Source organism: Pseudophryne corroboree, chromosome 4 (genome assembly GCF_028390025.1).
Source record: "Pseudophryne corroboree isolate aPseCor3 chromosome 4, aPseCor3.hap2, whole genome shotgun sequence".
Taxonomy (NCBI): domain Eukaryota; kingdom Metazoa; phylum Chordata; class Amphibia; order Anura; family Myobatrachidae; genus Pseudophryne; species Pseudophryne corroboree.
Window position 1 is genome coordinate 296,099,816 of NC_086447.1, and position 120,224 is coordinate 296,220,039.

General features: G+C 45.7%; 1 protein-coding gene across 1 annotated transcript; it reads left to right on the plus strand.

Moving 5' to 3' along the window:
- The first annotated feature begins 10,536 nt into the window (after window positions 1-10,536).
- Window positions 10,537-117,281, plus strand: SKIL (SKI like proto-oncogene). The gene is made up of 7 exons (XM_063916223.1): window positions 10,537-11,026; window positions 12,643-14,285; window positions 65,139-65,233; window positions 73,849-74,093; window positions 82,102-82,262; window positions 104,034-104,258; window positions 105,816-117,281. Exons 2-7 carry the CDS (start codon window positions 13,239-13,241, stop codon window positions 105,975-105,977), a joined length of 1,935 nt encoding a protein of 644 aa, XP_063772293.1. The 5' UTR covers window positions 10,537-11,026; window positions 12,643-13,238; the 3' UTR covers window positions 105,978-117,281.
- The last annotated feature ends 2,943 nt before the right edge of the window (window positions 117,282-120,224 follow it).

Genomic DNA, 120,224 nt, shown 5'->3' on the forward strand with positions numbered 1-120,224 from the left:
GGGCAAAACCATGTGCACTGTAGGGGAGGCAGATATAACATGTGCAGAGAAAGTTAGATTTGGGTGTGGTGAGTTCAATCTGCAATCTAATTTGCAGTGTAAAAATAAAGCAGCCAGTATTACCCTGCACAGAAACAAAATAACCCACCCAAATCTAACTCTCTCTGCAAATGTTATATCTGCCCCCCCTGCAGTGCACATGGTTTTGCCCAACTGCTAAAAAAATTCCTGCTGCGATCAACTTGGAATTACCCCCATTGTACACAGACATGCCTGTCTGTGGCTGCACCCATCTGTTTGGAAGTAATCCCCATAGGAGTTGATGAACTGGATTTGCTAGCCTTTTTTTGTTACGTCTGCAATGCTTATACTGTATTTTATCAGTCTATAGTGTACCTGTCCTAAGCTGTTTTATCTGTCAGGCAAGTATTCTTGTTATAGCTCTCTTCCACATTTGCTCCTACAGTATCTCTAGTACTTATCAGTTTGGTCAGAGCATGTGCTGTCATTCTCAGATAGTAAAGGGCAAAGACATACAGTATATACAGCACAAAGAGATGTACTGACACATTCAGAGTGACACACAACACAAATTGGGTGAGAGAGCAGTGGGCAAGAACAGCCATATAGACAGACAGAAGTCTAGGATGAGACAGTATTCTAGGCAATGACTGTACTATCGATGTAAATACAGTATATAATGGATAGGTGGAAAATAGGCAGAGGATTATATTATATGACCTCAATGATTTTCAGGAAACTACTGCACATGTAAACAGACATAAGGAACATGTGCTTTAAGGTGGAATAGTTCTATCCAGCGGTGCAAGTTGGCGGGTACGGGTGGGTACAGCGTACCCGTAAGAATTTAGCCGTGGGTACGCTGTACCCACCGCCGCCGGGCCGCCGCTCCCTCCCTCCGCTGCTCAACGCCGCTGCTGCGAGGGGAGGAGAGCGCAGCGTTCGCCTCTCCTGCCCCCCAGTGTCTTCCTTCAATTCAGCGCCGGCCCGTGAGCCAATCAGAGCTCGCGGACCGGCAGCCAAGGCTGCCGCACCGCAAGCTTAGATTGGCTCACGGATCGGCGCTGAATTGAAGGAAGACACCCGCCGGAGACTGAGGGGCAGGAGAGGCGCGCGCTGCGCTCTCCTCCCCTCACACACACACACAGGACAGCAGCAGCGGTGAGCAGCGGGGGGGGGGGCATGTCTGGCATTGGGGGGACATGTGTATCTGTCACTGGGGGGGACATGTGTATCTGGCACTGCGGGGGACGTGTATCTGGCACTGGGGGCATATCTGACACTGAGGGCATATCTGGCACTGTGGGGGGCGTGTATCTGGCACTGGTGGCATATTTGGCACTGCGGGGACATGTGTATCTGGCACTGGGGGGACGTGTATCTGGCACTGTGGCCATATCTGGCACTGTGGGGGACATGTGTATCTGGCACTGGGGGCATATCTGACACTGAGGGCATATCTGGCACTGGGGGGACATGTGTAGCTGGCACTGGGGGCATATCTGGCACTGGGGGGGGACGTGTATCTGGCACTGGTGGCATATCTGGCACTGCGGGAACATGTGTATCTGGCACTGGGGGGACATGTATCTGGCACTGTGGCCATATCTGGCACTGCGGGGACATGTGTATCTGGCACTGGGGGGACGTGTATCTGGCACTGTGGCCATATCTGGCACTGTGGGGGACATGTGTATCTGGCACTGGGGGCATATCTGACACTGAGGGCATATCTGGCACTGGAGGGACATGTGTAGCTGGCACTGGGGGCATATCTGACACTGGGGGGGGACGTGTATCTGGCACTGGTGGCATATCTGGCACTGCGGGGACATGTGTATCTGGCACTGGGGTGACATGTGTATCTGGCACTGTGGCCATATCTGGCACTGCGGGACATGTGTATCTGGCACTGGGGGCATATCTGACACTGAGGGCATATCTGGCACTGGGGGAATTTCTGTATCTGGCACCGGGGGTATATCTGGCACTGTGGGGCATTTCTTATCTGGCACTGGGGGGCAATGTATATCTGACACAGTGGAGGCATTTGTGTATCTGGCACTGTGAGGCAATGTATATCTGGCACTCTGGGGGCATTTGTGTATCTGGCACTGTGGGCACTGTATATCTGGCACCCTGGGGGCATTTGTGTATCTGGCACTGTGAGGCAATATATATCTGGCACTCTGGGGGCATTTGTGTATCTGGCACAGTGAGGCAATGTGTATCTGGCACTCTGGGGGCATCTGTGTATCTGGCACTGTGGGCACTGTGTATCTGGCACTGTGAGGCAATGTATATCTGGCACTCTGGGGGCATTTGTGTATCTGGCACTGTGAGGCAATATATATCTGGCACTCTTGGGGCATTTGTGTATCTGGCACAGTGAGGCAATGTGTATCTGGCACTGTGGGGCAATGCATATCTGGCACTGTGGGGCAATGTGTATCTGGCACTATTGGGGTCATAGGTGTATCTGCCCCTCCCCCATATGTGTGCCATGCCCCATGTGGCATTTGGCCACATCCATTTTTTTTGACAGTACCTATAAGACATTTATTCTACTTGCACCACTGGTTATATCATATTTAGTTCATACTATTTGGACAGTCAAATATGCAACTATCAGTTTTATACTTTTTACAGTAATTGCTATAAAGCAGCTTCCATCCATTATTATTATAAGTATTTCTCAGTTTATTAAATCCGTATAGATCATTGTTTCTTATTTTATAGTAATTCAATATATACACCAAGAGGTATCAGTAAAGTACAATGTACTGTTTCCACACAATAAGATTCATTCAAACATTAATGTGACTAATACCACTTATTATTACTACTATAATATAAATAGTAAGTGACCTTTTTAGCTGCGGCTTTACATCAAATTTGCACAGACCCAAAGGTTTGAAGAGCAAAACATTAAGTACCAGAGTCTTATAGCACCAGCACAAACATGACCTGAGCACTTCACATACTAATTGCAGGTAAGCATTAAAGCCTAGGACTGATCTAGAACATGAAGGCTACGGCCACACGTAGCGGCCAAGCGGGTCCCGTTGGAGAGGGGTTCTGTGTTCACAAGGATCCTTTTCTGCGGGATCCCGCAGAACAGGATGCGGCCAGTGACACATGGGATTTCAGCGCGGCACAGCTGCACTGTGTTTACACTAGAGATGAGCGCCTGAAATTTTTCGGGTTTTGTGTTTTGGTTTTGGGTTCGGTTCCGCGGCCGTGTTTTGGGTTCGAACGCGTTTTGGCAAAACCTCACCGAATTTTTTTTGTCGGATTCGGGTGTGTTTTGGATTCGGGTGTTTTTTTCAAAAAACACTAAAAAACAGCTTAAATCATAGAATTTGGGGGTCATTTTGATCCCAAAGTATTATTAACCTCAAAAACCATAATTTACACTCATTTTCAGTCTATTCTGAATACCTCACACCTCACAATATTATTTTTAGTCCTAAAATTTGCACCGAGGTCGCTGTGTGAGTAAGATAAGCGACCCTAGTGGCCGACACAAACACCGGGCCCATCTAGGAGTGGCACTGCAGTGTCACGCAGGATGTCCCTTCCAAAAAGCCCTCCCCAAACAGCACATGACGCAAAGAAAAAAAGAGGCGCAATGAGGTAGCTGTGTGAGTAAGATTAGCGACCCTAGTGGCCGACACAAACACCGGGCCCATCTAGGAGTGGCACTGCAGTGTCACGCAGGATGGCCCTTCCAAAAAACCCTCCCCAAACAGCACATGACGCAAAGAAAAAAAGAGGCGCAATGAGGTAGCTGTGTGAGTAAGATTAGCGACCCTAGTGGCCGACACAAACACCGGGCCCATCTAGGAGTGGCACTGCAGTGTCACGCAGGATGTCCCTTCCAAAAAACCCTCCCCAAACAGCACATGACGCAAAGAAAAAAAGAGGCGCAATGAGGTAGCTGTGTGAGTAAGATTAGCGACCCTAGTGGCCGACACAAACACCGGGCCCATCTAGGAGTGGCACTGCAGTGTCACGCAGGATGTCCCTTCCAAAAAACCCTCCCCAATCAGCACATGATGCAAAGAAAAAGAAAAGAAAAAAGAGGTGCAAGATGGAATTGTCCTTGGGCCCTCCCACCCACCCTTATGTTGTATAAACAAAACAGGACATGCACACTTTAACCAACCCATCATTTCAGTGACAGGGTCTGCCACACGACTGTGACTGATATGACGGGTTGGTTTGGACCCCCCCAAAAAAGAAGCTATTAATCTCTCCTTGCACAAACTGGCTCTACAGAGGCAAGATGTCCACCTCATCTTCACCCTCCGATATATCACCGTGTACATCCCCCTCCTCACAGATTATCAATTCGTCCCCACTGGAATCCACCATCTCAGCTCCCTGTGTACTTTGTGGAGGCAATTGCTGCTGGTCAATGTCTCCGCGGAGGAATTGATTATAATTCATTTTAATGAACATCATCTTCTCCACATTTTCTGGATGTAACCTCGTACGCCGATTGCTGACAAGGTGAGCGGCGGCACTAAACACTCTTTCGGAGTACACACTTGTGGGAGGGCAACTTAGGTAGAATAAAGCCAGTTTGTGCAAGGGCCTCCAAATTGCCTCTTTTTCCTGCCAGTATAAGTACGGACTGTGTGACGTGCCTACTTGGATGCGGTCACTCATATAATCCTCCACCATTCTATCAATGTTGAGAGAATCATATGCAGTGACAGTAGACGACATGTCCGTAATCGTTGTCAGGTCCTTCAGTCCGGACCAGATGTCAGCATCAGCAGTCGCTCCAGACTGCCCTGCATCACCGCCAGCGGGTGGGCTCGGAATTCTGAGCCTTTTCCTCGCACCCCCAGTTGCGGGAGAATGTGAAGGAGGAGATGTTGACAGGTCGCGTTCCGCTTGACTTGACAATTTTGTCACCAGCAGGTCTTTCAACCCCAGCAGACCTGTGTCTGCCGGAAAGAGAGATCCAAGGTAGGCTTTAAATCTAGGATCGAGCACGGTGGCCAAAATGTAGTGCTCTGATTTCAACAGATTGACCACCCGTGAATCCTTGTTAAGCGAATTAAGGGCTGCATCCACAAGTCCCACATGCCTAGCGGAATCGCTCCCTTTTAGCTCCTTCTTCAATGCCTCCAGCTTCTTCTGCAAAAGCCTGATGAGGGGAATGACCTGACTCAGGCTGGCAGTGTCTGAACTGACTTCACGTGTGGCAAGTTCAAAGGGCATCAGAACCTTGCACAACGTTGAAATCATTCTCCACTGCACTTGAGACAGGTGCATTCCACCTCCTATATCGTGCTCAATTGTATAGGCTTGAATGGCCTTTTGCTGCTCCTCCAACCTCTGAAGCATATAGAGGGTTGAATTCCACCTCGTTACCACTTCTTGCTTCAGATGATGGCAGGGCAGGTTCAGTAGTTTTTGGTGGTGCTCCAGTCTTCTGTACGTGGTGCCTGTACGCCGAAAGTGTCCCGCAATTTTTCTGGCCACCGACAGCATCTCTTGCACGCCCCTGTCGTTTTTTAAAAAATTCTGCACCACCAAATTCAAGGTATGTGCAAAACATGGGACGTGCTGGAATTTGCCCATATTTAATGCACACACAATATTGCTGGCGTTGTCCGATGCCACAAATCCACAGGAGAGTCCAATTGGGGTAAGCCATTCCGCGATGATCTTCCTCAGTTGCCGTAAGAGGTTTTCAGCTGTGTGCGTATTCTGGAAAGCGGTGATACAAAGCGTAGCCTGCCTAGGAAAGAGTTGGCGTTTGCGAGATGCTGCTACTGGTGCCGCCGCTGCTGTTCTTGCGGCGGGAGTCCATACATCTACCCAGTGGGCTGTCACAGTCATATAGTCCTGACCCTGCCCTGCTCCACTTGTCCACATGTCCGTGGTTAAGTGGACATTGGGTACAACTGCATTTTTTAGGACACTGGTGAGTCTTTTTCTGACGTCCGTGTACATTCTCGGTATCGCCTGCCTAGAGAAGTGGAACCTAGATGGTATTTGGTAACGGGGGCACACTGCCTCAATAAATTGTCTAGTTCCCTGTGAACTAACGGCGGATACCGGACGCACGTCTAACACCAACATAGTTGTCAAGGACTCAGTTATCCGCTTTGCAGTAGGATGACTGCTGTGATATTTCATCTTCCTCGCAAAGGACTGTTGAACAGTCAATTGCTTACTGGAAGTAGTACAAGTGGGCTTACGACTTCCCCTCTGGGATGACCATCGACTCCCAGCGGCAACAACAGCAGCGCCAGCAGCAGTAGGCGTTACACGCAAGGATGCATCGGAGGAATCCCAGGCAGGAGAGGACTCGTCAGAATTGCCAGTGACATGGCCTGCAGGACTATTGGCATTCCTGGGGAAGGAGGAAATTGACACTGAGGGAGTTGGTGGGGTGGTTTGCGTGAGCTTGGTTACAAGAGGAAGGGATTTACTGGTCAGTGGACTGCTTCCGCTGTCACCCAAAGTTTTTGAACTTGTCACTGACTTATTATGAATGCGCTGCAGGTGACGTATAAGGGAGGATGTTCCGAGGTGGTTAACGTCCTTACCCCTACTTATTACAGCTTGACAAAGGGAACACACGGCTTGACACCTGTTGTCCGCATTTCTGGTGAAATACCTCCACACCGAAGAGCTGATTTTTTTGGTATTTTCACCTGGCATGTCAACGGCCATATTCCTCCCACGGACAACAGGTGTCTCCCCGGGTGCCTGACTTAAACAAACCACCTCACCATCAGAATCCTCCTGGTCAATTTCCTCCCCAGCGCCAGCAACACCCATATCCTCCTCATCCTGGTGTACTTCAACACTGACATCTTCAATCTGACTATCAGGAACTGGACTGCGGGTGCTCCTTCCAGCACTTGCAGGGGGCGTGCAAATGGTGGAAGGCGCATGCTCTTCACGTCCAGTGTTGGGAAGGTCAGGCATCGCAACCGACACAATTGGACTCTGCTTGTGGATTTGGGATTTCGAAGAATGCACAGTTCTTTGCTGTGCTGCTTTTGCCAGCTTGAGTCTTTTCATTTTTCTAGCGAGAGGCTGAGTGCTTCCATCCTCATGTGAAGCTGAACCACTAGCCATGAACATAGGCCAGGGCCTCAGCCGTTCCTTGCCACTCCGTGTGGTAAATGGCATATTGGCAAGTTTACGCTTCTCCTCCGACAATTTTATTTTAGGTTTTGGAGTCCTTTTTTTACTGATATTTGGTGTTTTGGATTTGACATGCTCTGTACTATGACATTGGGCATCGGCCTTGGCAGACGACGTTGCTGGCATTTCATCGTCTCGGCCATGACTAGTGGCAGCAGCTTCAGCACGAGGTGGAAGTGGATCTTGATCTTTCCCTAATTTTGGAACCTCAACATTTTTGTTCTCCATATTTTAATAGGCACAACTAAAAGGCACCTCAGGTAAACAATGGAGATGGATGGATTGGATACTAGTATACAATTATGGACGGGCTGCCGAGTGCCGACACAGAGGTAGCCACAGCCGTGAACTACCGCACTGTACTGTGTCTGCTGCTAATATATAGACTGGTTGATAAAGAGATAGTATACTCGTAACTAGTATGTATGTATAAAGAAAGAAAAAAAAAACACGGTTAGGTGGTATATACAATTATGGACGGGCTGCCGAGTGCCGACACAGAGGTAGCCACAGCCGTGAACTACCGCACTGTACTGTGTCTGCTGCTAATATATAGACTGGTTGATAAAGAGATAGTATACTCGTAACTAGTATGTATGTATAAAGAAAGAAAAAAAAACCACGGTTAGGTGGTATATACAATTATGGACGGGCTGCCGAGTGCCGACACAGAGGTAGCCACAGCCGTGAACTACCGCACTGTACTGTGTCTGCTGCTAATATATAGACTGGTTGATAAAGAGATAGTATACTCGTAACTAGTATGTATGTATAAAGAAAGAAAAAAAAAACACGGTTAGGTGGTATATACAATTATGGACGGGCTGCCGAGTGCCGACACAGAGGTAGCCACAGCCGTGAACTACCGCACTGTACTGTGTCTGCTGCTAATATATAGACTGGTTGATAAAGAGATAGTATACTCGTAACTAGTATGTATGTATAAAGAAAGAAAAAAAAACCACGGTTAGGTGGTATATACAATTATGGACGGGCTGCCGAGTGCCGACACAGAGGTAGCCACAGCCGTGAACTACCGCACTGTACTGTGTCTGCTGCTAATATATAGACTGGTTGATAAAGAGATAGTATACTCGTAACTAGTATGTATGTATAAAGAAAGAAAAAAAAACCACGGTTAGGTGGTATATACAATTATGGACGGGCTGCCGAGTGCCGACACAGAGGTAGCCACAGCCGTGAACTACCGCACTGTACTGTGTCTGCTGCTAATATATAGACTGGTTGATAAAGAGATAGTATACTCGTAACTAGTATGTATGTATAAAGAAAGAAAAAAAAACCACGGTTAGGTGGTATATACAATTATGGACGGGCTGCCGAGTGCCGACACAGAGGTAGCCACAGCCGTGAACTACCGCACTGTACTGTGTCTGCTGCTAATATATAGACTGGTTGATAAAGAGATAGTATACTCGTAACTAGTATGTATGTATAAAGAAAGAAAAAAAACCCACGGTTAGGTGGTATATACAATTATGGACGGGCTGCCGAGTGCCGACACAGAGGTAGCCACAGCCGTGAACTACCGCACTGTACTGTGTCTGCTGCTAATATAGACTGGTTGATAAAGAGATAGTATACTCGTAACTAGTATGTATGTATAAAGAAAGAAAAAAAAACCACGGTTAGGTGGTATATACAATTATGGACGGGCTGCCGAGTGCCGACACAGAGGTAGCCACAGCCGTGAACTACCGCACTGTACTGTGTCTGCTGCTAATATAGACTGGTTGTTGATAAAGAGATAGTATACTACTAATATTATATATACTGGTGGTCAGGTCACTGGTCACTAGTCACACTGGCAGTGGCACTCCTGCAGCAAAAGTGTGCACTGTTTAATTTTAATATAATATTATGTACTCCTGGCTCCTGCTATAACCTATAACTGGCACTGCAGTAGTGCTCCCCAGTCTCCCCCACAATTATAAGCTGTGTGAGCTGAGCAGTCAGACAGATATATAATATATATAGATGATGCAGCACACTGGCCTGAGCCTGAGCAGTGCACACAGATATGGTATGTGACTGACTGAGTCACTGTGTGTATCGCTTTTTTCAGGCAGAGAACGGATATATTAAATAAACTGCACTGTGTGTCTGGTGGTCACTCACTATATAATATATTATGTACTCCTGGCTCCTGCTATAACCTATAACTGGCACTGCAGTAGTGCTCCCCAGTCTCCCCCACAATTATAAGCTGTGTGAGCTGAGCAGTCAGACAGATATATATAATATTATATATAGATAATAGATGATGCAGCACACTGGCCTGAGCCTGAGCAGTGCACACAGATATGGTATGTGACTGAGTCACTGTGTGCTGTGTATCGCTTTTTTCAGGCAGAGAACGGATTATAAAGTAAACTGCACTGTCCTCACTAGTAAACTCTCTCCACTCAGTCTCTACACTTCTACAGTAACAGTACTCCTCCTAGTCAGCTCCAGTAAATCTCTCTCAGTCTCTTATAATCTAAATGGAGAGGACGCCAGCCACGTCCTCTCCCTATCAATCTCAATGCACGTGTGAAAATGGCGGCGACGCGCGGCTCCTTATATAGAATCCGAGTCTCGCGATAGAATCCGAGCCTCGCGAGAATCCGACAGCGTCATGATGACGTTCGGGCGCGCTCGGGTTAACCGAGCAAGGCGGGAAGATCCGAGTCGCTCGGACCCGTGAAAAAAAACATGAAGTTCTGGCGGGTTCGGATTCAGAGAAACCGAACCCGCTCATCTCTAGTTTACACATACATTGAAATGCATGTGTTCTCATTGAAATCCCGCCGTCTTGTCATCTGGCTCTGCGGTCGGAGCTGGAGGCGGCGGGACTGCTGCACATGTGTGGCCATGTGCAATCTCCTTGCGGCAAAGCAGGGTCCGTGTGGCTGTAGCCTAAGGACTCCAGTCACAAGTCTCAGCAAAGTGCTACACATGGACTAGTAGGTGAACTTGTGCTGGCTGAGCCTTAATAAGCATGTTTCCCAGTAGCAGAGAAACATGTACACACATGTATCATGTAACAGCAGCTGCAGAGATATACAGTCACACATATGCATCACGTGACAGCAGCAGACATACACACACATGCATCATGTGACAGCAGCTGCAGAGATATACAGTCACACACATATGCATCATGTGACAGCAGCACACACACACACACACACATTCAGCAGCAACATACACATATAATATGCATCATGACAACAGCTGCAGAGACAATCACACACACACATCATGTGACAGCAGCAGAGACATACACAAACACATGCAGCAGCAGACAGCACTGTGACTCGCCGCAGAACGAGAGATACACACACATACACCGTGTGACAGCAGCAGCAGCAGAAGGAGACATGCATCATATGACAACAGCTGCAGAGACAGTCACACACACACATGCATCATGTGACAGCAGCAGAGACATACACAAACACATGCAGCAGCAGACAGCACTGTGACTCGCCGCAGAATTAGAGAGATACACACACACATACACCGTGTGACAGCAGCAGCAGCAGCAGAAGGAGACATACACACATGCATCATGTGACAGGCGCGTCTGCCCTCTCCTCACCCCCTCGCCCCCGCTCCACCCCCTCCTGCTGACGTCACCGCTTCCTGCGTCCAGGCGGCAGAGAGCCCCGCAGACTGAGTCGATAGACAGCGGGAGGGAGGAGGCTCGTGTGCAGCGGTGACGTCACGGGCCGTATCCCGGGAGGGGAGGCACTGGTAGCCTGACACCGAGCCAGAGCAGCGCTGACACCGGAGCAGGATCGGAATGGCCAGAGCTGCCAAGGTAACACAGCCGCCCGTGGGCTCGGTGGCAGGAGGGCTGGACAGGGCTGTGGGAGATCCCCAGAGGGGGCAGTCCCTAGCACACCTGCCCAATGGTCAGTCGCAGGCAGCAGCGAAGGGCCAGCGTGTGGCCCTTGGCGATGGTGTCTGTGAGTCTTCTGAAAGAACATACTGTTACCACCTGTGCTGGCGTAAGACAGTGATGGGCAGGGGTTGGCAGTGGTGCAGGTGAGCTGCCCCATGTGCTCATGCTGCTGTATTGTCCAGAGAGTGGGGTGTGCAGCATTATTTGCAGAGAAAAGCATTCCCAGTGTAGGGGGTAGGAGGACTAGCAGCTGTGTTCTGTGTGTGTGTGTGTGTCTACCAGTGGTCACGGTACTGGACAGCGATTGGGCATCCCCAGTGGTTATTGTTTGTGACAGACATCACATTAGACTTTCAAGCATCAGTCATTGATTGTCTGCTTGTAGAATTAAATGCCTGTTTGGTATGGGGATTCCCTAGCTTATTGTTTCCTCCCTGCTTCATTAATGACACTATGGTACACTGTAAACAGTGCAGGATTAGATTATTGATCATCATCATGTTAAGTGCTAGAGGATGAATGGCACACTCACTTTTGGTGCTATTGTTTTACCACTGTCTTGGAATGCCCAGTTAGTAACTCTGGTTGTCAGATGTGACCATGTTTAAACGATTGTTCCATCTGATTAATTTAACATGCATTAAAATGTCCATGTTGACAGTAACTGCCCTTATATTCTGTACAGCCAGTGACGGATAGAGGGTCTGCTAATAGCATGCTATTTTTGCTTTTATTTATTGGTTTCGTCAAAATATATGATTATTTTTTTTCTCCTTTGTATAACTCCCCATGCTTCCAACACTATAGGGGACTAGCATAATTAATCAGATCTTCATGATCACTCACTCATCCCACATCTGCATGGATTGTAACCTGGTTCCTTTAACCATGTAGGGAGGACAGAGTTAAATGCCTAGGGGTGAGATGGTGATATTAACAGTTGCACAGTCAGGCAGGGATGGAGGAAGCTCCTTCCTGGGGTCCTGCCATCAGCATCTCTAGCTGAGTTATCAGCTTCCTACTGGACTGCAGTGAACTGTAAGCTGACTACATAACATTATCACATGACAGTCTTCAGCAAGATTTCTGTTTTCTTTCTTTCCAATTATTGAGTTTAAGCAAGAATTTTATGTGATTAAGCTCGGTGTCACGTTCACATTTTGCTATTTGCCATTAAACGCGTCCTTATTGGGTGTTTGAAATACAGCTTGCAGCACCCACAGTAATCCGGCATGGCTTTTACACTAGAAAAAGCGAGGCATGGAGGCTTGGCATGCCGATTGATATGCCTGAAAAAATGTAAAATCTAACACAAAGGATAATCATTATGACCTTCTGTTGAAAGCCAACGTTAGCCTATATTTTGTTAACCCCTACGCCATCATTGTAATGTCTGAAAAGGGTATTTTGTAAATGTAGATTTCAGTTATTTAGATGTAAAGATGCCTTGTATATTTGATAATGCTTATGTGCGTTTTAATAATTTGACCTTGACCATGTAAAGCACATATGTCTTCCTTTTGTTTTTCTAGATAAAGATATGGCTTTCTGAAATAACACACCTGCAGAAGAGGAGTGCTTTTAATTCTTGGATATATGTTTAGAAATAACTCGTGTTAACTGGATCCTAGAAACTACATTGCTGGAAGCACTGTCGCCATTAGATCTTCATTTTACCAACTGACTTCGCTCTCTGTTGCAACGTGGATGCAGTTTTTGTAAAATAGATATTGATTAAATAAAATAAAAAATATATATAGGAAAATATATATAGTCATTCTACTTAGGTTAAAGTAAAATTAACAGTACATGCGCACTTTATAATTATATTGCACACTGCACTCCTCGCTGGTTGAAGATTTGGGATTTTTATTTTCCAACTACCAATTAATTTATATTTTTGTTTTTATTGTGTCATTGCAGAGGACCTGCAAATGTAGGCACATTGTTTTTTTATTTTTTATTGCCTGACTATATATATTTCATATAAATAATGTAGCATGGATTTGTTCTAGCACTTACCCAAAATTTGGTTATATTTTATTTATTGATATGATGATGGCCTCTAGAGATTAAAAGTCGGTAGACCTGAACTTTTTGAAATTTGTTTTCCAAAGGAAGTGCAAATATGGGGGATGATGGTAGCCCACCACTAAAAAAACTGGCAAAGGAAATTGATATTAATGCAGAAGTTCCTAATGTTGCAAATAAGGTTATAGCAATCAAAATGGAAATAGAGGACTATAAAGACACTGCCATAGAGGAGACTAAAGATGGTGTCAAATCAGCAAGTGTAACACTCAGTAGATCTTCTGAGATGAACCCTGGACTGAAACATACATTGGCACAGTTCAATTTAAGCAGCCGGAGTTCGCTGGGTGGACCTGCTGCATTTTCTGCTCGGTTTTCACAAGAAAATATGTCCCCAACTGTATTCTTGCCTCTTCCATCCCCACAGATTCACCCTGGGCCACTTCTCATTCCATCAGACAGTTCAACAGAGCTCACCCAGACAGATCTGGAGGGAGAATCGATTTCTTGTTTTATGGTGGGAGGTGAGAAAAGACTCTGCCTTCCTCAAGTCTTAAACTCTGTTCTGAGAGACTTCTCACTTCAGCAGATTAATATTGTGTGCGATGAAATGTACATATACTGCTCACGTTGTACATCAGACCAGCTTCACATTTTAAAAGTTTTGGGAATTCTTCCTTTTAATGCTCCATCTTGTGGACTGATCACTTTGACAGATGCCCAGAGACTATGCAATGCTCTTTTGCGACCACATTCTTTTCCACAAAATGGCAGCTTGTTGCCGGCAAAAAACTCTTTGGCTCAATTAAAGGAAACGGGTAGTGCCTTTGAAGTTGAACATGATTGTTTAGGAAAGTGCCAAGGTTTATTTGCACCTCAACTCTACAGCCAGCCTGACACCCCTTGCATTCAGTGTTTGGAATGTTATGGGATGTTCTCAACACAGACTTTTGTCATGCACTCTCATCGGTCGCCAGATAAAAGAACCTGCCATTGGGGCTTTGATTCTGCCAAGTGGTACTGTTACCTTCATCTGAGCCCGAAATATATGAATACTCCAGATGGCAAAAAGATGAAGGTTCTTTTACAGGAAATGAAAGAGAAGTTTAGTAAGAAGAACCAACCCAAGAGAATCCAACCTAAAGTAAGGAAGGTTTTTGCATATATGTTAGTAATGCAAAACTATAATCTGGTTACCATTTTAGCATGTGCTGAAGTCATATATTATTCATTATTGTTCTCTAATGAACCTTTTATATTGAAGTTATGGCTCATGTCTGAAATAATTTTGTATGTTTTCTTGTGTGGAAAATAATTGTGGTGCCATAAAAAAAGTATAATTTTGTAATTGTACACTTGACGTATTGCTCATTAATGTGAAGTTGCATATATGGTTTATATCAAAGATAAATCCTTGATATAATGGTTTTTATTAGTATTTTAACTAGTGATGAGCGGATTCGGTTTTACTCGGTTTTACTCGGTTCTCAAAACGGCATCTTATTGGCTCACGGATGTCACGTGTTTTGGATAGCCAATAAGATGCCGTTTTGAGAACCGAGTAAAACCGAGTAAAACCGAACCTCGCTCATCACTAATTTTAACCTACCTCTCCTCACAGTCCTATTTACCTAAAAAACCTCACAGGATATAGGTAATGCATTTTATACCAATACAGTTATTAATCTGCTTATATAATTATTTTTGAAACTTCCACAGAGAACAATAGGAGACCATTTTCACTTAAGGAGTAGTCAGGGGTCTTTGCTTATCTGTCTGAATAGACTAGCTTGTAAATGTAGCACTCAACCTCAATTTTATCCAGATGTTAAATCAATTGATGGAAAGCTATGCTGTGTTTGTTTGTTTCTGTCCTCAGTCATGTAGGTAAGTAGTCTCTAGACTGCCATAAAGTGAGAGATACAGGTCTACAATCAGGACAAGTTTTTTTTTTTTTGAAAGAAATATTTTTTTCCCAAAAAAATAACTTTTATAACCTTGTGTAACACAAGGCACATTTTTCCAACCTCAAAAGGATATTTTGCCGTTTGTTATGGTAACTGGTTCTCTTTAAGGAGCTCCCTCTTGAATTGTCCTAAATTCCCTTTGCTGTGTGCAATCTCCTGTCTCATGCCATTCTCCAATGTTTTTATACATAGGATACATTGAGTACAGAGGGGAACTTCAATTAAGGTGGAGATGTACTAAACAGTGATAAAAGTGGGAAGTGAGCCAGTGGAGAAGTTGCCCATGGCAACCAATCAGCTGCTCTGTATACTTTTATAGTATGTGAATTATAAATGTTGCGTCAATGCTGATTGGTTGCCATGGGCAACTTGTCTAATGGCTCACTTCTACACTTTTATCACCACTTAGTACATCTCCCCCCTAAGTGCAGTGGAGTCTATCTCATTATGGGTAATTACGGGAGGAAAACTTCTATGGGATGGAAGCAACAAGCAAGCTCTCATTTCTTGATAACATGTTATAATAGCATGTGAGGCTCTGTCAGAACCTCCCCATTGAGTCCCAATCCAAAATGCATGAAAACATTTGTACCCGAAAATGGTGATTTATACCTCTACACCAAGCATTGACCCGGGTTATTGCTGGGTCTACCCAGGTCACAACTTGGTGTAAAAGGGTCCTTGTAAAATAACCCAGGTCGATTGACCAGGGAATCCGATCCAGGTTGGACCCTGGTAACGGTGCAGTGTAAACAGCTCGACCTGGGTTATTTGACCTGGGTTATGCTTAAAAGCTGGTGATTGGCTGTGTATACAGAGGTCCACCTCAAGGGAGGGTCTGTTAGTGACATGCAAAGCAGCCCTGGGTTCAATGTAATACCCCTTTCACACTGCCAATGCCGGGTCCCACCCGGGAATTGGAAACGGGTCCTTCCCGGGTGGGATCCGGCATTGGACGCTGCTGCTGGCTTCCCTGACCCAGCAATATGCCAGGCGGGTTGCCATAGCGGCAGGGGGCGTAGCTGACACTGTAAGATGAGATCATCTCTGCGCCGCCTCTCTCTGTTGTAGTGAACGGGTGCCGGGTTGCATCGACCAGGGAGCCCGTTTACGCTGCCATTGACCCAGTATTCAACCCGGGAATAACACTGCTTTTATTCCCGGGTTGAATTGCCAGGTCAGGCGACCCGGGATTTCCGACATGGCGCTTTCACACCGCACGCTGACTTGTGTCGACCCGGCAATATGCCGGGTTGATATCGGGTTATTTGTGCGGTGTGAAAGGGGTATTAATGGGGCTGACCTAGGAATAAATTGGGTCCAATGTGCAGTATAAACATGGTCTGGCCCGAGTTGAAACTGTATCTGGAAACCTGGGTTTCTCTGACGTCCTAGTGGATGCTGGGAACTCCGTAAGGACCATGGGGAATAGCGGCTCCGCAGGAGACTGGGCACAAAAAGAAAGCTTTAGGACTACCTGGTGTGCACTGGCTCCTCCCCCTATGACCCTCCTCCAAGCCTCAGTTAGATTTTTGTGCCCGACCGAGCAGGGTGCAATCTAGGGGGCTCTCCTGAGCTTCTTAGATAAAAGTTAGTTTTAGGTTTTTTATTTTCAGTGAGACCTGCTGGCAACAGGCTCACTGCATCGAGGGACTAAGGGGAGAAGAAGCGAACCTGCCTGCTTGCAGCCAGCTTGGGCTTCTTAGGCTACTGGACACCATTAGCTCCAGAGGGATCGAACACAGGCCCAGCCTCGGAGTCCGGTCCCAGAGCCGCGCCGCCGGCCCCCTTACAGAGCCAGAAGCAAGAAGAGGTCCGGAAAATCGGCGGCAGAAGACATCAGTCTTCATCAAGGTAGCGCACAGCACTGCAGCTGTGCGCCATTGCTCCTCATGCACACCTCACACTGCGGTCACTGATTGGTGCAGGGCGCTGGGGGGGGGCGCCCTGAGCAGCAATATTAACACCTTGGCTGGCAAAAATACATCACATATAACCCCCAGGGCTATATGGATGTACATTAATCCCTTCCAGAATCCATAAAAATGCGTGAGAAAAGTCCGCGAAAAAGGGGCGGAGCTATCTCCTCAGCACACTGGCGCCATTTTTCCCTCACAGCTCCGTTGGAGGGAAGCTCCCTGGCTCTCCCCTGCAGTTAATACACTACAGAAAGGGTTAAAAAGAGAGGGGGGGCACAATTTAGGTGCAGTATACATATATATATGCAGCTATAAGGGAAAACACTTTTTATAGGTGCTATCCCTGTGATATATAGCGCCCTGGTGTGTGCTGGCATACTCTCCCTCTGTCTCCCCAAAGGGCTTTGTGTGGTCCTGTCCTCTATCAGAGCATTCCCTGTGTGTGTGCTGTGTGTCGGTACGGCTGTGTCGACAGGTATTTGGAGGATAATGAGGTGGAGGCGGAGCGAATGCCTGTAAATATGTTGTCACCCCCTGCGGGGTCGACACCGGTGTGGTTGAACTTATGGAAAGATTACGTGAAAGTGTCAACTCCTTACATAAAAGGTCGACGACACAGAACAGCCGGCTACTCAGCTTGTGCCTGTTCCAGCGTCTCAAATGTCATGGGGGGCTCTAAAATCGCCCGCTACCTCAGATAACAGACACAGATGTCGACACGGATACTGACTCCAGTGTCGACGTCGATGAGACTGGTGTACCCTCCAAATAGGTCCACCCGTTACAGGATTGAGGCAATGAAAAATGTATTACACATTTATGATTATACCCCAGGTACCACATAAAAGGGTATTGTGTTTGGTGAGAGAAAACTATTAGTAGTTTTTCCTGCATCTGAGAAATTAAATGAGGTGTGTGAGGAAGAGTGGTCTTCCCCCGGTAAGAAATTGATAATTTCTAAAACGGTTATTGGCAGCGTATCCTTTCCCGCCAGAGGATAGGTCACGCGGGGAAACACCCCATAGGGTAGATACAGCGCATACACGCTTATCAGAAAAGGTGGCACTACCGTCTCCGGATACGGCCGCCCTGAAGGGACCTGCTGATAGAAAGCAGGAGGTTACCCTATTAGATATAGTCACACACTAGGGCATTATATTGCGACCAGCCGTTGCTTCGGCATGGATGTGCAGTGCTCCCGCTGCGTGGTCAGATTCCCTGTCGGAAAATAACTATGGATAGGGACAATATTTTGCTGAAAATAGAGCATATAAAAGACGTGGTCTTATACATACGTGATGCACAGAGGGATATTTGCCGGCTGGCATAAAAAATAAGCGCTAGGTCCATTGCCGCCAGACGGGGGTTATGGACTTGGCAATGGTCAGGCGATGCCGACTCGAATCGGCACATGGAAGTTGCCCTATAAGGGGGTAAAACTGTTTGGGGTTGGTTTTTCAGACCTCGTTTCCACAGCTACTGTTGGGAAATCGATTTTTTTGCCACAGGCTACCCCACAACAAAAGAAAGCACCGTATCATCAAGTACAGTCCTTTTCGGCCCCAGAAAAGCAAGAGGGCTAGAGGCTCATCCTTTCTGCCGAGAGGCAAAGGTAGAGGAAAAAGCTGCAACACACAGCTAGTTCCCAAGAGCAGAAATCCTCCCTGCGTCCGGTAGGTCCACAGCATGGTGCGGGGGCTGCTCAGGCGGACCCGGGTACGGTGGGGGCCCGTCTCAGAAATTTCAGCGGACAATGGGCTCTCTCACATGGATCCCTGGGTCCTTCAAGTAGTATCTCAGGGGTACAGGCTGGAGTTCGAGACGTTCTTCCCCCCGCCGTTTCCTAAAATCTGCCTTACCGGCACCTCCCTCTGCCAGGGAGACGGTGTTGGTGGATATTCAACACTATAATCACAACAAGTGATTGTCAAGGTGCCCCTCCTTCAGCAAGGAAGGGGTTACTATTCCACAGTGGTTGTGGTACCGAAACGTTTCGGTGAGACCCATCTTGAAATTAAAATACTTGAACTTTTATATCAGAAGATTCAAGTTCAAGATGGAATCGCTCAGGGCGGATATTACGAGCCTGGACGATGGGGATTACAGGGTCTCCCTGGACATCAAGGATGCGTACCTGCATGTCCCCATTTACCCTCCTCACCAGGAGTACCTCAGATATGTGGTACAGGACTGTCGCTATCAGTTCCAGACGCGGCCGGTGGAGTTGTCCACGGCACCGAAGGTCTTTACCTAGGTAATGGCAGAATTGATGATACTCCTTCGCAAGAAGGAAGTTTTTATTATCCCGTACTTGGACGATCTCCTGATAAAGGCGAGGTCCAAAGAACAGTTGGTAGTGGGGGTAGCACTCTCTCGGGAAGTGCTACAACAGCACGACTGGATTCTCAATATTCCAAAGTCACAGCTGGTCCCGACGACACGTCTTCTGTTCCTGGAAATGTTTCTGAACGCAGACCAGAAAAGAGTGTTTCTTCCAGTGGAAAAAGCCGAGGAGTTGTCATCTCTAGTCAGAGACATCCTATAACCAGGACAGGTGTCGGTACATTAATGCACACGAGTCCTGGGAAAAATGGTAGCTTCATACGAAGCATAATTCCATTCGGAAGACTCCACGCAAGGACGTTCCAGTGGGACCTGTGGGACTAATGGTCCGGGTCCCATCTACAGATACAACAGCGGATAACCCTGTCAGCAAGAAACAGGGTGTCGCTGCTGTGGTGGCTGCAGAGGGCTCATCTACTAGAGGGCCGCAGATTCGGAATACAGGACTGGGTCCTGGTGACCACGGATGCCAGCCTTCAGGGCTGGGGTGTAGTCGCACAGGGAAGAAATTTCCAAGGAGATTTCGCTTCACATAAATATTCTGCAGCGAAGGGCCATTTACAATGCCCTAAGCCAAGCAAGGCCCCTGCTTCAGAACCAGCCGGTACTGATCCAATCAGACGACATCACGGCGGTCGCCCATGTAAACAGACAGGGCGGCACAAGAAGCAGGATGGCGATGGCAGAAGCCACAAGGATTCTCCGATGGGCGACCTACACCCAGGAGAATGGGGACTTCATTCAGAAGTTTTCCAAATGCGGGTAAACCGTTGGGAATGACCACGGGTGGACATGATGGCGTCCCGCCTCAACAAGAAGTTGAAAAGATATTGCGCCAGGTCAAGGGACCCTCAGGCGATCGCTGGGGACGCTCTAGTGACACCGTGGGTGTACCAGTCGGTTTATGTGTCTCCTCCTCTACCTCTCATACCCAAGGTACTGAGAATAATAAGAAGGCGAGGAGTGAAAACCATACTCGGGGTTCCGGATTGGCCATGAAGAGCTTGGTACCCGGAACTTCAAGAGATGCTGGCAGAGGACCCTTGGCCTCTGCCGCTTAGACAAGACCTGCTGCAGCAGGGACCCTGTCTGTTCCAAGACTTACCGCGGCTGCGTTTGACGGCATGGCGGTAGAACACCGGATCCTAAAGGAAAAGGGTATTCCGAAGGAAGTCATCCCTACCCTGATCATAGCCAGGAAGGATGTCACCGCAAGACATTATCGCCGCGTTTGGCGAAAATTTATTGCTTGGTGGGAGGCCATGAAGGCCCCGACGGAGGAATTTCAACTATGTCGATTCCTGCACTTCCTGCAAGCAGGGGTGACGTTTGGGCCTCAAATTGGGGTCCATCAAGGTCCAGATTTCGGCTCTGTCGATTTTCTTCCAGAAATAACTGGCTTCACTGCCTGAAGTTCAGACTTTGGTTAAAGGAGTACTACATATTCAGCCTCCTTTTGTGCCTCCTGTGGCACTTTTTGGATCTCAACGTGGTGTTGGATTTCCTAAAGTCGCATTGGTTGAGCCACTTAAAACCATGGAGCTAAAGTATCTCGCGTGGAAAGTGGTCATGCTGTTGGCCTTGGCCTTGGCCAGGCGTGTGTCAGAATTGGCGGCTTTGTCATGTAAAAGCCTTATCTGATTTTCTATATGGATAGGGCAGAGTTGAGGACTCGTCCTCAGTTTCTCCCAAAGGTGGTCTCAGGTTTTCACTTGAACCAACCTATTGTGGTGCCTGCGGCTACTAGGGACTTGGAGGATTCCAAGTTGCTGGAAGTAGTCAGGGCCCTGAAAATTTTATTTTTCCAGGACGGCTGGAGTCAGGAAAACTGACTCGCTGTTTATCCTGATGGCACCCAACAAGCTGGGTGCTCCTGCTTCTAAGCAGTCTATTGCGCGCTGGATTTGTAGCACTATTCAGCTGGCGCATTCTGCGGTAGGATGACCGCAGCCTAAATCAATAAAAGCCCATTCCACAAGGAAGGTGGGCTCATCTTGGGCGGCTGCCCGAGGGGTCTCGGCTTTACAACTTTGCCGAGCAGCTACTTGGTCAGGGGCAAACACGTTTGCAAAATTCTATGAATTTGATACCCTGGCTGAGGAGGACCGGGAGTTCTCTCATTCGGTGCTGCAGAGTCATCCGCACTCTCCCGCCCGTTTGGGAGCTTTGATATAATCCCCATGGTCCTTACGGAGTTCCCAGCATCCACTAGGACGTCAGAGAAAATAAGAATTTACTTACCGATAATTCTATTTCTCGTAGTCCGTAGTGGATGCTGGGCGCCCATCCCAAGTGCGTATTGTCTGCAATACTTGTACATAGTTATTGTTAACTAATCGGGTTCTTGTTGTGAGCCATCTATTCAGAGGCTCCTCTGTTATCATGCTGTTAACTGGGTTTCATATCACAAGTTGTACGGTGTGATTGGTGTGGCTGGTATGAGTCTTACCCGGGATTCAAAATCCTTCCTTATTGTGTACGCTCGTCCGGGCACAGTATCCTAACTGAGGCTTGGAGGAGGGTCATAGGGGGAGGAGCCAGTGCACACCAGGTAGTCCTAAAGCTTTCTTTTTGTGCCCAGTCTCCTGCGGAGCCGCTATTCCCCATGGTCCTTACGGAGTTCCCAGCATCCACTACGGACTACGAGAAATAGAATTATCGGTAAGTAAATTCTTATTTTTTGGTGATATTAGTTTTGTACGTCCTACTTCCCTTGTAACCTTTTGCTGACGCAGACATTCATGTACCTACCTTCTGAACAAACCAATCAATGGTTGTGTTATGTTAGTTAACAACCTCTTTAAGATTTCATTAGTAATCATGATAGATTTCTCTGTCCCGGTGTTCCTTTCAAAATGGAACTTTCTGGTGATTTATTTGTTTTAACTCAAACAATAATTGTAGTAAAAAAAAAACACACCAATTTCTTAATGCTGAACTGTAAATCAATGAACACCTTAAACATTTTCTCTGAGCACTAGTCAAGGATTATAAAAATGACCCACACCCCTCAAAAAGTATTTTTTCAAGAAGTCGTCAAATATTCAAGAATATTAAAAGGTGCCATTCCCTGGCAGCTAGTGCAATATCATTGTATGATGGAATAGAATAAAATGATTGTGTTTTGGTATATTGGTATGTGTGTCTATCATCTTTGATTTATATTTTGCGTGTGAACTGTAAAATTGACTCTCTTACCTTAAACTATAATTAGCTGATTTGTTCCTGTCATTAGCTTATTGTGCTAGTGACTAAACGGAGGCCTCTGTGTGCTTGCATGGTGTGATGTGCTAGAAGATAATGAGTACAGGAGGTGAGGCTTAACATCCAGACCACTACACAGTACATCTTGTTGTATTGAGCTTTATGTGCATACTTCATTAAAGTAACGCATTTATTGCTTAATTGGAAACTATATTTAAACAACATAATCAGAATTACCTTTTGGAAACTATTATTTTATATTTTGATATAACTAATTATTGTTGTCTTTTCTGATGGTAATCATGTTGACAAGGAATTTTCAAATAACTACAGTTAATTTGCACAACTTTCTCCCTGTTATTTGTGACACTGAATAAATTTGTAGGTAGTTTTAGAAGGGGGTGGGCGGTGGTGGTTTGCTGGTTGGTTGTCTTAGTTACCCTCTGATTCACCCCTTGCATTTGTGTCCTAGCTATTGACAACAGTGATGGAAACAGGAAAGTGTGTATAAAATTCATCAGTATTTGCTCAGAAGACTATGCTTGTGCTTTCATCATTTATATGATGACTGGGAGGATCAGTTAGTAACCTCTAGTCTGTCTGCACAATTTCTTACATCCAGCAGTCTGTGGCAATATTGGATGATATGATGCAAGACAGCATATATATAAAATGTAATGTACACTTTTTTTTAAAGCACAACTACAGTGCATCCGGAAAGTATTCACAGCGCTTCACTTTTTCCACATTTTGTTATGTTACAGCCTTATTCCAAAATGGAATAAATACATTTTTCCCCTCAAAATTCTACACACAATACCCCATAATGACAACATGAAAAAAATGTTTCTCTAACGTCCTAGTGGATGCTGGGGACTCCGTCAGGACCATGGGGAATAGCGGCTCCGCAGGAGACAGGGCACAAAAGCAAGCTTTTAGGATCACATGGTGTGTACTGGCTCCTCCCCCTATGACCCTCCTCCAAGCCTCAGTTAGGTTTTTGTGCCCGTCCGAGCAGGGTGCAATCTAGGTGGCTCTCCTAAAGAGCTGCTTAGAAAAAGTTTTTAGGTTTATTATTTTCAGTGAGTCCTGCTGGCAACAGGCTCACTGCATCGAGGGACTTAGGGGAGAGATTTTCAACTCACCTGCGTGCAGGATGGATTGGAGTCTTAGGCTACTGGACATAGCTTCAGAGGGAGTCGGAACACAGGTCACCCTGGGGTTCGTCCCGGAGCCGCGCCGCCGATCCCCCTTACAGATGCTGAAGATCGAGGGTCCGGAAACAGGCGGCAGAAGGCTCTTCAGCCTTCATGAAGGTAGCGCACAGCACTGCAGCTGTGCGCCATTGTTGCTACACACTTCACACTGAACGGTCACGGAGGGTGCAGGGCGCTGCTGGGGGCGCCCTGGGCAGCAATATTTAATACCTTTGATGGCAAAGAATACATCACATATAGCCATTGAGGCTATATGTATGTATTTAACCCAGGCCAGATATCTCAAAACCCGGGAGAAAAGCCCGCCGAAAAGGGGGCGGGGCTTATTCTCCTCAGCACACAGCGCCATTTTCCTGCTCAGCTCCGCTGTGAGGAAGGCTCCCAGGACTCTCCCCTGCACTGCACTACAGAAACAGGGTAACAAAGAGAAGGGGGGCATATTTTGGCGATATTTATATATTTAAAGCGCATATAACAAAAACAACACCTTTTAGGGTTGTTTATATACATTTTATAGCGCTTTTGGTGTGTGCTGGCAAACTCTCCCTCTGTCTCCCCAAAGGGCTAGTGGGGTCCTGTCTTCGATAAGAGCATTCCCTGTGTGTCTGCTGTGTGTCGGTACGTGTGTGTCGACATGTATGAGGACGATGTTGGTGTGGAGGCGGAGCAATTGCCGGTAATGGTGATGTCACCCCCTAGGGAGTCGACACCGGAATGGATGGCTTTAATTATGGAATTACGTGATAATGTTAGTACATTACAAAAGTCAGTTGACGAAATGAGACGGCCGGAAAACCAGTTAGTACCTGCTCAGGCGTCTCAGACACCGTCAGGGGCTGTAAAACGTCCCTTACCTCAGTCAGTCGACACAGGTACCGACACAGATGAATCTAGTGTCGACGGTGAAGAAACAAACGTATTTTCCAATAGGGCCGCACGTTATATGATCACGGCAATGAAGGAGGCTTTGCAGATCTCTGATACTGCTGGTACCTCAAAAAGGGGTATTATGTGGGGGGTGAAAAAACTACCTGTAGCTTTTCCAGAATCAGAGGAATTGAATGACGTGTGTGATGAAGCGTGGGTTAACCCAGATAGAAAACTGCTAATTTCTAAGAAGTTATTGGCATTATACCCTTTCCCACCAGAGGTTAGGGCGCGCTGGGAAACACCCCCTAGGGTGGATAAAGCGCTCACACGTTTATCAAAACAAGTGGCGTTGCCGTCTCCAGATACGGCCGCCCTCAAGGATCCAGCAGATAGGAGGCTGGAAACTACCCTGAAGAGTATATACACGCATACTGGTGTTATACTCCGACCAGCAATAGCCTCAGCCTGGATGTGCAGTGCTGGGGTAGTGTGGTTGGATTCCCTGACTGAAAATATTGATACCCTGGATAGGGACAGTATTTTATTGACTCTAGAGCAATTAAAGGATGCGTTTCTTTATATGCGAGATGCTCAGAGGGATGTTTGCACTCTGGCATCGAGAGTAAGTGCGATGTCCATATCTGCCAGAAGAAGTTTATGGACGCGACAGTGGTCAGGTGATGCGGATTCCAAAAGGCATATGGAAGTATTGCCATATAAAGGAGAGGAATTATTTGGGGTTGGTCTATCGGATCTGGTGGCCACGGCAACTGCCGGCAAATCCACTTTTTTACCTCAGACCCCCTCCCAACAGAAAAAGACACCGTCTTTTCAGCCGCAGTCCTTTCGCTCCTATAAAAACAAGCGGGCAAAAGGACAGTCTTATCTGCCACGAGGCAGAGGAAAGGGTAAGAGAGCGCAGCAAGCAGCCCCTGCCCAGGACCAGAAGCCCGCCCCGGGTTCTACAAAGCCATCAGCATGACGCTGGGGCTTTACAAGCGGACTCAGGAGCGGTGGGGGGTCGACTAAAGGTTTTCAGCAATCAGTGGGCTCGCTCACAGGTGGACCCGTGGATCCTGCAGATAGTATCTCAGGGTTACATGTTGGAATTCGAAAGATCTCCCCCTCGCCGTTTCCTAAAGTCTGCTTTACCAACGTCTCCCTCAGAAAGGGCGACGGTATTGGAAGCCATTCACAAGCTGTATTCTCAGCAGGTGATAGTCAAGGTACCCCTCCTACAACAGGGAAAGGGGTATTATTCCACACTATTTGTGGTACCGAAGCCGGACGGTTCGGTAAGACCTATTCTAAATCTGAAATCCTTGAACCTGTACATACAGAAATTCAAGTTCAAGATGGAGTCACTAAGAGCAGTGATAGCGAATCTGGAAGAAGGGGACTTCATGGTGTCCCTGGACATAAAAGATGCTTATCTGCATGTCCCAATTTACCCCTCACACCAAGGGTATCTCAGGTTCGTGATACAAGACTGTCATTATCAGTTTCAAACGCTGCCGTTTGGGTTGTCCACGGCACCTCGGGTCTTTACCAAGGTAATGACCGAAATGATGGTTCTTCTACGAAGAAAAGGCGTATTAATTATCCCTTACTTGGACGATCTCCTGATAAGGGCAAAGTCCAGAGAACAGCTGGAAGTCGGTGTAGCACTAACCCAAGTAGTGCTTCAACAACACGGGTGGATTCTGAATCTTCCAAAATCTCAATTGTCCCAGACAACACGTCTGCTGTTCCTGGGAATGATTCTGGACACGGTTCAGAAAAAGGTGTTTCTCCCGGAGGAGAAAGCAAGGGAGTTATCCGAACTTGTCAGGAACCTCCTAAAACCAGGAAATGTGTCAGTACATCAATGCACAAGAGTCCTGGGAAAGATGGTGGCTTCTTACGAAGCAATTCCATTCGGCAGATTCCATGCACGAATATTTCAGTGGGATCTGCTGGACAAATGGTCCGGATCGCATCTGCACATGCATCAGCGTATAACACTGTCACCAAGGACAAGGTTGTCTCTCCTGTGGTGGTTGCAGAGTGCCCATCTGTTAGAGGGCCGCAGGTTCGGCATACAGGACTGGGTCCTGGTGACTACGGATGCCAGCCTACGGGGCTGGGGAGCAGTCACACAGGGAAGAAACTTCCAGGGTGTATGGTCAAACCTGGAGACGTCTCTTCACATAAATATACTAGAGCTAAGAGCAATCTACAATGCTCTAAGCTTGGCGAAACCGCTGCTTCAGGGTCAGCCGGTGTTGATCCAGTCGGACAACATCACGGCAGTCGCCCACGTAAACAGACAAGGCGGCACGAGAAGCAGAAGAGCAATGACAGAAGCTGCAAGGATTCTTCGCTGGGCGGAAAATCATGTCATAGCACTGTCAGCAGTGTTCATCCCGGGAGTGGACAACTGGGAAGCAGACTTCCTCAGCAGACACGACCTTCACCCGGGAGAGTGGGGACTTCATCCGGAAGTTTTCCACATGATTGTGAACCATTGGGAAAAACCAAAGGTGGACATGATGGCGTCTCGCCTCAACAAAAAACTGGACAGATATTGCGCCAGGTCAAGAGACCCTCAGGCAATAGCTGTGGACGCTCTGGTAACACCGTGGGTGTACCAGTCAGTGTATGTGTTTCCTCCTCTGCCTCTCATACCAAAGGTACTGAGAATTATACGGAAAAGGGGAGTAAGAACAATACTAGTGGCTCCGGATTGGCCAAGAAGAACTTGGTATCCGGAACTTCAAGAGATGCTCACGGAAGATCCGTGGCCTCTACCTCTAAGAAGGGATCTGCTTCAGCAGGGACCTTGTATGTTCCAAGACTTACCGCGACTGCGTTTGACGGCATGGCGGTTGAACGCCGGATTCTAAAAGAAAAGGGCATTCCAGAGGAAGTTATTCCTACCTTGATTAAAGCTAGGAAGGAAGTGACCGCACAACATTATCACCGCATTTGGAGAAAATATGTTGCGTGGTGTGAGGCCAAGAAGGCCCCAACGGAAGAATTTCAATTGGGTCGATTCCTACATTTCCTGCAGGCAGGATTGTCTATGGGCCTCAAATTGGGGTCTATTAAAGTTCAAATTTCGGCCTTATCAATCTTCTTCCAGAAAGAATTGGCTTCAGTGCCTGAAGTACAAACTTTTGTCAAGGGTGTACTACATATACAACCCCCAATTGTGCCTCCAGTGGCACCGTGGGATCTAAACGTAGTTTTGGAATTTCTCAAATCTCATTGGTTTGAGCCTCTCAAATTGGTAGATTTGAAGTATCTTACATGGAAAGTAACCATGCTATTGGCCCTGGCTTCAGCCAGGAGAGTTTCAGAGTTGGCGGCTTTATCGTACAAAAGCCCATATCTGATTTTCCATTCGGACAGGGCAGAACTGCGGACACGTCCTCATTTTCTCCCTAAGGTGGTTTCGGCTTTTCACTTGAACCAGCCTATTGTGGTGCCTGCGGCTACTAGCGACTTGGAGGACTCCAAGTTACTGGACGTTGTCAGAGCATTGAAAATATATATTTCAAGGACAGCTGGAGTCAGAAAATCTGACTCGTTGTTTATCTTGTATGCACCCAACAAGATGGGTGCTCCTGCGTCTAAGCAGACGATTGCTCGTTGGATCTGTAGCACAATTCAACTTGCACATTCTGTGGCAGGCCTGCCACAGCCTAAAACTGTAAAAGCCCACTCCACAAGGAAGGTGGGCTCATCTTGGGCGGCTGCCCGAGGGGTCTCGGCATTACAACTTTGCCGAGCAGCTACGTGGTCAGGGGAGAACACGTTTGTAAAATTTTACAAATTTGATACTCTGGCTAAAGAGGACTTGGAGTTCTCTCATTCGGTGCTGCAGAGTCATCCGCACTCTCCCGCCCGTTTGGGAGCTTTGGTATAATCCCCATGGTCCTGACGGAGTCCCCAGCATCCACTAGGACTTTAGAGAAAATAAGAATTTACTTACCGATAATTCTATTTCTCGTAGTCCGTAGTGGATGCTGGGCGCCCATCCCAAGTGCGGATTGTCTGCATTACTTGTACATAGTTATTGTTACAAAAATCGGGTTATTATTGTTGTGAGCCATCTTTTTTAAGAGGCTACTTCTTTGTTATCATACTGTTAACTGGGTTCAGATCACAAGTTGTACGGTGTGATTGGTGTGGCTGGTATGAGTCTTACCCGGGATTCAAGATCCTTCCTTATTGTGTACGCTCGTCTGGGCACAGTACCTAACTGAGGCTTGGAGGAGGGTCATAGGGGGAGGAGCCAGTACACACCATGTGATCCTAAAAGCTTGCTTTTGTGCCCTGTCTCCTGCGGAGCCGCTATTCCCCATGGTCCTGACGGAGTCCCCAGCATCCACTACGGACTACGAGAAATAGAATTATCGGTAAGTAAATTCTTATTTTTTTGAGATTTTTGCAAATTTATTATAAATAAAAAACTAAGAAATCACATGCACATAAGTATTCACAGCCTTTGCTCAATACTTTGTTGATGCACCTTTGTCAGCAATTACAGCCTCAAGTCTTTTTGAATATGATGTCACAAGCTTGGCACACCTATCTTTGGCCAGTTTCGTCCATTCCTCTCTGCAGCACCTCTCAGGCTCCATCAGGTTGGATGGAAAGCGTCTGCACAGCCATTTTCAGATCTCTCCAGAGATGTTCAATCAGATTCAAGTCTGGCCTCTGACTGGGCCACTCAAGGACATTCACAGAGTTTTCCTGAAGCCACTACTTTGATATCTTGGCTGTGTGCTTAAAGTCGTTGTCCTGCTGAAAGATGAACTGTCGCCCCAGTCTGAGGTCAAGAGCGCTCTGGAGCAGGTTTTCATTCAGGATGTCTCTGTACATTGCTGCATTCATCTTTCCCTCTATCCTGACTAGTCTCCCAGTTCCTGCCGCTGAAAAACATCCCCGTAGCATGATGCTGCCACCACCATGCTTCACTGTAGGGATGGTATTGGCCTGGTGATGAGTGGTGCCTGGTTTCTTGCAAACATGACGCCTGGCATTCACGCCAAAGAGTTTAATCTTTGTCTCATCTGATAATGCCGATTATCTTTACAGGAATGAAAGCTATACCTTAAACACACCTTAAATACATTTTAAACCTTTAGCCGCTGTGGCCGCTATATTTAATTCACACTACGCACCTTTTACGCTATTAGCGTAAAAGGGTTCCGTAGTGTACGGACTTTGCGTACACACGCCGCGCTGACGGTACAAAGTACTCGCAGTGCATACACACCCAGAGATGCACTTTAAACCTTCTACAGCATTGCTATGCACTAATAGTAATAATACACTTTAAACCTTAGCAAGGCAATGAGCACATGACACCAATTGTGAGTTTACCGCTGGGTTCCGACACCACAGTGGATTATTTCTGAAAGGGGGTTTACAATACAAATTATACACTACAATACAAGACAATATATATAACAGAATAATGGCTACAGGTCAATGATACATACGTGAGAATATTCGCGTGCGCTTCCTGGTCCAGTCCTCCGTAATCAAATAGATAACATTGTGAGTCTTGTGTCTGGCCGGGCTGCAGCAGGCTTTATTTATACAAGTCTTCCAAAAGCAATACAATGGATACTGTAATCCCTTTGTCCATTGGACACAGGGATGCACTTTTACAGTACAGGAGAGGTCATAGGTTGATTTGAAAAGGTAGGCGATGTCTTTCTCAACTGCTCTTGTGGGTGGTCTCCTCTGGAATCCCACCGCATATATAATATACAGTAAATACAGTTTATATCTATATTCTGCTTCTGCACATAACTATCCGCAGGAACATGCGATCTTCCGCAGACCAACACCGGAATGTTACCCTTAAAATACCCTACAGCTGGATACCAAATATCACCTTATAACCTTAGTCTGTCCCCTCCTATCCTGTAAAGGTGAATCCCTTTGTTCTGCAACCATTTAAACAGCTATAACTTTCTGATGTGGTGCAAGGAGACTGTGTACATTGTGCACTATTTGGATTAAATATGTAATGTGTTTTGATGGCTCTCCATGCGTACACAAACTCTGCCGTAAATACCCATATCACGCGCCGATGCGCAGGTCATGCGGGAGCGACCATACGCAAATTGCGGATATGTGCACGCACGGCAGAACGAGTGCACGCGCAGTGGGCATGTGTGTGCAGTTTATACGTGCTGTGTGTTCTTCAATATTTTTCGACTTTGACGCATCAGACCAGAGAATTTTGTTTCTCATGGTCTGAGAATCCTTCAGGTGCATTTTGGCAAACTCCAGGTGTGCTGCCATGTGCTTTTTACTAAGGAGTGGCTTCCGTCTGGCCACTCTACCATACAGGCCTGATTGGTGGATTGCTGCAGAGATGGTTGTTCTTCTGGAAGGTTCTCCTCTCCACAGAGGAATGCTGTAGCTCTGACAGAGTGACCATCGGGTTCTTGTTCACCTCCCTGACTAGGTCCCTTCTCCCCTGATCGCTCAGTTTAGACGTCCGGCCAGCTCCAGGAAGAGTCCTGGTGGTTCCGAACTTCCATTTATGGATGATGGAGGCCACTGTGCTCATTGTGACCTTCAAAGAAGCAGATATTTTTCTGTTCCCTTCCCCAGAATTGTGCCTAGAGACAATCCTGTCTCGGAGGTCTACAGACAATTCCTTTGACTTCATGCTTGGTTTGTGCTCAGACATGCACTGTCAAGTGTGGGACCTTTATATAGACAGGTGTGTGCCTTTCCAAATCATGTCCAATTAACTGAATTTACCACAGGTAGACTCCAATTAAGTTGCAGGAACATCTCAAGGATGATTAGTGGAAAGAGGATGCACCTGAGCTCAATTTTGAGCTTCATGGCAAAGGCTGTGTATACTTATGTACATGTGATTTCTTAGTTTTTTATTTTTAATAAATTTGCAAAAATCAAAAAAATACTTTTCACGTTGTCGTTATGGGGTATTGGGTGTAGAATTTTGAGGGAAAATTAATTTATTCCATTTTTGAATAAGGCTGTAACATAACAAAATATCGGAAAAAGTGAAGCTCTGTGAATACATTCCGGATGCACTGTATGAACACTATGCTGGGCATAGTATAATGAAATCGACCTGACGAAAATGAGTTAATCTCAACGGGGTTGATTCAGTTGAGCACAATGTGAATAGTGCCAGGAAGGTAGTCCCGGAGCTATTCAATTCAGCGCTCTGTTATGTTGGTGAATGCCAGTTCTCGCACCTTAAACTGGGTGTTTAATCGTGAGAACTGGCATTCTCCGACATAAATGCGCTGCCGCGATGCTGTCTTTGCTGCACTAAGCCACAAAACAGCATTGTGGCACTAGTTTTGTTGGATTTCTGCTCGCACCTCAGCAGGGGTGTGAGCAGAAAACCAGTGGTCGCACTTAACATGAATTGAATAACTTTGTGGACCTCCTTCCCAGCGATATTAACAGCGAGCTGAATTGAATCTACCTTGTTGGTACTTGTGGGTCTATTCATGTAGCAGCAAAAGAGCTCTTTATCAGTGATAACGGGTCTTTCCACTGCTTCGTCCTATTCCCAGATTCCATGGTGCACATGATTAGTGTAGATATCACTTTCCCTTACACTAGTACGGGTAGAGACGTACCTAGAAGCACAGAAAGCTCAGCTTTCCATTTCGCTTATAAAATATCTCAACATGGCCTAAAGAGGTTCCTGATGTGAGAAAAGCAGCTGTCTGCCCCCTCCATCACTGGCCAATCAGAGGTGTCCCAGGTAAAGCAGCAGGAAAAACAAAATCTGCCCTTGCTCTCTCACCACTGCTGCTCTGACCTGCCAGGTCACCTCAGTCTGCTGATGGCTCGTTCTGCCCCAACCCTGCCGCTGCTACATATTAATGAGGTGACCCTACATATACATATGCTGGGTTTCCTGTGTCTGCTGACTGCCAGCTGCTCCCACAGCTGTCCTGCTCTGCTTCTCTCCCCCTGATCAGTGAGGGGACCTGGCGCTTGCGAATAAAGGTCCTCACTGACTTCCTGGTTACTCAGAGGACAGCAGCAGAAGACAGGATCGCTGGAGCCCTCATTTTTTGATTGCTTCGCCAGAAAGGTAAGTATACATGAATTGCTACTTAACATAGCTCTATGTTGAATCCAACTGATGCAACATATAGTGAAAAGTAACCATTCTCATTGTTTATGAATAGAGCCCTTGGTGTGAACTGGGACCCCTCCCACCAGTGTCAGTGATGTTACTTCCAGCATGCTTCCACATCTACAGTTTGGATTATGGATTTGGGTGCATGGCGTACTTAAGACAGGGAAGCCCCTATGGGCCAAGTACCACGCATAGGGTGACACACATACATGGTCACACTGAAGAGATAGTTTAACAAAAGGTTTTCATAGGTGCGCCTGATGTGTGAAATGTATAACAATTGGTTAAATGCTTTATATAATAAGCAGTCAGAAAACTAGAACTAATAAATAAATAGCAATATAGAGAAATGGGATGAAAAAAGAAAAATATATCTTTATTTATAAAGAAATTTATGAAAAAAATATTAATAATAATAATAGAATATTCATGTAGAAAAAATGGGAGGAAAAAATCCCGGGGGAGGGGTCGGGGGATGAAACAAATGTAGTACTGATTAACTGGTGGTCAAGATATATGTTGTTTCACAGAATGCTGGTCACTCCAGAATGGTGGCGTCCCACCTCTGGGTGAATCATGAAGGTGTGCAAAAAAATGAAAGTCCAGAGCTTTAAGTCAATTAATATAGAGTCAATTCTAATACTGAAAATTGTATTAAGATCCTAAAAAGGTGAAAAAAGCGAAAAAAATGAGAAAAATATTTTTGGGGTACCCCTGGATTGCCGCTGGCGATAGGGGTCGGGGTGTGGTGAGTGCTAGGTAATTAGGACTCCTGGACAGGCTGTCCCCCTCTAAGCCCGGTCCACCCCGCTGTCGCTCTAAGAGCGCAGCACGGTGCCCTGGTGAGAGGAGAACAGTCGTGAGTCTTGGAGAGGGAGGTAGGGGCTGCTTCTAGCACAGTTAGTGCTGTCCGCCGCGCCTTCTCTCCTCCTACAGGGTCCCTTACCTTAACGCTCCTGCTCCGTCTCCTCGTTCCCCCGCCAGCGGTCTCTTCCGTCTCGGCCGCGGCCCGGCGATCTCCTGCACTTCCGGGTTGGGTCACGTGACCGGTCTCGGATGCCTGTGGGTCCCGTCTATTTCTCGTCGTTCTTTCGTTCTCTCTTTCCTCCGTCCTTGGATTCACGCTCTGTCAGTTGAAATGATTGAATCAAGTAGTGTAAAAAAGCAGTGTGCGCTCCAACGCGTATCGGCCGGTATTGGCCTTCGTCAGGGAGTCTGTCTTCGCCATCTTTAGTGTGGGCTTTTTATGCCCACATCCAGCGGGAGTGGTTTTGATTAATTGTTCCTGAATAGGTACACATGGAAAGGGGGGAGGGGCCAGTTGATTGAATAGAAAGAAACTTGCAGGATATTACTGATGAGTCAAGAAGGAATTCCATAAGCGGGGAACAAGTGAATGGAAAGAATATATATATATATAATAATGAATACAGTAAATACAAAATTAAAATAAAATAAAATAAAAATAATAGTGATAATAATAAATAAATGTAAATAAACATAAAAATAATTAAATAAAATAAAAATAAAAATAAAAATAAAAATAAATATAAAAATAAATATACAATAATAATAATAAATATAAAATAAAATAAAAATAGAATAAAAATAAAACTAAATATAAAATAAAAATAAAAATAAAAATAAAAATAAAAAATAAAAATAAAATGGTAATGATAACTAAATAAAATAAATGAAATAAAGTAGGAACATTTAAGAGCACGTATTTCTTTGTGTCCCTAATTATGTAAATAGTAAGTCCTGATAGTATACACACAACAGTATAAGTAATTGGATAGTGAAAAGGATAGTGAGGATAATATCGAACTATAGTCTGTACAAGCTTGGAGAGCGCTAATGATAGTATTCGTACGCTAGTAATATTATTGATAAAAGCGGATAGTAAACAGTATTGATATGATGAGGTAGAGATTGATAATAATAAAGATAGGGTAATATCGTCCGGATATTAATTACGCTATACTTAAAAATAAATGGTATAGTTAAGCATGGATAATTAATTGGTGGTATGTATTCTTCATGTTTTAAGGTATATTGCTTTTATTGTGCATGCAGTTGTTTTATGTGGACATTTTATATGGACTTAGTGGTTGAATGATTTCTCCTATACGTGAGAGTGGAGTTGTCTTTACGTGCTGTGTGTGATCTACTGAAGAGATAGACTGGGGCACGCAATGTAGTGTGCCCATATTTTCAGTAGGTCATTTATGTTGAGATACAGACCACACAAGTATATTGTATTATTATATTCATCCTTTTTTTAATCTGCAATTTCTTTATAAATGTCTCTCAAACACTTCTTTCTAGTTTTGGTGAAGTGGATGTCGGGAATTGGTAAATTCAACTTTTGAAACAAATTGCTATTGTCAGTCCTTTGTATCTTGCTTTATAATCTTTTGTGAATCACAGTACAGACAAAAACAGCATGATTGCTTTTTCTTGGTAGCTCCAAGGAGGGGGAATTATGTTCGTTCTCTATGAACTTTAGCCACAAGCATCTCCTCTGTAATTCCATATGAGGTCTCTGCCCAATATGGTGATATCATGGTGTGAGGGAAATGGGGAACGGGAAGGTCTAAGCACTGGAGAATCCCAACTACTAATATAGGTATTTATATAGGACTATCCACATATCATACATTTCTCATCAAGTTTCCATGGAGATAACTCTGTGGAGGTGCTCCCTTAGAGTGGGTAGTAGTAAGACAGAACTATCCAAGAAAGGGTATGAGAAGAACTCTCTTACAGGGGCACTTGTATTAAGTTTTAAGATGCAACTTTTAATTAGTATGCATTCAATTATTTCTCTGACGTCCTAGTGGATGGTGGGAACTCCGTAAGGACCATGGGGAATAGCGGGCTCCGAAGGAGGCTGGGCACTCTAGAAAGATTTCAGACTACCTGGTGTGCACTGGCTCCTCCCACTATGACCCTCCTCCAAGCCTCAGTTAGAATTCGTGCCCGGCCGAGGTTGGATGCACACTAGGGGCTCTCCTGAGCTCTTAGAAAGAATAGACTTAGGTTTTTTATTTTCAGTGAGACCTGCTGGCAACAGGCTCACTGCAGCGAGGGACTAAGGGGAGAAGAAGCGAACTCGCCTGCTTGCAGCCGGATTGGGCTTCTTAGGCTACTGGACATCATTAGCTCCAGAGGGATCGACCGCAGGCCCAGTCCTTGGTGTTCGGTCCCGGAGCCGCGCCGCCGTCCCCCTTACAGAGCCAGAAGCAAGAAGATGGTCCGGAAAATCGGCGGCATGAAGACTCTGTCTTCACCAAGGTAGCGCACAGCACTGCAGCTGTGCGCCATTGCTCCTCTCACACTTCACACTCCGGTCACTGAGGGTGCAGGGCGCTGGGGGGGGGCGCCCTGAGGCAGCAATAATAACACCTTGGCTGGCTAAAATACCTCAATATATAACCCCAGAGGCTATATATGAGGTAAATACCCCTGCCAGAATTCCATAAAAAGCGGGAGAATAGGCCGCGAAAAAGGGGCGGAGCCTATCTCCTCAGCACACTGGCGCCATTTTTCCCTCACAGCTCGGCTGGAAGGAAGCTCCCTGGCTCTTCCCTGCAATATACAGTAACAGTAAGAGGGAAAAGAGAGGGGGGGGCATTAAATTTGGCAGTATATATACATATATTATATGAAAAGCAGCTATTAGGGACATAACTCAGTTAGTCCCTGTATATATATAGCGCTCTGGTGTGTGCTGGCATACTCTCACTCTGTCCCCCCAAAGGGCTTTTTGTGGGTCCTGTCCTCTGTTGAGCATTCCCTGTGTGTGTGGGGTGTGTCGGTACGGCTGTGTCGACATGTTTGATGAGGATAATGAGGTGGAGGCGGAGCAGATGCATTTTGAAGGGACGTCACCCCCTACGGGGCAGACACCCGAGTGGATGAACTTATGGAAAGAAATGAGTGCACGTATAGATTCTTTACATAAGAAATTTGACGACATGCCAAATGTGGGACAGCCGGGATCTCAGCTCGTGCCTGTCCAGGTGCCTCAGGGGTCGTCAGGGGCTCTAAAACGCCCGCTACCTCAGTTTGCAGACCTGGATGTCGACACGGATACTGATAACAGTGTCGACGACGATGAGCCAAACCTAATGCCTGTCAGGGCCATTCACTGCATGATTGAGGCAATGAAAGAGGTGTTAAACATTTCTGATTTACATCCAGGTACCACAAAAAAGGGTATTATGTTTGGGGAGAAAAAACTACCCGTAGTTTTTCCCCCATCAGATGAACTAAATGAAGTGTGTGAAGAAGCGTGGCTTTTCCCTGATAAAAAATTTGTAATTCCTAAGAAGGTACTAATGGCGTTCCCTTTCCCGCCAGAGGATAGGTCACGTTGGGAAACACCACCTAGGGTGGATAAAGCGCTCACACGTTTGTCAAAAAAGGTGGCACTACCCTCTCAGGATACGGCCGCCCTTAAGGAGCCTGCTGATAGAAAGCAGGAGGCAATCCTGAAGTCTGTATACACACACTCAGGCATTATACTTAGACCAGCTATTGCGTCAGCTTGGATGTGCAGTGCTGCCGCTGCATGGTCAGAAAAACTGTCAGAAAATATTTCGGACCCAGAAAAGCAAGCGTGGAAAAGGAGGGTCTTTTCTGTCTAGAGGCAGAGGTAGGGGAAAAAGGCTGCAACAGACAGCAGGTTCCCAGGAACAAAAGTCCTCCCCCGCTTCCTCTTCCAAGTCCGCCGCATGACGGTGGGGCTCCACAGGTGGAGCCAGGTACGGTGGGGGCCCGCCTCAGAAATTTCAGCGATCAGTGGGCTCGCTCACAGGTGGATCCCTGGATCCTTCAAGTAGTATCTCAGGGATACATGCTGGAATTCGAGGCGGCTCCACCCCACCGGTTCCTAAAATCTGCCTTGCCGATTGCTCCCTCAGACAGGGAGGCGGTGCTAGCGGCAATTCACAAGCTGTATTCCCAGCAGGTGATAATCAAGGTACCCCTACTTCAACAAGGCCGGGGTTACTATTCCACACTATTTGTGGTACCGAAGCCGGACGGTTCGGTGAGACCCATTTTAAATTTGAAATCCTTGAACATGTACATAAAAAAATTCAAGTTCAAGATGGAATCGCTCAGGGCGGTTATTGCAAGCCTGGACGAGGGGGATTACATGGTTTCCCTGGACATCAAGGATGCTTACCTGCATGTCCCCATTTACCATCCTCACCAGGAGTACCTCAGATTTGTGGTACAGGATTGCCATTACCAATTCCAGACGCTGCCGTTTGGACTCTCCACGGCACCAAGGGTATTTACCAAGGTTATGGCGGAAATGATGATACTCCTTCGAAGAAAGGGAGTTTTAATTATCCCGTACTTGGACGATCTCCTAATAAAGGCACGGTCCAAAGAACAGTTGTTGGTGGGAGTAGCACTATCTCAGGAAGTGCTGAACCAGCACGGCTGGATTCTGAATATCCCAAAGTCACAGCTGGTCCCGACGACACGTCTACTGTTCCTGGGGATGATTCTGGACACAGTCCAGAAAAAAGTGTTTCTCCCGGAGGAGAAAGCCAGGGAGTTGTCTTCTCTAGTCAGAGACCTCCTGAAACCAAAACAGGTATCGGTGCATCACTGCACGCGGGTTTTGGGAAAGATGGTAGCTTCTTACGAAGCAATTCCATTCGGCAGGTTCCATGCCAGAATCTTTCAGTGGGACCTGTTGGACAAGTGGTCCGGATCGCATCTTCAGATGCATCGCTTGATAACCCTGTCTGCAAGAACCAGGGTGTCTCTTCTGTGGTGGCTGCAGAGTGCTCATCTTCTGGAGGGTCGCAGATTCGGCATTCAGGACTGGGTCCTGGTGACCACGGATGCCAGCCTGCGAGGCTGGGGGGCAGTCGCAAAGGGAAGAAACTTCCAAGGACTATGGACAAGTCAGGAGACTTCCCTTCACATAAATATTCTGGAACTAAGGGCCATCTACAATGCCCTAAGTCAAGCAAAATCCCTGCTCCTACACCAGCCGGTGCTGATCCAGTCAGACAACATCACGGCAGTCGCCCATGTGAATCGACAGGGCGGCACAAGAAGCAGGATGGCAATGACAGAAGCCACAAGAATTCTCCGATGGGCGGAAAATCATGTACTAGCACTGTCAGCAGTGTTCATTCCGGGAGTGGACAACTGGGAAGCAGACTTCCTCAGCAGACACGACCTCCACCCGGGAGAGTGGGGACTTCATCCAGAAGTCTTCCAAATGATTGTACATCAGTTGGGTCGTCCACAGGTGGACATGATGGCGTACCGCCTAAACAAAAAACTAGAGAGGTATTGCGCCAGGTCAAGAGACCCTCAAGCGATAGCTGTGGACGCTCTGGTGACACCGTGGGTGTACCAGTCAGTTTATGTGTTCCCTCCGCTGCCTCTCATACCAAAGGTATTGAGAATAATAAGAAAGCGAGGAGTAAACACAATTCTCGTGGTTCCGGATTGGCCAAGAAGAACATGGTACCCGGAACTTCAAGAGATGATCTCAGAGGACCCGTGGCCTCTGCCGCTAAGACAAGACCTGCTACAGCAGGGGCCCTGTCTGTTCCAAGACTTACCGCGGCTGCGTTTGACGGCATGGCGGTTGTCACAACTGAGGGCCTGAGCTGACGGGAGGCAGCCTCAGTTGTAGGGGCTGAGATGTAACGGAACCTGGGAGGTTGTATCAGACCCCTAGACATGTAAGTAACATGTAGAATAACTGCCCGAAGGCGTGACCACGACAACCAGGATAAAAGTCAATGATGTTTATTATGACAAACTCCGTAACACAGCAGCAGTAAAAGGAAACATAAAAGTCAACAGAGGATAAATACAATTCCTGGGTACTACAGGGTGGCAAGGGCCACAGGCACTGGTAGTGTGAGACAGTTCTTATAATCTTCTAGTTGGAAAGTCCTTACCAGGCCTGACTGTAGCAATGGAGAGAACCCAGGATCGTACCAGCTGATGTTCCAGGAAAGGCTGGGCTGCTGAAGGTAAAACGGCTGCTGTGGATACTGGCTGGAACCAGACTGTTGTTGGTACGGAGTGGATACTGGCTGGAACCAGTTAAATAATAAACGAACTTGAGAGCGGTGAAATAATAATGAAGTTTGGAGTTTGAGAGCGGTGAAATAATAATACCGGTGGAGAGTGGTAAACTGCAGAAAGGACACCGGCCCTTTAAGAGAAGCTGTACACTGCTGGAAGCTGGGCTGGAAGCAGGTGATTGTTGTAGCTGGAAACAGGTGAGTCCAGAATGGATCGGAGAGTCAGGCTACACCGCAGATGGAATGCTGGTGCGGGTCTCTATAGCAGAAGTCTGGAGACAGGAGCTGGAACCTGGAAGACAACCACAGGAGAGAGACCAACTGGAACTAGGTTAGACAACCAAAGCACTGACGCCTTCCTTGCTCAGGCACAGCATACTTATACCTGCAGCAAGGAAGGGGTTGGCTAGGCAATTATGCAAATCAACAATACAGACAGCAGATTGGTGGAAATAATCAGATGACAAAATCCAAGATGGCTGCGCCCATGCAGACACTTGGAGGGAAGTTTGGTTTGTAATCCATGTGAGAATTGAAACAGTAATGGCGACGCCGGCCACAGGAGACAGGAGACGCCAGACTGACAAGCGCACATTTAACCACGCGGGCACAGCGGAGGCCGCGGCTGATGAAATCACCACTCTGACATTCTGCATGTGGAAACTCAGGAACAGCGGGATCCGGTCCTGGAACGCTGAGCCAGCCTTAGGAGGCATCTGAAGGGTAAGTAATGGCGTCCAGATACCCGGATCGTGACAGCACCCCCCCTTTAGGAGTGACCCCAGGACACTTCTTAGGCTTTAAAGGAAACTTTGCGTGGAAATTTCGGACCAAGGCAGGAGCATGGACGTCTGAGGCATTGGTCCAAGAGCGTTCTTCAGGACCATAGCCCTTCCAGTCAATGAGGTATTGTAACTGACCGTAACGGAAACATGAGTCCAAAATCTTGGCTACCTCGTACTCGACTCCCCGTTGAGTCTGAACTTTGGGAGCTGGAGGAAGTGCGGAATGAAACCGATTCAGGATCAGCGGTTTCAACAAAGAAACATGAAATGTCCTGGGTATTTTCAAGAAGGATGGTAACTGTAACCTGTAGGCAACAGGATTGATGACTTGTTCAATCTTGAAGGGACCGATGTAGCGAGGTGCAAATTTCATGCTGGGAACTCTCAACCTCAAATTCTTCGTGGGCAGCCACACACGATCACCCACCTTGAGAGCAGGAACCGCTCTACGCTTCCTATCGGCAAACTTCTTATACCTGAATGAGGCTTTAAGCAGGGCTGCGCGGACGTTCCTCCAGTTATTTGAAAACTGACGCAAGGTGACATCCACTGCTGGAACAGAAGTTGCGGGAAGCGGTTGGAATTCTGGGACTTTAGGGTGGAATCCATAATTAATGAAGAATGGTGTAGAAGAAGATGAGGAATGGTATTGATTGTTGTGGCTGAACTCGGCCCAAGGAAGGAGTTGAACCCAGTCATCTTGAGAGGAAGACACATATATACGGAGGAAGGCCTCCAAGTCCTGATTCACCCTCTCGGTTTGACCATTGGTCTGAGGATGGTAAGCCGTGGAAAACTTTAACTTGACTTGGAGGGCTTGACACAAACTTCGCCAAAATTTGGCTACAAATTGTACTCCACGATCCGAGATGATCTCTTCAGGAAGACCGTGAAGTCGGAAGATCTCTTGTATAAACACTTGAGCCAACTTGGAAGCTGACGGAAGACCGGTGAGAGGGATGAAATGTGCCATCTTGGTGAACCGGTCAACTACCACCCAGATGGTATTAAACTTGTTGCAGATAGGTAGATCGGAAACAAAGTCCATCGACAAATGGGTCCAAGGTCGACGGGGAACAGATAATGGAACCAGTTGCCCCGCAGGCGACTGGCGGGAGACTTTGTGTTGGGCACACTTTGGGCAGGAGGCAATAAATTCCATAACGTCCTTCTTCAGAGTTGGCCACCAGTAGGACCTAGAAATAAATTCAAGGGTTTTCTGAATGCCTGTATGTCCAGCAAAACGGGAAGCATGGGCCCAATGCATGAGCTTCTTCCTTAGAACTGGCTTAACAAAACTTTTCCCTGGTGGAGGCGTAGAGTCCATCCATTCAGTTATATCAGGTATGGTTCCCAAAGACTGGCGTATAGCGGAAGTAGTGCCTATATTCAAAAAGGGAAGTAAAGCTGAACCAGGTAATTATAGACCAGTTAGTCTTACATCTATAGTGGGGAAAGTATTGGAAGGTATTCTAAGAGATAGTATTCAGAAGTTCCTTGAAACCAATAAGGTCATTAAAAGGAATCAACATGGGTTTATGAAGGACAGATCCTGTCAAACCAACTTACTTGGCTTTTATGAAACAGTAAGCGCAAACCTAGATCAGGGTAAAGACGTGGATGTAATCTTTTTAGACTTTGCCAAAGCGTTTGATACTGTACCACACATGAGACTTATATACAAGCTACAAGAATCAGGGCTAGGAAGCACAATATGCACTTGGGTCAAAAACTGGTTAGATAATAGAAAGCAGCGCGTTGTGGTTAATGGATATTTTTCAACTTGGACTGAAGTGCTAAGTGGTGTGCCGCAAGGCTCAGTATTAGGACCGCTATTGTTCAATATTTTCATTAACGACCTAACAGAAGGTCTAGAGAGCATGGTGTCAATTTTTGCAGATGATACCAAATTGTGTAAGGCTATAAATACAGAGGAGGCAGCCGAGTCTCTTCAGAACGACTTAGTTAAATTAGAAGCATGGGCAGCCAAATGGAGAATGCGCTTCAACACAGACAAGTGTAAGGTAATGCACTGTGGTAACAAGAACAAAAATTACACCTACCTACTAAATGGGGTAAAACTAGGGGATTCTGTACTGGAAAAGGACTTAGGTGTCCTCATAGATAGCAAGCTAAGCAGTAGTACCCAAAGTAGGACTGCAGCAAAGAAGGCTAATAAGATATTAGCATGCATAAAACGGGGTATTGATGCTAGGGACGAGAGTATTATACTCCCATTATATAAATCACTAGTGAGGCCACACCTTGAGTACTGTGTACAGTTCTGGGCACCGTACTACAAAAAGGATATCCTGGAGCTTGAAAAGGTACAAAGGAGGGCGACCAAACTAATTAAGGGCATGGAGACGATGGAATACAAGGAAAGGCTTGAAAGACTAGGCATGTTTACATTGGAAAAGCGGAGACTAAGAGGGGATATGATCAACATCTACAAATATATAAGGGGACAATACTCAGAGCTTGCGCGGGACCTGTTTTTGGTTAGATCAACACAGAGGACTCGTGGACACTCGCTCAGGTTAGAGGAGAGGAGATTCCGCACAATACGGCGTAAAGGCTTTTTCACGGTAAGGACAATACGTGTTTGGAATTCCCTGCCCGAGGGAGTTGTAATGGCGGAATCTGTCAACACCTTTAAGAATGGGTTAGATAAATTCCTATTGGATAAGGATATCCAGGGGTATGGTGCATAGTCATGCATTATAGTTACTATTTAGTCAAATCATCATGCAGAGGACACCACAAATAGGTTGAACTCAATGGACAATTGTCTTTTTTCAACCTCAGATACTATGTTACTATGTTACTATGTTATCCCTACCGTGGAGAATGCCAACGGATTAATAATAGGATGCTTGTCTGCAGACTCGGACTCATTTTCTTGCTCCCATGAGCGGGAAAGGGCATCGGCCTTACGATTCTGAGAACCCGGACAGAACTGGAGTTTAAAGTCAAACCTAGAGAAGAAAAGTGCCCATCTGGCCTGACGAGGATTCAGACATTGTGCGCCTTTGAGATATAAAAGATTTTTGTGCTCGGTAAGTATGGTGATTGAGTGGGAAGCTCCCTCCAACAGGTATCTCCACTCCTCCAGAGCGAGCTTGATGGCTAGCAACTCCTGGTCGCCAATGGCATAGTTGCGCTCAGCTGGGGAGAACTTCCGGGAGAAGAAACTGCAAGGATGTAGATGTCCATCTTTGGCCCTCTGGGATAACACTGCTCCTACTCCAACGGAGGAGGCATCTACCTCTAAGATAAAAGGAGAGTCGGTGTCGGGCTGTTTCAGAACTGGTGCAGAGATGAACCGTTGCTTCAGAAGGTGAAAGGCCTGTGTAGCTTCCTCGGACCACTTGGACGGATTAGCACCTTTCTTGGTTAATGCAGTGATAGGCGCCACAATGGTGGAAAAGTCTCGTATAAATTTTCTATAATAATTGGCGAACCCTAAGAACCTCTGGACCCCTTTGAGGCTTAAGGGTATAGGCCAATTCTGGATTGCTTGGAGTTTCTCAGGATCCATCTCTAGTCCGGAACCGGACACAATGTAACCTAGAAACGGAATGGTTTTAACTTCAAACACACACTTCTCCAATTTACAATAGAGGTGATTGACACGGAGACGGGAAAGAACCTCTTTTACCCAGAAACGATGATCTTCGAGATTATTAGCAAAGATGAGGATGTCGTCTAGATAAACCACGACATGGCGGTACAAGATGTCCCTGAAAATCTCATTCACGAAGTGCTGGAAGACTGCTGGAGCGTTGCTCAATCCGAAGGGCATGACGAGGTACTCATAATGTCCGTCACGGGTGTTAAAGGCGGTCTTCCACTCGTCACCCTCACGGATTCGGATGAGATTGTAGGCACCCCTCAAGTCCAGCTTTGTGAAAATAGTTGCACCACTAACTCTATCGAAGAGCTCGGTAATCAGGGGTAAAGGGTATCGGTTCTTGACGGTAATGTCGTTCAGACCTCTGTAGTCGATGCACGGACGCAGACCACCGTCTTTCTTCTTAACGAAGAAGAAGCCTGCGCCGGCTGGAGAAGAAGATGGTCGGATGAAACCCTTCGCCAGGTTCTCTTTGATGTACTCTTCCATGGAGTGTGTCTCAGGCAGAGACAACGGATAAGTTCGGCCTCGCGGTGGAACCTTCCCTGGAATGAGGTCGATTGGGCAGTCCCATTCTCTATGAGGAGGAAGGATATCAGCAGAGGCTTTACTGAACACGTCCGTGAAGTCTTGATATGGAGGAGGCGGAACATCAGATGACCTGGGGAAGGAAGAACAAACAGGAAGAACTTTGGCTAAACAAGTCTCAGCACAGGAGGGACCCCATGCCAGTATATGCGTAGTCGTCCAGTCAATTGATGGGTTGTGGAGACGGAGCCATGGAAGGCCTAAAACCACTGGATGTGTGGCTCTTGGAATCACTAAAAAAGAAATATACTCAGAATGAAGAACTCCCACTCTCAGACGAACTGGAAGAGTCCTTAAGGAAATGACTGCGTCAAAAATCTTGCTGCCATCCACGGCAGTCAAAGAGATGGACGAGGACAGTCTCTCGGTGGGTAGGGACCACCGTTTAACATAAGCTTCGGTTATGAAATTCCCAGCTGCTCCGGAATCAAGGAGGGCAATGACGTTCCTGTAACGTTGAGCAGTTTGGAGCGACACTGGGAGGTTACAGTCATGAGGAGATGGAGAGGAGATCATTACTCCTAGCCGGCCCTCTCCTTGGCGTCTAGGATCTGGAGTTTCCCGGACGTTTGGGACAGGCATTGATAGTGTGCGACGGAGCTGCACAGTAGAGACAGAGAGACTCAGAGAGACGTCTTCGGCGCTCAGCGGGAGATAGACGGGAACGACTAATTTGCATAGGCTCATCCTTGGATGGAGATGGTTGACGAGGAGGAGGAGCAGAAGATTTAGGAGTAGATGATCTTCCTCGCTCGGTTGCTCTCTCTCTGAAACGTAGATCAACCTTCGTGCAAAGAGAAATTAGCTCATCCAACTTAGAGGGCAAGTCTCTGGTAGCTAACTCATCCTTGATGCGTTCTGATAAGCCATGCCAGAATGCAGCATACAGGGCCTCGTCGTTCCATGCCAGTTCGGATGCCAGGATTTTAAACTGTATAAGATACTGTCCCACAGTACGTGTTCCCTGGCGTAAACGGAGAATCTCAGATGAAGCAGATGTTATCCGGCCTGGCTCGTCGAAGATGCGCCTGAATGTAGCTACAAAGTCAGTATAGGAGGATAGCAGGGGATCAGACTTCTCCCATAAAGGTGATTCCCAGTGAAGGGCTGAGCCACTGAGAAGGGAGATGATATAGGCAATTTTGGTACGGTCACTGAAGAAATTGCCAGGTAGAAGCTCAAAGTGGATTTCACATTGATTGAGAAATCCCCTGCAGAACCTTGGAGATCCATTAAATTTTGCTGGCGTTGGAAGATGAAGATGTGGACTGGAAATGGGTAAGGTGGGTGGGGTTACAGCTGGTGTCACTGTAGTGGACGCACCGGACGTGCCAGGTCCACGGAGGGTCGTTTGAATCCCATCCAGCCGTGTAGAGAGATCCTGGAGACAGCGGATGATGTGGCCCTGTGCAGCCTCCTGATGTTCAAGTCGGGCTGCCAGTTCTTGCATCGGCCTGGCCGCTTGATCCTGGTCTCCGGCTGGATTCATTAGGTCAGTGCTTACTGTCACAACTGAGGGCCTGAGCTGACGGGAGGCAGCCTCAGTTGTAGGGGCTGAGATGTAACGGAACCTGGGAGGTTGTATCAGACCCCTAGACATGTAAGTAACATGTAGAATAACTGCCCGAAGGCGTGACCACGACAACCAGTATAAAAGTCAATGATGTTTATTATGACAAACTCCGTAACACAGCAGCAGTAAAAGGAAACATAAAAGTCAACAGAGGATAAATACAATTCCTGGGTACTACAGGGTGGCAAGGGCCACAGGCACTGGTAGTGTGAGACAGTTCTTATAATCTTCTAGTTGGAAAGTCCTTACCAGGCCTGACTGTAGCAATGGAGAGAACCCAGGATCGTACCAGCTGATGTTCCAGGAAAGGCTGGGCTGCTGAAGGTAAAACGGCTGCTGTGGATACTGGCTGGAACCAGACTGTTGTTGGTACGGAGTGGATACTGGCTGGAACCAGTTAAATAATAAACGAACTTGAGAGCGATGAAATAATAATGAAGTTTGGAGTTTGAGAGCGGTGAAATAATAATACCGGTGGAGAGTGGTAAACTGCAGGAAAGGACACCGGCCCTTTAAGAGAAGCTGTACACTGCTGGAAGCTGGGCTGGAAGCAGGTGATTGTTTGAGAGCGGTGAAATAATAATACCGGTGGAGAGTGGTAAACTGCAGAAAGGACACCGGCCCTTTAAGAGAAGCTGTACACTGCTGGAAGCTGGGCTGGAAGCAGGTGATTGTTGTAGCTGGAAACAGGTGAGTCCAGAATGGATCGGAGAGTCAGGCTACACCGCAGATGGAATGCTGGTGCGGGTCTCTATAGCAGAAGTCTGGAGACAGGAGCTGGAACCTGGAAGACAACCACAGGAGAGAGACAAACTGGAACTAGGTTAGACAACCAAAGCACTGACGCCTTCCTTGCTCAGGCACAGCATACTTATACCTGCAGCAAGGAAGGGGTTGGCTAGGCAATTATGCAAATCAACAATACAGACAGCAGATTGGTGGAAATAATCAGATGACAAAATCCAAGATGGCTGCGCCCATGCAGACACTTGGAGGGAAGTTTGGTTTGTAATCCATGTGAGAATTGAAACAGTAATGGCGACGCCGGCCACAGGAGACAGGAGACGCCAGACTGACAAGCGCACATTTAACCACGCGGGCACAGCGGAGGCCGCGGCTGATGAAATCACCACTCTGACATTCTGCATGTGGAAACTCAGGAACAGCGGGATCCGGTCCTGGAACGCTGAGCCAGCCTTAGGAGGCATCTGAAGGGTAAGTAATGGCGTCCAGATACCCGGATCGTGACAGCGGTTGAACGCCGGATCCTGAAAGAAAAGGGCATTCCGGAGGAAGTCATTCCTACGCTTATTAAAGCCAGGAAAGAGGTTACAGCAAATCATTATCACCGCATATGGCGGAAATATGTTGCATGGTGTGAGGCCGAAAAGGCCCCAACTGAGGAATTTCAACTAGGTCGATTTCTGCATTTCCTGCAAGCAGGAGTGAATATGGGCCTAAAACTGGGTTCCATTAAGGTACAGATCTCGGCTCTATCGATTTTCTTTCAGAAAGAACTAGCTTCAGTACCTGAAGTTCAGACATTTGTAAAGGGAGTGCTGCATATTCAGCCCCCATATGTGCCTCCTGTGGCACCTTGGGATCTCAACGTGGTGTTGAGTTTCTTAAAATCACATTGGTTTGAACCACTAAAAACCGTGGATCTGAAATATCTCACGTGGAAGGTGGTCATGTTATTGGCCTTGGCTTCTGCCAGGCGAGTATCAGAATTGGCGGCTTTGTCTTATAAAAGCCCTTATCTGATTTTCCATATGGATAGGGCAGAATTGAGGACTCGTCCCCAGTTTCTCCCTAAGGTGGTGTCAGCGTTTCATTTGAACCAGCCTATTGTGGTGCCTGCGGCCACTAGGGACTTGGAGGACTCCAAGTTGTTAGACGTGGTCAGGGCCCTGAAAATATATGTTTCCAGGACGGTTGGAGTCAGAAAATCTGACTCGCTGTTTATCCTATATGCACCCAACAAGCTGGGTGCTCTTGCTTCTAAACAGACTATTGCTCGTTGGATTTGTAGTACAATTCAACTTGCACATTCTGTGGCAGGCCTGCCACAGCCAAAATCTGTCAATGCCCATTCCACAAGGAAGGTGGGCTCATCTTGGGCGGCTGCCCGAGGGGTCTCGGCTTTACAACTTTGCCGAGCTGCTACTTGGTCAGGGGCAAACACGTTTGTAAAATTCTATAAATTTGATACCCTGGCTGAGGAGGACCTGGAGTTCTCTCATTCGGTGTTGCAGAGTCATCCGCACACTCCCGCCCGTTTGGGAGCTTTGGTATAATCCCCATGGTCCTTACGGAGTTCCCAGCATCCACTAGGACGTCAGAGAAAATAAGAATTTACTCACCGGTAATTCTATTTCTCGTAGTCCGTAGTGGATGCTGGGCGCCCATCCCAAGTGCGGTTTATCTGCAATACTTGTACATAGTTATTGTTAACTAAATCGGGTTATTGTTGAGCCATCTGTTGAGAGGCTCAGTTGTTTCATACTGTTAACTGGGTTTCATATCACGAGTTGTACGGTGTGATTGGTGTGGCTGGTATGAGTCTTACCCGGGATTCAAAATCCTTCCTTATTGTGTACGCTCGTCCGGGCACAGTATCCTAACTGAGGCTTGGAGGAGGGTCATAGTGGGAGGAGCCAGTGCACACCAGGTAGTCTGAAATCTTTCTAGAGTGCCCAGCCTCCTTCGGAGCCCGCTATTCCCCATGGTCCTTACGGAGTTCCCAGCATCCACTACGGACTACGAGAAATAGAATTACCGGTGAGTAAATTCTTATTTTTTGTTAATTATAAAAATGTTAATAAACCTCCTCTGAGGGGATGAAAAGGGAGTTGACATAAAACTTGCATCACGCCCAAACGAACAATCAGATGAAAATTTGGATTGAACCTCCAGTGTGTAGAATTTAATAAACTAGTCCTGTCACTGTATTACTGTATCTGCTCAGGGTACTCCTCTGGTAACGCCAAGAACTATGGATTAATATTTACTTACATTAAGACATCTCAAATTTGCATCTCTAGATTAACCAAATTTTTAACCCTCATTTATATGTACAACCGTGAAAATCAGAAACGCCAGTGCGGAAAACAGGTAGAACAGCTAGTTTTCTAAAAAAAATTAAGAGTGAGCTATATACACATGCAAAACACAGACAGATATTTTAGAATATATAAGGAATCATGAGGAGTACAAAAAAATGGATACATCAAAACAAAACAAATTTCTTGAGAAAGAGCAAAGAAGATATTTACAGGTATAGCCAATCAATCAAAGTTTAAGTAACTTGATACAACCATCACAAAGTAATCCATAAATTCCATTTATCAAATTGCCATTGTATGTGGCATATTATACGGGCTCAATTTCAGCAATAGGCTTAACAATGTGGGTTTGTACAGTGTACCGTTTGGTTAAGCAATTATAGGAAGACTAGGCTGTGCTGCTAGTTACAATCTGTTAAGGAAATATATAATAAGCAATATAAACATTGTTTCACACTGTAGCAGCATGGACCAAGCAGTCGACTGATAAGTGGGTTTTTTGGTCTCAGGTAATAATGGTACACAAAAGATTAATGATAATTTGTAATCCTGCATTCATATCAATAACTGATAGTATTGTCACTTTCTCTGGTATATTTGTTATTACTCTCATGTGTTTTAAAGAATAGGGCACTTTATATAGTGTTTAGATAAGTGGTTGGTAAAATATCAGAGTTGTAGCCACATGGGTGTGTTGCCCAAGAATTGCTCCTGCCATTAATTTGCTTGCGCAGTGAATAAATGAGTCAGCGAATTCCATTGCTTGCCAGTGGGTTAAGTAGCAAATGCCGGTTTCTGCTAATGTGTGGTGTCCCCCTTGTCCTGTTGAAATCAGTGCAGGATAGGTGATAGATGCACTACACGTTGAGAGAGCCGGTGAAATCAGATATTGAAGAGAATACACGAATCACACATCAGTCTGTATTGCCATCAGATGCGGCTTCCCATTGTATGCAGTAATCACAGTGGCAATGGGTGAGCAATACTAAACAGGATACTGTGATGTATGGAAGGAAGGTTAGAAGGTATGGGCAGCAACCTGTTACTTAATAGTAATGCAGGGCTGTAGTGTCCAAAGCAAAGTTTCAGTAAGCCTTAATACATAGGGGTCTATTCATGCAGCAGTGAAAAGCCCTGTTTTGCGTTAAACAGGGCTTTTCTCTGCCTACTGCAATTCACAGAGCGGGTTACCGTGGAGAAGTCTCTGACTTCTCCAGCGGTACCCCCGCTCTCTGCCTGAATCGCATCACCATACCTTTGTATGGTGAGTGCGATTCATGAAGGTGCGGAAAGCTCTGCTTTCCGCTTCTCCATGGAGTTCAGGTTCGCCATCTGAGGACGGCGTAACCTGAACTGTAGTGCGGAGACATCAGGGAAGCTCAATGCTTCCCTGATCGCTGCTCGGCACCTCGCACTGGCTCCGCCCCCCGACCTCCCAGCAACTACTGCGGCCTGCCGGGAGGTCAACACCCTGCGCAAAGGGACCCGCCGCTGTACCCCACGCATCGCTGGGAAGGACCGCTGGAGAAGACCTCACCGCAGAAGCCCCAGACACCGCAGCGCATCGTCGGAAGGGTAAGTATACATGAATTGCTACTTATCACAGCTATACATCGCATCGAAGCAATGCGATGTATAGTGATAAGTAGCAATTCTGTTTTCGTTTTCTGTATGAATAGACCCCCTAGTGTGGGGCTAGGTTGCCTGTGTGTAACACTTGGGTGCCGCTGGTCAGGTAAAGTTGGCTCCGGATATATCCCTCTACGGATTCAGCGCCTGCCGTGGGTTGTCAGCAGTGCAGGGAAGGCCAGGAGGTTCGCTGTGTATGAAAAGTATAGCTCCTATTTGTGGCAACTGGCGGTGTCTGGCCTCACGTCTGCTGCCCGGTCAAGGAGGCTGCCGTGGACCCGGAAGTGGAGAGCCCGTGTATGTGATGGTTAGGGGGAATCCATGCTCATGCACAGCATGAAGTCTGACTCCGATACATACGTTTCCAGGGTTCTTTCTCAATTGGAAGTCGTTGGTGGTCTGTGTTGATATACCATAGACATTGGTATAGACATCCAGCTGAGGGACAGTCAGCAAATGTGAGAAATAATAACGTCTTCATTAGCAATTGCTAACTTATTACAAAAAAGTAAAGCACAGAATACTAACATACCCAGCAGGTTCGTAACACAGATGTTTCAGCATTATCATTTTATGGTGTTGATTGTTGCTTATTATTAGTATACTGGACTATTATTATATGTTTATACTAATGGTAGTCAATTAGACAGTTTTGAAAATAATTCCCAGGTGACAAATCTGCTTGCATAGAATATTGATGAAAAGCACCATGCTGTGGTGAAAGCCTGTTATTTTCTCTGTAAGCTTTCTAGAAATCATTTTGTTACAGTACATTTGGTCAGGATTCTTCCCTTTCCTTACATTTCATTTTAGTACAGATTGTAAGCGCCTAGATGTGTTTGGTTTTAACTATATACTACTGTATGTTGTAACTTATTATTTTTATTTTTTGTATCTGTAGCCTTTTGTTTACATGTGTTTTTTTCCCCTCTAAAAGGCCATATGTTTGTGCTGTTTAAGAAAAAGTGTCTTATTGTTTTGGTGCTCTATTAACTCTGCTGCCTCTTTCAAACCAAAAGGTTCACCTGTCCTTTTAAACAAATCACACAGTATATCAAATTGTTTGAAAACGAATGGCACTAAGTTCATTAAAATGGGGAAAAAAAAGTTTATTTAACACAGAATATTCAATAAATGTTGCACATACATGGAAAAGTCTATATGCTTAAAATATAATATAATGGTCGATTATCGGATCTGCGAGCAGTGCTGCATGTTTGTACACCGAGGCTACCTGCGGAAGTCTCAAACCATTTCTAGATGGCTGTGGCATTTGCATATAGTCGCACATTCGATGGGACAAGAACACTGGTAATTTGGAACAGGTCCACCATGTATGGGGCACGGCAACTTGAGGCAGGACCAGATGCCACTGGAGTTTGTACGAGTTCACTTTGATTTGTGTACATATCATACATATCATGATCTCTTTAATTCATATCCCACCTTATAGCCAAGGCATCCCAAAAGTTGGAGGAACATTTTAAAAACTAGGGGAGAGATATACAGTATCAGGCCTTCTAAAGAGGACATATGGTGATGTTGCCTGTAGCAACCAATTACCTTCTCGCTATTGTTTATCAAGTACATCTTTGAAAATGATAGCTAGAAGCTAATTGGTTACTGTGGACAAATTTTCCAAGTGTCCTCTTCAGAAGGTTTGATACTTCTCCCCCTAGGTGATCCCTGACGTCTGAGTATTCAGCTGTTAGCTCACAGAATTATTTTTTTTTATTCGTGGAATTTAGCCTAGAATGTATTATTTGATCACAAGAACCCTTCCTTTACATTTATGACAGCAATGGTATTTTATAGGGTGCTCTCCTGTTCTTTCCATCTCCTGCTTATCCCGCTGATGGCATGAAGTACGTAATCTTTCCTGCATCTTGTTAGTCACACACACAATCTATCCTATCACAAGTCTCATAGCCTCTTTGTTTGTTTCTGCGGACCAAGCAAGTGTCATTGGAGTCATAAAACAATAACTTCTTGACTGTAATTTCTGAATCTTGTATGACTTTGAATAAATTGCTTCCAGCTAACCCAAATTGAACTCTAAAGTATCCATAGCAAAATCTTGGGCTCATAAAGCGGTCGTTTCAGTAGATCGGTTTAGTAGTAAAAACTATATTTTAAATATCCGTACCTATTATGCGCAGTGTGGCAGAAATGTTTAGATAGATATTTTGCGGTCAGTTAGATCTAAATGTTTGTTGCCGAAAAGAGATGAGAGAGAGAGTAATTTTATTACTTGGTAATCCCCTTCAGTTATTTATCGCAAAAGTATGATATTACAGAATGGAAGTTGCTCATAATCAATTTATTGGCTCATCACAGGTTCATGTAAGGGAGGGGGCTCATCTAGACAAGAACAAATAAGACACAAAGGGCCAAATGTATTAAGCCTTAACGAGAGAAAAAGTGCAGACGGATAAAAAATGATAAATGACCAGCCAATCACCTTCCTAACTGACATGTAACAGGCGGTGTTTGATAAAGGACAGTTAGGAGCTGATTGGCTGGTCATTAATCACTCATTGGGGCAGATGTATTAACCTGGAGAAGGTATAAAGAAGTGATAAAGCAGTGATAAGCCAAGGTGATAACGTACCAGCCAATCATATATTTGAAAAAATGACAGGAGCTGTACGTCTGGTGCGTTACCACCTTGTACTTATCACTGTTTTATCACTGCTTTATCCCTTCTCCAGGATTCATACATCTGCCCCACTATCCCTCTCCACTTTATTGCTTGTTAAGGCTTGATACATTTGGGCCTTAATTCCCCAGCATACTGCAATGGACCAGCAAGAGAGACATACATTCTACATAATAACATGCAGAGTACTCCGTTAAAAACATTTGCAAACATATGATAAGCTACCAGTGGCGACGCAAGGGGGGTGCGGCCCGCACCTGGGTGCCACCTGCCGAGGGGTGACACCAAACTACCGGGTCCTGCTCAGTGACAGGAGCCGGGTACTGCACTGTAACATTATGTGCAGCACTCTGCTCCTGTCACTGTGTAGGAGCCGGCACTGCAGTCACAGCACTCCCCTGGGGCAGCTCGCATCTCCTGAACCCCCGGAGTGACGAAAATGGGGGTTGGGTGTGAAGCTCCGTCCCCTCTGAAGTACAGCCCCCTTCTCATGGTGCTGCATCGGGTGTCACTGCAGTAAGTGACGCCTCTGTAAACTACCAGCCATGTCAAGGCACCTCCCTGCCTACAGTACATAATATAAGCCCCACTTTGGGTCATTCATGTGTGTGTAAATTGAGAGCCAATCACGTGATGTCAGTCACCAGTCATGTGGAGTCTCGTTTGCTGACCCATTGCAGAGTGCTAAGGGAATTTGTATCTTGCCTTTTCTTCTTTATTTCCTCTTCTTACATTTTCTGTTTGAAGTATTTTATGATCAGAATTCAGTATGTAATCTCTATAGTTCATGTTTCAGTAAAGTTATCACTTGTATATGGACATTATGGTTAAGAAAAGCTTCCTCATGCTTTCCTGCACATATGCCATTGCTGCAGCTATACTGTCCATAGAGAAACTGTACATGTGAAATTTATCATTGCAACCTATCTAACAAAGAGCCTACTGCTGAGTTGGACACAAAGCGGATGTAGATGCAGATGGCGGCAGTAACCAGATTTACTACCTTATGTTAATGCAAGTATTTGACGGCAAAATGTAAATAGTTGCACCGCCCACAGTTTTTCCATTCACAGCTGCAACTGCCATCATTTAGTATGGGCACTTCTGCCTACTCCATGCAGAGTGCAAAAGAAACAGGCGTTCCATCTCCGTACGCACGCCTCATGATAGTATGGAAGCCTGGCCACACACCAACGACACTCCGCCCTCTCTTGTGAGCGATTGGATGGTAGTCACCCAGCTGACACCCAAACAAGCCCATTTCACGGTCAAGGAGAACTGTCCATGCATGGAAGCTCTGTCAAGGTGCTTATGCATTGTGCAGTGCATACACCGTTTCCAAAACATTGCTAGAAACATCGGCTTTTGAATTGGTCCCATAGTGCATGCTCTCTACTTCTCCCTCTATATGTTTTAAATGGGTTTTTAATTGCCTCTCCTCGGTGGCACCAGAATACCTTCTAGTACCTGCCAAAGCAGCTGGAAAATAGTTTACTAAAACTTCTAAAAATGAAAAGTGGTGATGTTGCACATAGCAACCAATCAGATTCTGTCTATCATTTCTATATTGCATCCTAGAAAATGGTAGAGAGAATCCGATTGGTTACTATGGGCAATAATCACCACTTTTCACTTTTAGAAGGTTTAGTAAATTTAGCCCAGTATGTCTACTAGGGTGGTTGCAAGACGTAGGGGGAAATATATATATTTTTTCGACGTGAACCCCTAAAAATTTGCCAATTGGTGTAAAAATGAGATTGTCAAAGTTTCAGCTTGATCGGATAACGTTAAGACCTGCCTCATCAGCCCTAAAGTATTAAATAACAGCTATTTCTCTGACGTCCTAGTGGATGCTGGGAACTCCGTAAGGACCATGGGGAATAGCGGACTCCGAAGGAGGCTGGGCACTCTAGAAAGATCTTAGACTACCTGGTGTGCACTGGCTCCTCCCACTATGACCCTCCTTCAAGCCTCAGTTAGATTTCGTGCCCGGCCGAGGTTGGATGCACACTAGGGGCTCTCCTGAGCTCTTAGAAAGTAATAGTCTTAGATTTTTTTTTATTTTCAGTGAGACCTGCTGGCAACAGGCTCACTGCAGCGAGGGACTAAGGGGAGAAGAAGCGAACTCGCCTGCTTGCAGCCGGATTGGGCTTCTTAGGCTACTGGACACCATTAGCTCCAGAGGGATCGACCGCAGGCCCAGCCTTGATGTTCGGTCCCGGAGCCGCGCCGCCGTCCCCCTTACAGAGCCAGAAGCAAGAAGATGGTCCGGAAAATCGGCGGCATGAAGACTCTGTCTTCACCAAGGTAGCGCACAGCACTGCAGCTGTGCGCCATTGCTCCTCTCACACACTTCACACTCCGGTCACTGAGGGTGCAGGGCGCTGGGGGGGGGCGCCCTGAGTCAGCAATAAAAACACCTTGGCTGGCTAAAATACCTCAATATATAGCCCCAGGGGGGCTATATATGAGGTAAATACCCCTGCCAGAATTCCATAAAAAGCGGGAGAATAGGCCGCGAAAAAGGGGTGGAGCCTATCTCCTCAGCACACTGGCGCCATTTTTCCCTCACAGCTCGGCTGGAAGGAAGCTCCCTGGCTCTTCCCTGCAATCTACAGTACCAGTAAGAGGGAAAAGAGAGGGGGGGGGGGGGGGGGGGGGGGCATTAAATTTGGCAGTATACATATATATTTTATTGAAAAGCAGCTATTAGGGACATAACTCAGTTAGTCCCTATATATATATATATATATATATATAGCGCTCTGGTGTGTGCTGGCATACTCTTACTCTGTCCCCCCAAAGGGCTTTTTGTGGGTCCTGTCCTCTTTGAGCATTCCCTGTGTGTGTGGAGTGTGTCGGTACGGCTGTGTCGACATGTTTGAGGAGGATAATGATGTGGAGGGGGAGCAGATGCCTTTAGCAGGGATGTCACACCCTGGGGGGCAGACACCTGAGTGGATGAGTTTATGGCAGGAAATGAGTGCACGTATAGACTCCTTACATACAAAATTTGACGACATGCCGACTGTGGGACAGCCGAGTCTTCAGCTCGTGCCTGTCCAGGTGTCTCAAAAGTCATCAGGGGCTCTGAAACGCCCGCTATCTCAGATGGCACAAGTAGATGTCGACACGGATACTGACACCAGTGTCGACGACGATGAGTCAAATTTAATGCCCGTTAAGGCCATTCACTGCATGATTGAGGCAATGAAAGAGGTGTTAAATATTTCTGATTTACATCCAGGTACCACAAAAAAGGGTATTATGTTTGGGGAGAAAAAACTACCTGTAGTTTTTCCCCCGTCAGATGAATTAAATGAAGTGTGTGAAGAAGCGTAGGCTTCCCCTGATAAGAAATTGGTAATTCCTAAGAAGATACTAATGGCGTTCCCTTTCCCGCCAGAGGATAGGTTACGTTGGGAAACACCCCCTAGGGTGGATAAAGCGCTCACACGTTTGTCTAAAAAGGTGGCACTACCGTCCCAGGATACGGCCGCCCTTAAGGAACCTGCTGATAGAAAGCAGGAGGCGATCCTGAAGTCTGTATATACACACTCAGGCATTATACTTAGACCAGCTATTGCGTCAGCATGGATGTGCAGTGCTGCCGCTGCATGGTCAGATAAACTGTCAGAAAATATTGACACATTAGACAGAGACACGATTCTGCTAACAATTGACCATATCAAAGACTCAGTCTTATACATGAGAGATGCACAGAGGGAAATCTGCCGGCTGGCATCTAAAGTAAGTGCATTATCCATCTCTGCTAGGAGATGCTTATGGACTCGCCAGTGGACTGGAGATGCAGGTTCCAAAAGGCACATGGAAGTTTTGCCTTATAAAGGGGAGGAATTATTTGGGGATGGTCTCTCCGACCTAGTTTCCACAGCAACGTCTGGGAAGTCAGCATTTTTACCCCATGTCCCCTCACAGCCTAAGAAGGCGCCATTTTATCAGGTTCAGTCCTTTCGAACCCAGAAAAACAAGCGGGGAAAAGGAGGGTCTTTTCTGTCTAGAGGCAGAGGTAGGGGAAAAAGGCTGCAGCAAACAGCAGGTTCCCAGGAACAAAAGTCCTCCCCCGCTTCCTCTTCCAAGTCCGCCGCATGACGGTGGGGCTCCACAGGCGGAGCCAGGTACGGTGGGGGCCCGCCTCATGAATTTCAGCGATCAGTGGGCTCGCTCACAGGTGGATCCCTGGATCCTTCAAATAGTATCTCAGGGATACAAGCTGGAATTCGAGGCGGCTCTACCCCACCGGTTCCTAAAATCTGCCTTGCCGATTGCTCCCTCAGACAGGAAGGCGGTGCCAGCAGCGATTCACAAGCTGTATTCCAAGCAGGTGATAATCAGGGTACCCCTACTTCAACAAGGCCGGGGTTACTATTCCACACTATTTGTGGTGCCGAAACCGGACGGTTTGGTGAGACCCATTTTAAATTTGAAATCCTTGAACACATACATAAAAAAATTCAAGTTCAAGATGGAATCGCTCAGGGCGGTTATTGCAAGCCTGGACGAGGGGGATTACATGGTATCCCTGGACATCAAGGATGCTTACCTGCATGTCCCCATTTACCATCCTCACCAGGAGTACCTCAGATTTGTGGTACAGGATTGCCATTACCAATTCCAGACGCTGCCGTTTGGACTCTCCACGGCACCGAGGGTATTTACCTAGGTTATGGCGGAAATGATGATACTCCTTCGAAAAAAGGGAGTTTTAATTATCCCATACTTGGACGATCTCCTAATAAAGGCACGATCCAAGGAACAGTTGTTAGTGGGAGTAGCACTATCTCAGGAAGTGCTGCGCCAGCACGGCTGGATTCTGAATATCCCAAAGTCACAGCTGGTCCCCACGACACGTCTAATGTTCCTGGGAATGATTCTGGACACAGTCCAGAAAAGAGTGTTTCTCCCGGAGGAGAAAGCCAGAGAGTTGTCTTCTCTAGTCAGAGACTTTCTAAAACCAAAACAGGTATCGGTGCATCACTGCACGCGGGTCCTGGGAAAGATGGTAGCTTCTTACGAAGCAATTCCATTCGGCAGGTTCCATGCCAGAATTTTTCAGTGGGACCTGTTGGACAAGTGGTCCGGATCGCATCTTCAGATGCATCGCTTGATAACCCTGTCCCCAAGAACCAGGGTGTCTCTTCTGTGGTGGCTGCAGAGTGCTCATCTTCTGGAGGGCCGCAGATTCGGCATACAGGACTGGGTCCTGGTGACCACGGATGCCAGCCTACGAGGCTGGGGGGCAGTCACAAAGGGAAGAAACTTCCAAGGACTATGGTCAAGTCAGGAGACTGCCCTTCACATAAATATTCTGGAACTAAGGGCCATTTACAATGCCCTAAGTCAAGCAAAATCCCTGCTCCTACACCAGCCGGTGCTGATCCAGTCAGACAACATCACGGCAGTCGCCCATGTGAATCGACAGGGCGGCACAAGAAGCAGGATGGCAATGGCAGAAGCCACAAGAATTCTCCGATGGGCGGAGAATCATGTACTAGCACTGTCAGCAGTGTTCATCCCGGGAGTGGACAACTGGGAAGCAGACTTTCTCAGCAGGCACGACCTCCACCCGGGAGAGTGGGGACTTCATCCAGAAGTCTTCCAAATGATTGTAAATCAATGGGGTCGTCCACAGGTGGACATGATAGCGTCCCGCCTAAACAAAAAACTAGAGAGGTATTGCGCCAGGTCAAGAGACCCTCAGGCGATAGCTGTGGACGCTCTAGTGACACCGTGGGTGTACCGGTCAGTTTATGTGTTCCCTCCTCTACCTCTCATACCAAAGGTATTGAGAATAATAAGAAAGCGAGGAGTAAACACAATTCTCGTGGTTCCGGATTGGCCAAGAAGAGCGTGGTACCCGGAACTTCAAGAGATGATCTCAGAGGACCCGTGGTCTCTGCCGCTCAGACAAGACCTGCTACAGCAGGGGCCCTGTCTGTTCCAAGACTTACCGCGGCTGCGTTTGACGGCATGGCGGTTGAAAGCCGGATCCTGAAGGAAAAGGGCATTCCGGAGGAAGTCATTCCTACGCTTATTAAAGCCAGGAAAGAGGTCACAGCAACTCATTATCACCGCATATGGCGGAAGTATGTTGCATGGTGTGAGGCCAAAAAGGCCCCAACGGAGGAATTTCAACTAGGTCGATTTCTGCATTTCCTGCAAGCAGGAGTAAATATGGGCCTAAAACTGGGCTCCATTAAGGTACAGATCTCGGCTCTGTCGATTTTCTTTCAAAAAGAACTAGCTTCAGTACCTGAAGTTCAGACATTTGTTAAAGGAGTGCTGCATATTCAGCCCCCGTTTGTGCCCCCTGTGGCACCTTGGGATCTCAACGTGGTGTTGAGTTTCTTAAAATCACATTGGTTTGAACCACTAAAAACCGTGGATCTGAAATATCTCACGTGGAAGGTGGTTATGTTATTGGCCTTGGCTTCTGCCAGGCGAGTATCAGAATTGGCGGCTTTGTCCTGTAAAAGCCCTTATCTGATTTTCCATATGGATAGGGCAGAATTGAGGACTCGTCCCCAGTTTCTCCCAAAGGTGGTGTCAGCGTTTCACCTGAACCAGCCTATTGTGGTGCCTGCGGCTACTAGGGACTTGGTGGACTCCAAGTTGCTAGACGTTGTCAGGGCACTGAAAATATATGTTTCCAGAACGGCTACAGTCAGAAAATCTGACTCGCTGTTTATCCTATATGCACCCAACAAGCTGGGTGCTCCTGCTTCTAAGCAGACTATTGCTCGTTGGATTTGTAATACAATTCAGCTTGCACATTCTGTGGCAGGCCTGCCACAGCCAAAATCTGTCAATGCCCATTCCACAAGGAAGGTGGGCTCATCTTGGGCGGCTGCCCGAGGGGTCTCGGCTTTACAACTTTGCCGAGCTGCTACTTGGTCAGGGGCAAACACATTTGCAAAATTCTATAAATTTGATACCCTGGCTGAGGAGGACCTGGAGTTCTCTCATTCGGTGTTGCAGAGTCATCCGCACTCTCCCGCCCGTTTGGGAGCTTTGGTATAATCCCCATGGTCCTTACGGAGTTCTCAGCATCCACTAGGACGTCAGAGAAAATAAGAATTTACTCACCAGTAATTCTATTTCTCGTAGTCCGTAGTGGATGCTGGGCGCCCATCCCAAGTGCGGTTTATCTGCAATACTTGTACATAGTTACTGTTAACTAAATCGGGTTATTGTTGAGCCATCTGTTGAGAGGCTCTGTTGTTTCATACTGTTAACTGGGTTTCATATCACGAGTTGTACGGTGTGATTGGTGTGGCTGGTATGAGTCTTACCCGGGATTCAAAATCCTTCCTTATTGTGTACGCTCGTCCGGGCACAGTATCCTAACTAAGGCTTGGAGGAGGGTCATAGTGGGAGGAGCCAGTGCACACCAGGTAGTCTAAGATCTTTCTAGAGTGCCCAGCCTCCTTCGGAGCCCGCTATTCCCCATGGTCCTTACGGAGTTCCCAGCATCCACTACGGACTACGAGAAATAGAATTACCGGTGGGTAAATTCTTATTTTTTCTAAACAAAATTGCGGGTTTCCCCGCTATAAAATTAGAACGGTTTATCCTAGAAACGTTTTTTGTAGAGAATGTTCCGGGATTTAAGTGTCACTCCCACAACTTGTTTGACAAATGTACTGATTGGAAGATATATGGGTTTTTCGTGGTCCGGACCCAGAAAATCGACTTTTTAAAAAGAATGTTGAATTCACTATAAACTTGATCAAATTACTTTTTAACAATGCTTTTGTTCTTTGTATTCAAACCCATCAAAGTAATGTTTCAATATGTTTTTTTTAAATGTATATATTTTTAAATATTATATTTCTTGTTTACAGTTGTTTAAAACCTTCATTATGAAAAAATTGATGGAGACAATTCAAATGTGGCATTGTCTAAACTTATAAATCATTTGTGGTAATTGAACCCAGAACAAGTTGCGTTAGCTTTTTTTGATGAAACTTTAGACCAGTGGTCTCCAACCTTAATTGGGGTTTGAGCTACTTTCGGAAAATAAAACCTCTGGAAGAGCTACCCCTTCCCCTCCAATGCACGTGCATGCCTGTGAAAGTGGATGTGGTCTCACAAAAGTGGTGTGCCCTCGCAAAAGTAATGTCTCCTGCATAGTGCCAGATACACAAATAATGCCCCCCAGCAGTGCCAGATACACAAACAATGCCCTACCAGCAGTGCCAGATACACACATAATGCCCTCCTAGCAGTGCCAGGTACACGTTATGCTCCATCAGTATACATCTGCATTCTTCTGATTATTGCAGCCTTTGCCACACCTATTTAGACTCTAAATAGGTGTGGTGATGGCTGCAAAAATCAGCACAAGGCAGGTGTATACTGATGGAGCATATTGGAGCATAATGAGGTTGTGGCACGGCCACATTATGCTCCATCATAATACACTGCATTGTGCTGACTGCAGCTGTCACCACACACAGGAGCATTGAATAATAATGCTGGCACTAACCCTGGCTAAACGCCGCTATCACGCCCTGGGGTGCAGACTCCGTCACACTGCATGCGGCTGCTCTGGGGCACAGATGGAGGAGGAATTGGTGGCACCGTCAGCTCTCCCGCGTACAGCCCCTCCTGGTCACGCACAGCTGCGTACAGCCCCTCCTGGTCGCGCACAGCCGCGTAAGCTCCTACTGGCCGCGCACAGCTGTGCATGGATGCCGCACACTCCCCGAGTCCCCGCAATGTCTATATGCCGGGTGAGATGGGCGGCTAGATTCTGCAGCGAGCTACTCTGATTAGAGCAGTGAGCTACCCGTCGCTCGCAAGCGACGGGTTGGCGACCGCTGCTTTAGACAATCGAATCAAAATAAACATGGCTGCAAAACTATTGTCTTTTCAGCAAAACGGTGATGATGGTAATGAGCTAAGCAAGCTCGTTGAGCTTGAGGAAGAAGACATACAAGACGATAGGATAGTTAAAGCCAAAATCGCTTTGAAAGAAGCTCATTCGTTTTTTGGACAAAGAAGTCTATTTACTTTATTACACCACTAACATTCAGCTTCTTCAAAAGGTTCAACATTTCAACTAATTTTGTACATTCCGATCCGAATGTTTGGAATGAAGACCTGGATTTTTTTGAAGGGACAGGGAATTGTCAAACATTTCAGGGTTGTAGACGACACAGCCGAAATCCAAGACTACAATACGAGCATAACACAAGATGAAGAGCAGAAGCAGTATGTTTTGCAAGTAGTTGCTGAATGTTGAAAATTATTCCCAGATACAATGAAATCTACCCTCTCAAAACCTGTAACACCTACTTGATTCTGGTGGCTCAATCTGACAAATCTACCTACCAATTTGACCTACCTATTTCATTGTGAAAATTTAGACATAAAACCTGTTCTGATGTTACTACTTTGCTAATTCTGAAGATTGTTTTTGTAATAATTAAGTTCAATGTTTTACATTTGTTATGGTTTGATTATAATAAAGAATTGCTTTGTATGTCAATATTTTCTTCCCCCATCTACCACTCCCTCCTTCTTATTACCTACCTGGTTGAAAATCTATTTATTAAAAAGCATCTTACTTGGGGATCAGTACTAAATGCCGGTGGTCGGAATCCCGGCGGTCGAAATACCGACACCGGAATCCCGACCACACAATCCCGACAGGGGTGGCGAGCGGAACGCAGCCCCTTGCGGGCTCGCTTCGCTCGCCACGCTGCGGGCACGGTGCCTCGCTACGCTCGGCACACTATTATATTCTCCCTCTATGGGTGTCGTGGACACCCACGGAGGGAGAATATGTCGGGATTGCGGCGGTCGGGATTCCGGCGTCGGTATTTCGACCGCCGGGATTCCGTCCGGCGGCATCTTGACCGGATCCCCTTACTTGAACTATTTGATGCTAAATAACTCAAAAGTAGTAGAAAAACATTTTTAGAGAAAATGATCAACTTACGCAAATTTTCAAATTTTCTTGAAAAAGTAGAATTGCCAGGTCCGGTCCACGAAGAAACCCATATATCTTCCGATCTGTACGTTTGTCAAACAAGTTGTGGGTGTGAAAATTGAAGCCAGGAACATTCTCTACAAAAAAAAAAAAACGTTCCTAGGATAAACCGTTCTAATTTTATAGCTGAAAACCCCCGATTTTTTTTTTTTTAGGTAAAATAGCTGTTTTTTTTTTTTTTTTTTTTTATACTTTAGAGCTTAGGCAGGTCTTAACGTTATCCAATCGAGCTGAAACTTTGACAATCTAATTTTTACACCAATTGGCAACTTTTTAGGGGTTCCCGTCAAAGAAATTTGGACATCTATTTCTTGCGACCACCCTAATGTCTGCTAAATAAAAGTCTTCCAACTGGGTTTTCTTGAGTCATCCTTGTATATTCTGTACTAAAAGCCCTAATGCTAGATATATGATCTGTAAGCCTCGATTTACAGCCCTCAATATTTGGTCAACATAGCCCAACCCACAACATTTCGGCAAATATATTACTCTTTTACTATCACAGGTAGCCTAAAATTTGAATGCTATTGGTTTACACTCTAATGCTAAAAAAACAAGTGCACCTTTGATTTATATTATTGTAATTTCTTCAAGGACATGGTCTTTGCTGTGTGTAAAATAAATAAGTTGGCGCTTCTATCATGTTACATACTTTCCCCTTTTGTTCTTCCTTTCCTCAAATGTAAATTACAGAATAAGAAAATGTCAGTGGAATATACTGTAATTTCCCTTTTTTCGCTGTCATTATGCTGAAGCTGCGTGTTACCATAAGCAATATTGTACATTGAAGCTGCATGTTACCATAAGCTATACTGTAAAACTGCTGCCCTCTTTCCTCAACCCACAGGACCACTAGACTCACTGAGGCTGGGAATGATTCTGAAGTGCGGAAGGGTCATTCTGACCGTTAAGCTTGTGTTAATTTAGAATGGTTCTTGCACCCCCATTTGAATGAACATTTTATTTGAATTTTGTACTAATTGCAGATTCCCATGGATGATGAGAAAAGTGGACAAACAAAAATCCACTGTACTTTCCATAATTCTAGCCAAAGTCTTATTGAAATGCCCCCACCTCCCCACATTTCAAGTATAAAGGTCAATTCAAGTATTCTTTCCCTTGTATATCTTTTATTTGATCAACTTGTGTTTTTGCCCCTGTTTTTATAAACCATTGCATTCTATGATATCATCTAATTTGGTCTTTTTGGGGGGGTTATGTGATTTAAATACAGCTTCAGCTTTCTTTATATACACTAAAATATCCAGTAAATAGTCAATTATGCTTCCTGTTTGTGTTTGCAGATGGAACATGTACAGACCTTGGAACTGCCATCTTGGTACCCAGTAATCAAGCAGGAAGATGATGGCACCAGTCAATCACAGTTGCTGCATCCAAGGTATATAACAATAAACCTGCTTCTATAAAATGTCTTAAACACTGGTTTTACTTTATGTGTAGCACATTACTATTATTAATCCAGATATGTCCTCCACATTTTTAGCCAGCTAAGCAAAAATAGCAGTGAAAGAAGCAACATGGGCCCTCATTCCGAGTTGATCGGTCGCAAGGCGAATTTAGCAGAGTTACACACGCTAAGCCGCCGCCTACTGGGAGTGTATCTTAGCTTCTTAAAATTGCGACCGATGTATTCGCAATATTGCGATTACAAACTACTTTGCAGTTTCTGAGTAACTTCAACCTTACTCTGCCTGTGCGATCAGTTCAGTGCTTGTCGTTCCTGGTTTGACGTCACAAACACACCCAGCGTTCGCTCAGACACTCCCCCGTTTCTCCAGCCACTCCTGCGTTTTTTCCGGAAACGGTAGCGTTTTCATCCACACGCCCATAAAACGCCGTGTTTCCGCCCAGTAACACCCATTTCCTGTCAATCACATTACGATCGCCGGAGCGATGAAAAAGCCGTGAGTAAAAATACTATCTTCATTGTTAAATTACTTGGCGCAGTCGCAGTGCGAATATTGCGCATGCGTACTAAGCGGATTTTCATTGCGATGCGATGAAAAATACAGAGCGAACGACTCGGAATGAGGGCCATTGCTAAGATTCAGTCATTTATAGTTCACCTTCTTATTCTCCCCAACTCTCTAAGATTTTTCTCCTGAAGCTACAAATAGCAGGAGGCAGCCCGTTGGCTGCACGTACCATGGTGATATCGCACTAGGGAGTGCCACACCAGCCGTGCTGGTGCTTCACAGAGCTCTGGGAGATGCTGCCCTTGGGGTTTCTCTTTCTAATGATGCTTCTCAGAATTAAAGCATTTACCTGATATAATGAGCCTTGCGTGCATTTCCATTGTGGCTGCCAAAGGGGTAAACAAAACGACCAGTTGTTGTCGGACACTATTGAGCATCTTTCCCTGAATGTTAAATTACTAGGCATGGTAGGCTCTTGTATTTAAGTGTAAGTTGATTATGGAGGTAAAAGGATTAGCAGTTGCAAATAATGTTAATGGTAGTATTTGCTGCTTGGTCTCTTTCACTGCTGGTGGTAAATTCTGTTAGTGCTGTTTGGAATGTTGTTTGTATCCCGGTGGGAGTTACACAACATTCATTTAAAATAGTAATGGATGTGACAAATGCTAAGTTTGTATGTGGGATAACACCTCTCATTTTGCATCTGCCATGCTTTATATCATTTGATCTTCTCCCCAGCCCACAGAATGTCAAATATTTAGATTATACATTACGGATAATGAAGAGCACCCTGTCAAAGCTGATGGATAGAAGTTGCCAGTTCATCACTGTCTTAATCTCTGATTCTCTCATGCATAATATTTCTTATTAAACCAATAAATAACTTCATGGTTGGGAGCATAGTATGCTTCAGACGGCTCAAATATTATATCCTTAAGGGAGCCGCATATTATTTTTTATAGTCTCTTTCAATTGCAATGCATGTGCACCCTACAGTATATGACAATATGCAGTGTTCTTCCTCTGATATACTATCATGTTCCAGCAGCAGGACATGGTTGTATAGGCTGTGCAGCAGTTTCATCCACTATTGGCTGGTTATGCAAGTTGCTGATATCACCATACCAGCAAAGTTTCCCTGCTGCATAGGTTGTGGAAATGCACAGAGTAGGCATTTTTAGTCTGGAATGGATTATTTCGAAAATCTAAAGAGGGACTCATGCCAGAACAGGGTGTCATTGTTTTGTTCACAGTCTGCCTATGTGTGCAATGACTAGATTCTCCTTGCCTGAACTGGAGAATGCTATGTCCTGATGATGGGGCAATTAACACACTGGAGGTCTCTCTATCTCCCGATGCCGGCACTTATCAGGTGTTTGGTTTCACCTGCCTCAGACCCTTTGTATTTTCACACCAAAAATTGCAAAATTGGGGGTTTTGGGGGTAATTCTGAGTTGATCGCAGCAGGAATTTTGTTAGCAGTTGGGCAAAACCATGTGCACTGCAGGGGAGGCAGATATAACATGTGCAGAAAGAGTTATATTTGGGTGGGTTATTTTGTTTCTGTGCAGGGTAAACACTGGCTGCTTTATTTTTACACTGCAAATTAGATTGCAGATTGAACACACCACACCCAAATCTAACTCTCTCTGCACATGTTAAATCTGCCTCCCCTGCAGTGCACATGGTTTTGCCCAACTGCTAACAAAATTCCTGTTGCGATCAACTTGGAATTACCCCCTTTGCGCGTAACAATAGGATACTGGTGAAAAAAAAATTCTTCGCTGGGCAAAAATGTGTATGCGGAGATATAGACAGAAGTGTGTGTATATACATATATGCGCACACACACATATATATATATATATATATATATATATATATATATATATATATATATATAATTTTTTTTTTTCAAAATGTGTATTTGCTATTGAATTGGTCTCAATTATGAATATAAAATGTTTGCAAGACTATTTTTTTATATAATGAGCATAAAACTGAGTCTGCCACATTTATTGCTCCAGTTTTTGCTAAATAAATCTTTGAATGTAGGAATATAAGCAGACAATATTGTTAGAAACTCTGTTGCATTTTTCCTTGGCAGCTGGTCATTTTGCTTACCACTTGACCATCCATAAAGAAAAATTGTAAGCTGTAAAATCCTTGCTAATAATTGGCATCATACAAATAAAGACTTAACCACGACGTCTCAAAGGACAGGCTGGCCACAATTTCTTCACCTCAGTTTACTTCCTCTAACCTCAGTTGAAGCATTCCATGGTTTGTGAAGGAGAGGGGGACAGGTTGGGCCGATGTGGAACACAATTTAGTACTCAAAGCAGGAGTTAGCAGCACTCCCTCATTATTTCCACTCCTCTTGCATACAAATTACTTGATGCATACATGGACAGGAGAATGGTCCTCCAGTTCTGGGTAGGTTAGTCGGGTATTTGTATCTGCTATCACATTATCAATACAAAATGGCACCACGCTTATCAAGCCAGAGGAGATTGATTAGCGAAAGCAAAACATATAGCAATAAGCAGGGTTTAAGGACTCAAGGCTCAAGTTATTTGTTTGAAGGTCCCCATTAAATATAATCTCTCTCCTGCGCTCGCACTCTCTCTCTCTCTCTCTCTTTTTCTCCTGCACCCACACTTTTTCTCTCCTACGCTCGCACTCTTTTTTCTCTCCTGCGCTCGCACTCGTTCTCTCCTGCGCTCGCACTCGTTCTCTCCTGCGCTCGCACTCGTTCTCTCCTGCGCTCGCTCTCGTTCTCTCCTGCGCTCGCGCTCTCTCTCGTTCTCTCCTGCGCTGGCACTCGTTCTCTCCTGCGCTCGCACTCGTTCTCTCCTGCGCTCGCACTCTTTCACTCCTGCGCTCGCACTCTTTCACTCCTGCGCTCGCACTCTTTCACTCCTGCGCTCGCACTCTTTCACTCCTGCGCTCGCACTCTTTCTCTCCTGCGCTCGCACTCTTTCTCTCCTGCGCTCGCACTCTTTCTCTCCTGCGCTCGCACTCTTTCTCTCCTGCGCTCGCACTCTTTCTCTCCTGCGCTCGCACTCTTTCTCTTCTGCGCTCGCACTCTTTCTCTCTCCTGCGCTCGCACTCTCTCTCGTTCTCTCCTGCGCTCGCACTCGTTCTCTCCTGCGCTGGCACTCGTTCTCTCCTGCGCTCGCACTCGTTCTCTCCTGCGCTCGCACTCTTTCACTCCTGCGCTCGCACTCTTTCACTCCTGCGCTCGCACTCTTTCACTCCTGCGCTCGCACTCTTTCACTCCTGCGCTCGCACTCTTTCACTCCTGCGCTCGCACTCTCTCTCCTGCGCTCGCACTCTCTCTCCTGCGCTCGCACTCTTTCTCTCCTGCGCTCGCACTCTTTCTCTCCTGCGCTCGCACTCTTTCTCTCTCCTGCGCTCGCACTCTTTCTCTCTCCTGCGCTCGCACTCTTTCTCTCTCCTGCGCTCGCACTCCCTCTCTCCTGCGCTCGCACTCCCTCTCTCCTGCGCTCGCACTCTCCCTCTCTCCTGCGCTCGCACTCTCCCTCTCTCCTGCGCTCGCACTCTCCCTCTCTCCTGCGCTCGCACTCTCCCTCTCTCCTGCGCTCGCACTCTCTCTCGTTCTCTTCTGCGCTCGCACTCTCTCTCGTTCTCTCCTGCGCTCGCACTCTCTCTCGTTCTCTCCTGCGCTCGCACTCGTTCTCTCCTGCGCTCGCACTCGTTCTCTCCTGCGCTCGCACTCTTTTTCTCCTGCGCTCGCACTCTTTTTCTCCTGCGCTCGCACTCTTTTTCTCCTGCGCTCGCACTCTTTTTCTCCTGCGCTCGCACTCTTTTTCTCCTGCGCTCGCACTCTTTCTCTCCTGCGCTCGCACTCTTTTTCTCCTGCGCTCGCACTCTTTTTCTCCTGCGCTCGCACTCTTTTTCTCCTGCGCTCGCACTCTTTTTCTCCTGCGCTCGCACTCTTTCTCTCCTGCGCTCGCACTCTTTCTCTCCTGCGCTCGCACTCTTTTTCTCCTGCGCTCGCACTCTTTCTCTCCTGCGCTCGCACTCTTTTTCTCCTGCGCTCGCACTCTTTTTCTCCTGCGCTCGCACTCTTTTTCTCCTGCGCTCGCACTCTTTTTCTCCTGCGCTCGCACTCTTTCTCTCCTGCGCTCGCACTCTTTCTCTCCTGCGCTCGCACTCTTTCTCTCCTGCGCTCGCACTCTTTCTCTCCTGCGCTCGCACTCTTTCTCTCCTGCGCTCGCACTCTTTCTCTCCTGCGCTCGCACTCTTTCCCTCTCTCTCCCTCTCCCCTGCGCTCGCACTCTCCCTCTCCCCTGCGCTCGCACTCTCCCTCTCCCCTGCGCTCGCACTCTCCCTCTCCCCTGCGCTCGCACTCTCCCTCTCCCCTGCGCTCGCACTCTCCCTCTCCCCTGCGCTCGCACTCTCCCTCTCTCCTGCGCTCTCCTGCGCGCGCACTCTCCCACTCTCCTGCGCGCTCTCTCTCCCTCTCTCCTGCGCGCTCTCTCTCCCTCTCTCCTGCGCGCTCTCTCTCCCTCTCTCCTGCGCGCTCTCTCTCTCTCCTGCGCGCTCTCTCTCTCCCTCTCTCCTGCGCGCTCTCTCCCTCTCTCCTGCGCGCTCTCTCTCTCCCTCTCTCCTGCGCGCTCTCTCTCTCCCTCTCTCCTGCGCGCTCTCTCTCCCTCTCTCCTGCGCGCTCTCTCTGCGCGCTCTCTCTCCCTCTCTCCTGCGCGCTCTCTCTCCCTCTCTCCTGCGCGCTCTCTCTCCCTCTCTCCTGCGCGCTCTCTCTCTCCTGCGCGCTCTCTCTCCCTCTCTCCTGCGCGCTCTCTCTCCCTCTCTCCTGCGCGCTCTCTCTCCCTCTCTCCTGCGCGCTCTCTCTCTCCCTCTCTCCTGCGCGCTCTCTCCCTCTCTCCTGCGCGCTCTCTCTCTCCCTCTCTCCTGCGCGCTCTCTCTCTCCCTCTCTCCTGCGCGCTCTCTCTCTCCCTCTCTCCTGCGCGCTCTCTCTCCCTCTCTCCTGCGCGCTCTCTCTGCGCGCTCTCTCTCCCTCTCTCCTGCGCGCTCTCTCTCCCTCTCTCCTGCGCGCTCTCTCTCCCTCTCTCCTGCGCGCTCTCTCCCTCCTGCGCTCTCTCTCTCCCTCTCTCCTGCGCGCTCTCTCTCTCCCTCTCTCCTGCGCGCTCTCTCTCTCCCTCTCTCCTGCGCGCTCTCTCTCTCCCTCTCTCCTGCGCGCTCTCTCTCCCTCTCTCCTGCGCGCTCTCTCTCCCTCTCTCCTGCGCGCTCTCTCTGCGCGCTCTCTCTCCCTCTCTCCTGCGCGCTCTCTCTCCCTCTCTCCTGCGCGCTCTCTCTCCCTCTCTCCTGCGCGCTCTCTCCCTCCTGCGCTCTCTCTCTCCCTCTCTCCTGCGCGCTCTCTCTCTCCCTCTCTCCTGCGCGCTCTCTCTCTCCCTCTCTCCTGCGCGCTCTCTCTCCCTCTCCTGCGCGCTCTCTCTCCCTCTCTCCTGCGCGCTCTCTCTCCCTCTCTCCTGCGCGCTCTCTCTCTCCTGCGCGCTCTCTCTCCCTCTCTCCTGCGCGCTCTCTCCCTCTCTCCTGCGCGCTCTCTCCCTCCTGCGCTCTCTCTCTCTCCCTCTCTCCTGCGCGCTCTCTCTCTCCCTCTCTCCTGCGCGCTCTCTCTCTCCCTCTCTCCTGCGCGCTCTCTCTCTCCCCTGCCCTCGCGCTCTCTCTCTCTCCCCTGCCCTCGCGCTCTCTCTCTCTCCCCTGCCCTCGCGCTCTCTCTCTCTCTCCCCTGCCCTCGCACTCTCTCTCTCCCCCTGCCCTCGTACTCTCCCCTGCCCTCGCACTCTCTCTCCCCTGCCCTCGCACTCTCTCTCTCTCTCCCCTGCCCTCGCACTCTCTCTCTCCCCTGCCCTCGCACTCTCTCTCTCCCCTGCCCTCGCACTCTCTCTCCCCTGCCCTCGCACTCTCTCTCTCTCTCCCCCCTGCCCGCACACTCTCTCTCTCCTGCCCTTGCACTCTCTCTCTCTCCTGCCCTCGCACACTCTCTCTCTCTCCCCTGCCCTCGCACTCTCTCTCTCCCCTGCCCTCGCACTCTCTCTCTCCCCTGCCCTCGCACTCTCTCTCTCCCCTGCCCTCGCACTCTCTCTCTCCCCTGCCCTCGCACTCTCTCTCTCCCCTGCCCTCGCACTCTCTCTCTCCCCTGCCCTCGCACTCTCTCTCTCTCTCTCTCTCTCTCTCCCCTGCGCTCGCACTCTCTCTCTCCCCTGCGCTCGCTCTCTCTCCCCTGCGCGCTCTCGCTCTCTCTCCCCTGCGCGCTCTCGCGCTCTCTCCCCTGCGCGCTCTCGCGCTCTCTCCCCTGCGCGCTCTCGCGCTCTCTCCCCTGCGCGCTCTCGCGCTCTCTCCCCTGCGCGCTCTCGCGCTCTCTCCCCTGCGCGCTCTCGCGCTCTCTCCCCTGCGCGCTCTCGCGCTCTCTCCCCTGCGCGCTCTCTCCCCTGCGCTCGCACTCTCTCTCCCCCCTGCGCTCGCACTCTCTCTCCCCCCTGCGCTCGCACTCTCTCTCCCCCCTGCGCTCGCAATCTCTCTCCTATGTGTGCACTCTCTCTCTCTCTCTCTCTCCCCTGCGCTCGCAATCTCTCTCCTATGTGTGCACTCTTTGCTATGTTCGCACTGTCGCTCGCTTTCTCTATATCTTTCTGTCCTGCACTTGTGCTCTCAATCTTTGGCTTTCTCACCCTAGCCCCCCATCTCTGGTAAATTGCAGGAAGCCTTTCATATTGACCGCCTGCAGTGCATATGTTTCCTTGTAACATTAATGTTTTGAATAAAATATAAATTAGATGACATTTTTGAACGACAGTGATTGCTCACCCTTTAGACAGAAGATGATTAATAGATGTTATTTATTTGGATGTGAAAGGGAAACAAGTTTGTTTTCATTTGTATTCTTTGTGACTTTGACACATGGGGGGTATCTAATTATTCGCAGTAATTCAATAATAGGATACTGGTGAAAAAAAAGTTTTCAAAATCGCAAAAAACCCCTTGTTCTTCACCAGACAAAATTTTTACGGGCTAATTGGATACCCCCAATTAAGAGCAGTCCTAGTTATTTTAATAAATGTATTGTTCTTATCTCTGTCTTTTCCTAGGCATGCAGACCTTTTCCTTCTGTCCGACTTCTCTTCGATTATGTGTATTATGTAATGTGTCTGCAGGGTTGCATTTATAGACCAATGACCTATACACAACTGCACATTAAACAGCTTGTAAACATATGTTGAATATACTTTGTGATACAGCTATATAGTGTCTTCTATTGTAACCTTTGTACATGTCTGCATGAGGCTATGCATCTTCCAGACAGGTATTCATAAATATTAATGAGTGTAAATATCCCATGTGCTGGCAAGAGCACTGTGCTCCTGAGAATCTTTGTGGCCTTATCGGACTGCCAAGAAGTATTTCAGAATTCAAGGCAGATTTGATTTTCTCCTAATCATCACCTGAAATTAGTGTAACAGGATCTTCAGTCTGCGACAGCTACCTTACATAGAGTATAAGGCAAGCAACAAGACATTTGTGTATGGGTACTATTAGTTCAGCGATAGAAAATCAGTTATCGCTGCCATTTACTAATATACTAATGATACTCCTCTAAAATGCAGTACTGGCAGGCAGTGATGAGAATACTCCATGAAATTGCTAGCCAGTCTTTACGGATCAGCACACGTACAGAAGAGCTGGAAACCCTGACCTGGAGGAGCTGCTGTACATGTACCATAGGCTTCCTCATGTTGTTGACGGAGATATCTGGGAGGTAGCCCTTTATAAGGGTTTGATACAATATGTCAGTGATAGTTGATAGGGCTGAGCATTTTTATACATAGTGCTTTCCTCTTACACTTTTTCAGCTTAATTTATAATTAATGTGTGCTAGTAATTATAGTTTGCTCTTAGGGTTTACTCAAGCTGTACTATTGATATTTAAATGTTTTTAAAATAATGTTTTCTGTTTTTGTTTGTACATGTCCTATTTTGTGCATGTTATGTCTTTTACCGTTTTTATTTTTATTTTTTCTTTCTTATTTTTCAGTTACTATCTCTACATGTATGATAAAGTGGTAGCCCCAAATGTGTCCCTTTCCGCTGCTGTATCGCAGTGCAAGGACTCCAAACAAATGAGAATAGAGACTGAGACGAGCAAGTCATTACTGGCAGCATCGGAGAATCTGGCCCGGAGCACCAAACATAAATCTACTACCTCATATCCTGACCTATCCATAGAGGAACAGGAGAGAGTAGATGTGAAATCTGATATAGTGACCAGCAATAGACAGCGTAAGTAAAACGCAGAGTCCGTGCTCCTCTTGGGAATATTCTGAGATGCCCTGATAAACAGCTTAGTTTTCTGATTACATATGAAATTATCATCCTAATTGTGTTGCTATCCCCAAGGGTGTGATATAATGTGATAAGGCACTGCAGTTCTGCTGTTGTGAATACACTCAAATCAAAAATACATGTAAAAACTAAAATGTAATTGAAAGATCGTAGAAAATTCTTTTAAAACCCCCGACTTTTTTAATATAAGGTGATGGTTTATGTCTAAAATGTTTAATTCAGGTTCAACATCTACCATGTCACAAATCTCTATACAGGGCTCATTCACACGGGAAACTGAGCAGTATGCGAGATCAGACTGGTGTTACATACTGCTGGCCTCACATGCTGTGAGCACAGTGCAGACGGGGTTAATAATGTTATGGCATAAGAATGATATTGTAAATTTTTATAGGAGAGAAAACCTCAGGCGAACAGATGATAAACCGAGATGAAATAATTTTTTTTTAAAGCATTAATCTTGTTTGTTTTATTGTGTGCAGAGATTATTTGAAATGGCTGCATTGAGGCATGCTATTTATAGGTCCGCCTTGTTCCAGTCTCATGACACCGCTCACATTATCTGTGTTCTCTTGTACACTCAGCTATAGTAAAAGATAAACTACATGTATCCTACTATTCAGACGTTTACGGTTCACTTTACGATCAGAGACCTATATCTGAAAAAGACTTATTAAACAATCACAAGCTATAAAATATGCAGAGAATGCACATATAGCTCCCAACATTTCCCCTTTTTATTGTCTTGCCAATATTCCTTTGCCAAGCAGAACTAGCATTTAATCTCTGTTCACACAGAATGATTAGATTGCAGTGAACGAAAAATGTTTAAACATTTTCATTAACATTCCCCCACACCCCCGCCCAAAGCGACAGTCTGTGTTAACCTTTTTTGTTCTCATGTGATTTGTATAAGATTATTTTGCATTTAAAGTCTGTAGGTTTATATCAGGCTCTAGAGGAAGCGCAACAAGTGAGGACAGAATGATCATTTAGTCGGAGGGGGCATATAAAAAGGAACTTGGTTAATTGGTAGACTTCCACAATGAATGTCTTGAGACACGCAATCAGCTACCAATTATATGTTTGTAGCCATCACTTGCTTCTAAAACACTATGGGTGAGATTCAAATGATATATCACGCCCAATTTCCTTTCTAAAATGATCTCCGTTATCGCGCCTATTGCGCCCATAGTAATCAGGTTTAGCTGTGTAAAGGGTTGGGTGCCTCTCTACTCCGGGGTTAGCGAGTTGAAATAATGATACAACGTCCCTGAGGGCAGAAACGGAACGAGTGTGGAAAGGGTGAAAAGAATTGAATCCCGCCCTATGACTATCTAAATTATGTATGATGAGAGTAGGATTTATTTGTACATTAAGAGACCGATTCAGAGTTGCACACGATTCGGTCACGTTGCGTTTTCGGAAATATCCGCCTGTATTTAGATTTGGCCCCATCCATCTGCTTGTGAAAGTTGCAGTCTTTGCTTTCAGTGTTGGCTTGCACAAGCCCTAACCTTGGTGCTAGAGGTCTGCCTGAAATTAGATGGTCCTCTGTGTATGCTCATCTCTGAATAGCCTATAATTCTGCCTACATCTCGTTACGTCCTTCATTACATTGCATTGGGTCGCATGTGATGTATTCTCGTTGGCCGCGCAGCACGGTCGAACGGAAGATGACTCGTGAACTGTGGGAGCACGCAATCATACATACACATTAGGTGATCTGTACAATTTGTTGTTTCGATATGGCAAATCATGCCGATATCGTCCTAATGTGTACCCACCCCAAGACTCGCTCATAGTTGCTCAGTCACATACTGGCTCCGACACATGAGCAGTTTCTAAAAATTGTGATATTTGTTGCAGAGTGGACGTGCGCACAAATTTAGAACCGGACCCTTTGTGTTTTCTGCTATATGTGTATCCAGATTTTCCTTGGGGGGTCACCTCCTTTCTCTAACGTCCTAGTGGATGCTGGGGACTCCGTAAGGACCATGGGGAATAGACGGGCTCCGCAGGAGACTGGGCACTCTAAAGAAAGATTTAGTACTACCTGGTGTGCACTGGCTCCTCCCTCTATGCCCCTCCTCCAGACCTCAGTTAGAATCTGTGCCCGGCCAGAGCTGGGTGCTTTTAGTGAGCTTTCCTGAGCTTGCTAATAAGAAAGTATTTTAGTTAGGTTTTTTATTTTCAGAGAGCTTCTGCTGGCAACAGACTCTCTGCTACGAGGGACTGAGGGGAGAGAAGCAAACCTACTAACTGCGGCTAGGTTGCGCTTCTTAGGCTACTGGACACCATTAGCTCCAGAGGGTTCGAACACAGGATCTTAACCTTGGTCGTCCGTTCCCGGAGCCGCGCCGCCGTCCCCCTCGCAGAGCCAGAAGACAGAAGCCGGCGGAAGCAAGAAGACATCGAAATCGGCGGCAGAAGACTCCTGTCTTCACATGAGGTAGCGCACAGCACTGCAGCTGTGCGCCATTGCGCCCACACTACCCACACACTCCGGTCACTGTAGGGTGCAGGGCGCAGGGGGGGGGGCGCCCTGGGCAGCAATTAGGATACCTCTTGGCAAAAAGACACATATATACAGCTGGGCACTGTATATATGTACGAGTCCCCGCCATTTTATTTACACAGACCCGGGACAGAAGCCCACCGCTGAGGGGTCGGGGCCTTCTTCCTCAGCACTAACCGGCGCCATTTTCTCTCCACAGCTCCGCTGAGAGGAAGCTCCCCAGGCTCTCCCCTGCAGTATCAAGGTAGAAAAAGGGTAAAAAGAGAGGGGGGGCACATAAATTTAGGCGCAAATTATCATAAACAGCAGCTACTGGGTAAACACTAAGTTACTGTGTAATCCCTGGATTATATAGCGCTGGGGTGTGTGCTGGCATACTCTCTCTCTGTCTCCCCAAAAGGCCTTGTGGGGTCCTGTCCTCAATTAGAGCATTCCCTGTGTGTGTGCGGTGTGTCGGTACGTTTGTGTCGACATGTTTGATGAGGACGGTTACGTGGAGGCAGAACAAGTGCAAGTGAATGTGGTGTCGCCGCCGACGGTGCCGACACCTGATTGGATGGATATGTGGAAGGTGTTAAATGATAACGTAAGCTCCTTGCATAAAAGGTTGGATAATCAGTCAGGGTCTCAACCCATGTCTGATTCTACAGCTCAGGGGCCGTCAGGGTCTCAAAAGCGCCCACTATCCCAGTTGGTTGACACAGATGTCGACACGGATTCTGACTCCAGTGTCGATGACGATGATGCAAAGTTGCAGCCTAAAATGACTAAAGCCATCCGATACATGATTATAGCAATGAAGGATGTATTGCACATATCGGAGGAAAACCCTGTCCCTGACAAGAGGGTTTATATGTTTGGGGAGAAAAAGCAAGAAGTGACTTTTCCCCCTTCACATCAATTAAATGAGTTATGTGAAAAAGCGTGGGATTCCCCTGATAGGAAAGTACTGGTTTCCAAAAGATTACTTATGGCGTATACTTTCCCGCCAACGGATAGGTTACGCTGGGAATCCTCCCCTAGGGTAGACAAAGCGTTGACACGCTTACCTAAGAAGGTGGCCCTGCCATCACAGGATACGGCCGCTCTAAAGGATCCTGCGGATAGGAAGCAGGAAGGTATCCTGAAGTCTGTTTATACACATTCTGGTACTCCTTCTGAGGCCAGCAATTGCTTCGGCCTGGATGTGTAGTGCTGTAGCAGCATGGACAGATACTCTGTCTGAGGAGATAGATACCCTGGACAGGGAGACTATTTTACTGACCCTAGGGCATATCAAAGACGCTGTCCTATATATGCGGGATGCCCAGAGGGACATTTGCCTGCTGGGCTCTAGAATAAACGCAATATCGATTTCTGCCAGAAGGGTCCTATGGACTCGGCAATGGACAGGTGATGCCGACTCTAAAAAACACATGGAGGTGTTACCTTATAAGGGTGAGGAATTGTTTGGGGACGGTCTCTCGGACCTAGTTTCCACAGCTATGGCTGGGAAGTCAAATTTCTTGCCATATATTCCCTCACAGCCAAAGAAAGCACCGTATTACCAAATGCAGTCCTTTCAGTCACAAAAAAGCAAGAAAGTCAGAGGTGCATCCTTTCTTGCCAGAGGCAGGGGTAAAGGAAAAAAGCTGCACCATGCAGCTAGTTCCCAGGAACAAAAGTCCTCCCCTGCTTCCACTAAATCCACCGCATGACGCTGGGGCTCCACAGCCGGAGCCAGGAGCGGTGGGGGCGCGTCTCCGAAATTTCAGCCACCAGTAGGTTCGCTCACGGGTGGATCCTTGGGCTATGCAAATTGTGTCTCAGGGATACAAGCTGGAATTCGAGGTGACGCCCCCTCACCGTTACCTAAAATCGGCCTTGCCTGCTTCCCCCATGGAAAGGGAGGTAGTGTTGGCAGCAATTCACAAGCTATATCTCCAGCAGGTGGTAGTGAAGGTTCCCCTCCTTCAACAGGGAAGGGGTTACTATTCCACTATGTTTGTGGTACCGAAACCGGACGGTTCGGTCAGACCCATTTTGAATTTAAAATCCCTGAACATTTATCTGAAGAAATTCAAGTTCAAGATTGAATCGCTCAGAGCGGTCATTGCAAGCCTGGAGGAAGGGGATTTTATGGTGTCTCTGGACATCAAGGATGCGTACTTGCATGTCCCCATTTATCCACCTCATCAGGAGTACCTCAGGTTTGTGGTACAGGACTGTCATTACCAATTCCAGACGTTGCCGTTTGGCCTGTCCACGGCACCGAGAATATTTAACAAGGTGATGGCGGAAATGATGGTGCTCCTTCGGAAGCAAGGGGTTACAATTATCCCATACTTGGACGATCTCCTCATAAAGGCGATGTCCAGGGAGCGGTTGCTGATCAGCGTAGCACACTCTCAGGAAGTGTTGCGACAGCACGGCTGGATTCTGAATATTCCAAAGTCGCAGCTGATTCCTACGACGCGTCTGCCCTTCCTGGGCATGATTCTGTGCACAAGCCAGAAAAAGGTGTTTCTCCCGGAGGAAAAGGCTCAGGAGCTCGTGACTCTGGTCAGAGACCTCCTAAAACCAAAACAGGTATCGGTGCATCACTGCACGCGAGTCCTGGGAAAGATGGTGGCGTCATACGAAGCCATTCCCTTCGGCAGGTTCCATGCGAGGATCTTTCAGTGGGATCTGTTGGACAAGTGGTCCGGATCGCATCTTCAGATGCATCGGCTGATCACCCTGTCCCCCAGGGCCAGGGTGTCTCTTCTGTGGTGGCTGCAAAGTGCTCACCTCCTCGAGGGCCGCAGGTTCGGCATACAGGACTGGGTCCTGGTGACCACGGATGCAAGCCTCCGAGGATGGGGGGCAGTCACTCAGGGAAGAAATTTCCAGGGGCTGTGGTCAAGTCAGGAGACTTGTCTGCACATCAATATCCTGGAACTAAGGGCCGTATACAACGCCCTGAGTCAAGCGGAGCCTCTGCTTCGAAACCAACCAGTGCTGATTCAGTCAGACAACATCACTGCAGTGGCCCATGTAAACCGCCAGGGCGGCACAAGAAGCAGGGTGGCAATGGCAGAAGCCACCAGGATTCTTCGTTGGGCGGAGAATCACGTACTAGCACTGTCAGCAGTGTTCATTCCGGGAGTGGACAACTGGGAAGCAGACTTCCTCAGCAGGCACGACCTCCACCCGGGAGAGTGGGGACTTCATCAAGAAGTCTTCACGCAGATTGCAAATCGATGGGAACTGCCACAGGTGGACATGATGGCGTCCCGTCTCAACAAAAAGCTAAAAAGGTGTTGCGCCAGGTCAAGAGACCCTCAGGCGATAGCTGTGGACGCACTTGTAACACCGTGGGTGTTCCAGTCGGTCTATGTGTTTCCTCCTCTTCCTCTCATACCAAAGGTGCTGAGAATTGTGAGAAAAAGAGGAGTGAGAACAATACTCATTGTTCCGGATTGGCCAAGAAGGACTTGGTATCCGGAATTGCAAGAAATGCTCACAGAGGACCCATGGCCTCTGCCTCTCAGACAGGACCTGTTGCAACAAGGGGCCTGTCTGTTCCAAGACTTACCGCTGCTGCGTTTGACGGCATGGCGGTTGAACGCCGGATCCTAGCGGAAAACGGCTTTCCGGATGAAGTTATTCCTACGCTGATAAAGGCTAGGAAGGACGTGACAGCAAAGCATTATCACCGTATCACTGTATATGGCGAAAATAAGTTGCTTGGTGTGAGGCCAGGAAGGCTCCTACAGAGGAATTCCAGCTGGGCCGGTTCCTGCACTTCCTACAGTCAGGAGTGACTATGGGCTTAAAATTAGGATCCATAAAGGTCCAGATTTCGGCCCTATCCATTTTCTTTCAAAAGGAACTGGCTTCGCTTCCTGAAGTTCAGACGTTTGTAAAGGGAGTGCTGCATATTCAGCCCCCTTTTGTGCCACCAGTGGCACCTTGGGATCTTAACGTGGTGTTGAGTTTCCTGAAATCTCACTGGTTTGAGCCACTTAAGACCGTGGAGCTAAAGTATCTCACGTGGAAAGTGGTCATGCTATTGGCCTTAGCTTCGGCTAGGCGTGTGTCAGAATTGGCGGCTTTGTCATGTAAAAGCCCCTATCTGGTTTTCCATATGGACAGGGCAGAATTACGGACTCGTCCGCAATTTCTGCCGAAGGTGGTGTCATCTTTTCATTTGAACCAACCTATTGTGGTGCCTGCGGCTACTCGTGACTTGGAGGACTCCAAGTTGCTTGATGTAGTCAGGGCTTTGAAGATTTATGTAGCCAGGACGGCTGGAGTCAGGAAAACTGACTCGCTGTTTATCCTGTATGCATCCAACAAGCTGGGTGCTCCTGCTTCAAAGCAGACTATTGCTCGCTGGATCTGTAACACGATTCAGCAGGCTCATTCTGCGGCTGGTTTGCCGCATCCAAAATCAGTGAAAGCCCATTCCACAAGGAAAGTGGACTCTTCTTGGGCGGCTGCCCGAGGGGTCTCGGCATTACAATTTTGCCGAGCAGCTACTTGGTCGGGTTCAAACACCTTTGCAAAGTTCTATAAGTTTGATACCCTGGCTGAGGAGGACCTTGAGTTTGCCCATTCGGTGCTGCAGAGTCATCCGCACTCTCCCGCCCGTTTGGGAGCTTTGGTATAATCCCCATGGTCCTTACGGAGTCCCCAGCATCCACTAGGACGTTAGAGAAAATAAGATGTTACTCACCGGTAAATCTATTTCTCGTAGTCCGTAGTGGATGCTGGGCGCCCGTCCCAAGTGCGGACTTTCTGCAATACGTGTATATAGTTATTGCTTAATAAAAGGGTTATGTTATGTTGACATCTGTTGTTTGATGCTCTGTTGTTGTTCATACTGTTAACTGGGTAAGTTTATCACGAGTTATACGGTGTGATTGGTGTGGCTGGTATGAGTCTTACCCTGGATTCCAAAATCCTTTCCTTGTAATGTCAGCTCTTCCGGGCACAGTTTCCTTAACTGAGGTCTGGAGGAGGGGCATAGAGGGAGGAGCCAGTGCACACCAGGTAGTACTAAATCTTTCTTTAGAGTGCCCAGTCTCCTGCGGAGCCCGTCTATTCCCCATGGTCCTTACGGAGTCCCCAGCATCCACTACGGACTACGAGAAATAGATTTACCGGTGAGTAAAATCTTATTTTTTTTTTCTGTTGAATACTAAACTAGAAATGTTTTTTGTTTTTGTTTTTTTTCATAACCCAGACAAGGCAACCATCCAAAATAACAGCAAGACTAGCTTTCTCTAATGTGTTTACTGTGTGATGGAACATGGGGTGGATGATTTTATATGACTGATGTATACTTCCTCAGGTCACATGGCATTTCGGTTGGCATTTTATTTAAAATGATGGGGCTGAGGGCACAACTGTGGATGGCTTCAGTTTTTACCCCCCAGTAAAACCAAACTTCATCTGTTACAGAAGCAGACTCTGGAAACGGGGGGAAAGATGGAACAATCTGCAGTAAAGAAGATGTAAATGAGGATGACAAGTCACATATTATGGAAGAAGTTGTAAAAACTTTTCTGAAACAACAAGAAAAATTGAATTACATTTTACAGAAGAAACAACAAATCCAGATGGTAAGTTTTGTAAACATGTAGATAACATAATTGTTCAAGTTTTCACAGATATTCTGCATCATAGCTGTGACTTTTCTGTTAATTTTGTTGATGGTTTAACTTCTTAGTTGTTGAAAACCGTGGTGTAAATCACTCTGCATGTTATTTATTATGTATTTATTAACAGTTACTTATATAGCACCAACATTCCTTTTACAATTGGGAACAAATCGTAATAAAACAAGACTGGGTAATAACAGACAAAGGAGAATTCAATTAACTGGAGTTTCTCGTGATTTTGACATTTTTTTCACTGTTCAATTTGCGCTTGAAAAAAATATCTATTTTCGGGTGAAAACACATAATTCGTGGTAAGTTTATGGACCTATATGTTTTCGCTACCAACTTTGCGAAAATGGGCTATTTATCAGGATTTTTTTTCGGAGCCTCCTAAGGTCCTGGAATAAAATTCCTGATAATAGCGGCCGCACTTCAGGCTAATTGTATAGCCCCGGGAGATCAGTTAACCTGCGGTACATTAAAGCTGCTAATTGAATTCCCCCCCAAAGAGGTATTACTGAGAACTATCATAATACCTTTATTAATAATGCAGGGTTTTATCAAGGAGGGAATAACAATACAGTCATAATGTGTATTCTGAACCAGAAGCTGCAAAGAAGAAGGGGACAACAGACTTGGACAAAGGCTAGTCCACAAGTACAAAAGATAGAAACGATACACCCTTTTCTCTAGCATTCATAAGGGATATTGGGTACAGATTAGTACATTGGGGTATAGACGGGTCCAAAGGAGCCAGTGCACTTTAAATTTCTTCAACTGGGTGTGCTGGCTCCTCCCCTCTTTGCCCCCTCCCACAGGCAGTTTAGAAAAAAGTGCCCTCAGGAGAGGATGCACACTCTGCAAGCTCCAGAGTTTTTTCTTCAATTTCTTTTAAACTTTTATTTCTTTCTGTATGCTTTTTGGGCAACAGCATACCTGCGCCGTGGGAGTTGGGGGAGGGCGGTCACAGGCCTCATGAGGTGCAGCGCCGCTTCCCCGCTGCAGGACCACCGTCCTGAGGGGCTGTTTGTTCAGTGGGGCACTGCGCCTTAGCTGTCGCAGCCGCAGCATGCCGCACACCCCTAAGAAAGCCTGAAGGTGATTGTCGGTGGTGAATACAAACCGGGGCCCCCCCCCGGTTCATTGTGCGGCAGAGGCACCGGTGAGGCTCACGAGTCCCTCCTGGGGGGGCCCGCTGGAGTCCCTGCGTGAGACTGGCTGGCGATATTGTACTAAACATTTATGTGAGGCTACAAATGGCGTGGGAGACATGGCCAGTATAAACATTATTAGTAGCTCCGGCGCCATTACGGGGAGCGGAGCTACATCAGAGCGGGCTCAGCGGCATTTTGGCGCTTTCCTCTGCATAAGCAGCAGCAGCCTCATACAGCTCCACCTCACGTTCACAGGATCACTGGTACCGGGTGTAGAGGGGGAGAGCCGCTATTGGTGCACAGTTTACAGACAGTATCACTGTTCTATATATATAAATACATAAAACGCTGACAGCCTCACTGCGTTGGGTGCGCTGGGGTCCTCTCTTCTGTGTCTCCTCTCACATGCATTAGGCAAGGCTTGTATTGTAATCGGTCTGTGTTGTATGTGTATTGTATCTGTATTTCATAATGGTGAAACAGAAGTTATTCAGTGTATGTAATGCCAGATTCTCCCCTATTTCATCTAGCTCCATATCATGTGAGCAGTGCAGTCAGTAATCACAAAATACTGATAACAATGTGGGGGAGAGTCCAGAGCCTTCCTGGCTGGGGGCTATCAAAACTATGATGTCTGATATGTCATCTCAACTCACTGCCAATGCCAATAAAACACAAGAACTGCAACAAGCAGTAGCTAATCTAGCTGCCATGGCTGATGTTCCCCATCCCCCCATGTCTACTACAGGTGTACAAAAATGTGCTTTACCTATCAGATACTGATGATGATGATGTACAGGATGATGTGATGATGTGGTTCCCATTAGTGGGGATTCCACCCCTACACAGGGTATTGAACCCCTCATATTGGCTATACAGGATGTGTTACAGCTTCCCCTGGAGGGGGAAAGTTTCATTTCCTGATTCCAAGGAATTGGATGATTTATTTAAATTAGCCTGGAAAAATCCAGATAAAAAGTATCGGGTGCCCAAAAGGTTTTTGCGTTCCTTCCCCTTTGCTCCTGAAGGCAAGAAATTCTGGGAAGATTCTCCAGCAGTAGACGTTTCAGTGTCTCGCCTCTCTAAAATGGTGGTGCTACCAGCTCCGGGCTCCTTTACGGTAAAGGACCCAGGGGATAGGAAAATTGAGACCACTCTGAAATCTATCTACACTGCTGCAGGTGTAGCTCAAAGACCGGTCATTGCTGACGCATGCAATTCATACGTGGGCTACTCAAATTCAGGAGGGTCTTTCGGGTGATATGACCTTAGTTACTACTGTAACTTTCCTAAAACACATTCAGGACACGGCAAGAGTCCTCTGTGACTCCCTTAAAGAGATTGGCAATATAAATGCTAGAACCACTGCTATGGCTGTGTCTGCACGCAGAGCCATATGGTTGCGTCAGTGGATTGCAGATGCTGACTCCAAACGTAATGTGGAATCTCTTCCCTTCACAGGGGAATGGCTCTTCGGAGGTGAGTTGGACGCATGGATCTCCAAAGCTACTGCATGGAAATCCACGTTCCTCCCTTCAGGGGCTCTGCCTGCTAAGCGTGCCTACCCAGGACCATCTACTCAGTCCTTTCGGTCCTCCAGATTTCGATCTAGAGCCAGGGTTGCCTCCAACGCAGCTAGAGGCTCCAGAGGTAAGCCTAAGAAACCAGCCATTGCCGGTTCTCAAGAACAGAGCACCAGTTCAGCTTCCACAAAGACTTCGGCATGACGGTGCCCACCCACCCTGAGGGGATCTCTTGGTGTGAGCTCAGTTACGTCACTACAGCCACATCTGGGACGGTTCCTGCCAAGATGCCTGGGTAAGGGACCTTATCTCTCAGGGTTATAAGCTGGAATTCGACGGTGCTCCTCCCCAACGATTTTTCAAATCAAGCTTACCAGCTACTACTGGCCATCGACAAATTGGTCCAGTTCCAGGTTATTGTTCCAGTACCGCTGCTACAGCAAGGACAAGGTTACTACTCCAGTCTGTTCGTAGTGCCAAAACCAGACAGGTCTGTGAGACCCATTTTTAATCTGAAGTCCTTGAATCCTTACCTGAAGATTTTCAAATTCAAGATGGAATCTATGAGAGTGGTGATCGCAGGCCTGGAACACCAAGAATTCCTAGTGTCCCTGGATATCAAAGACGCTTACCTCCATATCCCAATTTGGCCGCCTCATCAGGCCTATCTGCGGTTCACCCTCCTTGAGTGATCACTACCAGTTTCAGGTGTTACCCTTCGGCCTGTCTACAGCTCCGTGGGTGTTCACAAAGGTGATGACGGAAATTATGTTTCAGCTCAGAGTCCAGGGGGTCAACGTTGTCCCTTACCTGGATGATCTCCTGATAAAAGTGAGTTCCAGGGAGCTTCTACTGCTCCATATAGATCGTACTATCCAACTTCTGTAGCTTGAGAATCCACCCGTGGTGAGACAGAAGTCCCATCTGGAGCCGTCTCAATGGCTCCTGTTTTTGGGCATGATACTGGATACTGTATCTCAGAGAGTGTTCCTCCCAGAGGACAAAGTGAGAACACTTGAAGAAATGGTTCGCATGGGTCTCCGACCGGCTCGAGTTTCCATTCATCTTTGCACAAAATTGTTGGGAAAGATGGTGGCCTCATATGAGGCGATACAGTTCGGAAGGTTCCATGCCAGACCCTTCCAGTTGGACATCCTGAACAAAAGGTGGTCCTTTTCCCATCTTCAGATGCACCGGATGATTAGGCTGTCACCCCAGGCCAGGATTTCACTCCTGTGGTGGCTACAGTCTTCCAGCCTACTGGAGAGTCGACACTTCGGGATTCTGGATTAAATATTCCTCACGACGGATGCGAGTCTGAGAGGATGGAGATCTGTCACCCAGGGGGCACAGTTCCAGGGCAGGTGGTCTGCCCAAGAGGCCCTACTTCTCCAGCCTACTGGATAGTCGACACTTCGGGATTCAGGATTAAATATTCCTCACGACGGATGCGAGTCTGAGAGGATGGAGATCTGTCACCCAGGGGGTGCAGTTCCAGGGCAGGTGGTCTGCCCAAGAGGCCCTACTTCCGATCAACGTACTGGAACTTCGGTCTATCTACAGTGCTATGATTCAGGCCTCCCCTCTACTCCGGGATCAGGTGACCCAGGTTCAGTCGGATAACGTCAATCGACAAGGAGGAACAAAAAGCAAGGACTGCATGCGAGAAGTGTCCAAAATACTTCTCTGGGTGGAAAGAAATGCAAGAGCACTGTCCGAATTTTCATTCCGGGAGTGGACAACTGGAAAACGGACTTCCTGAGTCACCACGATCTCCACCCAGGGGAGTGGGGATTACACCCTCGGGTGTTTTAACAGATCGTCGACCGGTGGGGATGCCCACAGATCGACATGATGGCGTCTCACCTCAACAAGAAGCTTTGCTGCTACTGCTCGCGAACCAGAGACCCTCAGACGAGCGCAGTTGATGCGCTGACATCGCATTGGCCTTACCAGCTGGTCCACCTATTTCCTCCGATTCCGTTGATCCCAAGGGTGCTCAAGCGGATCAGACATCACGGACTACAAGCAATCTTGATTGCATCGGATTGGCCCCAGAGAGCGTGGTACACGGCTCTTCTGGACATGTCCATAGAAGACCCTTGGCCTCTGCCGCTAAGCAGGGATCTTCTTCAGCAAGGACCGTTCATCTACCCTGACATACAGCGGCTTTGTTTGACGGCATGGAAGTTGAGTGGAACATCCTAGCTCACAAAGGGCTTTCCAAAAATTGTCATTGCCACTATGGTGCAAGCCAGAAAACCTGTGACATCAAAACACTATCATCATATCTGGAGAAGATATGTCTCTTGGCGGGAGGAATGCACATATTCATCTGCAGAATTCCACTTGGGAAAATTCCTTAATTTCCTACAATCTGGAGTGGATAAAGGCTTACGCCTTGGATTCATTAAGGTCCAGATTTCAGCTCTTTCCATCTTCTTCCAGAAGAAGTTGGCTATCCTGCCAGATGTTCAGACCTTCTTGCAAGGGGTGCTTCACATACAACCTCCGTTTGTGCCGCCTACGACGCCTTTGGATTTGGATGTGGTGTTACGCTTTCTACAGTCCTGGTTTGAACCTCTGATGATGGTAGAAGACAAATACCTCATGTGGAAGACGGTGATGTTACTGGCCCTGGCTTCTGCTAGACGGGTTTCAGAATTGGGGGCCTTATCGTGTAAAAGTCCATACTTAGTCTTTTACAATGACAGAGCGGAGCTCAGGACTAGGCAGCAGTTCATGCCTAAGGTGGTCTCCGCGTTTCACTTGAATCAACCTCTTGTGATTCCGTCCAGTTCTGGCTCTTCTGACCCTCCGGAGGCATTGGATGCAGTGCGAGCCTTGAAGATCTATGTCAAGAGGACAGCCCGGATCAGAAAGACTGATTCCTTGTTCGTGCTGTATGATGTGCAGAAAAAGGGTTGCCCTGCTTCAAAGCAGTCCACTGCGCGTTGGACTATCCAACATGCCTATGTGTCGGCAGCCTTGCCGGTTCCTAAGTCTCCAAAGGCCCACTCTACTAGATTGGTGGGCTCCTCCTGGGTGGCTGCCCGGGGAGTCTCGGCCTTGCAACTATGCCGAGCTGCTACCTGGTCGGTGAAGAACACAAGTTTGATACCCTGGCCAAAGAGGATACCCAGTTTGGGCAGGCTGTGCTACAGATGTCTCTGCACGTTCCTGCCCGTTCTGGAAGCTTTGGGACATCCCCATCATACTAATCTGTCCCCAATATCCCTTATGGATGCCAGAGAAAATAGGATTTTAATACCTACCGGTAAATCCTTTTCTTTTTCATCCACTAGGGGTCACTGGAGTACTCTTGGGATATGGACGGTTCCGCAGGAACAAGGCACTGAATAAATTAAATTTGGAACTACTCCTCCCCTCCATATCCCAGAGTACCTCAGTGTTTTTTCGGTGCTCACAGTAGCAACAAGGCTTGTGTGGAGCTTATCCACACTTATTGGATTTTTGATTATTCTTTTTTTCAACTGTTCCCCATCCCTTCCCCCCTTCCAATAGGCGTGGGCCCGGGATAGTGGAAGCTGCTACAAGCAGCTGTGGCGTGTCGGGCCTCTCTGAAAGAGCTCCCTCACAACCACGTGCAGGACTACCTGCAGGAAAGGCTGGACGGAGCTTACAGAAGAAGCCCCATCATAGCCCTCACCACAGGGTCCAGGTATGTTGGGACGGGGCGGTCAGCTCACGCTACCGCCCCGCTGTGTGGGGACACTGTGTTTATGTGCGAGCCGCCCGCTGCCGCTTCCAGCCGCCCGCCGCCGCTACCTGGTTACCGCTGCCTCCCGCCACTCCCTGAGCTGCGCCGGCCACGTTCTTCATGCATAGGCCGCTCCACGGCTCTATGCAGCGCGCTCCCCGGCTCCCGCTGCCCGGCTCCCTCTTCAGAAAGAGCGGTACACGGAGCACGGGGGGGGGGGGGGGGAAGCACACAGCAAGGAGGGAGAAGTGTGTTCTTAGCAGCAGCAGCGCTGCATGTGTTATTAGAATAGGCGCGTGGTCGGCGCGGCTCAGGGAGCAGCGGGAGGCAGCGGTAACCAGGTAGCGGCGGCGGGCGGCTGGAAGCGGCGGCAGGCGGCTCGCACATAAACAGTGTGTCCCCACACAGCGGGGCGGCAACGTGAGCTGACCGCCCCGTCCCAACATACCTGGACCCTGTGGTGAGGGCTATGATGGGGCTTCTTCTGTAAGCTCCGTCCAGCCTTTCCTGCAGGTAGTCCTGCACGTGGTTGTGAGGGAGCTCTTTCAGAGAGGCCCGACACGCCACAGCTGCTTGTAGCAGCTTCCACTATTCCGGACCCACGCCTATTGGAAGGGGGGAAGGGATGTGGAACAGTTGAAAAAAAGAATAATCAGGATTCACTTATATGTGCAGATGGGAGTGTAGGTCTTACACTAAAGGTTTGAATACAACATAAGTATGTTTTTATTTAAATCTGTTTGGATAAGTTATAAGTCTGCACTTTGTGTTATACTGTAAGCATGAGGGATATATTTAACCATGCTTCCTGTTTTTTCCTGTTGTGTTTCCAGAATTTCCTGCACTACATCTCTACTCCATTGAAGGTGCAGGGTTGTAGGGGGATTTTGGGATCAGGTTTCATATTGCTGGCGTGCACTGCACTTGGCCAGATATATATTTATAGAGACACCTTAGTGCTATTTACTGAGTCGCGCAAGTTGTCTGTCTTTGTATTTTGTATTGGAGCTGGCGCTGGCTGCTTTTCCAATAATTAAAACAGTTGGACAACTATGGATGATGAAAAAAAATATATTTAAATTTATTATTAAACACTAGTTAATAAATAAAAACATGAATAAAATCAATGAACATATTCATATGAAGTTAGGGCATATATGGAGCTGGAATGATTTGGAATGTGCTGCTAGTGGGTTTATGAAAATGTGGCATGTCCGCTTTCTATGTTCCTTGGGATATCTTATTATCATTGCAATAAATCCTGTACCATTAAGTATCACCAATAGGGATCATTGATAATAATACTGCTCTGTATATGTCCTTTATCATCTTGAAGGGGGAACAATGATGACTTTTTACCAAATTTGTAATATATACAATATAAGGAGAATTAATAAAAATCTGTTGTATAGGATGACCGAATGTTAATATGTATAATTGCTCTATGAAGTTGACTATACAATGCATATAAGCTCCATCTGATCGATATAATTGATATATGTACTCCATCTTTCTTATAAAACAACTCTGAAGGTTGAGAACGAGATTGTGGATTAGTATAATATAATTGGAAGCGTTTACATATGTCATGTATATATTTATGCACTACCATCCCCATTCTTTATTAATGCGGTTTTATGTCCTCTTTCCTATGCCCACAGTTGGGCAATTCAGTTTTGGTATCCTTGTCTGATTAGTTCCGTCTTTAGGGATCACGTGTCAGGTAAATGACGTCATCGCGAGGACGATCATGGGGTTGCCAAGCAACCACACCAACCACGGGCCGGATACGGCGTATGGGAGCTGACTCGGGTTGCTAGGCAACCGAGCGACTTCCGCCGAAGATGGTCACGTGACCGGGGGACACGGAGCCACAATACGGGACAATGAGACTGGGATACTAAGTATTCAGAAAAGATAATATCATCTCAGGTAATATCTGTGGACCTGAGCTGTACATATATACAGTGGTCTAAAGAGATCTATGAGAGTTGCATGGAAATCAGTAAAGTTTCTGAGTTTGGATTTTGGTCATGTGACCGCACTGACCTCTGACATCTCTTCCACTCTATTTTTGTCTTATTTATATTTATATGTCATATTATATATGTATTTTTCTTGTTGGTTTGCCTCCTACACATCGCTCTATCTATTTAATAGGATTAATTAGGTTGTAAAAGTAGTATTTTTATAAAAACTATGGATGATTGATATTTTATTGCTACACACCTGTTGGGCATCAGGTGATCAAACAGGGTTTAAATAGATCCCTGAATCAGAGGGAGCTTTACTTCTGATGAAGCTAGGTGACCGTGCCTAGGGAAACGCGTTAAGTGTGAAGAAGCTGCCTAAATATAAACACTCCGCATCACAACAGGATCCAGATATGGACATTTACTAACTACACTTTGGAACATTGCCTTGGAACCATTCCCTGTGGGACCTCCACACTACAGCACCATTCGGAGAGACCCAGCTTGGATACAAGTGATACAGCGTGCCTGCTGTTTTCTATAAAGCATTTGGAAGTCTCCGATTATACGGGTAAAACCAGCTGTAATTCAACTTATTTCCCCAGGGAACTTTTTGGTTCAGCGTTCCAGTCCGGGATCCTTAGTGGACATTTATTTAGCAGCACATTCCAAATCATTCCAGCTCCATATATGCCCTAACTTCATATGAATATGTTCATTGATTTTATTCATGTTTTTATTTATTAACTAGTGTTTAATAATAAATTTAAATATATTTTTTTTCATCATCCATAGTTGTCCAACTGTTTTAATTATTGGAAAAGCAGCCAGCGCCAGCTCCAGTCTATTTTGTTGTTTAAACTTTCTCTTTGGGACTGACAATCCCTTGCTGGCAGCTGTGACAGCGCGCCTGGAAGTGTTTTCTTCTTTGTATTTTGTATTGTCTGTCTGCATAATGAGTAAGACACCAGCAAAAACTAAAAAGCAGTTTCACTGCAAGGTCTGTAACAGTGTGTTACCGGATGGATCTACCACATGTACAGTGTGTTTTGTGAATTCAGCTACAAATACAATTTCCGCTCCGGTTTCAAAGCCAATTTCATCCCCGGACCCACCATGGGCTATGCTAGCAGATGTCCTGGCTGGATTGCAATCAGAATTGGCCGCCACTCGGCAAGAGCGGGAGGCGGCAAGATCGGAGTCTAGGGTGACACCACTAGAACTACCGGAGGGGTCTCAGCGTTACCAAAAGTCCGAGTCCTCTTTGGGTAGAAGGGATAAGTTTCATTTGTCTTATAATTTACCGGTTTCTGCTATGTTGCTTTCTGACGATTCTATGCCAGACCTCACTGCGCAAGATGAGGGTGAGGAGGGCGAAGTAGACCAGCAGTCAGATGGTGACGATTTTGACAGCCCGGGCATTGATAATCTCATCAGAGCGGTGCGTCAGTCTCTGAAGTTTACAGAAACTGAGGAGCCTCTGACAAATTATGAGGTCGTCTTTACTAAACGACAGAGAACTCCAATGTGTTTTCCTGTTTCGGAATCTCTTAATAAGATGTTACTAGAAACACGAAAGAATCCGGATAAACGGTTTTCTATACCTCACAGACTTAAGTCTAGTTACCCGTTTCCAGAGTCTGTAACAGCTACATGGGAGAATCCGCCATTGGTGGATTCGTCTGTGTCTAAACTTACAAAGAAATTAACCATACCAGTACCAACTGCTACTACGCTTAAGGACCCTTCGGACCGTAAAATAGAAGCTATGCTAAAGTCCATGTATATAGCAGCATGGGTGTTGCTTAGACCTGGGTTGGTTGGCATTTGGGTAACTAAGGCGCTAATGGTATGGATAATAGAACTCAAGTCTGCCTTAAGTGATGATCACCTTATACTTCTCGCTGATCAAATTTGGGAAGCTGCTGACTATCTATGTACAGCTTCTACTGACGTCTGTCAGCTCACTTCTCGCCTTTCATCATCGGTAATTACAGCACAACGAGCGCTCTGGGCAAGCGGAGGTCAAAAAAGGTATAGAGGCGTTACCTTACGGTGGCGAGAAGTTGTTTGGTCCTGAATTGGACAAATGGATTTCTGAGGCCACGGGAGGAAAGTCTGTTTTCTTACCATTGCCTCCAACAGTACCTAGAAGGAGATATTCTGGACCTGCGTTCAAATCCTTTAGACCTCAGTCCTTTCGCGGGCGTGGCAGAGGAACGGCCACACCTGGTAGACGAGGTCGGGGACGTGGTTTCCAACAAACCAACACCACTCGTCAGGACGCTAAGGTCACCGGCAAGCCAGTGGCATGACGGGCTCCCAGCCCATCTCGGATCTCCAATTGTGGGAGCACGCCTTCAGACGTTCCAGTTGGCGTGGCTTCAGACGTCCACAGATGGGTGGATCCGCAATTTAGTCTTAAAAGGTTACAAAATAGAGTTCGACTGTCTCCCACCAATGCGGTTTTTCAAGACAGGACTGCCTGTGTCAGACGACAAGAAGGCGGTTCTGCAGATTGCCATTCAGTCTCTGCTGGATGCAGCAGTTTTGATTCCGGTCCCTGTACACCAACAGGGTCAGGGTTATTCCAGTCTGTTTGTGGTACCAAAGCCGGATGGCTCCGTCAGGCCAATATTGAACTTAAAGGGTCTCAATCAGTACGTCACTTACTACAGATTCAAGATGGAATCTCTGCGTTCAGTAATTGCAGGTCTAGAGCTACAGGAATTCATGATTGCACTGGATCTCAAGGATGCGTACTTACACATTCCGATTTGGCCACCTCATCAGAGGTTCTTGCAGTTTGCAATACGGCAGAACCATTACCAGTTTCAGGCTTTACCGTTTGGCCTCTCGTCAGCGCCTCGGGTATTCACCAAGGTGATGTCTGTGATGATAGCTCATCTCAGATCCCTGGGAGTGATAATAGTTCCGTACTTGGACGATTTGCTCATCAAAGCTCCGTCTCAACAAATGCTCCTCCAACAGGCGTTGCTAACATACAATGACTGGTTCACCACGGTTGGATTGTCAACTTCAAGAAATCACATCTAATTCCGTCTCAACGACTTCAATTCCTAGGTATGATTCTCGATACGGTAAATCAAAGAATTTACCTACCAGAACAGAAAGTACAGGTCATTCGTCATCTGGTACAATTAGTGCTCAAGCCACGCATAGTCTCGGTTCACTTGTGCATTCGTCTCTTAGGCACAATGGTGGCGGCTTTCGAAGCGCTTCAGTTCGAAAGACTTCACTCACGTCCTTTTCAACTGGATGTGCTCGCACAGTGGTCGGGCTCGCATCTGCAGATTCACCGCAGGGTGAGGTTGTCTCCACGGGCCAGAGTGTCTCTACTCTGGTGGCTCAAAGTACAGAATCTAACCGCAGGGAAACGGTTCGGCGCCTGGAATTGGATAATTCTCACGGCGGACGTGAGTGTCAGAGGTTGGGGAGCTGTAGTTCAAAATTATTAGCTCCAGGGTCTCTGGACGGATCACGAAAGATTGCGGTCTATAAATGCCCTGTAACTCCGGGCAATTTACAATGCGCTACGACAAGCAGTGCACATGCTTCGGTCTCAGACTGTTCAGGTGCAGTCAGACAATGCGACGGCGGTCGCATACATCAACAAACAAGGAGGAACGAAAAGCCGCATGGCAATGCGGGAAGTAGCTTGAATCCTCAATTGGGCCGAGTATCACCAAGTGATATTGTCGGCAGTATTCATTCCGGGAGTGGACAACTGGGAGGCGGATTATCTCAGCCGTCGGGATTTTCATCCAGGAGAATGGGCATTATATTCAGAGGTGTTTCACATGCTGGTCCAGAGGTGGGGTTACCCTCAAGTGGACCTGATGACATCTCGCCACAATCATCAAACGCCCCAGTACGTGTCCAGAACGAGAGATCCAAAGGCAGTGGCGGTGGATGCTCTCAGTGGCCGTACAGCCTCGTGTATCTGTTTCCACCGTTTCCGCTGCTCCCTCTGTTGCTAAAACGGATCAAAAGAGAGTCCGTCACAGTCATACTAGTAGCGCCTCATTGGCCTCGGAGAGCTTGGTTCTCGGATCTCCGCGGACTACTCGCAGACGATCCTTGGCCGCTCCCACTACGTCCGGACCTGTTACAACAGGGTCCGTTCCTTTACCCCGATTTAGCGCGGCTGCGTTTGACGGGGTGGCTGTTGAGACAGCCCTCTTAAGAAGAGAGGGCATTCCAGAATCGGTTATACCAACCATGTTACGAGCTAGGAAGCCGGTTACGGCAGCTCATTATTACAGAATTTGGCGTGCCTATATAGGTTGGTGTGAAGCTAGGAAGTTTCCAACTTCATCTTTCAAGTTATCCCGTCTTTTGTTATTTCTACAGATGGGGTTAGATGGAGGTCTGCGTTTATCCACACTAAAAGTGCAGATATCTGCGTTGTCAATTTACTTTCAAAGAAGATTGGATCTATTGCCGTCGGTACACACTTTTCTGCAGGGTGTCCTCAGAGTACAGCCTCCATTCACTCCACCTACTGCGCCATGGGACTTGAATCTGGTTTTAGATTTCTTACAGTCTTTATATTTCGAACCCTTACAACAAGTGGATATTAAGTTTCTCACTTGGAAAACAATTTTTCTCCTAGCCTTAGCTTCGGCAAGGCGTGTTTCAGATTTAGGTGCCTTGTCATGCAAGCCACCGTATTTAGTGTTTCATGATGACAGAGCGGAACTTCGGACGAATCTCGCTTTCCTACCAAAAGTAGTGTCCTCTTTTCACATCAATCAACCAATAGTAGTTCCTGTGTTAACAGGAGATTCTGGAACCTTGGATGTGGTACGCGCACTACGCGTTTATGTATCCCGAACGTCTACAGTTCGTAAGACGGATACGTTGTTTGTTCTCCACGATGCTGCCAAGATGGGTTGGCCAGCTTCTAAGCAGACCTTATCCAGATGGATAAACTGACCATACGTCAGGCTTACCTTCATGCTAGGTTACAGCCACCTACATCAGTAACAGCTCATTCCACACGTTCTATGGGAACGTCATGGGCAGCTGGTCGTGGAGCTTCTACGACACAGCTTTGCCGTGCGGCTACATGGTCTTCAGTGCACACGTTTGTGCGCTTTTACAAGTTTGATACTTTTGCGGCATCAGCATCTAGCTTTGGCTGCCTAGTGTTACAGGTGCCAAACAGCTCTCCCGCCCACGGGGGAAACTTTGGTACGTCCCAAGAGTACTCCAGTGACCCCTAGTGGATGAAAAAGAAAATAGGATTTTGGTACTTACCAGGTAAATCCTTTTCTTTGAATCCATAGGGGGCACTGGACGCCCACACAGAGCAGTTTTACCTGGTTTGTGGTAAGTTCAGAGAATCTTATGGTAACACACTCTCACCGACTGGTTCAAATTATCAAGTTCTATCGGTTATGGTGTCAACTGTTAGTTGTCAGTAACGTTATGTGTCAACTTTATTGTTGTCCGTTTTGTTATATGTAATTCTCCATTGTCAACCTCTCTATAGCTACTGTTCGGCTCAGTAAAAAACACTGAGGTACTCTGGGATATGGAGGGGAGGAGTAGTTCCAAATTTAATTTATTCAGTGCCTTGTTCCTGTGGAACCGTCCATATCCCAAGAGTACTCCAGTGCCCCCTATGGATTCAAAGAAAAGGATTTACCTGGTAAGTACCAAAATCCTATTTTCTCTTAGTTCATAAGGGATATTGGGCGCCCGCCTCTGTGCGGTGACTTTCTGCAGGTTTTCTGTTATGTGTTACCTGTTCAGCTGTTGCGGTTTCTGTTGCTGGCCCGGTTATGTTATGGTGTGCTGGTGTGTAAATCTCACCACACTTATTGTTATGTTCCTTCTCTCAAGTATGTCATTTCTCCTTCGGGCACTGTTTACCTATACTGCCTGTGGGAGGGGGCATAGAGGGGAGGAGCCAGCACACTCGGTTGAAGAATTTTAAAGTGCACTGGCTCCTTTGTACCCGTCTATACCCCATCGTACTAATCTGTCCCCAATATCCCTTATGGACTACGAGAAAAGGATTTACCGGTAGGTATTAAAATCCTATTTTCCCACAGGACACAAACCATATACTCACTTGTCTGCTGTTATAATGCAGTTCACCTGTCAAGCAGCAAGTCAATGCTTGGCACCCCAAAGTACCAGTAATACTGTAGAACACACAATAATTTATGCTCTCACATGTTCACGTTCTTTAGTTTACGAGCAAACAATTTAAGCAAAGAAAAATTCTTTGCATATATTGTAAAAGAAAAAAATTTTTTTTTTAACTAATATTTGTGCCTAATTGCAGTTTCTCCTGGAGTGAAAGTGGTGAACCCATAGCTACCACTTACATTGTCTGTGTGCTTTATGTAACTGCATCTTTTCACTTGCAGAGTATTTCTTCTGAAACAAGATAATGTACAGTACATTAAATTATTTGTATTTGTCTATTTAACATGTACCCTTCTATGCATTATGTGCATGTGTCCCAAAATGAGGCTCCTGGTCCTCTCCCTGAGGAACTTTTTTTTCCAAGAATTCAGTTGTCATTGACAGTGGCTGGGGGACCATTAGAATGAGTCCCTGGCCATTATATTGGTGTAGTAGTGTTTGTTAGAGAATGCTGTACACAGTGTGACGTAATACAAGCTTGTTCTTCTGCCATCCCTGAATGAAAGAAAGCCTCTGGGTCTTAGCTAGGCAGAGTTCAGCTGTCCAGACGTTCCCCCTAGTGTTGGAGCATGCGTTAACATGCTCCGCACTAGAGTTAGAAGCTACTGATCTCTATCTTTTTTTTTATTATTATTATTATTATTATTATTGTTGTTATTACAGGTTGAGTCTCCCTTATCCAAAATGCTTGGGACCAGAGGTATTTTGGATATGGGATTTTTCCGTATTTTGGAATAATTGCATACCATAATGAGATATCATGGTGATGGGACCTAAATCTAAGCACAGAATACATTTATGTTACATATACACCTTATACACACAGCCTGAAGGTAATTTTAGCCAATATTTTTTATAACTTTGTGCATTAAACAAAGTGTGTGTACATTCACACAATTCATTTATATTTCATATACACCTTATACACACACCCTGAAGGTCATTTAATACAATATTATTAATAACTGTGTGTATTAAACAAAGTCTGTGTACATTGAGCCATCAGAAAACAAAGGTTTCACTATCTCACTCTCACTCAAAAAAAGTCTGTATTTCGGAATATTCCGTATTTCGGAATATTTGGATATGGGATACTCAACCTGTATAATAAAAATGATAGCGATATGATAGTGCCACAAGGGGTCTGCAGCGTTTTACAGAGTACATAAGCAGAATTCACAAAACAAATGGCTGACAGTGCAGAACATTGCAGGACATGAACATGGCACTGCTGCTTCAGCAATTCTAATACCCAAATAAGCAGCAGGACAGCAGAACACAAGGGTTAGGTGCTGTTGTAGGTAATAGGGATCAGATGATGGTATAAGTGAGTGAAGGAAAAGCACACGAGGGAAGAGCGCATTCTAAATATCTGCATGCATACTTTTAAAGTATTATCAGTGTGTGTTGTCTGTCTAACGTGGAGGAAAATAAATTTCTCTAACGTCCTAGAGGATGCTGGGACTCCGTAAGGACCATGGGGAATAGACTGGCTCCGCAGGAGACATGGGCACTTTAAGAAAGACTTTAGACTCTGGGTGTGCACTGGCTCCTCCCTCTATGCCCCTCCTCCAGACCTCAGTTTTTAGACTGTGCCCAGAAGAGATGGGTGCACTGCAGGGAGCTCTCCTGAGTTTCCTGCTAAGAAAGCATATTTGTTAGGTTTTTTCTTATTTTCAGGGAGCACTGCTGGCAACAGACTCCCTGCATCGAAGGACTGAGGAGAGAGGAGCAGACCTACTTAAATGATAGGCTCTGCTTCTCGGCTACTGGACACCATTATCTCCAGAGGGAGTGGAACACAGGTTCGTCCTGGGCGTTCATCCCAGAACCGCGCCGCCGTTCTCCTCACAGAGCCGGAAGAAAAGAAGAAAGAAGACTCTGAGGCGGCAGAAGCCTTTCGGGTGCTTCACTGAGGTAACGTACAGCACTGCAGCTGTGCGCCATTGCTCCCATACACCTCACACACTCCGGTCACTGTAAGGGTGCAGGGCGCAGGGGGGGGCCCTGGGCAGCAATGAATACCTCTCCTATGGCAAAATGACCTATATACATGTACAGGTGGGCACTGTACATGTATATAAAAGAGCCCCCGCCATGTTTTACAAAGTTTGAGCGGGACAGAAGCCCGCCGCCGAGGGGGCGGGGCTTCTCCCTCAGCACTCACCAGCGCCATTTTCTCTCCACAGCACCGCTGAGAGGAAGCTCCCCGGACTCTCCCCTGCTTGACACACAGTGAAAGAGGGTTTTAAAGTAGAGGGGGGGGGCCACATAATTGGCGATTATACATTACAGCAGCGCTACTGGGTAAACATTCTATGTTTTTCTCCGGGGTCATATAGCGCTGGGGTGTGTGCTGGCATACTCTCTCTCTGTCTCTCCAAAGGGCCTAAAGGGGAACCTGTCTTCAGAAAAGAGTTTCCCTGTGTGTGTGTGGAGTGTGTCGGTACGCGTGTGTCGACATGTTTGACGATGAAGGCTCGCCTAAGGAGGAGGGGGAGTGCATGAATGTCAGGTCGCCGTCGGCAGCGCCGACACCGGACTGGATGGATATGTGGAATGTCTTGAATGCTAATGTCAATTTATTGCATAAGAGATTAGACAAGACTGAGGCTAGGGTTCAGTCAGGTAGTCAGACCATGCCTGTCCCAGTGGCACCGGGACCTTCTGGGTCTCAGAAACGCACATTATCCCAGATCACTGACACAGATACCGACACGGATTCAGATTCCAGTGTCGACTGAGGATGCAAAATTACAGCCAAAAGTGGCTAAAGGTATTCGTTACATGATCATTGCTATTAAAGAGGTTTTGCATATTACTGAGGAACCCCCTGTCCCTGACACGAGGGTACACATGTATAAAGAGAAAAAGCCTGAGATCACCTTTCCGTCCTCATTTGAGATAAGCGAATTGTGCGAAAAGTCTTGGGAATCTCCAGACAGGAGACTACAAGTTCCCAAAAGGATTCTTATGGCGTATCCCTTCCCACAAAAGGACAGGATACGATGGGAATCTTCGCCTAAAGTAGACAAGGCGTAGACACGCTTATCCAAGAAGGTGGCGCTGCCTTCCCAGGATACTGCTACCCTCAAGGATCCTGCGGATCGTAAGCAGGAAGTTACCATGAAGTACATTTACACACATTCTGGTACTATTGTTAGGCCGGCTATGGCATCGGCCTGGGTTTGTAGTGCTGTCGCAGCATGGACAGATTCCTTGTCTACGGAGATTGAGACCCTAGATAAGGATACTATTCTAATGACCCTAGAGCATATCAAGGATGCTGCGTTATATATGAGGGATGCTCAAAGAGACATTTGTTTACTAAGCTCCAGAATAAATGCTATGTCTATTTCTGCTAGGCGACTCTTGTGGACCCGACAGTAGACGGGGGATGCCGACTCAAAGCGGCATATGGAGTCGTTGCCTTACAAGGGGAGGAGTTGTTTGGAGAAGGCCTCTCGGACCTTGTCTCTACTGCTACGGCTGGTAAATCGAATTTTTTACCTTATGTTCCCCCACAACATACTAAGAAGGCACCTCATTACCAAATGCAGTCCTTTCGTTCAAATAAAAGCAAAAAGGTACAGGGATCGTCCTTTCTTGCCAGAGGTAAAGGTAAGGGAAAAAAGCTGCACACAGTCCTCCCCTACGTCTGCAAAATCCACCGCATGACGCTGGGGCTTTCCTGGGGGGGTCAGCTCAAGTGGGGGCACGTCTTCGATTTTTCAGCCACGTCTGGGTTCACTCACAGGTGGATCCCGGGGCAATAGAGATTGTTTCTCAGGGATACAGGCTGGAATTCGAAGAGATGCCTCCTCGCCGGTTTTTCAAATCGGCTCTGCCAGCTTCCCCGTCAGAAAGGGAGTTAGTGTTAACTGCAATTCAAAAATTGTATCTGCAACAGGTGATAGTCAAGGTTCCTCTTCTCCAGCAAGGAAAGGGGTATTACTCAACCCTGTTTGTGGTTCTGAAACCGGACGGTTCGGTCAGACCCATTTTGAATCTGAAATCCCTGAACCTGTACTTGAAAAAGTTCCAAGTTCAAGATGGAATCGCTCAGAGCGGTCATCGCCAGCTTGGAGGGGGGGGGATTGGATGGTTTCCCTGGACATAAAGGATGCTTACCTTCATGTTCCGATTTTTCTTCCTCACCAGGCGTTCCTGAGATTTGCAGTACAGGACTGTCATTACCAATTTCAGACGTTGCCGTTTGGGCTTTCCACGCCCCCGAGAATTTTCACCAAGGTAATGGCGGAAATGATGGTGCTCCTGCGCAAGCAGGGTGTCACAATTATCCCATACTTGGACGATCTCCTCATAAAGGCGAGATCTCGAGAGAAGTTACTGGACAGCGTGTCACTGTCTGTGAGGACGTTGCAACAGCACGGCTGGATTCCCAATATTCCGAAGTCCCAGCTGGTTCCTACAACGCGTCTGACCTTTTTGGGCCTGATTCTGGACACAGAACAGAAAAAGGTTTTTCTTCCGATGGAAAAGGCTCAGGAGTTCATAGCTCTGGTCCGGAACCTATTAAAGCCAAAAAAGGTTTCAGTGCTTCACTGCACACGTGTCCTGGGGAAGATGGTGGCATCGTACGAGGCCATCCCCTTCGGCAGGTTCCAAGCGAGGACTTTTCAATGGGACCTACTGGACAAATGGTCCGGGTCTCATTTACAAATGCATCAAAGGATCACCCTGTCTCCCAGAGCCAGGATATCTCTCCTGTGGTGGCTGCACAGTGCTCACCTCCTGGAAGGCCGCAGGTTCGGCATTCAGGACTGGATCGTGGCGACCATGGACACAAGCCTTCGAGGTTGGGGAGCAGTCACACTGGGAAGAAATTTCCAAGGTCTCTGGTCAACTCTAGAGACTTGTCTCCACATCAACGTCCTGGAGTTGAGGGCCATATACAACGGCCTACGTCAAGCGGAGGCTTTTACTTCGGGACAAACCGGTTCTGATTCAGTCGGACAATGTCACAGCAGTGGCTCATGTAAACCGCCAAGGCGGCACAAGGAGCAGAGTGGCCATGGCAGAAGCAACCAGGATTCTTCGCTGGGCGGAGAATCATGTAAGCGCACTGTCGGCAGTGTTCATCCCGGGGGTGGACAACTGGGAAGCGGACTTCCTCAGCAGACCCGACCTGCATCCGGGAGAGTGGGGACTTCATCACGAAGTCTTTGCACAGATCGCGGGTAGGTGGGGACTGCCTCAGATAGACATGAGGGCGTCCCGTCTCAACAAAAAGCTAAAGCGATATTGCGCCAGGTCAAGAGACCCTCAGGCGGTAGCTGTAGACGCTCTGGTGACACCATGGGTGTTCAGATCGGTCTATGTGTTCCCTCCTTTACCTCTCATACCCAAGGTGTTGAGAATAATAAGGCAAAGAAGAGTGAGAACAATCCTCATTGTTCCAGATTGGCCACAAAGGACTTGGTATCCGGATCTGCAAGAGTTGCTCACAGAAGATCCGTGGCCTCTTCCTCTAAGGCAGGACCTACTGCAACAGGGGCCCTGTCTGTTCCCAGACTTACCGCGGCTGCGTTTGACGGCATGGCGGTCGAACGCCGGATCCTAGCGGAAAAAGGTATTCCGGAGGAGGTCATTCCTACCCTGATTAAGGCTAGGAAGGACGTGACATCGAAACATTATCACCGCATATGGCGAAAATTTGTTTCTTGGTGTGAGGCCAGGACTGCTCCTACGGAGGAGTTCCATTTGGGCCGTTTACTTCACTTCCTTCAAACAGGAGTGAATTTGGGCCTAAAATTAGGATCCATAAAGGTTCAAATTTCGGGCTTGTCCATTTTCTTTCAAAAAGAATTGGCTTCTCTTCCTGAAGTACAGACATTTGTGAAGGGAGTGCTGCATATTCAGCCTCCTTTTATACCTCCGGTGGCGCCTTGGGATCTTAACGTGGTATTAAGTTTCCTCAAGTCACCTTGGTTTGAACCACTCAAAACAGTGGAGTTGAAATATCTCACTTGGAAGGTGGTCATGTTGTTGGCCTTAGCTTCTGCAAGGCGTGTTTCGGAATTAGCGGCTTTGTCATATAAAAGTCCCTATCTGGTTTTTCACATGGATAGGGCAGAATTGAGAACTCGTCCTCAATTCCTGCCTAAAGTGGTCTCATCTTTTCATATGAACCAACCTATTGTCGTGCCTGTGGCTACGCGAGACTTGGAGGATTCCGAGTCACTTGATGTGGTCAGGGCTTTGAAGATTTATGTGGCCAGAACAGCTAGGGTCAGGAAGACCGAGGCGCTGTTTATCCTATATGCAGCCAATAAGGTTGGCGCACCTGCTTCAAAGCAGACTATTGCTCGCTGGATCTGTAACACGATTCAGCAAGCACATTCTTCGGCAGGATTGCCATTGCCAAAATCGGTTAAGGCCCATTCCACTAGGAAGGTGGGCTCTTCTTGGGCGGCTGCCCGAGGGGTCTCGGCATTACAGTTGTGCCGAGCAGCTACTTGGTCGGGATCAAACACCTTTGCAAGGTTCTATAAATTTGATACCCTAGCTGAGGAGGACCTCCTGTTTGCTCAATCGGTGCTGCAGAGTCATCCGCACTCTCCCGCCCGTTTGGGAGCTTTGGTATAATCCCCATGGTCCTTACGGAGTCCCAGCATCCTCTAGGACGTTAGAGAAAATAAGATTTTACACTTACCGGTAAATCTATTTCTCGTAGTCCGTAGAGGATGCTGGGCGCCCGTCCCAAGTGCGGACTTCTTCTGCAAGACTTGTATATAGTTATTGCTTACATAAGGGTTATATTATAGTTCATCGGTTTGGACCGAGACTATGTTGTTTGTTCATACTGTTAACTGGGTAGTTTATCACAAGTTATACGTGTGATTGGAGTGGCTGGTATGAATCTTGCCCTTGGATTAACAAAAATCCTTTCCTCGTACTTACTGTCCATCTCCTCTGGGCACAGTTTCTCTAACTGAGGTCTGGAGGAGGGGCATAGAGGGAGGAGCCATTGCACACCCAGAGTCTTTGTTAAAGTGCCCATGTCTTCTGCGGAGCCCGTCTATTCCCCATGGTCCTTACGGAGTCCCAGCATCCTCTACGGACTACGAGAAATAGATTTACCGGTAAGTGTAAAATCTTATTTTTGTAGTGTAATATGGCTTTACCCTGTTTTACTTGAGACCTCTGTTTGACAGGAGGTGGAAATGTTGAGCAACTCAAAAGCCATGAAGGAACTGACTGTCGAGCAGCAGAATTTGCAGAAAGAGTTTGAATGCTTGCAGGCAGAACATATACAGAAGATGGAGGAATTGTATGATGAGCAACGGGATTTAGAAGAAAAGCTGAAGCAAGTTAAGAAGCAGAAATGTTCGTGTGATTCCAATGCAGAGAGGGAGAAAGAGACTCAGTATGCAAACCAGGTAAGAGAGTGACGTCTGCGGCCAAAGTGGCTTTACTTTATCCTTCACTTTCATGTAAATAATAACTTTTTTGCTTTTAACTCCTTAAACTGAACTACCGTTTGCACCATATCAAGTTTAACATGGATGTTCTCTCATTTAATGGTAATATAGAGTATTTGACAATATAATCCACAACAAGCCTAGTCCGCCTGTGGTGCGCTGGGTGTTTTGAAACTATAAGTCCCAGCACACCAAGCAGCTATCATCTATCTTTCAAAGCATGCTGAGGTTGCAGTTTCACAACACCTGGAGAGTTGTCCAGACAAGATAACACAAGACAAAATGTTCTCCTATACTGTATTGATGATTATACATCTTGGTCTTACTGTAAGCCTGCTTGTTACACTTTCCAAACAGTTAACAATGTGTGAAAATGTTATTTGTGGGAGTGTTAATGCAAAGTCTGAGTAAGTGGAATGACTAGGAGAAGTGTGCACTTTAGTCAGGTGTAATGAATAGTGATTTCAGCGTGTGACAACATTGCACATAAGAAAATATGATTTTATATCATGGATGTTGTAGACTTTAGGACCTGGGAGGATCAGGCATATAGATGCAGTGGCTTTACCAGGTGTATTTAGTTGCAGAGCATTCTTTATGGTACGATTTACTTTTCCATTAATTTCCACTATTACCAATAATGCCAAGTTAACATTTTAATTACAATATCCTTTCATTTTTGTTATTTTGTATGTTTTAAATATACACAGTCGAATTACATTATTATGAGCACCAGCTAATAGCCAGAGTAACCGGACAGCAGCTAGATGGGCTGGGAGTGAGCCAATAAGGTGCTGGTAGGTTGGCACAGGTACATTTTGATGGTTAGCTGCTCCACTGTAGCGTGTCTGTAGGTCGCCACGCACCTTTATATTTGACGTTCACCCCTCACATCAGTGGCACATGGTGCTCTGCAGTTTCCACGTCCGTTATTTGTAATGGTGCCATTTATCCAGTCACGATACACCTTCACCTTCAGGGAACGAGAAATGTACAATTGTGTAAAGCTACAAAACTCTAGTTCCCTATGAAGAAAAGTATGGGTGTTTATGAAGCAATGATGATAGACATCACCTACTCCTATTTGACGTGCCTGTTTATATCCTATTCGAAGTAAGCAGAATACCAAGGGTGTCGATTAACTGTTTTTATAATCACTGCTTCATAAACTCCCACACTTTCCCTAATAAGGATTGGGATTTACTAGACACATTTGTTTGGTTTTTTTGGGTTTTACACTGTTGTACATTATTCTTTCCCTCATTTGTTTCCCGTGGTTAAAAGTCTTAACCTCTGACGTACAGATGATAACATTTTTATGGGAAGTGTCTTTCCATATTTTATTTTCTATATTGTATATGTTTTTACTTCTATTGACCCAATATAAAGTGTTCCTTTTTTTTTTTTTTTTTTTAATCAATAAATATGGCTGCTTCCCCCACATTATTTTAATCTTACTTACAAGCTTAGTTGTAGTCTGTTGCATGCTTAAGCTGTGTTGTTACTTTCTTGCAGTTGATAGAACTGCGGCAGAGACTGGACCAGGCTGAAGCTGACCGAAGAGAACTGCAGGATGAGCTGAGGAGAGAGCGAGACGCCCGGGAGAAGTTGGAGTTAATGATAAAAGAGCTGAAGCTTCAGATATTGAAATCAGCGAAGAGTGGTAATGGGGAGTAGAAGCTACAGCTCACGGACCGGCTTTACGTTGTAGCTTGGACTGCAAGTGAGCAGTTTTACATGATGCATACTGAGCGAAGTGGTTATCACCTGGTAGTCGGATGTGGTGAAATGAATATGTGCAATTTAGAATTCCTTCACTGCTGGGAAACCACTCTGTATAACATGTACTTTCAGCTCGCCCTACTAGCTAAAGATCCTTCCCCCTGAATCCTGCCCTGTGTAATGTGCAGTAAACTTTGCATCACAAGCCTTTCCCAGAAGCCCCTTTGTTTGCATTGATTAATAGCTTGCAAGAATCTAAACTGCCCACTCGGATCTCCATATTCTCCAGCATTACATCACATGTGCACTTTTGACCTCCATATGTGTGGCAGCTGCTTGACAACCCTCACTATCTTGTAGCTTAACCATGACATAGTGCTGCTACTTGTTGTGTTTTGGGGCTGGGTTACTTGGTGTTGTCAAAAATGGTTTTGTTTTGTTTTTTTGTGTCCTTGCATAAGAAGCTCTGAAATGTTCCACTACCCACATATATGGGGTCCATTATAACCTTTGGGTACATCATACTCCAGCTGTCAAAGCCACATGGGCTTCTATGCATTCATCAACCTTCAGTGAGTATCTTCCAGTATTTATATTGCCAGCCAAGGATAGGCTACCTTGATGCTTTTCAAAGTATAAAACCTGAAGCCCTTGGCATTCACTCGTTGGTACCAGTATGCCAACAGCTGTATGAACACATACAGTAAGGTACTCCGCATTGTATTTAAACTTTCCAAATGAGGTTTACTGATATTGTATTTTGTTTTTGCCCATATAATTATAATTATATTTATTCTTAGTGACTTATTTTGAGATTAGCACCAGGAAAGAAATCTGCTTTCACTAACTGAGCTGAAGAATATCCATAAAGGGTGGCCTGCACCTAGATCTGTATATAGGAAGACTGCTGCAGAATCGGATCATTGTTTCAGTGCTAGCAGAAAACAGCAATAAACTAGAGGGAGTGATATTTAAATCACTGCTATTTTATGTCAGCTATATGTGTTTGCTCTACATAATGTACTGAGTAATCCTACAAAAAATAAGGTGAATAAGAAAATATATTCAAGTGCATAAACATGCAGTGATAACTGTGTTTGTGTTACATGCTACTTATGCACCAAATTTCTTTTTGTGAGCGAATAAAGAAAATGTACTGGAAATATGCATATATAATTCATGTCCACTCCTGTGGTAAGATGGTGGAGATATATACAGGGAACACATCTAGAGAGCAAGCCTGGAGCTATTTCTTTGTTTTAGAGACCTTCACCATCTTTACTATATTGCAGTTCCGTTCTGCATCTAAAGACACGTTTTGCTACAGCAACTAATTTATCCATTATGTTATTAATCTTGATTTCTAAATATTTAATATAAAGTTATTATGTTGGCTGTGAATACGTATAAGCCAAAACTGGTTAATATGTGTTTCTGTATGTGGCTTGTAGACACCTCTTTCTGCAGCTATTAGTAGAAATAATATTAAAATGACATATGTACATTGGTATAATGCTACTGAATAGTAACTAACTTGTGTTTCTTAGAGGTCTGTTTACTAAGCCTTGGAGAAAGATAAAGTACCAGACAATCAGCTCCAAACTGCCATGTTACAGACCATGTTTGAGCAATGACAGATAGGAGCTGGTTAGTACCTTATTGCTTTCCAGGCTTAGAACATAGGCCCTCATTCCGAGTTCTTCGCTCGCTAGCCGCTTTTCGCAGCAGTGCACACGCTAAGCCGCCGCCCTCTGGGAGTGAAGCTTAGCAGAATTGCGAACGAAGTATTCGCAATATTGCGAAAAGATTTTTCTTTGCAGTTTCTGAGTAGCTCCAGACTTACTCTTCCAGTGCGATCAGTTCAGTGCTTGTCGTTCCTGGTTTGACGTCACAAACACACCCAGCGTTCGCCCAGACACTCCCCCGTTTCTCCAGCCACTCCCGCGTTTTTTTCCCAGAAACGGCAGCGTTTTTTCACACACTCCCATAAAACGGCCACTTTCCGCCCAGAAACACCCACTTTCCGCCCAGAAACACCCACTTCCTGTCAATCACACTACGATCACCAGAACGAAGAAAAAACCTTGTAATGCCGTGAGTAAATACCAAACTTCTTAGCAAATTTATTTGGCGCAGCCGCAGTGCGAACATTGCGCATGCGCAGTTAGCGGAAAATCGCACTGATGCGAAGGAAAAGAACGAGCGAACAACTCGGAATGAGGGCCCTAGGCCCCTTAATTTTTATTAGCCATTATTCCTTCATAGACTATTGCAATATCCAGTGAGCCTAGTGCCAGTCACCAGACATTTGAAAGCCATTGACACACAGTGGATGCAGATATTTTGTTTGGTCACCCAATATTTGTGAGAATGTAGCCTGTTAATACTCTCAGAACAAGTGTTTCATCAATATTCACTATAAAGCGCCAAAAGCACGGGGACAAAATGTGTCGCCCCCCCCCCCCCCAAAAAAAAAAAACAACAAAAAAAAACAACAAAATTTGATTTTGTGCAGCTTAGGGAGCTGGCCACATCTGAAAGATCATCCAATGTGAGAGAAGCAAACGTGCCAATTTTACACCAGGGTGGGGACTTCAATTAAAAGAGGACAATTTTAAACACTCTGTGACGCTGGGGTTTCCTATTCAAGTAGAAGAGAGAAAATGTCAGAGTGATTTCTGTAGAAATTAATTGTCTTTTTTACACCTCTCTGGAGCAAGTCCTGGTTTTTCCTAAAATGTATTATTTTTGGGAAAAATCACCGGGACATGCTCTGGCATCCTTGCGACACCCTATTAAGGACTAAATAAGCAATTGGAGGCAGCAGCAGGGAGAACTAAATCTCCCAACAGCCCACCTCCCCAATGCAAAGATGGAAACCACTGGTAAGTATAATTTTATTTATTCTCGCACCACAGCGTTTTCAAAGCTGAAATCCCCGCGACCACTTTTTTAAAAATTGGATAGTGCGGGTAGCGGGAGCGCACATACCTGTGATTAATCATCTGCAAGTTCTATCTCTCCTGACATTCACATATGCATCTGTGCTGTAGTCTGCTTTAGCTGCATAAATGTGAACACACTTTTACTGTACTTGGCCACAACCTGCAAGATCCCTCTCTCCCAGATTTCTCCTAAGTGCAAGGAATTGTAAGTCCAAAATGCGTTTGCTGGTAGCATAACATTTTATTTACTTTTCTTTTAAAAGCACAATTTGCACCAAAACAAACGCTTCTGTACAACTAAGCATCAGCCCTGAGGTGTTGGTGAAAATGCCGTTCACAGTGACTTGATGGATGCATTTCCATAAATGTTGATTAATTTCACAAAATGGCTGCCTCCACTGTAGTTAACTGGTGCTGATCTTCAAAATGTTGTGGTGTTTGGAAATGCTATATTTTGCCTTTTTCTTTGAATGTTTAGGATTCCTACAGGACCTGACATAACATCATCTCCCACCCATTGAGACTCTGTTGCTTCATTTACTGCCTACCAAACTTTGTTTCCTTTCCATATATGTTCTACTGTATGCTCACAGACTAACTACATTACATCTTTAGGCAAATGCTTTTCAGACCTCTGGAGCAGTGCCCATGTTAAGCACATTAATTAGGGATTTATTTACATTGGTTGTTATGGGTATCCTGTATATGTTCCAGAGACTTAACGTTAATATTACCTTTTTATTTTACTTAATGTTTGCCCTTTTCAAGGTTGCCACTATAGATATGCCCTGCCCATTTTGCTACATTTTATTTAATAACTGCTATTCTGAAATATTAATAATCTTCATATGATTTTTTTATTTGCAAATTGCATTTTTTTACTATTTATTACTGTTTTGTAAATAAATGATTATTCAAATATAATTTTGTCATTAAAAAATATGAATTTAATTTTATCTTCTCTATAAATTAACCTTTTGAAGCAATAGGGGTGTTATTTCATTCCTTTCTGTTTCATTATTTATTTTCCCATAAAATTGTATATATTGTAAAGTTTATTGGAGTAACATGGCTGTGAAAGCTTTGCAAAACCATACATTAATTGCTTCAGTCTGTACCTGTCTAATACACATTTCTAAGGTCACTGTAGAGAAAGTATCTTCTGTATTATGTGGTGAATTTGGTACAGCATGCCTATTTTGTACATTTGTGTAAAGTGATGTTTTGTTCAGCATTTTTGATACTGATGCACAGTTCTGTCAGTAAATTGATTTTTTTCGTAGACAGAATACATCATTTGGAGATTTGATTTGCCAAGCCCAACTTATGAAGAGGCTCAAAATGTGAACATAAATTGCCTTTTGTTTTAAAATGAGTGGATAGGTAGGATCTAGAACACATACATATTTTGCCTTTTTATACTAGTACTTCCTATAAGAATGATTTAATGACACCTTCCCCCGTGACACCTAGCCACAGACAATGAAACAGATAGAAATACACAATTAATATTTTGAAAATCATTCTCATGTTCGTGAATAAGGTTTTAACTCTATTGGGTAATATGCAGAAATAATTACTATCACGTTTGACACCTCGGTTTGCTTTTTGGGAAACAAATGTTTTTGTAGAAACTGGCTATAGGCATGCTTTAGGTCCTTTCTGGGTGTGTTAGAGCAATCCACTCTTATGTTTTCTTTCTTAATGTAATTGGTGTTAATGAGACAACTTTGCAAAATATGGTAATTTCTATTAATAGGGAGGTTTAACGATCGCTTGTATCCCCTTATGGGATGAGGATGGAGAACCACGTCCCAAAACCCCTTTTGTACCTAGATCTTGAAGGCATGTAGAAGATGTAATGTCATCGTTACTGGTCATGGCAATAATGCACTGCAATGTAAGGTGACCAGTGGCTGTGTGGTGCATAGTGACTGCTTGTTACTCAGGGAAGCAGGAGATGAGCAATTTGAGGGATCCCAACATCCCAAACACAGACCGTTCAAGGGTTCAAATAATGGGGTAGATGCATTAACCTGTAGAAGGCATAAGGAAGTGATAAACCAGTGATAAAGCAGTGATAAGTTCAAATTGATAATGCACCAGCCAATCAGCTCCTGTTAATTTACATATGGGAGCTGATTGGCTGGTGTGTTTACCACCTTGCATTTATCACTGGTTTATCACTTCCTTATGCCTTCTCCAGGTTAATACATCTGCCCCACTGATACAGGACAAATCCATAATCTTTAGGGTTTAAATATATATAGATCCAATTTAAAAAAAAATCAGACTGATTATACAGTAGATCAGCCATATTATTTTTTTTTCTTTAAAACCCCCCACAAATAAGCGGTTATGTGAAATAATGGTATACTTGCCTACTCTATTTCGTGGGGCACATCCAGGATCTTAGGAGAGTAAATGACCGTCCACATCTAGTTTATTTTAAGTAGGCAGGGTTATGATGACATTATTTGGGTCATTGCGGCACTCCCGCTCACTGCAAATTGCAGCACTCTTCAATCAGTGTGGGGGCAGATTCCCACATCCCACCTTGCAGTTGCCAGTGGGACCTCACCCATCAGGAAGGAATCCTACAGAATTGGAAAATACACAACTGACTCCTTGTAGCATTATTTCCTGATTGCTAAGATGTTTAACACACATCTGGGGTCAGAGCTTAGGATTTGTGTTAGGCTAAATAAATATCTCATTAGAACTCTGGTCCATGATTATGGCAACACTTAGGGGGGGAATTCAATTACCCCCGAAAATGTAACTGGTGCAAAAAAACAGGAGTAACCTCAAGCTTTTTCACTTTTTTTTAAGACTACGGGTTATTCAATTACAGCCCATTTTTTGCATCCTTTAATGCTCTGGTTTTTGGTCATTACAACATATGGGGTGATTTAAATAAATGAGGTAATTTATTGCATGAAAAGTCCAGCAAAAATGGCTTTTCGGAGTATGTGCACTCCCATTTTGACCTATCCAATTGTAAATGCGTGAAAACAGGATTCATGTGAAAATTCTTGCTGGCAAAACCAGTGAAAATGGGAAAATCTGCCTGTACCCCAAAACAAGCCAAACTAATATAGTATAACATCATAGAAGTGTATTAGTGGTCATAATAAAAGTAGTTGGGGGTACATAAATTGGGTCATGCATTTGATTTTTTTTTTTTAAAGCAAAAGAATGATAGAAAGCAAGTGTTTTTCAGCAAAATAAGTGCTCAAATTAAATTGGGAGTACTAAAAAGGGTATAAGTATACATTTGGGTAATTTTTAAGCCACTTTAAAAAAGTAAAAAAATAAAATAAATAATTACTCCCACCTGCAGGCAGAAAAACACTTGTCCCACTCATAAAGCACCCCAATATACCAGTCCCACACCTTGTACCCACATTTCCATAATATTTCTCTTTTTACCCCAACATGTCGTCATTGGACAATTATAAATGATTAAAAACTTTTACCTGCCTAATTAGTCACTCAGGGAGGTGTCAAATAGGGATTTTACCCAACGTTTCACCTGCTCAGGATGTGGTGAAAAGAAATTAGTGGTAAACCCATGGAGAATCATTGTATATCATTTTTTACAGACAATTGAATACCGGCTTTTACGTGGGTCGCGATAAAATCACTGTTGAAGTAAATTGTATTCCCCTTATAGAATCCGTGATAAGTTCACAGACCTATGTGTTAACACCTCTGGCTTTGTGAAAACTGGCTACTTAACTAGAAAAAAAAATTCGGAGCCTAATTAGGTCCTGAAAAAAATCCCTGCTAAGAGCTGCCGGCGGAATGTATTCGGTGCTAATTGGGTAGCCCTGGCTTATCAATTAGCCTGTGGTAAATTACTGTGGCTAATTGAAGAAGCCCCCCCCCCCCCCTCCCCCCTACAGTGAAAAAAATGAGTCTTGCAGTTTTAGGTTTTATTTTATATTGTAAGTGGATATTTTTTTTCTATTAGTAAAAGCTGACTTAATGGAAACTTGCCATACATTTATTGGCAATTCATCCACTTTTGTTGGACCTACTGTATAGTAAATGAGCGTAATCTAAAGATAACTCCTACTCTTAACAGTTTGTTAGCTGGTTTCACGTTATCGTTTCCAGAAGTTTCAACATTAGGTTCAAAACAGTTGACCTAATTTTATATACTATTGTTTAATTGAGCTTAACTGCTTTCCTCTTTGTAAGTGTGTGCTTTGATTGGCTTATACTGACAGCAGTAATAGGCAGCATTCTGCTTCTAGGTGTTATGGAACTAGAGTCCAAGGCAGCTGCAGAGCCCCAAATGATTTTAACCTGCCTTGTAGTAAGACCTGAGTAAATTGTGGCTTTTCCTTAGAACTTTGCCCATCTAAGATAGAATTTGATCAGGTGTCTCATATCGTGCTGCTCATATTTTTACATGTAAGTTATTTTACAAGTGACCTTCAGCTGAAGTCAACAGGCAGGTAAATTATTGCTACCCCAAGAGTTAATAAGTTTGCTAACAAATCTTATGGAAATGCATCTATGCACGCTAGAAAGAACGGGGGCAATAGACACAGACTTATTTTTGTATAGAGTCCCCCCCCCTCCCCCTTATCTGTAACCTAAACTGACATATAAGCTAAATGAAAGAAAAGCCAATATTAATATACCTGAAACATTAGACATCTATGTAATGTCGTATTTATTTATGTATGCATAGCAATTTATATGGTCACTATACTGTATATTGGCACCTCTACAGGTGCTGAACCTTTTTGACTGCCGCTAGATAACTTGATAGCCATTTAGTTTGATACAGTGATATTAGTGTGTATGACTGTAACATTATGATTTAATGGGACACTTTGGGGAATAGCTCAAACCTGATTTTCTCTGTAACAAATTTGTGCAAATTCTTTCAGAGATACTTTTTTTTTTTAATACATTTTATACACTTGCAATACATGTGCACAGTCCTTCTGCAAATTATTATCTGTGTATAATCAAATACAACATTTAATCTCTGATAGCTGGCAAAAGTGCAGTGTGGCTGTGGTTTCTGTGTATGGATGCCAGCACCTGGAAATTGCTAGCAATTCCGTTTTTTTTTTACATTTTATAACTATTTGTATTCTAAAAAAAAACAAAACATAGTAATTATACATAGAACCAGGTAAATGCATATGACTGATTTTATACATTATAAATATATGTTTATAGGAAAAGTAAAACTTATTTTACTTGTGTACTGCCAAATAGTCTGACTATAAGGATAATTCTGTGGATAACTGCGCTATCATAAAGGTATGTCCACGCTGCTGAGAGTAGGGAAGGTTTAGTTTGTTAATTTGATATTTTTTTTAATGCTTTTACTTAATTTTCAACTTGTGCTATAAAAATGTTTTGTGTTAATATGTTAAAGCAAAATTAGCCTTCTGCCGCAATTAGTTTTCCCTACATTGTAGTGCTTTCCGATTGTGGTCATTTGACTTTTTTTTTGCCAATGGTTAATCTGTATAGTTGGCACTTCTATAAATGTGCAGGAGTACCCCTGAAATCCAGGGAGCGCTGGACGTGTGCTTATTGATTATAGAGACTTGACAAAATAGCAACCTGTAAACCTAAAATGCAAATTGTAACAATAAAAAAAGACATCTTAATATTTATCACTGACCATTCATATGTTGAATATTTCATATTTGGTGTGTAGTGAAATGCTTGTATTCTTGCAGCAAGCTGTAGGTGCCTTTTAAAAGGCTACATACACAGTGGTGCAAAGAGGTTTTTAAAGTAAAAATGCATATTCCGTTTATGTGTTTACAGGTGTGTTCAGTCTGCATGTGTCTGTGACAAGACAGCCAAATGTATGGGGGAAAGCATATAGAAATACTGCATCTCCCTGTGTTTACAGTGCACTCCCTTTTGAGATGAATGTAACTCTTCAACTGCTTTAATGCACATTGACTCCCTAAAATAGATTAAGGCGCAATTAAAAATGCAGAAGAGGGCAACACTAATGCATATAAAATATACTGGTACAATGAATATTTACGTATCTTTACTATTTGGGGAACAGAAACCCCCCCCCCTTTTTTTTTTTTTAAGCAAGTAGCTGCTTTGTCATTTTGGAACACCCTACCTCCTGACCATGTCCTAAATTGGTACAGTGATTTGGAGCTTGACAGGTGTGAGCCTAAAAGCTGGAAATATGTGGTGCATGGGGATGTAAATGTAATATATAATAATCTATTACGCGTCTTTTATAAAATATTGCCACTGAAACAAATAAAGTGCTGACTTTGTTTACCATTTCTTAATGAAATCACTAAAGACAAAGATTTCTTTCTTTTTTGACTACCTGTCTGTGTTTTTCTTGTCTGTTCACTCATATTATGGTGCTAGTCTTTTGAGTGTGAGACCACATTAAAGGTATACTAGTGTGCCAGACTGTACTTACTGTTATTTTGGCTTCATTTTATTGAACTATTTCCATGATAAAAAAAATGAATCTCTGGATGAGTTTTGCATGGTGCAAACACATCCTTATTTTGCTTTGTATAAAACCTATATTCATTCTCTGCAAAATATAATTTGCATATTTGCTGTTCTCATGCAAATGCCAATAAGGGTGCAACCATCATTTGTTCTGAACTCTACAAATGAATATCCAACAATATCTCATGTATAATAATTTACTAAGAAAGGTCACTTTACTCCATAGCTTTGTATTTGTATTTGTACACTCTTTAAGTGGAACTCTACACTAGTATGCATTGAAATATCACCCTGGTCTGACAGCTCTTCCTTGTCCCTAATGCTACCGATGGCAGACAGCGTTTTCCCCTGCAGAGGTTTTATCTATAAAAATGTTTGAATTGATATGTATGTGCGCAGGGTAAGCATGTGACCATCATGCACCACCTCCTGCATAGGGGGGCAGCCGTGACTCTTATCCTCTCCCTCAATCACCCATAGCATTTATAATGGCCAGTATTCCTGGTACAGGATCATAGAAAGTCAAGCACTTCAAGTTTTCAATTCGTTTTTAGTTCACGGAGTGCAGTGATTGGCTGGCCAGTCATCAAGTCAGCACTCTGACACAAGCATTGGCAGGGCACTTAAAATTACTGATGGAAGGATTGCATATTGACTGGGTATCAGATGGTGAGGACCTCACAACTGGTGGGAGTCCCAGGATTCTGGTCCCTGTGATTCTGTTAATTGACAGTTTGGTTGTCTACCATTTTGTCTTTGAGTGGAGTAGTTCTTTAAAATGGTGGTGAGAGCTTCCTTATTGAATGTAGAAAGTAGACCTTTTAGTAGTGTTCTCGAAATTTAAAGCCATATTGCAAAATGCCGCATGACTTCTTTCTGTGTTGTTGTTTTTTTTACTATTATTTTGTTTTTGAGTGTGTTAAAAAAAATATATATATATTTCATGTTCAAATTTTTGGATTATGAATTTTTTTTTAATTATTATTATGAAAATCAAGGCAGGTTAGCCTAATTTCTACCCATGCAGTCATTGTGATTTATTGGATAGTATTGTAGAAATTGGAACCTGTGCTTAATCATTTATATGCAATGTGCAGAGAAATGCAGTAATTTATCCCTTGCTCAGTTAGTTTTTTGAACACCTAAGATAAAATGTGCTGCTTTCTTGCATTTAAAGTACCATTTTACCTGCAATTTATGCACATTTGCACAAGTAGTTGGCACGCCTGTATTAATACACACACCTGGGAACTGTGTAGCTCATCATGTATTATTTCTATGTGTATGCCTTTTAGGAAAAGAGATCTATTTCAGGGTGAAAATGAAGAAAGATGTTATTTTTCAGTAAAGCTATATTAAGTTTTCATGCATACTCTTCAGAAAGTATTTATGTTGCATGTTAACAAATATATAATGTGAAGAAATTGATTAAAGAGCATGTATAAAACATTGCAGACTTTGTGATAACTGCAAAATGTCTAAAACGAAGAAAGCTGCTTGCAGGTAGCGAAATTCTCTGCTTTAGAATATTTGCCAATGATGTATATAAAGATCATGCTTTTAAGTAACTGTGATTGTGAATTACATAAATCAAAACTGTCCTCTACCTCACAAGAAGTTAACAGGTCTTTTGTATGGTTTGAAACAAGACAATATACATTTATCTGGTCAATCAGTTTACAAAATGTGGGAAAATATATATATTGCAACATTGCATACTGTGCTTTCTGCTTATACCTCAAAATGTATTTTTGTGCTGTTCTCCATTGTCATTCCTTTGTAAATATTGAAAACCAATGGTGGATTTAAATCTTAATAAAACATGATGTGGTGACTTTTTCTATTGTTGTAGTTCTTTTTGTATGTTTGATACAGGGAAGCCATACTAAGTTACGGAAATATTTAGGTCATATTATTAAAGTGCACCTTTCACCTGCTCCGTGATGGCAGCCCTTTTTGTAAGTGAGCCAATAGTCATTCAAATGCATTTATGGCCTGCTAAAAGCACTCAAAAGGCACAGATTGTTGATGTGTGTTGGGTAAGTAATGATGGCGGTCTGGATATTCCGGCATTGGAATCCTGATTGCTGGAATCCTGACCGCTGGCAAATCAACTACATCCCGTTGATGTTACCATGTAATTGATTATGACGTACTATGCAGTGAAATGGAGACATGATGAAATGAGAATGAACTGACAATTGTATAAAAAAAAGTGTTTCAAGATTACATATTGTATCCAAAGAAGTGACTATTATTAATACACTTGGTCCAGTAGTTAAATCATACGTGATATAGAGCCAGATCATGGTCTCTTAGCGGTGATGCAAAGATTCCAAAGGTGAGATTCAAATGACATATCACGCCCAATTTCCCTTTTAAAATGATCTCCGTTATTGTGCATATTGCGGCCATAGTGATCAGGTTTAGCTGTGTAAAGGGTTGGGTGTCTCCCTACTCCGGGGGTAGCAAGCTGAAAAAATGATACCACACCCCCGAGGGCAGAAACAGAACGGGTGTGGAAAGGGGTGAAAAGAATTGAATCCCGCTCCAAATTGGTAAGGTGTCTGTGTGGATAGGGAATGTTTCTTCTCCACAGAAAGTCTCACAATGGGGATAAAATATAGTGCTACCTCTGTATGTGGAGAAGATTTTGTTACTCGAGAGAAATAAATAGTCCTCTAGGAATGCACAAAAACGTACTCTCTGCAATATATTTCTGTTTACACACGTGCCTGTTCTGTGTAATACATAAGTGCACACCCACATTCTATTTCTTTAATAACTGCTCCTGCAAAAATCAGTGTGCACCTGCTAATTTTTTTTTTCTCCTTAATTTTGTTGCCTTTGTATAGTACATAGAGAAGTCCCTGCATCTAACAACATATCACTGACAGAGATCAAAATGTTCTTAGCTCTGCTATAAAGTGTTATTGAAGCTGTTATATAGAGCTATTAAAGAGATCATAACCTGTTATACTCTCATGTTCAGAAATTCAGTGTGCAATATCCAGCGGCTATAGATAATAGTTAAGGAACATCCAGACTCTCATTACATGTCACTTGTGTTTTGGTTTATTATAATATGGTTATTTGTTCATGGATATACAGATGTGTCATAATACGCTGTGTCTTCAGTCGCTCCAAACAACGCCTCTTGGCGCTCCAGGTCCCTAGTTACTTGGCTACTCGCTAAAAATGTCTTTGTATAAATAAAACAATTGGAAGCAACAAAACTGCTTTGCTAGATCGCACTGATCAATTTGATATGCGACATTTGTACATCTGTGTGTGTATAAGTCTGAATCTGTATAAGTGCTACAATGCAGTGTCGGCTTATCTATGCCAAGCTCTGTTGTGCTTAATCTGCAACTTTCTATAGGCGGGAAGCATTGCATGCATCCCACCACTTGCCACATGCAGATTAGTGTTTATTAATGTTGTGTGCATTAATAAAATCACAAAGTCCTAGCTGCGCATGCGTTGAGTGATGCACACACTGCAGGGGTCCTGGGAGGGGTTCAATTTGAACCCTCTCAGTGGGGCATTGAGATAGCAGCCCATAGGCTTCTATTGGGCAATGTCATCTAATGATGGTGTTTTCTTTAAATTTTGCCCAGCAATCTATTGCATTCCGGGGCTTGGTGCATACGAGGTAAGCGGCCAGACCTCCAGAAACTGCATTTTCTGAGGTTTGTCAGCATTTTGAAGAGTCCTGCATCCCGCCCTATGTGTGTAAAACGACTTCCTCTGCAGCTAAAGTCGCAGCCAAGTTTCTCTAGTACACTTTGGGGAGAATTCAAATGTTTGAAAAGGCGGTTGGGTGTCTGTTTTTTCCTGTCTATTAGATAGGAAAAAAGACACCCAACTGACTTTTCAAACAATTGAATAGCCCCCTATGAGTGGTGTTTCGACGTGATGTGAAAATGAGGCAAAATTGAAAGAAAACTACAGTACGATACACCTTGGCTCAGTCGCGGCGGGTGTCTGCCACAGTATGGCATATATGGGTCTATTTTCTAAGAGTGAGATAAATTACCAGACAATTGGCTCTTGTCATTTTATAAACTGCCTGTAACATGGCAGTTAGGAGCTTATTGGCTGGTACTTATCTCTCTCATAGGCTTAGTAAATAGACCCCATAGGCGCTAGGTGTATGATTACACATTTGTATAGCTTAAATGTTTTTGGGTTTGTTTGTTTTTTATAGAAAACCCTACCTCATTAAATGTATAGGATGTTGCCAGTTCACATATTCAATGCACGGCTTCTGTGGGGTTTTAGAAACTTTTTGGTCACAGGACATGCCCTTGTAAAATTACCCTCTATACCTTTAGAATAAAATGTAAATATCTCATGCACAGGGAGAAATCTTTTATTTGTATGTGGGCACGGTGTGAGGTGCATGTGCCCGGCCCGCATATAAGATAGCAGCCGCAGCACTCATACATGCCCTTCTCCATACTTGCCTACCTGACCCTCTCCATGAGGGAGAAAATGCTCTGTTCCTGGACTTTCCTGGTAATGTATGATTGCCATCACCTGTGGTGAAACACCTTTCTTATCAATTAACTAGCTCACCACAGGTGATGGCAATCATACATTACAAGGAAAGTCCGGGAACCGAGCATTTTCTCCCTCATGGAGAGGGTCAGGTAGGCAAGTATGCCTTCTCCTCATGGCAGAAGGTACTGAAATGTGTATATGTCCAGTAAGTGTAAAGCTCTGCAGTTGTGCAAAAACAGAAATGTCACATTACCATAATGGCAAATACTGG

Bases quoted from the DNA above. Each gene is read 5' to 3' on its own strand.
- SKIL (XM_063916223.1), top strand. From the start codon at position 13,239: ATGGGGGATGATGGTAGCCCACCACTAAAAAAACTGGCAAAGGAAATT. The intron at 65,234-73,848 runs GTATATAACAAT...CTTATTTTTCAG, and splicing joins TCACAGTTGCTGCATCCAAG to TTACTATCTCTACATGTATG. The intron at 82,263-104,033 runs GTAAGTTTTGTA...TCTGTTTGACAG, and splicing joins AGAAACAACAAATCCAGATG to GAGGTGGAAATGTTGAGCAA.